Raw genomic sequence first — 118,823 nt, forward strand, 5'->3', positions numbered from 1 at the left:
CAGGTTAAAACCTAGAACAGGGTTGTCACTTTAATCCTAAGTGGGCCACAATGGGTGAAACTCTTCTTTCTGTTAGTGTAAAGAGATTTAACTATACATTTAATTCCCAAGATCTTTTAATGCAAGAAGTGTAATTTAAACATTACATCTCTGTTTTTCTACGTGATTAAAAAATGCGTCTTTGGGCTTGAAATGAAAGACAGAAATTTGTAATATTGCAGAAGAAAATTTTGTTAGCTCATTGCACAGACTGCCCTTTAGTTATAAAATGGAAACATTTAGTTGATTCATTTTGCTTTTCTTTTTTTACTGTGAACCCACTATAAAAATCACAAGTTTCTATTAATTATTTATTCGTTTAAGTATTACATATTTACTTTGGGGGGGGTCTTTATCAGTTACAATTCAAAAATTTATGTCCTCAATTTTTCCAAAGATGTTCAGTGGGCCAGATTGGAGTCTTTGTGCCTTGTGTTTGACATCCTTGACCCAGAACCTTCTTGGTGTACTGACATTAGCGCTCTACATTTATTGCACTCACCGTTTGAAGCCCAGATCCTTGTAGCATTTCTTTTGTTCATCCACATAAAGGGCTAAAAAAAAGGAAGCTGATTAATGATTATTCACAATCACACAGCAGGAGTGGCTGCTGACAATTTTGAATGCTCTCAGCAGGGAAGTTCTAGTCAGTTACAGAAGGCCTTTTTTTTAAGATACTCTAGTCTGGTGTAACCTAATTTTTCGACAGCTTTTATAAGAACTTACCAAAAGATAAATTAATATGCACTGCACTGAATGATTAAGGATGCTTACGTCCTTTTAAAAAGCCTCCTTGCTTGAACTCCTGGAGCCCAAATTCTTCTGGTCCGACTCCCACTAGCGCTACCCCGTTGGCCCTCAGGTCTGGCTCCAGTTTGCTGATCTCTGATGCCGTCCACCGACATACCTGACAGCCAAACCTGCGCAGGAAGAAGAGGACCACGGGCTGGTCCTGCCACAGAGACTGGAGCTCTACTTTCTGAAAGACAAGCCGAAAGAAACAGCAAAACACACACACACACACACACACACACACACACACACACACACACACACACACAGTAAATATATGAGGAGCTGGCCCTGTGTGTTATATGTGCAAATGAAACGTTATGTCACAAGTGAACATTATCATTATGTCACTTTAAAGGCCTCGTTACTCAGCAGTTGTTTCAGTGCTGGGGAGGGGGGGTGGGGAAACAGGTTTAATTTAGCTGCCTCGGCGGGGTAACAAGTCTACTACTTCATATCACAGCTTAATTTGAAAAAATAAAAAGGGGGTGGGGGGCACAAAAAAGCGAAGCAACTATCCGAAACGATAAATAAAGTCCACAGCTGTAACCCTCAGCAGCCGCCCATCTACGTAACTCACCTCCTCGCTTTCATCGCTCTTCAGTAAGTTTTTTCCAACTTTAGCAAGGTCGACTGACGCCATTTTCTCCGAGCCGGGTAAAAGACTCCAAAACACCACGAATTAAGTTCACAGATCAAGGTGACAAGCTTCGGGAGTGAGTGACTGTACAGTAAAGACGTCTGTTACACCCGCATAAACTGTTGCAAAACATCTACATCCGTATACGCCCACTCAACACGAACCTCCAATCATATTCAACTGGAACTGAAAACACAACCAATCAAGGGGCGTGCTACGAGTCGCTTTCAGCACGTGCAGAGAGTACTACAAGCAGCTTTTTTTCTTTCTTTCTGTTTTTTTGTAACACGGTGTAGTAGTTGTTGTTTTAAGATATCTGTTGATGCACCTGTGAAGCATGTGCGGAACAATTTTAAGCTGACCCCATGCTCTGTGCTTACAGTCGTGGTAATATCTATATGTTGTGTAAGGTTCAGCACAGGTGAGCTCAAAGGTGGGATTTTATTGCATGGTCTCTGTTTACTCTCTTCGCTCGATTATATATCCATTTTATAGCTCTTTAAGTTCATCCCATGTCCCAGCCTTCTGTTTTCTATTAACTCCACAGCAAGTTGTGCCACTCCATCTGAAATCACCTCAGGCCCCGTGGGTAGTCTTTATCTGTCCTCTACCCTTGTGAACAGAGATCTCCGATGTCGTTCCTGGGATCTGCTGGAGCCACCCGCCCAGTTTGGGGCTTCCTGTCTGAGTGCTCAGATTACCACCGGGACCACTGTTGCCTTCACCCTCCACATCTTTTCGAGCTCTTCTCTCATCTCTGGTATTTCTCGAGCTTCTCATGTTTCTTCTTCCTGATGTTGCTATCACTTGGTATAGCTACATCTAGCACTATAGCCCTCTTCCTCTGCCACGTGTGATTAGATACTCATCACCAGTTTGTCCCTTTGTATCTGGAAGTCACACAGGATCTTAACTCGGTCATTCTCAACCACCCTAGGGGGATGTGCTATTTTGACCTCCAGACTTCGAGACCATATTCGGCACAGATGTTTTTGTATACTATGCCAGACACTTGCTTATGGTGTTCCATGTATCCCCTGCTTGCTGGCATCTTGCGCCCTACTGTTATGTGCTAGATTGTCCAAAGGACATCTTTGCAGAGCCTGCACCTGGGGTCTTGGCTGATGTGGTCGACCCCACTGCAGAGATACTTTTGACAAAGGTGGGAAAAAAAATCTGAAATGATTAAATTCCTATGTACACATTTAAGATACTGTTGTCTTCACTTTCTGCTGCTTATTTTACTGATTTTTAGAAGAAAATTGTTTCTCTACTTACTGTAGATCAGCCCAATTACACAATGTAACAAAACCTTTTTCCTCTGTATATTTCTCGGTTGCTCATGTCTTAAATGTAGAGAAAAAATATTATTCTTTTCAGAATGTTCTCTCTTGTGACCAGGACAGTAACATTTTCTATTCTTTCTACTTCATTGTGTTATGAGACATCACTGACTATGTTACTTGCTACCTTAAACAAAAAAAATCTGTTTCTATATCAATGGGATGTGTGTAAGATGTATAATATTTGCGGTCTCGTTCTGCTCACTGCTCAGGCTGGTCAAGGCAGATGGCTGCCCCTGCCTAAGTCTGTTCTGCTGAAGGTCTTCCTGTTAAAAAAAAGTTCTTCCTTCCTGCTGTTGCCAATTATTTGCTCATTGGGTCATTGGGGGTTCTTTCTCTCTTTTAAGATCTTTAGCTTACAATATAAACCAACTTCAAACAACTGTTGCTGGGAAATGATTATATAAATAAATCAGCATTCAATCTAACCAGTTCTCCAAATAGAAACCATTTCATTAAAAAGATATCAACCTCAGTAACAATAAATTTAATACACTATACCTACGGGGGTGTTTCCATCTCTCATGTACCAAGGTGAACATCCTGCAGGCCAGATTAACCTGCTACAAGTCAATTAGACATAATGAGCCTGTTATCAGAGGTGGCCCTAAAACCACTTTAGTATTTCTGCAGGGACCAGAGCTATCTTTCGTGCTGCCATTTTAAATAAAGGGCGGTCGACTCCTTAAATCTTGAAGGAGCTGTTAAAGAAAGCAGCCTTACATCCACCTGCTGATCTGGGAGCGGCCTCAACGACACACCAAACTGAAACCCCCATCTGCTGTTATTTCCCTCTGTCAGTGCCAAACATCTAATCCAGGTGGGACTGCTCATGCAGAACAAGTACTGTTTTACAAAACATGCATTTTCAAATGTCATAATGCAAAAAAGTGTGAATTTGCACAAGACTTTAGGCCAGCTACAGTTTACCTGAGTATTCTTGATATGACAGCTCTACGTGTATCCTAGCAAAAGGTTCTGTAGCCATTTGACCTTTCCTTTAACACAGTCCTCTCACTCACTGCTAATGAGGGGTCTAACTGTGCCAGCAGCACCTTGGGGGGGGGGGGGGGGTTGCACATTTTCTAGACTGAAAGACATGTTTTATAGACACAGTGTGAAAGGGCATGCAACACTCTTTGATGTAGCCTAGGATTTCACTCTAGCTCTGGTGGGTGTGTCACATGTATTACCCAACCGGCGGCAATGTGAAGCCTTCATAAACATGTCATACTAAAAAGGCAGTGCACACAATGGGCCACACCCTGATGTGCTGTGGATACATGCTATAGGGACAGGAAGCAATGCAACACCATTTGACTATCTGACTGAAAAAAAAAAAAAGCGAAATATCCGCACAAACATCGTGGACAGGAAAATAGTATACAACCACATTCACGATGCACACAGAAAACTGAAAAAAGCCGAGCTGTCTGCATTTATATGTGTTGGTTATTTCGAATTTCCTGCTGCTTTCTTATCGGAAAAGTCACAGTTGAATAAAATAAAAACTATCTAGCAAGTCAAAGTTTCAGTTAAAAAGCAGGAAAGACATAAAAAAGTAGTTCAAGAATGCATAATTAAACAAAGATTAACCAATATGATAAAATAAAGGTGTGAATTTCTTTTCCTATAAAAGAAAAAGGAGTGCAATTTATTAAACCCGTTTACCTGAATTTGGAATATAATTATTACACTAATATTGCTGCTAAGTACTAGGCTCATACTGGAGTAGTGCTGTATGCAGATAGATGGATCCTCTGTGCTGATGTTGCAGGGAGGGGCGTGACGTCACGGGAGAGACCGGGAGGAAGACGCGAAGGGAGGGGGACAGATAGGGAGGGGGGGATGAGGAGAGGGGAAAGGAGAAGGGACGAAGGAGAGAGCGGGGGGATGACTGCATCAAAGGAAAACAAAACAATCATGACTCCTGTAATTCATACTACGGTTTCTATACATCACAAAGGTTGCTGTGGTTATCTACACAGTATGCCGCAATAAATGACGAGCTGCCCCGAAAAGGTAATTATCCTCTTTCACGTCGTAATGTGCACGCTTTTTATTTATTTATTTATATTTCTGTGCATCCTCTTACACAGTAGATCGCCTAATCGTCACCTTAAGAGTCTATTGCAAACAGAAGAAAAAATCGAGGATCATGTCTCTTAAAAAAAAAAAAAAAAGCAAAAAAGGCTCTGGGTCGGCAGGCTATCAGTCAAGTATTTCTATTAAATGTGAGCGACAATGATGCGTTATCCTTGTGAATGTCCTGAAAGCCGTCATTGACATCCACACCGCTTACATTGTGTCCTGTTTGAGCTTCCTACATGAAAAATTAAAATGGAAACAGGCGTCATGAGCGCTGCCGCATAGTACACTGCTGTAGTCAGCCACGCAGAGCACATGGGCTTTGCGCACAGCATGCGCACTGGTTGCAGTGCGTCGTGCCCACCGACGGTGTCTGCACATGACTGCAGTGTCCTTTTGGTTGCACTACATAACCATTAGCAGCACCAAGTTAACTGTGCTAGACCGTGCTGATCTTGAATCAAGTCCAAACAAACTTTTGCGCATGTCTGACTTGTAATTCATTATTGGTATCACCCTTTAATATGTTCCAGTTGCTGCTGGCTTGAGAGAGATGTCATCTCCAGGAATGGGCACCCCCAGTGACCCCCTCTTGGCCAGTCCAGGAGGGAGGTTTTCCACAGCTCAGGAAGGTATCTGGAGGAGCTCACTTCCCAAAACTGCCAGCTTTCCAACTTCCACCACTCGGCACCTCAGTCACAGAGCCAACAACTTCCAAAGACAGCCAAAGCGGAGGAAGCTGATAAGACCTTCGCCTCCTCCGCCACCCAACACACCTTGTCCCCTGGACCAGTTGGACCTCAGTGAGCTTCCCCCGAGACGTACCTTCCAGGAGCTGCTCTTCAATGGCTGCATCTTGTTCGGGATTGAATTCAGCTACGCCATGGAAACAGCTTATGTGACTCCAGTGCTTTTACAGATGGGCCTGCCTGATCAATTCTACAGCTTGGTGTGGTTTATTAGCCCCATTCTCGGTAAGTAAGCAGCAGAGGTAGACGACTAGCTGCTGTACAGGCATATGTAATGTATAATAAGAATCCTAGTTGCATGGATTCTAACTTTGTATTTCGTTTTGACTTGAAGGATTCCTCGTTCAGCCTCTCATAGGAGCATGGAGTGATCGTTGCACATCCCGGTTTGGGCGAAGACGACCTTTTATTTTCGCCTTGGCAATAGGTAAGACGAATTAAAGCAGTACCATAGTGTTTTTGAAATGCAATTATGTGAAGCTGCGTAGCTTGCAAGTGACAGTGTTGATCAAATGGTAAATAATCTGCAATTATATGGTATAGTTACCTCAAATGTTAGCACTTTTGTGAAGTGCATTACAACATGTTTCTTATTGCTGTTATTTAGAAGAATGGTCAAAATCATAGCAGTTGTGGCCTCAAAGCAAATCCTGCATTTCCTCTGATGCAGCTCAATCAATAAGCAGTTCATTCCTGTAAAATGCTCAAATAAAACCATGGTTGGATAATCATAACTAAAGACCATAGATAGGAACTTGGCCACAGGTTCACCAAAATGCATGTGCTCCACCTAAGCACCTAAGTGTGGTTGCATAACACAGGGGAACTTATACACATACCTACTCAGTCTACTGCTTTTCTGTTACACTGTATACATGCCATGCTAGTACAGTGTGACATACAACATCTCAGATACATTTTAAATAAAACCACTGTGAAAAACATCCCACCATAAGGCACAACTCTTCATCTGGTTTTCAGTAAAGAGCTCAAGTAAACTCCCAGACAGTTCAGATTCAGTGGTTATAACTGGCTGTGTCTCTGTGTCGAATGTAATTCAGAATCAATCCACCTGGGAACTTGTACTGTTTCTCCATATTGACTGCAAGATCACAATTTTATTTTAAATTTATAGCCACATCATTTTGATGGCCAAAGATTATACACAGCCAGTAAAAACATGTAACCATTTGTTATGCTCTACATCAAAAAATTGGAAAACCCAGAGTTCAGGAGACATTCAGGTCTTCCGCCTTCATCTAGCTCTCATCTAGTTCATCTAGCTTTGGTGCTCATGTTAATTTTTTGTCACTTCCTCTGCTCTGCATTGTAGGAGCACTGATTGGTCTTACTCTGGTTCTCAATGGACGGGATATTGGGAGTGTCCTGGCTGACACAGCATCAAATCACAAGTGGGGAATAGTCCTGACAGTGTGTGGTGTGGTTCTAATGGACTTCAGTGCTGATTCAGCTGACAACCCAAGCCATGCTTATATGATGGATGTGTGCAGCCCAGAGGACCAAGATCGGGGACTGAACATCCATGCGTTACTGGCAGGTAGGAAAATAGTTCTGTAGCAGGGAAAGCTGAAGCTGTAACATATGTCCTTTTGAGATAATTTAGCAGAAAACAGTAGAAATTTAGCTTTACAAGTATTTTGTGGTTTCATTTCTCTACTCAGGTCTAGGAGGTGGATTTGGCTACATTGTAGGTGGCATCAACTGGGACCAGACACAGTTTGGAAGGTCAATGGGAGGTCAACTCCGGGTCATATACCTGTTTACGAGCATCACTTTGGTGATCGCCACAACCATGACTCTAATGAGCATCCCTGAACGGCCCTTACCGAAGAGCCAGCCGAACAAGAACTCAAGCAAAAACAGCCTGAAAAGCCCTAGCCTCCCTCTTCCCCCCTCCCCACCCGTCCACCCTGGACCAGATTTGGGACTAGATGAGGAAGACGAGGACGGTCTCTACAGCTACAATTTCTCAAAGTCTCACCCATGTAATCCTGACCCCTTGGCCCATTCTTGCAGTGCAAGTGCGCGTCTTTGTGCGGGCCTCAATAGCCCCATATCGCCCCTAAGCCCCCTCACTCCAAAGTATGGCAGCTTTATTAGTAGGGACAGCTCTCTCACTGGCATTAATGAGTTTGCCTCTTCATTAGGAACCTCATATATCGACAGTGTGCTCATAGACTGCTACACAGGCCAGCAGACACCACAAGCTCTGCCCCCCAGCTCCACCACTGTGCCACTGCCTCCAGGGGACTCCCCTCCCCCAGACGGGCTCATGCAGGGGCCAGGGAACCACCCTGCAGGTGCAGGACAGACCCAGGCCAATGTGGTGTCTCATCCAGTTGGGGACGCACAAGATGCAGAAGGGCCTCAGCCTGCTGGAGATGCACAATCTCACGGAGCATCTCAGGTCACAGCTGGGGCTCAGACTGCTGCGGGGTCACACCGGGGCTCCACGGCTGGCATCCTGAAGCGACCTCAGAGTCTCGCGCTGATGGAAGAGCCCATGGCAACACAGATTGTTGGGCTGGAGAATGGACGTAGGAGGACAGTGACTTTCAGCCAGCAGGTCAGACGCATGTTTTGAATCTGACATAAGGTGTTTTGTGAGAAGCCAGAACAGAGCTTTTTAAACATGATGTCATGTGGGGTTTTTTTCTCCTCCAATGAAGGTTGCAAACATTTTGCTCAATGGAGTGCGCTATGAGAGTGATCTAAGTGAGAATGTGGAGAGTGGAGAATCCCAAATGTCAATGAAGCTGCTGTGTATAGCCATCTACAGGATGCCTCCCTCTTTGCGGAGTTTATGCACTAATCATTTTTTAGGTGAGTAAAAAAAAAACTTAATTGAAATGTATCTCTTTTTCTACACTGCTGAACCTTAAAATCAACCTGTTTTGCATTTAATTTCATAAAAGCGTGATTTTTTTTCAATCTGTGCTTTAGGCTGGCTGTCCTTTGAAGGGATGCTGCTCTTCTACACTGACTTCATGGGGGAGGTTGTGTTTGAAGGAGATCCCAAAGCACCCCACGACTCCGAGGCTTACCAACGCTACAATGCTGGTGTCAGCATGGGCTGCTGGGGCATGTGCATCTATGCATTCAGTGCTGCTTTCTACTCAGGTAAGTACTCACACATCACATCACATCTGGCAGGTGTGATTCCTTACCCTGGTTGGATTTGTGCACTGCTTCGTCATTCGCTGAACCTCTCTCTGCTTTCCCTTCTTCAACTTTCAGCCATATTGGAGAAACTAGAGGAGCGTTTCTCTCTTCGCACGCTATATTTTTTCGCCTACTTGGCATTTGGTTTGGGCACCGGCCTTGCCACACTATCCACCAACCTCTACGTGGTACTTTCTCTCTGTGTCACCTACGGGGTGCTCTTCTCCTCTTTATGTACGCTGCCTTACTCTCTGCTGTGTGAATACTACCAGAGCCCTCAGGTCAGTATCGATATAAGTGCAGCAATTACCTAATTATAGTTGCTGGATGATATTTTCCCTGTGTGAACGTAAAAGAATAGATCAAAATGTATATGATCACCTTACCATTATCGTGTTTGTTTGATGGCTATGAAGCCACAGCCATCAGCCAGTTAATTTAGCTTAATGTTAAATAATGGGGGTAATAAAATCTGCCTCTGAGCTGAATAACTAGAGGTTTTATTCCAAATCATACAAAATTGAAATATAAAAATAAAACTTTATTGTTGTGAAGCAGCTTTTTTTAAGCTTTAGAGTTGCAGGAAGTAATAGCGCCAGATTTGCTGTCTCACTGTTTCTTGGACGTTCTACAGTAGAATGCTTTTCTGGGTGCTTTTTGCCAGACATTAGCATCACCCTGGTTCATTCATCAAAGAGCCAATTTAATTTTTAGGCCTTTTGAATTACTGCAGAAAACGACCTTTCTGGGAAATGAACATGAGTTTTGTTCAGCGAGATCATTTTTCCCAATTAACTCAAAGTTTAGGATTTTTTAAAAGCTGTAAAATGCGTAGATTTTACTATAAACTTGTTATGCCACAAAGCTCTCATATTTTGCTGTGATCAAGTTAAGTTCTGGAGTTTCATTTCGCTATTTTTTTGGGGAAACGCCTTCTCTGAGACAGATAAAAGAAGAAGAAGTTGAGTATTTAGGTATGTATTTTATGTTGTAGAATAAAAGCCTGCGTAAGCATCTAGAATCTAACTTCCAGTTAAGGGACCCAAAAGTGCTCAAGGTCCATTTTCAGATTTTAGGACTTTTTCCCACAGCACTATCTAAAGCAAAGCTTTGTATAATTTGCATTGACTGTAGCTTCATATTTAGTTTAGTGATGTCAGAAGAAAACAAATGAGCATACTGTCAAAGTCTTTCACAGCTTTACCCAGCAAATGTTTCAATGGGAAGAAGACTTGAAAAATAGTAATCACTCTCACTTTCCTTCCTAGATGCGCCTTGAATATCATTGTTGGAGAGAAATTTTGTTTTCAGTGATTGTTTTGTATTATCTGTTTACTAATTAGATCAAAAATCAAAACAAAGAAATCTTTATTTATTAAGAGTTTAAAAAAAATACATACAACACAAGAATAAGTTGATTTCCTAACTCTTACTCTGGATGCTTTTCTTCAGGGAGCAAAGAGGCAGTGGTTGTGACAGTCCAAGTTCATCATGGCACAAATGAGGCAGAATTTACATGTAGATAACCATAAATGACTTAAAAAGGTTCATATTTAAAAAATAAACAAACAAACAAACTTTTTTCTACTTGATTTACATGGAGTTGACATCATGCAGCTGTCTTCATAGTTACATAGTCTCATTACAAAAAAAAAAAAGACAAGAGTGTTTGATTTCTCCACTCCTGTAAAATGACTTGCATTCTTGCTTTGTCCACTGTTAGAACATCACCTTCCAGCTAGCATGTTTGCTGAGTACTTGCTTGCAGTGCTTAGACTGTTCCCACACTGTAATTAAACCAATTGTGTCTTTCAGTTTTGCGGCTCATCGGAGGAAGGGACCAGACGAGGGATGGGGGTGGACATCTCTCTGCTCAGCTGCCAGTACTTCCTGGCTCAAATCCTGGTCTCTGTGGCGATGGGACCTCTGACCTCCCTGGTGGGTGGGGCCCAGGGAGTGATGTACTTTGCAAGCCTGATGTCATTCGTGGGCTGCCTGTACTCCTCTCTCTGCGTGGTGTACCAGCTGCCCCCCCCTGAGGGTGAGCCCCCCGAAAGCGAGACCCAGCCACTATTGGTGCACATTTAGAAAAGCCTCTTACAAATTTATTTTTACCTCACACACAACCGCACGCACACACATACTCACTCCACAGCACTGTTGCTTTAGTGTCTGCTGTGTTGACCTTCACAGTGCGACAGACGCACTTGTAAATCCTGCCGCACACTGTACAGCACAGATTCATATATTGTTTTACACCAATTTAGCACTGCTCCTCTCAGAGCTAGACAGACAGACAGACAGACATTGGCCACCTCTCCAGTCTTTGTTTATACATGACCAGCGTGTTCATACAGTGTGTGTGCCCATGCATTTTTTCCTAACTTTTGCAAACGAATGTGTGACCTCTCTGAATGTGTGTGTGACTCTGAGTGACTCCTGTGAGTATAGATAAGCCGTTCTTGTGTCTGATTCTTTGCTGTCAAACTCTTGCATCATTTTTCTTGCTCATTTGTTGGTGTTTTTAGGATAGAAGTGTTTACCAGTATGCGCAAGCTAACCACTGCTTTCCCTCTCTTTTTCTTCCTTTTATCAGTTGCCTAACGTCTGCATGAGCTGCAGTGTAATCTCTTAAAGCCCTGTGTTAACGTTTTGTTTTGGTCATATGGCCAAGGGAATGTCTACCTGCCTGTTTCTCTGAGTTAGCATACTACACCTTAGGCAGGATTTTCTGACTAATTGAATGTGCTGCCAGTAGCCATTCAGGCTCACCGTTCATTCCTCTTTATTAATTCAAGAGCTCTCATTGCATAATTTAGCAAACACATACTTAATATTCACGTGAAGGCGAACTATGCCTAATCACAGTCTGGAAGGCTTTCACATTCTCCACATTTTAACAGCAAATACAAACAACACTTTCCACACTATCCAGTCATTATGAGACTTAACCAGTGTGCTATCCCCAAAATTTCACAGTTTGGTGCTGGGTGACTCTTAATCAAGAGTCCAAATAGGAGTACAATGTCAACTACTTAATCATTATAGAGCAGTGTCTAATAGGATGACACGCGTACTCGTACAAAAAACACAGAGAAATGTGTACTGGTGGCTAATTCTTGTCTGGGCCCTCACTAAGCCATGGACAGCCCTGTGAGCTGTTACCCTACTCCTGGCCATACCATTGTAATAATGACAGTGATTCTTGTCATTATCAGGAAGAGGAGAAGTTGAAACTGGGGTCTGAATCAGCAATCAGTCGGAAACCGAACAAAACAGAAGAAGAGAAAACAGAGAGAAGACTCATGTGAATGATGGGTAACCCTGAAGGTGGACAGCATTTTAAAAAAGCAAAAAAAAAAGACTGGGGGTTCACAGCCAGCGGCGGCGAATGCTTATCGTCATCATTAGGGCGCATGCTTAAGGTAGTAGGCTTCCGCTCCACTATGCTCAGTCCATCAGTGACGTATAGTGATGACTTTTCGTTTGTTAGCTGGACGTTTTAAACCTCATTCCTTTTTCCATCATCGAGAAGCCATCTACATCACTAAACTGGTACATGCAGTTTATTTTTTCATGGCAAAACGGTACGCTTTGTCTGTTCAGCCAAACACAGGCACCAAGCCTGATTTCAGGGCTTCAAACAAGCTTTTCGTTGTGTTGGTTCCACTGACTGAGCACCTCAACATGCAGGTGCCCCAGAAGAATGTCTGTAATTGCCTACTATCAAAGCCTGCTGGACTGACCAGATGCACGCCACGCTAACGTTTCTGAGGAAACAGTAAATGTGCGGATCATGCTGTTGCAGCTTGCTTGGGAAAGAAATAAAACACAGTTTTTGTGTTACATGGTACCACCTATTGCTCAGTATTAGCAGTGCTACTGTAAAAGCTACTTTTATTCAGGGTTAAGTTAAAACTAAAATGATCATTTTTTGCCACGCTTGACTCCTGTGTCAATTATTTTGTTGCATGCCATGTCAGTTGTAGCTTCCCTTAATGATGGGGTGAACTTCTCAACTACACCACATGGGGGAGCAAGTGTATACAAGAAAGTAATCCATTGATTCTGTTCACCCTTTTCCATTACCAAGTGAAATTATTCCTCTTTCCTGCATCTAAGCCAGCCATTTTCCATGTTAAGAAAAAAATAGGTCAAGTGACATCATCCACTTATAAAACCATGTTTTGTTTTTTTAAAGAAAGCACTGATGATGAGCTATTAACAGATAATAAACACACACGAAAGACATTCTTAAGTAAAAAGACAATTTATTTGTTAATCAGAATATACAAAGCAGTGGCTGAAGTAACCGAATGTCATTCTGGTTCTGAAAAAGGCAGTCTTGTACACAAAACTGAGCTACCCAACCATAACATAACACTCATTGAAAATGTAAGAGAAACAAAGTATAAATGGTACAAACTTGCGTGGAATGCATACAGAACAAATGACCAAAGCTTTAAGATTTAAGAGGGGTTAATTAACATTGCAAAATCCTGCCTCCACTGAACTGGGAAGTTTGGGGGGAATCAGGGGGGTCAAACTATCTAATCATGGAGGTGCAAGACAGAGCCCCTCTAATTCATTTGCACCATCTGCTATGTTAACAGGGCAGCCAAAGATTAAGTAGCAGCTCAAACACAAAATATTATGCCTTTTAACTAATAATGCTAACAACTGTCCATTATCCCCTGCTTAAAACTTATCTTTGGTCCTTTAAGTGTATCTGAGAGGTCAACATGAGCCTTGGAGGTGAGCAGCTGCCTGTATGTATGAATCATCTGGTCAGCACTGACATAATAGAGATTGTGCTTCTAACATACTGATATCAAACCTCAGGAAATTTAAAAAAACAAAAAAACAAAACTGATCTCGTGGCATGGCCCGATTTGTACAAGTAGGAAAAAAAAAGAGCTCATTTTAAAGACCAATAAATAACATTTCATTAAAAAAAAAAAAAGGATGCAGGGCCACTATGTTTCAAGACTCCAGTGCAATGTGATAACATGGGAGCAAACAAAAAGAAATTTCTCTCCAAAGATACAAAAAAGCACAAGCTCTACAACACGATGTTGACCAGGCTGGTAAGACAGTGCTGCAAACAAGTAGCAGGACAGAGACCTAAGCCTCCACTTCTGCCTCTTTCGAATCCCCATTTTCCTCTGTCTTCTGCTTTTTTGTCTCCACCTTTTCCTAATGGAAAAAAGAAGAAGAGTCACATTAGCAAAGGCCAAAACCAAGACTAAAACTTGCATACTTAAGGCCCAAAGACAACCCACCTCCTCCTCTTCAGCTGCACGCTTCACAGGCTGTGCATCAGTCTCCTCAGCAGGGGGCGCCTCCTCTGCATCCCCTATAAGGACAGTTTGTCACTTCAGAAATTACAGCCCTCACTTCCAGCGCATTTTCATTTTTAAACATATCAAGATTCACTTGTATTAAAAAGGGAAGATTTTGAGGTCAGTACCACACAAGAGAAACAATTATAGGGCAAATCAGTAAAATCTGAATACAGTACACATATAGTTGCAATTCCAATCTTTCAGAAAACACTAGTAGCACTTAAAATTAACTTACCTTCCCCATTCTTGTGCTCCTCCTCTGTGGTTTCTTCCACTTTGTCACTGTGTTCAGCACCATTCTGGATGAAGCAGAGGAAACATCAGTCTGGTAAGGGTATGCAATGACTGGCCTTCAATTATGTAAACAAATTATTTGCAGAATAACAAGGCATCCCGAGCATATTTTAGATAATGCTCCCACAGACTTGCATGTACAGGCTCCTTTGGGGATTCTTTAAAAGGCAATGTGTAGTGAGCTGTTATTACACTCCCAGAGGATTAGCTACCAAGCTCTGGGAAACCTCAGAGTAGAGAAAAACCAATGGAGACGTCCAGAGGGTTGCTAGCGAACATCTGCCATTTCACAACCCAAACAAAGCACAGTGTGGAGAGCAGCTGAACAGGAGGGGGGAGGCGGGTGCAGCGACACCTGCATGATGAGGGGCGCTAAGACAAAAGGCCATGAGGCTGCCTCTCTCGGCTCCAACTTACTGTGCCATTGGCAGGTGCGTCCCCGTTATCGGTCTTTTCTTCCACTTCTGCCTCTTTCTTCTCTTTCAGCTCCTACAAAATAAAAGCCCCTTTGATCAATGTTCAGTTAAGAAAAAGAGTTAAGTGCCAAATGTTACTCCCACGTCCGAGTTTGATTACGAGCTGGGATTGAGAAAAAAAAAACACGATGAAAACGGTATTAATGTTGTGTTCTTTTATTAAAACTAAGCGGGAATGCTGGTCTTTTTCACCCCCATGCCGCGCAGTTACACAGCAGTGTAAACCGTGCTGTGGCTTCCCGCCCACAGCGGCAGCTCCGCTCCACCAGCTGTACCGTTTGTGCCGCTTTGTCTGCTTAACAAGACATTTTTAAGTCAAACCACATCACACACATTTCAGTTTCCAGTCACAGCAATTAGTCGTCGATGCTGAAAACTGCTAAATGACTCGCCTCCACGAAGTATGGCTTTCGCCATGTGATATTTAAGACAAGTTGCTGGTTTAACTTACATAAACTAACGTTAATTACAAGCTTTGCTGCTGCCGTCAAATAACTCACTTGTTCAGCCGTAGTTAGCTAAAGAAACATAAACACTGTAACAACTTGTACAAGTTTTCTAAATCTTTCAACACGACGGTTCAGCCGAGAAAAAAAAAGAAAGGGGGAGAAAAAGGTGAATGAAACGCACCTTGGCTGTAACCTCTGCAGTGGCGGTTGTGTCAACAGCTGTGTCGGCCATGGTTAATTTTGTGTATTAATTTAGCTAATTATATTCCCGATCTAAAGAATAATTATTTCTCGTCTCTTCGCCTCTGTGTGAACAGTCCAAAGACGCTGAGAGAGAAACGATGTCTGCCTGTCTCCGCTCTTCTCTCGAGCTCGTTGAAAATCCACTCTCGTTGGATACAGCGGCTCCATCCTACACCTGATTGGACAATGTCGACCACCGGGATGTTTGATTGGATGAGTATCTTTTCAATCTTTGAAAACGAATCCCACCTCTGGTCTATCTCACCGTTGATTGGTCAATTTTTTTAAAGCGCTGCACTACACCATAATTCCCCCCCCCCCCCCCCCCCACTGCCCTTCACTTTGCGTTTGGTTTTTTCACTTAAATATGAAGAATGAATACTGTGAAAGTTATAATAATCAACAAGAATGTATTATTTATTAATATTGTTTCAAGTTGATGGATTGTAAAAGTTTATTCATACACAGAAAGACCCCAGGGCAATATCTTTTGTCTCAGCGCTCTTTCTCCGCAGAGATGTGGTGTCAAATTACATGCAAAAAGGAATAATGTGACGGGCTTGAAAGCAGACGGCCACTCCTCCTTTCTATATTTAACATTTTTAACGAAATGTGCTCACGCCTGAGTGTTCTTACACTTTCATTTTTTCCTTTACAAGACCCGATCAAAGTCACTTCTGTTTCAATAACTTCAACACACATCTTAATTAATTAAGACCACAACTATAATCTAAACAGCAACACTATGCCCCGCAACCCTAGAGCCTAACATACATCCTAAAATGAAAGTTTAATTGTTTCCACAAATGCTGTGCATTTGAACTGTATCTATTTATAATTGAATGTCTCGTCGAACTATTGAATGAATAGTGACATTTTTATTTGTTTTGTTTTTTTTATTTGTTTTTCTTACTGAAAACAGTGAAGATGATCAATTAGTACTTTAAAAAAATGTACAAACCGCTATCTGCCTCAGTATGTATTTATTGCAAAGCTAGGAGGGGAGATCAGTTAAACATTGTATGTGGTATGTGATTTGTGAGCTTGTAAAAGATAGTAATAGAGTGTGGTGTGCCGTGTGAAAGCCTTTATAGCTGGCACATGAAGTTGTAACCTTTATTACACTGTCAAAAAATAAAAATAAAAATACAGACTTCCTTTTTAGTGGGAAAATATAGAGCGAGCATGAGCTCATATTTAAAATAAAATTGGCAAAAACTGAGTTTGTACAACTGTAGCAAGCTTGAAAGTCAATATTTGGTAATGACCACCTTTATTCTTCAACAAGGGCTGAGCTCTCTTGGGCAAGCTTTCTTCTAATTTCCTTAAGTAGTCTTCAGGAGTAGTTCTTCAGACTTCTTGCAGAACATTCAAAGCTCTTCTTTGGATGCTGGCTGCCTTTTATTAAGTTTTCTGTCAACATGATCCCACACTGCTTCAACAACGTTGAGGTCCATGCTCTGGGGAGGCTAATTCATGACTGATAGTGTTCCATTGTGTGTTTTACATCCAGGTATGCGTTTACTGCATTGGCAGCATACTTGGGAATATTGTTATGCTGAAAACGGAAGCCATTTCCAATCAGAGGTTTTCCACTGCCTGAAATGCAGCCCCAAACCAAATTTGGATTCATCACTCCATGAGACGTGTTGTGACTGATTTTCAGTCCAGTTATTGTGTAATTTGACATACTTCATCTTTTTGCCACATTGAAAGAATGAAGTAATTTTTAATGAGGCTTTAGTGAACAGTAGATGGATCAACTGAAGCTCCAGAGGTATCTCTCAGGTCCCACGTCAGATCTTTGCTGGTCTTTTTTGACGTTCAGATGCTGTTTGTCACCTCCAGCATGCTGCTTCTTCTTCTTCTGTGCTCAACTTGTTCAGTTTCTCCAATATGTTTTGGCACAGACATGCATACCATGCCAAGATATGTCAAGCCTTCCACTAACAGCTCTTTAGGGATCAGCTTGGTGCGAAAATACTATTATATGTCTGTCAAACTGTGTTTTGTGACAGCTTGCAAGTAACAAATTGCCTAACATTCAATTTATAATGGGTTCTTTGCTAAGTTGTCTGTCATATCTACACATCCCTTTAGTTAGAAGTCATTATTTTTATGTTGAAATGATTCATAGGTCAGTGTTAACAGGCAAAAAACATTCCTTTGAAAATGGTGAAGGTAGAAGGACTGGACTGAAAATTAGTGGAAAAGCAGCCAATGTCCAAAGAAAAACTTCAGAAAGACATATGTGGAGGGATTTTGGTGTCATTATTGCCATAGCACTACCTGCAGTTTGATATGAGGTGCTATATTTTCATTTCTAATTATATTTCCTCTTGACTAAGAGAAAAAAAAAATTGGTACTGCCGCGTGATGTCTCCATCCAAACTATACGCGCTCCACTTCAGAATATTTCTGAGATGAACTTACTTTGCCATCACTGCAGTTGCTCATCGAGCAGTTAAACCAAAGGAAGTGGTAGCAAACCACGTTGTGGGCCTCGAAGTCTGTAATTTAAGCCTACATCTGGTCACTGCTTCACTGTCAGTTGAATACAAAGGAAAATATTTTTATCTCAGGTAAAATCTCCACATATGTGCCATTACACTCACAGCTAAAAATCCTCCACTTTGGGGCTGTTTAACCTTCACCGGCCTTCACCACCTCGCACAGAATTCATTTGTAAATTATGTTTAATGTGGCGTCATTTCCACTCGTTTGTGCCGTTTCACAAGCCATATTTGCATGTGTTTCACATAATGTATAATTTGAATTTGAACCATTTCTAGAAAGTCTAACTAATGTTTGTGTCTTGTGCTTGTCTCAACACACCCTAGCAGAATTTCTCAACACAACTATATGTTCACCCTCTAATTTTAAGACCTTCTAAAATCTAATCCCATGCTGCCTCAGTTATCGTCTCTGTGCATGCCAACATTCAAGCCACTGATTCTAAAGAAGCCTCCAGGCTTTATGTTGTCATTCACCTCACATTCGGCTGAAACACAATTATGAAGAGTGTAATTATGTTGCGAAAGATCAAAGGGTTGTGCTTCGGTCTACAGGCTTGCTACTTAAAAATGCATTTTCCGTCTGATGTAAGTTTGATTTTTCTAAATGATGTTAAGTTTATTATTCTATAACATTACCTGGTAACTGTACAGGTCTTGCCAATTTAATGTGTGAAAGATGCACATTTAGATGGTATAAATATTAAACAAGGTATCGGATGATTGTATTGATAGAGCATTAGTTTTTACAACGAGGTTGAAAATTCATGCGCAAAGCTGCAAAAAAAAAAAAAGGCATTCATCACACCAGTGTCCTTGGATTTGGGAAACGAATGACCACGGAGAAGAGAATCCAGCGCACTGAAGCAGGAATCCACAATGTAATGAGCTCAGTGTGTGCAAAAGCTAGTGTGAATCCATGGCAGGAACAGTGGAGCAGACTGAAAAGCAGCAGAAGGCATTACTCACTCTGTTCCTGCAACTGGAAAATGGGAGCAATCAGAGAGAGGGGAGGTGTTTGTGAGATCATTTCCTGTCTTTTTTTTTCTCATTTGCCTACCTCGACATGTTTCCACGTGCCAACAATATGCTAGAGAGAGAAAAAAAAATCTATCTATGGGTAGCTTGTGCTTTCTGCAGGTAAAAGAAAAGACCAGCCTGGAGCTCAGAGAGGACAGTCAAGCATAAAACTAAAACAGAGATGCAGTGATTTTCATAAACCTCTTATTTGCCATGAACGGTGTTTACCATACTTTCCACAGGCGCAGGAAAACTTTTTATGGCACTGAAAATTATTGAGACCACAGAAAGTAATACTGCATAAAAGCTTCTTTGTGTTCACTGTGACTCATGTTTGAAAATAAATTAAATATTTTGTACCCGTTCAGCCTTGCCTGGGGAAACATTCGTTTGAGTGCTAAGATCTTACCTGCTGGGGTTGGAGGTTGTAAGATAAAAGATGGGAAGTTGCCCAGGTTAATTCAGGTTAGTTCAGCCCGGTAATTTCATGTGGACAAAGGACAGACCTGACTTGTGGAATGTCAGCACTTTAGAGAAGAACAAAGTGGGGTTCATCGTGGAGCAGAGCTCAGGATCAGCTGGGGGGAAGGGTCCTGATAATTGGAGAAATTGGTGGGGGCAAACTGAGCTCTTTTGTTTTGTGTCCAGCATTGGCTGGCTGCCGATTATATAGAATATAGAGGCAACATAAAGTTGACTTCTCACTGGGAGTCAAGTGCCCAGTCATGGAACAAGTGTGAGAAAATGTGGTCTTTAATTAACAGCATATATACTGACCATTGACAAAAATAACAACCTGTACACTTGTAGTTTTGCCAAAAGATTTCTGGAAACTATCTCTCATCGCTGGTGCATAGGCCACTGACAACACTCCTCCAGCACACTCCTCTCCGATCTTCTCCTAAAATCCACACAGGGGCGTCTGCTCTGGATTTTGGTCTTAGCACCTTACACCATATATTCTCTTGTGCATTCCAGGTTAAAGCCCGCCTAGTGATGTTATTGATAGGCTTCCTAAGGGTGTGGCGAAACCAGCTCCACATTCTTCTCAGGATATGTGTGGCTGTTGGTTCCTGCTTTGTTCTCGTCCAGTTTGTCATTGGTAATCCTCTCTGGTCACTGGATAAGACGGTACAAGCTGTAGTTGTCTTGGATGTCAGAAAGCGGGTCAGCTTTGTAACTTCCAACGCTGCAACATGTCATACCCCATTACAGAAAAAATCCTTCCATGCTGAAATCTATTTGTTTTGAGTTTGCAATCAGTGTTTCTGAAACAGTTGTGCTTTTCCAGTATAATATGTTCTCTTTACCCGTTCACCTGTGAGCATGGGCGTCCCTAACAGAAGCTAATGTTCCCTGTAGTATAGGTCTCTGAGTTATTGAAGCACCAGCCAGCACACTGTGATTAGAGATGGACCAAGTGGTGGAAAAACTCATACTGTGTTTTGTAATAATAACTGCAGGCATCCTTCTTAAGTAGCTACTGTCTAAACCACAGCCGAGGGCTGTAACCTGTATGATAACATCTGTCAAGTAGCCTTACCCAAAGATACTTGACATACAGGTTAGAGGAGCCAGGAATTAAACCACCACCCCACTACAATAATGTTTTTTATTGTAGCAATACCTTAACATCCAGTGCAGTGTGTATTAATAAATGTCTAAAAAACAGAGCTTACAATCAGTTTACAGAATAATTATATGAAAGCTGGGGCACAGAAAAGCCAGAGCTTCAGCTGGATATTCTCAGGGTTCTTGCAGTTCTCTTTATTTATTTATTTTTGCATTAGTCTGTGGAGACTTCAAACATTTGGAAAAAGGCAGATGTAGAGTTCTTTTTTCTCTTTTGGTCTGTGTGCTTTCATGTGAAGCAGTGTTTGTCATTAATTCAACATAATTCAGATAATGAATGTCTCCATCCCTTTGTGTGATGATTATGATGCAATGGTGTTCTGCTATAAAAGAAAAAAGCCACTACATGTTACAAACACTGTTGCTATTGAAATAATATCTAATGAAAAACTGTGTGGTAAATGAAATAAGAATTAGGTTCTCCTAAACTGAGGCACACATTTTTATTGTTCAGTAAAAGGTGTCTTATCCCATTCAGGTGAGGGGAAAACAGCTACCACAGAGAGGATTAAATGGTTTAGAGGCTCATTATTAATGAATGAGATTAGGAAATACTGCGATCAGACATTTGGGCAAAATAAGCCCTCAAAGAGGTGCTAACTACTGTTAAATGAGTGTACTGTAAACAGAACCATGATTGTTTCTTTAAACCTAATCAGCTAGTTTTGTTGTTGCATGGCCTGAAAGTAAAACCAGAGAACTACATCTCCCAGCTAGCACGGCTGGTGAACGTGTTTTAGAAAACTGATGGGCAAAAAGAGATCACCTGGGGTACGCTAATGGTTATGGTGTGCATCTGACGCCTAAAAGCACTCAAAAAAATCAATGAGTGAACAAATGTACGACTGATATGATGTGCAGATGTACTGTAATAATGGTACAGAGGCAAGGACACTGTGCTCTGTTTATCAGGAACTCTTCGTGTAAGTCATCTGTCTGCAAACATGTCTCTGTTCGCTGTGTAATCCTCCACAGTTTCCTGTTGCTTTCTTTTCCAAATAATTATCAGAAACTGAACATAGGATCCATTTTTGAGAAATTATTATTCCAGTGAAGAAGCAGCAGGACATGCTGGCATTTTTCGGTCAGTGCAGTACTAAACAAAAAGGATGCATGACAGAACAAGCATTATAAGAAAGAATGCAAACATCTGTTTACATCTGTTGTGAGATTGTACACATAAAACAGGAAACCGTGCTGCAGGTAAAGTTAAAACAACTGAGAGCACTGGTATACTATGAAGATCTACAAAAATGCATATTGGGCTTCCTAAACCTAACATCTAACAGTGGAAGGTGGAGGACATGCTTTCCTCCACCCTCACCACTTGATTTTAACTCATACTCGTCTACCTTATTTATTTCACCTCTGTAGCTCCACCCATGTAACTGTTGCCAGAGAAAAGTGGAAATTTCCAGTAATTCCTGCTGCTTTGCAAGTAATGCTCCTCCTCCTTCTAGTTTCCCGCCTTTCACTCTACCTGCTCTTTACTGCTTCACGCTGGCCTCGAGACCTCATGGCTCTGTTGCTCAACCTTGCGGGGCCCGGCAGTTTAAAAATTTTTTTTCTTTGCACACTGAACAACTTGGCGATTTCTTGCACAGATTTTGTTTTATACTTCTAGTGTAACCTGCATCCAATACAATGCTTTACATTATCATTATAGATGCCTCATGTTTCTCTAAAGATGTCAAAGATTAGAATGGTTAATCTCCTTTTTATTCTGAGGGATTAGCAGATTAGCAGTTGAAAAATCCCTTTTCAAAGGTGCTGTTTGCACTTATCTTTCTGTGAGAGCTTGCCCCACTGTTTCTTGGTTTACTCTTCTGAAAACAAAGTATCTTATTGTCTCTATATTACTGGCAAAAACCGTCTGTAACTATTACATTGGCTCTTGAGTGATGAACACGGGGTAGTTTGGGATCACAGAGCAGATGGTAGATTTGCATTTCTATTTCTTTGGCTGATCTGATATTCTGATGTCTGGTTTGTCTCAGAGATCCTCCAAAAGCAAGCATGACTAAAACTGACACGTCATTTAAGATTCATCGAATGTGAGGAGCACTATGGTGATTACATAGAGGACCTCGGTGTAGTGTAGTTACGGCAAACAAGATCATAACGGCTCACGTGTTCGCAGACTGGGATGTCCACGCTATCTCTAAGCTACATGTGTGGTTTTATGACTTCCTCTTTATTAAAGAACACAATATAACAGTTTACAAGATGATGTGTGCTAGAAAATCAGCTCGGACGAACTGCAAATAAAGCCACGAGACAGCTGGAGTGAAGAAGTTTTGAGTATGTGGATGGCAAGAGGCACACTGACCTTAGACCCATTGTGAAGCACCAACAAAGAGCCATCTGCACGGCAACCAAAGCTGAGATGAGGGACTTGCACACAGGGGGACAGGAGGGGGGGGGGGCTGGAGAGTAATAAAAGGCAAAACAAATCAGTGATAACGAGAAAAAAAAATTAGACTTGATCAGTTGAATGATGTGTAAAACATCAAAAGAGAAAGAGGTCTGCACACATGGGGAACAAGAAACACAGATCTCTCCACTGCTGGTAAAGTGGAAGACGAGAGCTGCAGGCCTAATCACTCAAGAGCACATTTCCTGCCTTCTGCATGATGAGATGAAGCCAACTGAAACTGTCAAAGGCTAATATTTAACCCGAAGCTCATTCATTTTCAGCAGAAAACACACAGGGTTTATCTGCACACATATCCGAACTGCAACAATATCCCAGCCTGGCGGGTTAAAATCTCGGATGTTGAGCAGCTCTTTATTGTGGGCAATAGGTGTGCTTTGCAAAATGGTGATAACAAAGACAAAATGGTGTCAGGGACATCTGTAAAAAAAAAAGAAAAAAGAAGAAAAAAAGAAATCACAAATGTTTCACAGGTAAGGTATGAGAATCAGGATTGCTTAGCAACAGCAGTACAAAAAAAAAAAAGACTCGCTCATGTGTGGTAAGCAGAGAACCGGCCGTGCTGCCACCGAGCGGTGGCCTGACGGCACTTGCAGGAGGGACACCGGCACTTGAAAGCTCAGTCCTCAGAGGCATACATGCGCAGTAAGAAGAAGCTGCAGCTTTCGTGCAACGTGTGAACCACGCGAATGAAGAAGGGCTTTATTTTAAAAGGTGATATCATCTTCGTTTCCTCGACGCTTTGAAATATAGGCTCAAGTGATTTGATTGGCTAGAAAATGCACCGGCTCTCATGGTGGCTGGTTGCTTAGCAACGTCACTGGTGGGGAGGGGAGGGTGAGTGAGAGGGGTGCTTCGATGGGGGAGGGAGCATTGTGGGTGCAGACAGACTGACTGACTGGGGAAATACCTGGCAAAGTTCCCAAATAAACAAATAAGAGCGAAAAGGAGAAGGAGGTGGAGGGCAGAGCGCAGACAGAGTACAGGGGTATTTTCTGGTCCAGATAACAGTCCCGTAATAGTCGGCGGGAACAAGGCATTGTACTTCCAGCACAGTTTGCCCCCAGAGTAAGAGTGAGGTCAGCAAGTCAGAGCAGATTTTTTAAGAAAAGTTCAGTCTTTTGTGATATGAAAGTTGACCAGAACTTAAAATCCCGGTTTCTTTAAACAGTGTCTTTGTTTTTTTGTTTTATTATGAAGAGGAACTGAGAGGAACACAATTACTGCCATAGGAGGACATCGGCTGCTGTAGACGAGGAACAGATAAAGATGGGGCCCTGGACACATACTGAAGACGGAGAAGCACGTAGCTGCCAGATGCAACTTTGGATAAATAGCACATGTACCTGCATGTTCTCGTTTGCATGACTGTGGGTGTTGTAGGTGTTTCTAGGAACAGATCTTTGAATCCAACTGAAGTTGAGTTGAATTGAATAAAATAGCCTCAACCAAAGAGTGCAAAAAAAAAAAGAAGGGACAAATTGGAGTAAAAAAAGAAAAGGAGAGATGAAGAAAAAAGACCTATAAAATGGCAGCTGAGCTAAAGGAGAAGAAAAGGTGGGAAATGTGCTTATAAAGAGAGGAGGGGTAAAAAAAGAAAAAAAGGGAGGGCTGCTGCTGGTAGGTTGAGATCTGAAGAAGGAGGTGGGCTTTGGAAATGGCTGATGCAGGGCGGTCTCTACAGGCAATGAGGACTCTTTGTCAGGAGCAGGAAATGAGGTTTCTGTTGTGATTAAAAGGAAGGTTTCTATGGCAATGCAGAGAGCCGTGTGCACAGAGAATTTCTTGGCAGCGGAGGGGGCTAAGTGAGAGTCGAATGTCAAAGAAAGCAGCCTTCCTCCATCTCATCTCCCACCACCCCTCTGCTTTGCCACAGCACCACTTTTTATCTCTCATAATCTGTTTTCATAGACACAGTTAAGACTGCACCAGGGGGATTATCTTGAGCAAACCGAGCCACTGGTTGATCAGTCATTTATGTTTACGGAGTAGCAGTTTCACTTCACCAAATCGCTACTGTCAAATTAAATAAGGAAAGAAAGGTTTAGCTGAGAGGCTAATTAAAGCAAACAAAGAAAACAAACCCCACAAAACTGAAGATGATTAGCATAATGACCTGATTGTGTCTTTTCTTGTTTGTCCAGACAGGTACAGTTTTCTCCACTTACCCCCCTTTGCCTTGTTCAGCCCACGAAGTAAAAAAAAAAAAAAAAGCACAGTGGCATCAGTGTGACCTTTAAAATCTAAATATAGTAAAAATCTTTGTTTATTGTTTCACTGAGTTCAAATATATTTCTTTAAATAAATCCCACATCCTGATTTTCTATTTTCTCCGCTGGAGGAAGTTGCTCTCTGCAGTACGTGCCATATTTGCCCCGAACACAGATTTGATGCAGGATGTTTGGATAAGGAGACATTTCAAACTGGGGATCAAAGAGAATTTTTAAAATGCTGTTGATATTACCGACTCACGTGAAAATAATATGTTAATGTACCCGGTCTCCCTTCACTTCCAAACAGACCGAGTGGAAAAAGGGACTGATGTTAAATGGTTGATATGTGCGACAACAGAAAAAAAGCTAAAGGGGAAGTCAGAGCTCAGAGTTTATTCGATGCTCTTCTGACTAATGATATCTATCTAATTTGCACCCCCCCCCCCCTTCCCCTGGTTAACAAAAACATCCAGTTACCTGCATATTCTTCTCAATGATCATCATTTGTAAAATAAACAAAATAATATCTGAAAATAAACATTGTTATTCTGTTCAAAAGAATGTATTTAAAATCCCAAAGTACATAGAGCCTTAAAAGGTCCTAAAAAATCACCTTTTTTATTCTCAGCATGTCAATTAGAATTACAAAAGGTTCTGCTGCCCCCAACCTTTTTGTCTGAGCATGGCAGCAAGTATCATGTAATAAAGCGCTGCCAGGGAGGGAGGGCTGTGCTGGAACTGGATTGTATAGTCAAAGCCAGATGGCAAGTAACACATCAAAAGGACAGCTGGTTACTAGAGACTTTATAGCTCCTAAGCTAATTAGTCCCGCCTAAGCAAATCAGAGCTACGTACAATACAGCAGACCATGCCAATGATTCATCATAAAAGATGACAAACATACAACATAATTAGGCTTTGAAATGTTACATGTGGTAGCTGGTTCCATCAGCTATCACGGCCTTCGCTGATCTGTACAGTAAATGACAATGATCCTGTTTTTAAAATGTGCATCTTTACTGGACTGGTGGGGTCAGTGTTTCAGATTACTGCCTCTTCCGGTGGGTGTGATCTGACTCTGAACTGCAGACTGATCTTTGATGGTCTTGTTGCTGTCTGTCGTGCAGAACTCTTTCTCCAGAACCTGGAAATCAAAAAATCCCCCCCCAAAAAACCCCCAGATGAGCTTCAAAAACTGACCAGTGCATATATCCCAAATTATCATGTTGGGGTACATCTGGGACTTATTACTGCACTCACTCCCTTCATTATCCTTTGGCGAAGTTCCCCTTGTGAGAGTGGCCGTTCTTCTTCATCAGTAACAGGAGACTCTTCTGCATTATACGCCACGCTAATGGATCTAAGTTAGATGCACACATTCATCAACCCAATGCGTTGCATTTATTTATTTGCAAATACACAGTTCTGACCCAAGGACTACAGCAAAAGTAAAAGGAAAGATTTACAAGACAGCAGAGAGACCTGCTTTGATGTATGGTTTGGAGATGGTTGCACTGATAAAAAGATAGGAGGCGCAAGAGCCGAAGATGTCAAGGTCTTCAATGGGAGTGACCAGGATGGACATGAAGAAATAGGGAAAATAGGGACTGTCCCTTATTAGGGACAATAAGGGACAGCTCAGGGTGAGCGGTTTGGAGACAGAGTTAAAGAGGCATGGCTTGGATCAGGGGTCTCAAACTCCAGTCCTTGAGTTCCGGTGTCCTGAAACTTTTCCATGTGTCCCTGTTGCAACACACCTGAATAAAATTACTAGGTCATTAGCAAGATCATAGAATTTGACTGCATGCTGAAGTGGCAATCCCTAACCCTACTGAAGTAAATTTAAGTAAATGTTTGGAAAAATATATACTTCTAAAAGTACTTTTATTGAACCATGTTCATTCATTCATGAGCTGCTGTAACATGAATCAAATGGCTGAATTGCCACCTCAGTGTGCAGTCAAGTGCTATAGTCTTGCTAATGACCTACTAATTATATTCAGGTGTGTTGCAACAGGGTAACATAGAAAAGTTTCAGGACACCAGCCAGTTTGAGACCCCTGGCTTAGGTGGTTTGAACATGTGCAGAGGAGGGATAGTGAATATACTGGAAAAAGGGTACTAAACATGGATCTGCCAGGGAGGAGGAAGGCCACAGAGAGGATTTGTGGATGTTGAGATCGGTTGGTGTGCCCAAGGAGGATGCTAGGGATAGAGTGAGAAGGAAGCAGTTGATCTGCTTCTCCTAAATGGAGAAGCTGAAAGAGAGGAGGAAGAAGGAGAAATACACAGTTTTCAAAATGAACAGATAAACAGCTGACCTGTTGACTGCAGGTTGGATGCTGATATTCTGCTGAAGTAGTTTTGGATTCTGACCCAAAGGGAAGCCTGCTGGGTCTTCTAGATCCTGTAAGAGTTTTAAATGCAGAATCTTTGTATCACAGGAAAGAAAACAATATATACATATGTTAAAAGGCCAGCCTGATTACTTTAGTACTGAGGAAAGCCTGCACAGTGAGCAGTTCGTTGGTCTTCTGCTCCACTAAGCTGAGGTAGGACATTATGTTGTTCTCAGTGATCCCACTGGAGGAGCCCAGCATATCTTCTATCGCTGAGCGGTCGCACTCTACTTTAGTGAAGATGTTGTTTACACCTGCGATAAGGAAGAGAAACCATGAACTGTTTAATTTGTTTTTTTTTAAATAAATATCCAGGTGACAGCAGTAGCATGTTTTAGCTTTTTGTTTTTGCTTGTGATTGCTTGAGAGCTTTGATAATTTTCATGATTATTGGGACCTTCACTGCAAAAAAAGCCTTAAGGATGTATGGAGTTATGAGAAATTACTAGTTGTAATGATAACAAAATATGCAAAATAAATCAACCTGTTTTAGTCTTGTCCAGGATCTCGCTTATGATGCTGGCTCGGTTCTCGTTGGCCTTTCTTTGAGATAAAACTCCCTCTAGTTGCTCATCAATATCTTGCAACAAAGATTGGTGCTGTCGTTCCTGCTGTAAACCTTTAACCCGAAACTGCTCCATGTCTTGTTTGATCTGCCGAGAGGCAAATTCCAGCACAAACAGACATATATACAGTGCACGTTAAAAACATAAATGAACAAACCTCCCCACCCAGCACACCCTGACACTTCCTAAACTTAATCATTAGCTTTGATCTAAAATAATTTCCCCCAGGGATCAATAAAGTATTCTGATTCTGATTTCCTAATATTTCTTCGTCTTTCAGAGTTTTTTGTTGTTGTTGTTATTTTTGGCTTATTTGTAAATTGTATAACAAAAGTGTGTGCACACTGCATAACTGCACTGGGAAACAATATGTCATTTTTGTGATTTAAAGGGGGAAAAACACACTTACCTTGCTAATTTCTTCCTTCAGTGCCTCAGCCTCATTGGTTTGCTCATTAACAAAATTGAAAAGTGCAAAGTTCTGGTCTTCAACTGAAGAGCAAAACAGCAACACAGCAGTGAAACACCAAGTCCAATTATCCCTGTTTTCCAAGTGGGATCTTACATACATTGAATTTTACTGTATGTAGACAATGTAAGCTAAAGTAAAAACAAAAAACACAGAGATAAAAAGCTGGTTTGTTAGACTTACCCTGAATGTACCTGGTGACCAGCTGGTCCAGGTTCTCCTCCCCTGTAGCAATCCGAATCCTTTCAAACGCCTCCTCTAGAGCATCCAGTGACTCTTCTCCAGAGTCCATCCTGGACTGCTCTTTCGGCTCCAAAGCTATGAAGCACAAAGCCCATCCCCCACCTTGTCAGTCTGGACCAAACTTGTTCCAAATGTCCCCAAGAAATTTACACACAGTCTTCTTTTCCTTTTGAACAGTTAAGTCACTAACCAGAAATGCAACAGCGATCCTTTTGAGATCTATATTAAAGCAGCCAGGGACACGCTGGCAAGACTGACTGTGCCTTCCCATTTTTACTGGTTTCTAAGCCAACAGCAAACTTGTTTTACTGAATTTTCTGCTTTGTTGCTGCACTTTTAAATATGTTATTCTATATTAACATTTAACAATTTGTTAATAGTTTTGCTGCAGGAAAATTTTTATTTTGGGGACCAAAAGAAACACTGAAAAGGATTTGGCAATTTACAGGTCATAGCCATGGAGATGGAGAAGACCACATAAACATACACCATTTGGACAAAAGCAATAGGCCACACTGATTCATCTTTGAATTTAGGTGTTCTATATAAAATATACCTGTGGAAATTACTGTATAAAAGTCATTAATCCCCAGTAATGCTCAGGAAGCTTCAACCCTTCTCTTAACATCAGCACAAAAACTGTGCACCGGGAGTTTCATGGCATGGGTTTCCATTGCTAAGCAGCTCCTATAGATGTAATGTGTAGGTGTCCCAGTACTTAAGACTGTATAGTGTACTTTATCATTTGAAACATTCTTAATATTCATATTTAAGTACCATCTGTAATGTTGCTAGAGCACAGTTTCCAACTTAATAATAAAAAAAAGGCAGCTTAAATGTATATCTCAGTTGGCTTCTCATGGTTTTTTTTTTTGGTGTGTTTATGGTTCAAGCCAATTCCTGTGTTGTTTTGTAATTTCTGGTCACTTCTGGTTACATTCCTGTGAGTTTATTTCCCCTCTACTCTTCTGTTTCCCAGATTACTTCAGTACAAACTACCATAAAGCTTTCTTGTATCCTTTGTGAGAATGACACTGTGTTACGCTTACATTTTAGCTACATGTAGACTGGGTTACATACAGCACTGTACTGTACATTATTAATCTTTGTCTGAAAACTTGTTAAGCATAAGTGTAAAGTGGTCTAGTTCTATTATTATCATCAACTCTGTCACAACATACATAACATGTATTATTGATAGTTCTTTAACTTACAATAATAAGAACCTTGAGGCAACTGCTATTGTGGTTTGGCAATATATAAATAAAACTGAATTTCATTGAATAACTTGATTAATATCATTAATATAAACAGACATAGCAGCTACAACACACTGGTTGCCTCTTACATTGTCCAGGTCCCATTTCATGCTCGTCGTCCTGCCTGCCTGCATCACTGCACTTGACGATCATGAACGTTTTCAGGGTGGACTCATGCGTAATAACCCTCTCCAGCTCCTTCAACTCAGTGCTGTACTGGTCACGGTCCTTCAGTGCCTTCTCTTTTATCATTGTTGCCTTGGAGTGAGCCTCCACCCTAAGGTGCAGATAACAATTAGTGCTTGAACTGAATAACATGCGGACATTTTTTTGCCCTTAATAGAAACTGAATCTCAAATCTCACCTTGTGTCATAAGCAGCAGAGGACTGGTTGATTACTTCTCCAATTTTCTTGCGTACTTCCTGCAGTTCCTATAACACAAATGTTCATGTGGAGACATGTTTTCAGTTTGCACCTGCTATTTAAATGTAATGAAACCCAAGTAAATAAATGCCAAATAACAAAAATATTTGCCTCCAGATCATATTAAATGTGATGTGACCTCTGACCTTGCTTAGCCTGTTGTGTAGTTGCTGAAAACGAACACGCTCAATATAAAGAGTATGCAGCTCCTCTCTCACTTGGCTGTTTTTGGTCAACTGCTCATTTAAGCGAGTCAAGGCCTTGACAAAGAACACATGAATTTCATGATATTTAACATTTAGTTCATTTTTCTGGGTATTTGGCTGTAGCGTGCTTCGTGACTCACTCTGTTCAGTTTGTATTCCATAGTGCGTATGGACTTTTGGATTCGCTGTTCTGGGGAACTTTGAGCGTTACTATTACTAACAGCTCCATTTCTCAACTCTGCTAGCTTCGACTCCATGCTGGAGATCTAAAAACAGCACATAAAAATCGTGGAAAGCATGAAACAATACGAGGAAGTATCAAATAATATGAAAGCTCATAATTAACCTCCTTCTTCAGCTCTTGCTGGCATTTTTTGCCTTTCTGCAGCTCCTCTTCCAGCATTTCTCTCTGCTCAAGCAGGACCTGAATAGTCTGGATGTCCTTGTTTTCCTGCTGTTGACGGGCCAAGCTGTTACAGGCACCGAGGTTTCGTTGCAGTTCCTCCTGCTCCTTCTGCAGCACCTCTATCTCCTGCCTTTATCCACATGACACAAGAGACTGAAGAGAAAAAAATACACAGACTCCTAACTATGTTGTATAGGTGTAGCTTTTACTCACTGTTGTTTGCGGATCTGTTTCCGGGTCTGCATGTTGTAGGCCTGCAGATCTCCTTCCATGATCCTGAACTGTCTCTGCAATTTGGCGATCTCTTCTACTTAAGAACAATATCATGTGCACATGATGTTACAGCTGTTTCAATCGAAATAAGAACAGTTAATAATACCAACACAGAAAACCTTACCTGCTCCATCAACATCAACCTCACTGTTATCTGAGCGTGCGCTTGCGGCTGATCTTCCTCGAGGCATGGCTACAATGAACATGAACATCCCTGACTAATTATTTGAGGAAAAAGCATTACATTTATTATTATATTACATCTTCTCCCCTTGCTGTTTAGTTTCATATTCTGCTTTTAAACTTAGATGCTGAATATTTGTTCAAATAAGTCAAAACTTTAAGCAGCTTTAGCCTAAATCTTAGAGACATATCAGTCATTTTTCCCCCAATTATTTATTTACTGTTTTTTATATCATGTGGTTTGTGCACTTTGAATGACACAGTTACAGTGCGTTTACAATAAACAATAAATATATCTTCATAACTCTTGCTGTAGTTTTCTGTAACTAAGTTAAGCTAAGTTAACAGGTTACCAAAAACACCTGCGTGTTTCATGCCAGCTGTTGTGTAATATATATAATATGTTGAGTTTAGAAATTGTTAGTTTGCCCCCGAATGCTACGCGAGAAGACGAGTGTTATGTTATTAATGACAAATACCATCTTATCTTACCTGTTGTAACGATGAGGGCCACCGAGCCCTTCACCACCTTCCGTAACAGAGGCCTGAGTTGTTAGCAACCGTTGCTAGGTGTTTTGGGACAAACAGTCCCTGGGCTTAGTCTTTCAGACAGCAGGCTCTCACCAATGAGTTTATCATTTATTAAAAAATTAAACACACGATTAAACAATTCTTTCATTCTTATTCAATAGTGGTTGTGGGTTTTATGAAATCTACAAATTTAGAGAAATGTATTCATATATATATTATATATATATATATATATATATATATATATATATATATATATATATATATATATATATATATATATATATAAATATATAAAAGAAACACTCTTGAAAGCAGCTGTGATTAAATTATTTAAACAATATATAATTGTGGATTTTCTTCACACACACACACACACACACACACACACACACACACACACACACACACACACACACACACACACACACACACACACACACACACACACACACACAAGTATATACGTTTTTAAAATTATTAACATACTTTGTATTTGTGTATTATGGTGCTTACTCTGTCCCCCAGCCAAGAACTTCCCTATAACAACTATTGCTCTGATCACCAAGTACACAGAAAAACTCCTAGAATTTGCATTTTGCATATATTTACCCCTCTGATTTCCGTAGTATATTTAGTAATATACAATACTTAAGTTTTATGATCTTGTACTGCATTTTCAGTTCTATTCTTGACCCCAACATAAGTATTATTTAAAAGTTGAATATTGTAGTTCACACTCTAGTCATTAATCTGACAGCTTGCCGGTTCTGGTACAAACAAGAAAAACGCAATACAAAAAAGCAAGGTATAACTCCATGTTTACCAGTTTAAAAAATTAAACTCATAAAAACAATAATAAGATTCCACTAATGCCGCGTGTATTACTCTGAGGCATAACCTTATAACACAAGTCACAACACAAGTCATACCTTAAATTAACAAAACATTACACAGAACATTGTTTCATTGCATTTTTATTCACTTAATGCTGTGACTCTCAAAAGGATAAGTGAAACAACAATCCTGAAAGATAATTCTTTTTTTAAAAAAACGTTTTAAATCAAGTATGAATATATTTTTGTAACAACTAGTAAAATATTACATGCTACTACTGTATCTATGCACACTGTACTCTTGTGTTATATGATGTATTTGTTACATTGAGAAAAAATGCTTATATGCTTATTAGGGCTGCCACGATTTGTCGACTAGTCACGATTACGTCGACTATCAAAATCGTCGACGACTGATTTAATAGTCGACGTGTCGTTTGAAGCTTTGTAAGATCGCAAAAGACGCAGGAATAATAGCAGGATTTAAGAGTGTAATAACGGACTGAAACAGAAGATGGCAGCACAGCATGTACAAGGATGCCAGCTGCCGTTAAACCCCGAAGAAGAAGAAGCAGCTGTGTCCCAGAATTCATAGCGCGGCCCAGCTTAGTTTCCAACAATGGCGGTAGCTAGTTAGTTTTAATATTACTCTTATTATTCTTTCTGGGTCACAAAATAAACGTTTAACATATTTTCAGGCGAGAATGTAGCTGTGTAAACCTCAAATATCTGCTCAGTTTATCAGGACACCACATATTTTCAAAAGTGCTCCGACGTTTTCGGAGACGTCTGTTACCCACTAGCTCGATAGCTAGCCGGGGGCTAGGTCACTAGCGCCGTGAGAACACCGGACTCCCGGCAAATTGTTTTCAAACCCACCGCCGTCTTTCGCGACTCAGGTTAAATATATATGAGTCACTTAGATAAATTAAAAATGTTATTGTTTGGCTTTTTTTTTTAGTATTTTATTTGTTCCTGAGTAAATCGGTTTGGCTGAGATTAAAGTTATAGTTTTTACACAGCTGAATAAACGACAGCTGATTATCAGAAGTGTGAGATGCTGGAGAATATACTCCGGTGTCCTGTTATATTTTAGATAGCAAGGAGTTTATTAAACTTTACCGAAACAATCTGCAAATTTCATTAAAATTGAATAAACTATCATCTTGTCTTTATTTTTAGTTAGCACCTTAAAAGCTTAAAGCTGTAAGCTAATGATAGTTATATAAGAGCAGATGCTGCTGGTGCAATAAGCTGTAGTTTTACGTCCAGTGGATGATGATCTGATTAGTCGACTAATCGCATAAATAATCGGTGACTAGTCGACTATCAAAATAATCGTTTGTGGCAGCCCTAATGCTTATACTTATCCCAATCTAATCTAGTGGATTTTATAGTCTACTGAACTACGGTATATATTACACAGTTGTTCCTATTCTTGTAGGAAGTAAAAAAAAAAGTACGTTTTTCAAAATGAATGATTCTTTGATTTTCTTATTAACCAGTTTAATTGTTTATTGTCTTTCCTGTGCTTTTGGCTGTGGCTCCTCTTCTGTTTGAGTTGGTGGGACATCCTCTAAGAAGGTACAGAAGTACACCAGGCAAGACCCCAGGTGCAGGCTGTGTAAAGATGCCCCAGAGACAATCCAGCACATAACAGCAGGGTGCAAGATGCTAGCAGGCAAGGCATACATGGAACGCCATAACCAAGTGGCCGGCATAGTGTACAGGAACATCTGTGCCGAGTATAACCTGGAAGTCCTGAGGTCAAAATGGGAGATGCCCCCAAGGGTGGTGGAGAATGACCGAGCTAAGATCCTGTGGGACTTCCAGATACAGACGGACAAAATGGTGGTGGCTAACCAACCGGATATAGTGGTGGTAGACAAACAGAAGAAGACGGCCGTAGTGATCGATGTAGCGGTTCCGAATGACAGCAATATCAGGAAGAAGGAACACGAGAAGCTGGAGAAATACCAAGGGCTCAGAGAAGAGCTCGAGAGGATGTGGAGGGTGAAGGTGACGGTGGTCCCCGTGGTAATCGGAGCACTAGGTGCGGTGACTCCCAAGCTAGGCGAGTGGCTCCAGCAGATCCCGGGAACAACATCGGAGATCTCTGTCCAGAAGAGCGCAGTCCTGGGAACAGCTAAGATACTGCGCAGGACCCTCAAGCTCCCAGGCCTCTGGTAGAGGACCCGAGCTTGAAGGATAAACCGCCCGCAGGGGCGTGCTGGGTGTTTTTATATATATATATATATATGACAATTTACATACACAATCTGTCTAAAAAATACATGTCGGTCTGTAATTCCTGTAAGTATGGATAACAAGTTCAATCAAAATACAAGTTTATTTTAATCACATTAAATACAGAACAGCTGAGAGAAGAATATAATTTAAACACTGCATACTTTCTATCTGCACACTGCCATTGTGTGGCAGTGTTTCACCAGTCTTAACTCACCTGTAGTGAGATGGACAGGATAACGGAGAGGGGGACAGTTTGGAAAATGGAAGTGCAGGGCAGCTGAAGACGACACACCACATCCCCTGGCTCCCCCAGGAAGAGCAGCAGACTCAGGCATGCTCCCATTGTGCCGAGCACAGCCACACAACTCAAGGTTCCCCCAGAAGCCTTTAACAGGGAGTTCCTCGATGCATCAGAAACATGACACCCACTGCACCCTGACATACCAGCAGCAGCATCCCCACCAGCATCATTATCACAGCATCCTGGCTGTTCCAGGTGAAAAACTTAAAGATGGAGTCAGTGCAGTTCGTGCTGTGATTGTGGGACCACTGGTGGTTGGGACACTTAGTGCACTCGATGTCATCTATGAGTGAGAAAGCACAAAAGTTTAGGTTGGTTAAAAACAAAAGAAAAAATTAAAAATGAAAACATTTAAAAATCAGTTTAACTGATGGCTGTGATTTACTGATTTACTGAATCTTAAACATCCTCAAACTTCAATTTTGGGTTTTTAAAGGGTTATTTTGTCAGAATATTTCTTCCCTGCATGCAGTGACTGTTGGAAGTCACATTTCTGCCCAAGAAAGGTTCACGCTGTACAACTATGAAACATTCTCTAATATTTTAATTAATTAAAACGGGCTGGAGCATGCTAATCAGTGAATTTTAAAAGTGCTGGCAGGTAGAGGAATGCCCACGAGATTGACTTGTTCTCATGTTATGTTAAGCTTACCTGCTGGATTATTCTCTATTTCTTGACAAAGATGCAAATAAGCAAGGTCACATATTGGAGACAATGGTGGAAAACCACATTACCCTTATTTGGTGCCTGCCAAACAGTCAATACAGTCAAAACAGCAGGAATGGACACCTTTGACTCTGTGGTCCTGGCCTTTGCCACACATTGCTGAACAGGCAGACTCAGGAACTTGTAACATTTGCTGTAAAAAATCTTAGAAGTCAAATACACTGGACATTAAAGCTTTTATACAATATAAGTTGATGTACATAGTTTCAAAAGTTACCTTATTAGTGCGCCATCGAAGGAGAGACTTATTGAGGAACAATTTTTGTTCAGTATATTCTCTCACAAGTCCACTTGAGATGAGTTTGTCCAAACCCACTGAATCACATTGTATCCTATGTTTGGGTTGCTGTCTTTGTCAAAGTCTAGATCTGTGCCATTTATGTCAACAGAAGTGTTCTTTAAAACCTGCAACAGCTGCAAAATTCTTTAACGTTATTATTGACACCGTTGTTTGGAAATTGTGTCCAATCATCTACAGTTAGGTCATTAATTTGTTGTAGTGTTGCCCGTGTACACAAACCACTGACGACCAATCAGTCGATCAATATATGATCGATGTGTAAACTTTCAGGTTTAATTCCAGGAGAGAAAAAACTGCCTTTAGAAAAAAATGTATTAACTGCTTATGAATTAAAGACATTAATTATTCATGTTCCCCCACATTTAGAGGCTCAAAATTAATTAGAAATTTGTCTAACCAGCAGTTTCATGGCTGTATTTGTCATGATCTGTGTGCGCAGATGGTGTATTTGAAGAGAGGACCCAAAAGCAGACAAAACTAATCTTAAGAAAAGGCAAGCCAACTATTTAAGGCTGCATGAAATACAAAAAAGGCCAAAAGAAGAATAAGACTTTACTAACAAAAAACTAAACTGGCCAAAACTAAATGCTAAACTGGCGTTCCAACGAGGGACAAATGGGAACAGACACAATATATACACATGAAGGCGATTAAGAAAAGTGGAGACATATGGGAACACAAAAGCAACAAATCAGGCATAATGAGACAGGGGAAGCGAAACTGAACACAATGCACATGACACGAGGGACTGTGAAAATAAAATAGAAAGACAAGGACACCCAGCCCTGACAAAGACGGAGATAAACAAACATGGAAACAAACGACAGACTGGGGGAGACAAAGGATGAAACACAGGAAGAAGAACATGGAGACAGAGCACAGGGACGAGAGAGAGAGGGCAAGAGATATGACAGAGAGGAGGGAACGCCAAGGAACAAAACACAGAGACCAGACCAAAGGAGCGGGAACATAAACTGATAACCCTAGATTAACTTAAAACTAACCTAGAGATTTCTAAACAATATAGAAGGAAAATTACCAGGGATTACCAAACGATACCATTTCTAGTCCTCTGAATTAAACAAGAAAACCCAACATAATAAAATCTAGAAACTAGGTTCGCTTCTCAAATTCAAAATTAATTTAACGAGATTCAAAAGTGCAAAGCACAGAACACTGGGTCACGATCCCAGTACCATAAAAAGATAAATCCTGTTCCCTTCTTAAGCCATAAGAAATGAAGCATAATATTTGATATTCATTCTGTGTTAAATTTGAATTTTATAGTGTTTCACTGTAATTTTCATGAAAGGAAATACAGAGGGGCTTAGAACAAGGGGTAAAGAAGTGGTTATTGGATTTTCATCCAAGTATAATTATGATAGTTTAATATAAGTATGAAATTTAAAATTGTTAGTTTAATTACTTGTTAATTACTTGAACACTGGAATCAGACTCTGATAGGCCACACAGACAGATGTGTTTTCTGCCAATTTTTTTACTGTCATTTTAGTGAACATCTGCACACCTCGTTGCCCGTACTCCTCGTCACTGCCCACAATTGCCACCCAGTTCCAGCCAAACTCCTCTATTTTCTTTATCATGACATCCACTTGCCATTTATCACTTGGCACAGTACGAAAGAATGACGGGTAGAGAAGTTTATCACTGAACTTGTCACTGGTGGCCCCATAGCTAATCTGGTGTGAAAATTAAAAACAGAAAATCAGAGATACTTACCTCTAATTTATGTTTATCAGGGTTAAAAAAGGTTAAATTGACTGCTGAACAAAACCAAATCCAAAAGAACAAGTTAATTTTTCTGTGATATAACCTGGCACCAATACATGGAGTTTTTAAAGATTTATTTTTACATTTGAAATATTTATTGCATAATGAGTCAAATCTTTTCCAAGTTTTCCAATGACTGACACCATTTCTGAGCCAAGAGGACCAATCACTGCAACTATACTGGTCTCATGGTCAGTGTAATTACACTGCACAGGTAGTTCTTGGTCGGATTTTTCAGTGAGGAAGGACAGAGTGGGCTTTATAATAATTGAAGATTGTCTGCATGTGTCATAGATTTCATAACCTAACTTGATGCCAGTGAGGAGAGTCTGATTTCTGTTGATTTCATCCACTGCATATTTCATGGCTATAGCAAGTCCCAGTGTGCGTAAATTTAAACTGTTCAGCCACAAGCAGAAAACAGTAGAAGTCGTTGTAAATCAGGGTTAGCATACACAGTTATTCTGATTCTCATATTATTAAGAAATGGTTGTTCATAACCATCCTTACCTTTTACAGCTTATCTGGTTGGTCTCTGTTATGTCACTGAGATTACTGGTGACATCATTAATGGGAAAGAGCCCTCCAAGCATAATGTCCCCAGACAAACTGAAGAGGTTGGGAGAAATGTCGCTGACCCATTCAGGCAAACTCTCACTGCAGCTCAGTGTAAAGAAACAGCACAAAACCAGCAGAGTGAAACATGAAGCCATATCGCCAGTAAGCCACAGCAATAACAGGAGTATAATTATATACCAGTGCATAATGATAGGTTGTTTTATGCAAATTCACCTGTAAGTTGTCATGCCCTCCCTCTTCTGGCCACCCAAACCTGACACTTCAGTAAGAGCATATCATAAAGAAAACAAATAAACAAAAATACATGTGTAGTATAAAGTTTTTAAAATCACATTAAACAAATTTTGACTACTGTTTGTGAGGATTTATTGACACAGTCTCATTTAATGTTCTTGATGGTTTTCTGAGAAAAAACATTCTCTTTGCACCTTGTGTGTATGTTTGGGTCTATGCTGTGTTGGTGGTGTTCATATTTCCGGAGTATTTTCATAGAATTTGTTTGTGGTTTGAAATTTGTTTTCCTTTGGTGTAACTATCAATGATTCAATTCAATTCAAAAAGTTAGCGGCCATCCAGGTCTTTATGTCCTTAAGACATTCCTGCAGTTTAACTAATTGGTGTGTGTTACCTGGCTTCATGGATAGATAGAGCTGGGTGTCATCTACATAGCAGTGAAAATTTATGCTATGTCTTCTAATGATACTGCCTAAGGGAAGCATGTATAATGTAAACAGAATTGGTCCTAGCAGTGAACCCTGTGGAACTCCATAATTAACCTCAGTGTGCGAAGAGGACTCTCCATTTACATGTACAAATTGGAGTCTATTAGATAAATATGATACAAACCACTGCAGTGCAGTACCTGTAATACCTACAGCATGTTCTAATCGCTCTAATAGGATATTATGGTCGACAGCATTGAACGCTGCACTGAGGTCTAGCAGGACAAACACAGAGATGAGTCCACTGTCAGAGGCCATAAGAAGATCATTTGTAACCTTCACTAAAGCTCTTTCTGTGCTGTGATGAGCTCTGAAACCTGACTGAAACTCTTCAAATAAACCATCCCTCTGCAGATGATCTAGCTAAGACTGCTGGGTCTAGAGATGCTTTTTGAGTAAAGGTTTAACTACAGCCAGCTTGAAGGCCTGTGGTACATAGCCGATTATTAGAGATAGGTTGATCATATTTAAGATCGAAGAATTAATTAATGGCAGGACTTCTTTGAGCAGTTTTGTAGGAATGGGGTCTAAAAGACGCGTTGATGGTTTAGAGGAAGTAATTATTGAAGTTAACTCAGAAAGATCAATTGGAGAAAAAGAGTCTAACTTAACATCAATGGTACTAAAAGTAGCTGTAGATAATATTACATCTGTGGGATGATTATTGGTAATTTTTTCTCTAATGATAAGAATTTTATTTGTGAAGAAGTTCATGAAGTCATTACTAGTTAACGTTAAAGGGATGGTTGGCTCAAAAGAGCTCTGACTTTTTGTCAGCCTGGCTACAGTGCTGAAGAGAAACCTGGGGTTGTTCTTATTTACTTCAATCAGTGACGAATAGTAAGATGTTCTGGCTTTGCGGAGGGCTTTCTTATAAAGCAGCAAACTATTTCTCCAGGCTAAATGATGATCCTCTAAATTTGTGACACGCCATTTTCTCTCCAGCTTACGAGTCATCTGCTTTAGGGTACGTGTTTGAGAATTATACCACGGAGTCCGGTACTTCTGATTTGAGACCTTAGTTTTCACTGGAGCTACAGTATCCAGAGTCGTACGTAGTGAGGAGGTAAAATTATTAACAAGATAATCGACCTCTGTTGGGGTAGCGTTCAGATAGCTGCTCTGCTCTATGTTGGTACAGGGCATTGAAGATGATAACAGTTGGTGGATTATATTCTTAAACTTAGTTACAGCGCTTTCAGAAAGACATCTACTTTGATAAAGTCTACTCTCCACTGCTGTGTAAGTCAAGTCAAGTCAAGTCAAGTCAACTTTATTTGTCAATTCTGCCACATGTACAGGACATACAGAGAATAGAAATTGCGTTACTCTCAAACCCTAGTGATTAGAAAAATGCAATAAAATAATTAAAAAGTAAAAATTTAAATAAATACAATACAATTTTACGTATAACAAAAAAAAGCTATGCAATATACAATATACAATATTCAAGTAAGAAGGCTTAGTGGTGCAAAATAGACAAATAGTGCAAATGGGGATTTAGTAGTGTACGGTAAGAGATAGTGTAACAACAAAGTCTTATGAGGTCCAATGCTTAAGCAGTCCAATGCTCCACAAAGTGACTAGAGCAGGCCAGTGAGTGCGTCAGAGAGTGAGTGTGTGTGTGTGTGTGACAGAGTTCAGTGAGACCGTGGTGGAGAAGAGGGGAGAGGGGGGCAGAATCGGGAGGGAGTTTAGCTTCCTGACAGCCTGATGGATGAAGCTGTCCTTCAGTCTGCTGGTCCTGGCCTGGAGACTCCGCAGTCTCCTCCCTGACGGCAGCAGCTTGAAGAAGCTTTGCATTGGGTGCGTGGGATCAGCCGCTATGCAAAGGGCTTTTTTAGTGAGACGGGTGCTGTAAATGTCCTGGAGGGAGGGGAGAGAGACACCAATGATCCTCTCTGCAGCTCTCACTATGCGTTGGAGGGTTCTATGGCAGGACGCATTGCAGGCTCCAAACCACACAGTGATGCAGCTCGACAGGATGCTCTCGATGGTGCCTCTGTAGAAAGTGTACATGATGGGGGCTGGAGCTCCTGCTCTTCTTAGTTTGCGTAAGCAATTATTGTAAAAGTAAATGTTATCAGGAAATGATCAGACAGGAGAGGGTTTTCAGGAAACACTGTTAAATGTTCAGTTTCTATGCCATATGTTAAAACAAGGTCTATAGTGTGATTAAAGGGGTGGGTGGGTTCTTTTACATTTTGAGAGAAACCAATTGAGTCTAATAACAGATTAAATGCCATGTTGAGGCTGTCATTTTTAGCATCTACATGGATGTTAAAATCACCCACAATAATTATTTTATCTGAGCTCAGAACTAAATCAGATAAAAAGTCTGAGAAATCAGACAGAAACTCTGTGTAAGGCCCAGGTGGACGATAGATGATAACAAGTAAGACTGGTTTCTGAGTTTTACAGCTGGTGTGGACAATGTTAAGCATCAGGCTTTCAAATGAATTAAAAGTCTGTCTTGGTCTTCCGTTAATTAATAGGCTGGTGTGAAAAATTGCTGCCACACCGCCCCCTCGGCCTGTGCTTCGAGGTTTCTGGTAGTTAGAATGACTCGGGGGTGTTGATTCATTTAAACTAACATAATCATCCTGCTGCAACCAGGTTTCTGTAAGGCAGAGTAAATCGATTTGTTGATCAATTATTAAGTCATGTACTAACAGAGACTTGGAGGAGAGAGACCTAATATTTAATAATCCACATTTCACTATTTTACTCTTTGGTTCAGATGTGGATACTGTATTGTTCTTTCTTTGTAATTGTTTATGTTTAAGTTGTTTGTTGCTGGTTTTTAGTTTGTTTTTTGTCTTTTTGGAAGCTGACACAGTCTCTATGGAGATGGGTTTTTGGGGGGGTAGCAGAAGGAGAGAAGCTGCAGAGAGGCGTGTAAGACTGCAACTCTGCTTCCTGGTCCCAACTCTGGATAGTCATATTTTGGGGGGTTTAATAAATTTGTCCATATTTTTAGAAATGAGAGCTTCTCCATCCAAAGTGGGATGGATGCCGTCTCTCCTAACAAGACCAGGTTTCCTCCAGAAGGTTTGCCAATTATCTATGAAGCCCACATCGTTTCTGGGACACCACTCAGACAGCCAGCAATTTAAGATAACATGCGGCTAAACATGTCACTCCTGGTCTGATTGGGCAGGGGACCAGAGAAAAAAATGATGAGTGTAGTGATTCCTGGTTTGGTCACTGAGTTTTGAGTTGCTTTGGACTCCTGTTAAGAGTTTTCTATTCTCTCTGTTGTTCTAGTATTTTTGATTATTCTTTGGTTAAGTTTTTTATTCCTGTTTAGATTTCATAATCATTCTGATACCCTAGGGTTCTTGTGGTATTTGAGTTCGAGTAGTATTTATGAAGTTTAGGATTCATGTTTTGATTTGTTCATTAATCTAAAAGTCAGGTTGATTTCTCGCTCTCTTTTATTCAGATTAGTTACATTTTATTTATATAGCACAAAATCACAAGATAATACTATCCAGAGTAAGAATATGGTTAGTCAGGCGAAGTACAATAACCTTGGTTTTATCTGAATTTTATCAAGATCTTAATGTTTAACTAATTGATGTGAGTCATCTGGCTTCATGGATAGATAAAGCTGGGTATCATTTGCATAGCAATGAAAATGTTTGCAATGCCTTCTAATAATACTGCCTAAGGGAAGCATCTATAATCTAAATAGAACTGGTCCTAGCATGGAACCCTGTAGAACTCCACAATCAATCTTAATGTGTGAAGAAGACTCTCCATTTACATAAACAAATTGGAGAGAGTTAGATAGATATCATTCAAACCAGTGAAACACAGTACCTTTAACCATGGCATGTTCTAATCTCTGTAAAAAAAAATATAGCTTAAATACAGCTATATAATACAGCTTAAAGGCCTGTGGTACGTAACCCATTACCATAGATAGATTCATTTCATTTAGGATTGAAGCATTAATTAATGTTAGGACTTCTTTGAGGAGTCTGATAGGAATGGCGTTTTAAAGACACGTTGATGGTTTGGAGGAAGTGATTGGTAAAGTGGACTCAGAAGTACAACATGGATACAAACGAATAGTCAGCTCAACAGACCTCTGACTGTTTGTTAGCCTAGCTACAGTGCTGGGGTTGAGAAATCTGGGGTTGTTCTTTTACTTCAAGGTTTTTGTTGTTGAGCTTTAGTATTGTTGTATTATGGAAGCTCTCGTCGTCACGGAGGTCTGGATTCCTGTTTAGTTTTCATGATATTTTCTCTGTCTTAAGCGTTACTTCGAGTCTTTGAATTCCTGTTCAGTATTTATGAAGTTTTAATGCCTTTGAAAAAGACTTATTGTTCTCGTGTTTGGTTTAGATTCTTTGGTCTGTATTCAGCTTCAGGTTAGCTTTTGAGCTTGTTTTTTGCAAAGGTGTATTTTCCTCAGTGTTTCACTGCCAATTCTTTCAGCAGTCACTTCTTTCACCCTTATCTCTGTCTTTACATTTAAGACTTGTTATACCCATGTTTTGTTTTTTGTCTTTGGGATCTTTTGTTTTATTTTTGACAATTGGTTGCTTTTTGGTTGAGTTTTGCTTCCATTCAGTTTCCTCTATTTCTGCACTTGTGTCCCATTCAACCAGCTGTCCTTTATCCCTAATCAGCCTTCTGTGTGTACATACTTCAGTCATCCTTGTGTCTATTGTTTGTCTGCATCATGAGTCCTCTGAGCTCCTTTGCATGTGTTTCCTGATTACGCTTTGCTTTTGGATGATAGTTTTGTTGTTTTATGTTTAGTTTAGGTCTTCAATCAGCCACAATAATGGGTCACTTTTTGTTTAGTATTCTGCCTGCAGTATTCCACATTTGATTCCTCCCCTGTAAAATCCACACACTAACCATGCTGAACCTGTACAGTAAATTGCTGTGTCTGTTTGCTGAGATGATATGAAACCAAAACCTTGTTATCTGTTAACCCATTAGAAGTATCAACAGCCTGACAATGATCATATTGATAACAATATTAATGGTAATCATTTTAATGCACACTTTAAAGCACTGGTACAATGCTTTGAATAAAACATACATTAATGAATTTTACAAACACACAGTCAAACATACAGTCATCCATTTGCTCATACGTAACTCATATTACATTATATGTAAACTATAACCTGAAATATTGGGTGAAATATTAACAAATAGCTAATCTTTAAAAATTAGCTTTCAGCAGCTGTTTAAAACAAAACACAGATTCAGTCAACCTGAGAGACTGAAGAAGATTTCCTGAGTTTCAGTGCAACAACCTAAAAAGAGTGGTCCCTTTTGAATTTAACCTCCTAAGACCCGAACTCTTCCAAGGCATGCATTTTTAATTTCTCTTTGATATTTGGGCTGATTGGGACCTGATGAATGTAAAAACAAAGAATTACCAGATTTCTTTTTTTAACCTAATTTTTGTTTCTAAGAAGAATGAGAGCCACATATGAGGATATTCATTTAAAATGTTGATAGAACAGTAGCAGTATAATGTCCTCGTAAGTGGATATCAGGCCCTTGTAGAGCAAAATTTAGTATTTTGGTCTAAATAACCCAAAATGTGGTGTCCACATATTTGGACGCCAGGACCTAGGAGGTTAAAGTAAGAATGTGGAACAGTTAAAAGACCCCCATTAAATGACTGGAGAAGCGGATTCAGGTGTGATATGTAAACAAGGGCTTGGCCATGTATAGGTTTAAAGTAATTGATGAATTAACACAATCTTTAAATGAATTTCGCTAGTTTTTGTGCATTCTGGTTCAGCTGAAGATAAGTTACAGAAGACTGAGAGATATGTGTGAAAAGCGAGTTACAATAATTGAGATGAGACAAAGTTCTACATTTATAGAATTTTTAGGACATTACATCTAAAAATTCTTTGTCTCAAAGAAAATTTGAGTCAAAAGGAAATTACTAAAAATAATGAAGCATTCGCTGAGGTAAGAGACTTTTGAGGTTTGTTAGACTTACCTGAAAAGTACAGCTGTGAATTGTCAGCAATGCAAGGAGATGACTTTAAAGCTGTTTAGTAGATAACTCAGCAGATAACATATATATGGGAAACGTATATACATTATATACATTTGTATTAAGATCTATGTTTATCCATTTTAACTTTTATGTTTTGTATTCACCTCACTGATGGTTTTGAATGTTTATTTGCATGTAATGTTGCTCATGCACAAAAGCAAATTTAGATATTTCCTCCCAAGATATTTGCATAAAACTACAGCAGGCATGCAAGTAAGCTCTTTTTAAATATTAATTTAAACACATTTTAGATCAGCTTTTTTGTTCATATTTGCATATTTTGGATTCATATTTTCAAACAATATGAATATTTTCATGTTCATATAAATATGAAAATCTTTTTGGGGAAATCTTTAGTAACAGGAGTTTGAAAAACATGTAGCCATTTAAAAAAAATCTATATGTATCGCTTAAATATCTTATAACTACTTACAACTACTGTATGAAAGGGTTGAAAAGAGAAAATTGATATTTGGTGTGCCTGATTAAATGCATTAAAAACACAGACATATTTCCAGTTGTTAAGCTGATATCTATACCAATAAAAACTTTCTGGCCACCCGATATGCCTCCTTTAATTTCCATGTAAAGCCAGTGTGAATTCAAATGAAACTAAAATGAGGTGATAGGGTGATTACTGTTCTGCTTACTGTTTATTTGAATTATTAAAATCATGACAAGCAGTAAGGCGTTGAGTTAAAAATGAAAAAGCAGCAACAACAACAAAAATAAATTTGTTGAATTGATACATTCTTTAATTCTTTCTTTTAACTTAACTGGCTGCAGGTTCTTAAATGTTCTTAAATGTTAAGCTGGAGTGTCGGAGTCATATTACTTCAAGGACTCATACAGCCCAATTTGATCTCAAGTGGGTCAGATCATTAAAGCCATTTCATAATGAACTGTCAGTCTTCCTGTCTCTCCACTCTCTGCTCTCTCTTTCTCTTCTCGGTTTGTGTGCATGAGGGCGTGTGAGTGCATAATTCTGATTCTGCTTCAGCATTTCAAAGGCGGAGTCTCATTCTGGTTCCTGCTTGTTTCCCCTGCCTGTGGCACCTGGAAGCAGTCAATTACCCCCCCCCCCCCCCCCCCCCCCCCACACACACACACACACACAATTCATGCTACAATTATTGGTAAATTTGTGTGCTAAGTACATTTAGTCAAAAATAGCCTTCAGGTTTTATTGTACAAAGCATGTCAAAAACTTTGGACTCCTGTTTTAATGTATTTAGAATCCATATACAATTCAAGTACAGTAGTGTACAATACATTCTAGTACTAAAAGAGTTATACAGCAGTAATTTGCAATACAATATTTATAATAATGGATTGCATTTATATGGCGCTCTTCGGGACCCTCAAAGCGCTTTACAATGCCACTATTCATTCACTCTCACACACTGGTGGAGGCAGCTACAGGTGTAGCCACAGCTGCCCTGGGGCAGACTGACAGAAGCGAGGCTGCCATCGGCCCCTCTGGTCATCGACACAACGACCGAGACTGTCCGAGCCGGGGCTCGAACCGGCAACCTTCTGATTACAAGACAAACACCCAACTCTTAAGCCACGATCTCCCAGATTTACCAGATAAAAGGTCAAACCCAAAATTAGTCAGTGACACAATAATAAAATTGAAATAATTTAATGTTTATTATTCTGAAGCAAAACTGTCTGCATGACGTGATCACTGAGAGTGAGATTATTCTAAAGCAAAATGCCATTAAATCTCTAATAGTAGGTTTCTAAACTACAACCAATAATGTTAGAGTAAAAATTTCACACTACATTGTTTAATTACAGCATTACTTTAATTCAGTAAATACTTTTGTCACCAACATCAACACAAACAAAATATGAACCTGAAAAATAATAATTTCTTAGACGAATAATCTATTATAGATTGCATGTTACTAAATAAAAATAACTTCTTCTTCTTCTTTTTGGCATTTTTATTTGATAGGGACAGTAAAGATTGACAGGAAAGTTGAGGGAGAGAGGGGAAGACATGCAGCAAAGGGGAGGTTGAATTCAAACCTGGGCCGGCAGCCACTCGGCATATGGTTGCCTTCTCATCCCACTGAGCTAAACTGGCACCTGCAATCAGTGTTGGGAAGGTTACTTTTAAAATGTATTCCATTACAGAATACAGAATACATGCCCTAAAATGTATTCTGTAACGTATTCCGTTACGTTACTCAATGACAGTAACGTATTCTGAATACTTTGGATTACTTAATATATTATCATGCTTTTTACAACAACGTGAATGTACTATTGCTGTGTGATTTATTACTATTACTGAAGGTCCGCGACTCCGAACTGTAGTAAAGGGACCTCTGACTAATACGGCGGCTCGTAGCCGAAAAATAGCTTTACTTTGTTGTGTGGGTCAACTCTGCTTGCCAGAGACAGAGAGGCGTTGAAAGGCTGCTCCAACGGAACTTATTGTTTCAGAGGAAAACACGAACACGGTGTACAGTCGAGTCTTAATAGCTTACTTACAACTGGGCTCGTCAGGCACTCTTCTTGGCTGCAGTGGTTATTATTATATTTACATGCTTCCAGCTCCCGTTTTTCCTCGATGACAACTCCTACCTTTCCACTCCCCTTTTTCTCCCTCCTCGCTCACAGACCCATAACGTGTATGGCAGTCCATTCTCCCTGCAACACGGACTACACTGCCCATGATGCTACATTCTTTAGAGCTATGCTTGTAGCATTCTGCCTGTTAGCTTAGCACAACAACAACAACGAAAAGGCGCTCTCTCACCCAGGAAACACACAGTCGCAGAGAGAGAGAGCGTCGCCCTGTAACCATGGCAACTGTAATGCTGCCGCCTGGAACAACAGAACGTAGCTGTCAAACAAAACCCAAACAGTCCTGACCCGCGACAAAATGAAACAGGAAAGTACCGCAGTGTAATCCATTTATTTCAACAAAGTAACTGTATTCTGAATACCACCTTTTTAAACGGTAACTGTAACGGAATACAGTTACTCATATTTTGTATTCTAAATACGTAACGGTGGTACATGTATTCCGTTACTCCCCAACACTGCCTGCAATATATTCATTCTACACTATTTGGTGTATAATTTACATAATTGTGGCGTGATTGAGAAACAATGATTATTATATCATTATTATATCTAATCTAGTGTATTTTGTAGAGTACAGTCTCATGGTATACATTACACAACTATTGCTGTCCTTTTTTCACATTCTTTCATTTACTTTATGAACAGTTTGTTTATTGTCCTTCCTGTGCTTTTGGCTGTGGCTCCTCTTCTGTTTGAGTTGGTGGGACGCCCTCTAAGAAGGTACAGAAGTACTTTGGTGTGTTTAAGTCAGGTTTCCTTAACAGCAAGTAGCATTTTGGAAAGTAGTAGGCTGCCAGCAGTCCAAAGTTGCTTGCTAGGCTGAAATAAACATGGACAATTGACCTGTTCTTGTTATTATCTCTGTTGTTGTCTACGTAGATAGGAATAAAGATCACCCAAATGACACAGTAGATCAGGGTGGAAAAGGTGATGTCCCTGGCTAGATTATACTGATGAAGAGGCTTCACTGCCATGAAGGTGCACATGAACGATGCAAGGGCCATTGCATAATTGAAACCTTGCATTAAGGCAAATACAATCAAAGGTGAAACAGGACACGAGAGGAATGATTCTACAAAGTCTATTGTCATATTTGCCACATATCCAGACAACGAAGGTCCTTCTTGAACAAACCAGCCACAGAGACCAGCCTGCACAGCGCAGCAGATCAGCACAAACAGCCAGCTCACAGGGCCTCTTAACAAATGCAGATGAGAGGCAGCCATCTCTGGGAACTCTGTCACATAGAGTATCTGTTTGAAAAGAAAGGTTGGGTTCTAAGCATGCGTAAGATCTTATGGAAAGGCCTAAAATAATGTAATAAAGTTAGACATATTTAACCAACAAATGAGATTCTTATAGATCAATAGTTCATTCATGTCAGCTGTTTGCTTCAAAGTTGAATACTGCTGCAATTAAGGTACAAAATTAAAAGTACAATAGAAACTGTCTCTAATTACACACGATGTCTCTAATTGGATGTGCCATAAGCAATAATCAAAATATTTTTTAAAACAAACTTAAAAAAGGCGGGAAAGCTGAGAGAAGAATTAAAGCACTGCATGCTTTCTATCTTCTTTTTCTGTAACTGATTCTGAAGTTTCTGCACAATGCCATCGTGGGGCAGTGTTTCACCATTCTTAACTCACCTGTAGTGAGATGGACAGGATAACGGAGAGGGTGACAGTTTGGAAAATGGAAGTGAAGGGCAGCTGAAGACGGCAGACCACATCCCCTGGCTCCCCCAGGAAGAGCAGCAGACTAAGATTGGCTCCCATCAGGCCGAGCACAGCCACAAAACTCAAGGGTCCCCCCGAGGCCGTTACCAGGGGGGTTCCTCGGTGCATCAGGAACACGATACCCACTGACCCCTGACATACCAAAAGCACGGTACCAACCAGCATCATTATCACAGCATCCTGACTGCCCCAGGTAAAAAACTTAAAGATGGGGTCAGTGCAGTTCGTGCTGCGATGCTGGGACCACTGGCGGTAAGGACAGTTAGTACACTGGGTGTCGTCTATGACCGAGAAAGCACAAAAAATTTGGTTCCATTAAAAACGAAAAATCAACCAACCAAACAAACAACATACACACACCATTTAGGGATCCTGTCACACATCAGTGACATGTTATGGATTATGCTGATTTGCAGATAAAGACAAGAAAATGATACAACTTTCTCATTTGTGTTTTTAATCTAGTATTACAGGTCATTGATTTAGCTAAATACTGCAAAGAAGATGCATTAATTGCCTGAATACAGTGAGTCTTGAAGGTCTCCTTTCAGCACAAAAAAGGTTCAAATATAATGTCTGCACATCTACTGAATACTATTTTAACTCTGTGATTATCACAGATTAAAACTAGTTGCCGCATTTTAATTGTGAATTTTTACAGGTGCAACAGGTAGATTTTGTATTTATTAGGACAGTGAAAGGCTCTTTATGTTTACCTGTTTTTATTCTATTTTAAATGAATCTGTTGACATTTATATGCTTAGATATGAGCAAGAATCTTGAATTTTGAAATGAAAATGAATTTAATCCATTCTGGAATAAGGCTGTCACATAGCAACATATTAAAGAAGCGTACCGTTGTGGATTCTAGATGCACTGAATATCTTGACAAGGAAGCAAATAAGCAACATCAGATATCTGAGACTACCACATTACCCTTATTTGCCTGGTAGGTGCCTGCCAAACAGTCAATACAGTCAAAACAGCAGGAGTAGACGCCTTTGACTCTGTGGACCTGGCCTTTGCCACACATTGCTGAACAGGTGGAGTCGGGAACCTGCAAAGTTTGTGGTAAAAAAGAAAATCCAAGATCTCAAACTGGATCGTGACCTGTTAAAGTTTTTACATAAGTTGTACATATTTTTCTGAGTTACAAAAATTACCTGATTAGTGTCCCACTGAAAGAGGGACTTATTGAAGAACAGCTTTTGTTCAGTAAATTCTCCCACATTTCTAAAGTCCACTTGAGATGAGTTTGTCCAGATCCACTGAATCACACCATATCCTATGTTCGGGTCACCATATTGGTCAAACTCTATATGTGTGCCATTTATGTTAACAGAAGTGTTCCTTAAAGCCTCAGACAGCTGTAAAAAATGTAATTTAACTCATTTTGTTATTGTTGATAAGCTTGATTTTAAATACAACGGTCTATAAATTAGAAAAAATAAATCACCTTCCAGGGATAGATTTTTCTTCCAGATCCCCACTTACAGGCAGTTGAATTGCATTCTAGCAGGTTATGCAGTGCCTGTGCTACACTGTAAACAGCAGCATACACACTGAAACTTAATGTCTGCACTGCAGGTGCTTCCACTATGCTAATGTTGTCTAGTGACAAATTCCAGCATTGTGGGCAGCGATAGTTTGGATTCTCAGGATTTGTGGTTGGAGTGGATGTCTTTGCCCGCTCTTCACTGAGTTTCTTGAAGAGCTCCATTGCATAATTGGTGAACAGGCTGAGGGTGTCTGTTTTGTCAACAAATCCAATGATTGTGCCAACTGTTTCAATGTTGGGCAGGGAAGTCACTCGAGCATCGATGGCCCAGCTTGTGGTGCCGATCCATACAGCTGTTAAATTACTCCTGATAACCTGGAAAAAATTAAACGATTGACTGGTATTGAACAAACTCCATGCACTAATAGAAATTAATACAGTTCTTAGCTGCTTTAATTCTCTGTTTCACCAACCTCTCTAAAAAAGATTTCACTTTGCTCTGGAAGAGAAAACACCACTACCACTCCAACATTGGTTATTTGGATATTGTTTATGATGGTTTTGATTGTTGGTTCGGGGTCAGTGTACACTGGAATCAGGCCCTGATAGGCCACACAGACAGATGTTTTTTCTACCAATTTGGTGAACATCTGCACACCTCGTCGCCCATATGCCTCATCACTGCCCACAATTGCCACCCAGTTCCAGCCAAATTCCTGTATTAGCTGTATCATGACATCCACTTGCCATTTGTCACTGGCCACCGTACGAAAGAATGACGGGTAGAGAAGTTTATCACTGAACCTGTCACTGGTGGCCCCATAGCTAATCTGGTGTGAAAATTAAAAACAGAAAATCAGAGATAACTCTAATCACTATTGACATGTAAGACCTAATATATCATTTTCAAGGTAAAAACAAAACAAAAAAACAATTATCTAAAGATCAGGCAATAAAAGAACAAGTTAATTTTTCTGTGATATAACCTGGCACAAATCCTTTGATCGACTTGTAAGAGTTACTTTTACATTTGAAACATTTATTGTCAGATCTTTGCATTAATAGAAACTATATGCTGCAAATCTTAAGATGTATGTGTATTCAAACCTGTGGCATCAAAAAGAATCCCAGGAGTTTTCCAATGACTGACACCATTTCTGAGCCAAGAGGACCAATCACTGCAACTGTACTGGTCTCATAGTCGGTGTAATTACACTGCACAGGTAGTTCTTGGTCGGATTTTTCATTGAGGAAAGACAGAGTAGGGTTTATAATAATTAAAGATTTTGTGCAAGTGTCATAGATTTCATAACCTAACTTGATGCCAGGGAGGAGAGTCTGATTTCCGTTGATTTCATCCACTGTGTATTTCATGGCTATAGCAAGTCCCAGTCCAAACTTATTTACACTGTTTACCCACAAGCAGAAAACAGTAAATATTGTGGTAAGTCAGGGTTAGCATACACGATTAGAGTCTCATGTTATTATTAAGGGTTGTTCACAACCATCCTTACCTTTCACATCTTATCTGGTTGGGCTCTGTTATGTCACTGAGGCTGCTGGTGACATCGTTAATGGGAAAGAGCCCTCCGAGCATAATGTCCCCAGACAAACTGAAGAGGCTGGTAGAAATGTTGTTGACCCATTCAGGCAAACTCTCACTGCAGCTCAGTGTAAAGAAACAGCACAAAACCAGCAGAGCGAAACATGAAGCCATGACACTGATAAGCAAGCGAATGAAGCCACAGCAATGACAGCAGCGTATTTTTATGTCAGTGCATCATGTAGGTGGTTTTATGCAAATTCACCTGTGTTCTCACACAGACATATTTAAAACCTCTATGGTTTTCTGAGAAAAAAGATTCACTTTGCACTTTTGTGTGTTTGTGTGTATGTCTGCAGTGTTCATCTTTCCGGAGTATTTTCATAGAATTTGTTTGTGGTTTGAAATTTCTTTATCTTTGGAATAATTATCTATCATGAGTATCATGATTCCTGGTTTGGATCTTTGAGTTTTGAGTTGCTTTGGACTTTTAGGGCTCCCATTAAGAGATTTCTATTCTCTCTGCTGTTCTAGTGTTTTTTAATTTTTGCTTTTTTTTTTTTTTTTAGATTTCATAATCATTCTGGTATTCTAGAGTTCTTGTGGTATTTGAGTTTGGGTAGTATTTATTAAATTTAGGATTCTTATTTGAATTTCTTTAATATTCTAAAAGTGAGACTTATTTCTTGTGCTATTGCTGAACTCTGTTTTTATTTCAAGGTTTTCTGTTACACTTTTTTACTGTTGTATTGTGTGAGTTCTGGTTTTTATGGATCTCTTGATGCATGCTCAATCATCCGGGGAAGTACATCTCCAAAAGTTTGATTCTGTTCATCTGGACGTGGCGTTTTCAGTGGGAGAAACGTTTCGTCACTCATCCAACTGACTTCTTCAGTCTCAGCTGACTGCAGGTTTCCCCAATCTTATAAACAGTACATTTGCATAATGACTGAAACCAGCCCACTGAAGGAACAATGGGCATCATAATTATGCAAATTCTCATGTGTATTTCCCACAGTGTTTGACTGCCTCTTCTTTCCTCTTTCAGTGTTTATGTCTTCCTTACCTCCGTCTTCGTTTTCATGTAAGACTTCTTACAGTCATATTTCCTGTTTTACTTTAATGGTAGGTAGTTGGTAGGTGGTTGCTTTTATGTTGAGTTTACCTTCCTTTCAGTTTCCTCTTAGTCTGCACCTGTGGTTCATTCTCCCAGCTATCCTGTATCCTTAATCGGTCTTGTTTGTGTACATACTGCAGTCATCCTTGTGTCCAATGCCATGTTGTCTGTTATGCTCCCCTTTTATTTGAAAAGGTCTGGGACTTTTTGTTAAGTATTCTGCCTGCAGTGTTCTGAATTTTGGTTATCCCCTCTTCAATCCACATACAAACAATGACACTTAAACAATCTCACACATTAAATTCCATTATGCCTCCTTGCTAAGACGCTATTAAACCAAAACCTTGTATCTTGAGTGTTTTTGATTAACTTTTCAGTTTTTTCAACCCATGAAAACGTGACTATCCAGAGCTGGGTCTAGTAAGCACATTGTTTTGAAATATCATGTCATATATTTCCCTCACTGTTGGCTTGGTATGTTTATTTGCATGCAATGTTGCTCATCCACAAGGCAAATTAAATATTTCCTCCCAAGATATTTGCATAAACCTTCAGCAGACTTACAAAGTAAGCTCCTTTTAAATGTCCATTTAAACACATTTTAAATCAGCTTTGAAGTTTTTTTTCTTTTTTGCCTTCTTTTACTATTACAGGAAATCTTTGGTAACAGGGGTTTGAAAAAACACAAGCCATTGTTTTTTATCATAAGGTATCTCATAGAAAACTTATAACTACTTACAAGTACGAAATTAAAAGGTGTAAATCAGAAAAGCAATATTTGATAATTAAACGCATTGAACACCACAGCCATAATTTTAGTTGTTAAGCTGATATCTATTACAACATCATTCAAGAATTCAAATTACACTATGGGCCTACAGAAAGATGGGCATTGCGTGACTACCAAAACTAGCAATTAGGACATGGAATGTTATCTCTCTTGTGGGGAAGGAGGCCTGGTTAGTGCTTAAGGTTGAGAGTTACCGGCTAGATATAGTCGGGCTCACCTCAAAGCACAGCTTAGGCACTGGAATCAGAGGGTTTGTTCCCAGCACCTTTGGGTCAGGGAATGTGCCCTGTCTGTCATCTGTGCTTATGCACTGAACAAGGTTCAGAGTACCCAGCCTTCTTGGAGTCCATTGGGTGGTTGAGGGTGCTCTGGGAACACCTGGCAGAGGCCCTGGTCTGAGAGATCTTCAACTCACACCTCCGGCAGAGCTTCAAGAGCATTCCAAGGGAGACTGGGAACACTGAGGCTTTCTTGGTTGACACGCCTCTACAATGTTGTGTAGAGATGGTGGACTGAAGCATGTGTTCTAACTGCCATGGATAAGCAGTCACATGATATCACACATTGAAGGGATTACAAAATGTAGTATAATACACAAATATATGTTTCTAATAAATATATTGAGAATATTAATATAGATAATGACAATTAGTTTTCCTTGGTCAGTGATACAGATGGAAGCTTGAGTGTGAGAAGTGTTTAGGCTAAGTTAGAGCTGGGCGATATGAGATTTTTTCATATCACGATATGTTTTTTTCATTTCAGTCGATAACGATATCTATCACGATATAAGCCAAATAACTATATTTGTAAGATTTAAATGTGCCGTTGCTCACAAGTAAAATGTGAAATAATCAGCAGCTTGTTTTGATTTAAATATTTAATTCTCATAATAAGTTCAACAGGGTAGATGTACTTAAGGAACATGAGACTTTTTCAGATAAATAAAGGCAAATATTGCAAACTACACAAAAGGCAGCCGCTAAAGCGTTTAAGTTTCAAAATAGAACAAACGAAACAGACTAAATTGTCAATTCCACTTAGAAACAAAATATTAATTCTAAAAATAAATCTTAGTTTGTTTTACAGAAGAACAGACAAAACTGACTAACTTTTGTCAATATCAAATAAACTGAGAACTAAAAGGAAATTCTCAATCTCTCCTTGTTGTATAGCTTAGCTTTTCAAACAGTTTTAACAGTTACTTTAGTCTGACAAAAGCCGAATGACGAATTAGCGCTTCCAGTCAGAGACTGAGGCTACGTCCACACGTACACGGGTATTTTTGAAAACGGAGATTTTCTGTTTTCGTTTTAAAAAATAATCCCGTCCACACATAAAGGCAGAAATGAAGGAAAACGCTGCTGTGAACATGCCAAAGCAGCAGGTGGCGCTACCGTGCAGAAATGTTGGCCAATCAGAAGTCTAGAAGCCTCAGTGGGAAAAAGTAAACAAAGCTGCGGCATAGAAGCAGAACCGAGTCATATGTGTGGACGGACAGTAACTGTGTGTATATGTAAGCATTTAAACACTGCAGAGAGTAGAATTAACAGTAACAGTATTGTAGAAATTCATTTCACCGAAACAATAACGTGGCGCACAGTGTGACGCATGCACCAGTTTATTGTATTTCCAGACTTGCTTTCGGCACAATTTACAGTGCACGCTACTCTGTTTTTTGTCAGACTTGAAATAGCCGAAATACCTTCACACTATGGAACTTCTATGGCTCTTCCGTTCGACAATCTCTCCGGCATTGGAACCATCATCTGTTTTCTCTTCGGTCACGCTCGGTTGATTTTTCTAGTCGGCACACTCATTTCCTCCATTATGCGCTGGCTCCATTACCTGCTGGCTGCTTCCCAAACAAACACACGTGCAGCTTGGCACTTGTGCTGTACGTAACAAGTCACACGACGTGACGCTGCGGCTGTGATTGGTTCGGCTCTGGGCTACTTAATTTGGATTGGCTGACCTTTTTTTTTTTTTTTTTTTTTTTAATAGGACAAGAGCGGCGAGGTCTATCGCGATAGCTTAATTTCTCTATCGAGTAAAAGTTATATCGCGATACATATCGTTATCGTTCTATCGCCCAGCTCTAGGCTAAGTACAACTCAGCATTGCAAATCATGTGGATATATGTTTGAAAATTATGGCCTCAAAGCTTTTCTTGCCTGTGGCACCTGGAAGCGGTTGGATACACACTTACTCACCTGTGTGCACTCTGATGTCACTGCAGAGTTCCTCAGTTTCTCCCTCTGTGGTCTTAAAGATTTGCTTCTCATGCACACACACACACACACACACACACACACACACACACACACACACACACACACACACACACACACAATATGGCAGCTTTATTTAGTAATAAATAGCTCTCAGGTTTTGTACTGAGCATGTCAAATATTTTTGACTAGTATTTTAATGTATTTAAGATGAAAATACACTGCAAGTACAATAGTGTACAACACATTCTATATTATTTATGAAGTTCACACCACAAGTATTAATGCAAAAAAGAAAAAAAAGACGGAACCAGTTTCACAACAATAAATTTACAATCTGTCTTTACCAGAGAAAAGATTAAACCCAAACTTAGTCAGTGTATCAAGATTTTGATAATTTAATGTGTATTACTCTGAGGCAGAATTGTGTACATAACAATTTTACTTTTAGATAACTTGAGAGTATTTTTAAAGAGAAAAGCAATTATTATATTTTTAAATGATAAACATTGTAGGTTAAAAATCCAGTGTTAGAGATAAAAAACTGTCACAGTACAGTATGTCTAATTGCTTCATTATTTTCATCCAGTTCATGAAACTGCAGTAACACAAACAAAAGAAATATAGAAAAAAAATTCTTGAATAAAATAGTTTACAGGTACAAATCTATTTTAAACTCTTTTGCAGACTACACATTATTATATAAATGCAATGCACTTTCTGTGTTATTTGCTGTATGTATTACGTGATTGTAGAGTAATTCAGAAACAACTATTTTTATAATATTATCTAGTTTCTTTTGTGGTGTACTGAACTATGCTGCAAATTACTCAATCATTCCTATCCTCATAGAAAGCAAAAGCTATGGAATTTTGAGATTCTTTGATTTTCTTAATAAGAAGCTCAGTTGTTTTATTGTCCTTCCTGTGCTTTTGGCTGTTGCTCTTCTTGAGTTTGAGTTGGTGGGACGCCCTCTAAGAAGGTACAGAAGTACTTTGCTGTGTTTAATTCAGGTTTCTTTAACAAGAAGTAACATTTTGGAAAGTAGTAGGCTGCCAGCAGTCCAAAGTTGCTTGCTAGGCTGAAATAAACATGGACAATTGACCGGATCTTGTTATTATCACTGTTGTTGCCTACGTAGATTGGAATAAAGATCACCCAAATGACACAGTAAATCAGGGTGGAAAAGGTGATGTCTCTGGCTAAGTTATACTGATGAAGAGGCTCCACTGCTATGAAGGTGCATATGAATGATGCAAGGGCCATTGCACCATTGAAAACTTGCATTAAAGCAAATCCAGTCAAAGATGAAACAGGACACGAGAGGAAGAATTCTACAAAGTCTATTGTCATGTTTGCCACATATTCAGACAATGAAGGTCCTTCTTGAACAAACCAGCCACAGAGACCAGCCTGCACAGCGCAGCAGATCAGCACAAACAGCCAGCTCACAGGGCCTCTTAACAAATGCAGGTGAGAGGCAGCCATCTCTGGGAACTCTGTCACGCAAATTATCTGTTAAAAAAAGAAGAAGTTATCATCCTGATTATATCTTTATTTTTTATTTTTCTTATATTACATTATGTGTTTTGTCCAAAAGCGCTTGTGCTTTTATGCGCTTTCACTAAAAACAACTTCTGAATTTTTTTGAGAAATCTAAAGTAGATTACACTTGTATGCCTCCACAAACCTGTCAAGTTACAGTTTACGCTGAAAATAAGGTAAAAATTCTAAAATGTGGAAACACTGCAATGAAGATGAAGCTGAGCATCAAGCCAAATGGTTACAACTGCCTCATAGATATTAGACAGAAAAATGTTTTTGCAAAATACTGAGCCGTAGCAGTTAAATTGACCTTTGACCTTTTATATGTAAAATGCCACCTTTTTACAATTTATGATCGTTTTTTGCTGTTGGTGTATTATTTGTAAAGTTCTTACTGAAATCCCTTTTCTTGACACCACACACTGATCATGACTGATGTTTTTACTATGTTTTACACAATTTTGTGGGGTTTTATTTAAACTGCATGTATTAAATTGAAAATGTAGATTTTCTTTTATTGATGGGAGTATATACATATTAATAGCTCTTGAACGGTTTTGTTTCTGTGTCATGCTATATATCTGGTCTGTCTTGCAAAAGTAAACGTTCCTTGAAAACTGGCCAATAAATACATGTGATATCTCTAATTTGTGTAAGTATGTGTCAGTAGCAATTATCAAATTAAAGTTAGAAACAAAAATTATTGAAGACTGGAAAGCTTAGGGAAGACAGAAAAATTAACACACTGCATACCTTCTATCTGTATTTTATCGAGCATGTTCTTTAACTGATTCTGCCATTTCTGCACACTGCCATTGTGGGGCAGTATTTCACCAGTATTAACTCACCTGTAGTGAGATGGACAGGATAACGGAGAGGGTGACAGTCTGGAAAATGGAAGTGAAGGGCAGCTGAAGACGGCAGACCACATCCCTGGGCTCCCCCAGGAAGAGCAGCAGACTGAGACATGCTCCCATCAGGCCGAGCACAGCCACAAAACTCAAGGGTCCCCCCGAGGCCTTTACCAGGGGGGTTCCTCGGTGCATCAGGAACATGACACCCACCGACCCCTGACATATCAGCAGCAGCACACCAACCAGCATCATTATCACAGCATCCTCGCTGTCCCAGGTGAAAAACTTAAAGATGGGGTCAGTGCAGTTCGTGCTGCGATGCTGGGACCACTGACCGTTGGGACATTTAGTACACTGGGTGTCGTCTATGATTGGGAAAGCACAAAAATATGGCTAAATTAAAAAGCAAAATAAAACATCACAACAGTACACACACGCACCATTTAGAGATCCTATCTTGCACAGGCTACATGTGTGACTTACTTCATTTTTATGCCTTCTTACACAGAAAGAGATAAGAAAATCATTCCCCTGATTTGAAGAGGAGAAATGTATTGCCCTAATTAACAAAACCTAATGATTTGGAAAGGGACACATCTGTCTATATAAGGTTCCATAGTTGCAGTGTATGTGAGAGCAACAACCATGCCTAAAACACTTCACTGATCAGGCCTGAAGGGTAGACTCGCAAGAGAGAAGCCACTCCACAAGAATAAGCACATAGCAGCCTGCCTGGAGTTTCTCAAAAAGGTACTTGAAGGACTCTCAGACCACGAGAAACAAAATTCTCTGGTCTGATAAAACAAAGATTGAACTGTTTGACATTAATTCCAAGTGTCATGTCTGGAGGCAACCAGTGCTCTGGACCTCTGATTCATCAGGTTCAAGTTCATCTTCCAAAAGAACAACAACCTTAAGCACACAGGCATCATAACAAAGGAGTGGGTTCGGGACCGCTCTGAATATCCTTAATTGGCCTAGCCAAAGCCCACACTTGAATCCAATTGAATATTTCTGGAGAGGTCTGAAAATGGCTGTGCAATTACACTCTCCATCAAACTCGATGGAGTTTCAGAGGTTCTGCAAGGAAGAATGGGAGAAACTGCCCAAAACCAGGAATGCCAAGAATGTAGCATCATAGTCAAAAAGACTAGAGGCTGTAATTGCTACCAAAGGTGCTTTAATAAAGTATTGAGAAAAGGCTGTGAACACTTATTTACAGTTTATATGTTTTATTTTTAGAAAAACTTATATTTATTTTGTAGAATTAAGACATAGAATTTTTTTCACTTTGCCAACATGAAGTATTATGTGTGAACTCTTGAGGTGAAAATGAATTTAATCCATTCTGGAATAAGGCTGTCACATAACACTGTGGATTCTTACTGGTTGCTCTGTATGAGCATGAATCTCATCTGAGACAACATCACCTTCATTTGCCTGGTAGGTGCCTGCCAAACAGTCGATGCAGTCAAAACAGCAGGAATAGAAACCCTTGACTCTGAGGACCTGGCCTCTGTCACATTTTGCTGAACAGGTGGACACAGGAATCTGTGAAGGTTGCGGTACAAAATTTAAGATCTTAAAATAGATCATGAACTGGACATGAAAGCTTTTACATGCTAGAAGTTGTGAAGATTTTTCTGAGTTACAAGCGTTACCTGTTTAGTGTGCCACTGAAAGAGGGACTTGTTGAGGAACAGCTTTTGTTCAGTATATTCTCCCACATTTCTAAAGTCCACTTGAGATGAGTTTGTCCAGATCCACTGAATCATATTGTATCCTATGTTCGGATTGCCATCATTGTCAAAGTCTAGACGTGTGCCATTTATGTTAACAGAAGTGTTCTTTAAAACCTGCAAGAGCTGCAAAATGCAATTATTGTTGTTACTGATAAGCTCGATTCCAAACTTTGTATAGTGTCTCATATATCTGTGAAGGTTCTCAGTCATCCAGGTCATCGTAGTCAAAGGAGCTTGCAAAGAAAAGCGTCTGGACTTCTTTAAGTTGCTTGAAGACGTTTCACCTCTCATCCGAGAAGCTTCTTCAGTTCTAAGGTCAAATGGTGGAGAGTCCCAGATATAAACCTAGTGGGAGTGACCCCCACAGAGGGACAAAAGGACCCCCTGATGATCCTCTAATCACCTGAGCCAAGGTGTGAAATTGGGTGTGGGACCCAATCAGCCAGAGTTTCGGGTGTGTTCATTGTGAAACCTGGCCCCACCTTGTCATGCGAATTCCTGAGGTCAGATGGCCCAGGATGTGAGTGGGCGTTAAGGCGTCTGGGAAGGGATCTCAAAACTGGATTATAGATGGCAGAGAGTTGGTGTCGTAAACCCCCGCCTCTGTTCAAAGATGGTCGCTCACAGTGGACATAGATGGCTTCTTTCACTCCTCTTTCAAACCATCTGTCCTCTCTGTCCAAAATGTGAACATTGGCATCCTCGAAAGAGTGTCCTTTATCCTTAAGATGCAGATGGACTGCTGAGTCTTGTCCTGTGGAGGTGGCTCTTCTGTGTTGTGCCATGCGCTTGTGAAGTGGCTGTTTGGTCTCTCCAATGTAGAGGTCTGGGCATTCCTCACTGCACTGTACAGCATACACCACGTTGTTAAGTTTGTGTTTTGGCGTTTTGTCTTTCGGGTGAACCAGTTTCTGTCTGAGTGTGTTGCTGGGTCTGAAATACACTGGGATGTCATGCTTGGAGAAAACTCTCCTGAGTTTTTCTGATACATAGGGGATGACAATGTTGTTGCGTCTGTCCTTCTTATCCTCCTTCGCTGGTGGATAAGAAGGACACCAGCGAAGTCCTTCTTATCCGCTCAGGTGACACTGAGCGAAGGAGGCTCAGTGTCACCTGAGCCTCCTTCGCTGGCTCAGGTGACACCAGCGAAGGAGGATAAGAAGGACAGACGCAACAACATTGTCATCCCCTATGTAGCCGGTGTATCAGAAAAACTCAGGAGAGTTTTCTCCAAGCATGACATCCCAGTGTATTTCAGACCCAGCAACACACTCAGACAGAAACTGGTTCACCCGAAAGACACCCCCGACCATCTTTGAACAGAGGCGGGGGTTTACGACACCAACTCTCTGCCATCTATAATCCAGTTTTGAGATCCCTTCCCAGACGCCTTAACGCCCACTCACATCCTGGGCCATCTGACCTCAGGAATTCGCATGACAAGGTGGGGCCAGGTTTCACAATGAACACACCCGAAACTCTGGCTGATTGGGTCCCACACCCAATTTCACACCTTGGCTCAGGTGATTAGAGGATCATCAGGGGGTCCTTTTGTCCCTCTGTGGGGGTCACTCCCACTAGGTTTATATCTGGGACTCTCCACCATTTGACCTTAGAACTGAAGAAGCTTCTCGGATGAGAGGTGAAACGTCTTCAAGCAACTTAAAGAAGTCCAGACGCTTTTCTTTGCAAGCTCCTTTGACAGTGTCTCATATAGTAGAAAAATAAAAGAAATCACCTTCCAGGGATAGATTTTGCTTCCAGATCCCCACTTACAGGCAGTTGAATTGCACTCCAGCAGGTTATGCAGTGCCTGTGCTACACTGTAAACAGCAGCATACACACTGAAAGCTGATTTCTGGACTGCAGGTGCTTCCACTATGCTAATGTTGTCTAGTGACAAATTCCAGCATTGTGTGCAGCGATTGTTTGGATTGTTTTGACTGTCAGGATTTGTGGTTGGAGTGGATGTCTTTGTCCGCTCTTCACTGAGTTTCTTGAAAAGCTCCATTGCATAATCTTTGAACAGGCCGAGGGTGTCTGTTTTGTCAACAAATCCAATGATTGTGCCAACTGTTTCAATGTTGGGCAGAGAAGTCACTCGAGTATGTATTGCCCAACTTGTGCTGCCGATCCACACAGCTGTTAAATTACTCCTGATAACCTGGAATAAATTGCATTGGTTGACTGGTACTGAACAAACTGTCCATTAGCAGAAAATAATACATTTGTGAATCACTTTAAATCTCTGTTTCACTAACCTCTCTAAAAAAGTATTCAGCTTTCTCTGCGAGAGAAAACACCACTACCACTCTGACATTGGTCGTTTGGATATCATTTATGATGGTTTCGATCGCTGGTTCGGGGTCAGTGTACACTGGAATCAGGCCCTGATAGGCCACACAGATAGATGTGTTTACTGTCATTTTAGTGAACATCTGCACACCTCGTTGCCCGTACTCCTCGTCGCTGCCCACAATTGCAACCCAGTTCCAGCCAAACTCCTGTATTAGCTTTATCATGACATCCACTTGCCATTTATCACTTGGCACAGTACGAAAGAATGACGGGTAGAGAAGTTTATCACTGAACATGTCGCTGGTGGCCCCATAGCTAATCTGGTGTGAAAATTAAAAACAGAAACGATTTACTTTTACATTTAAAATATTTTTGCAAGTCTCAAATTTGTAAATCAAGAGAAAAAAATCTGATGACTACAAAATGTATGTGTATTCAAACCTGTGGTAGCATAAAAAATCCCAGGAGTTTTCCAATAACTGACACCATTTCTGATTCAAAAGGACCAATAACTGCAACTATACTGGGCTCATGGTCAGTGTAATTACACCGCACAGGTAGTTCTTGGCTGGATTTTTCAGTTAGGAGAGACAGAGTAGGGTTTATAATTACTGAAGATTGTCTGCATGTGTCATAGATTTCATAACCTAACTTGATGCCAGGGAGGAGAGTCTGATTTCCGTTGATTTCATCCACTGCGTATTTCATTGATATAGCAAGTCCCAGTACAACATTATTTGCACTGTTCAGCAGCAAGCAGAAAACAGTAGAAGTCATTGTAAGTCAGGGTTAGTTATTTTGAATCTCATGTTGTTAAGAAAGCGTTGTTCATAACCATCCTTACCTTTCACATCTTATCTGGTTGGGCTCTGTTATGTCACTGAGGCTGCTGGTGACATCATTAATGGGAAAGAGCCCTCCGAGCATAATGTCCCCAGACAAACTGAAGAGGTTGGTCGAAATGTTGCTGACCCATTCAGGCAAACTCTCACTGCAGCTCAGTGTAAAGAAACAGCACAAAACCAGCAGAGTGAGACATGAAGCCATGACGCCAATAAGAGGGAGACTGAAGCCACAGCAATAAGAGCAGAGTGCTTATGTCAGTGTTTCGGAAATTATTGTTTTATACAAATTCACCTGGAGGTCCTCATCATGCCTTCCCTCACTTGCCCAACCAAACCTGACACATTAGCAAAAGCAAATGCAAATCATACACATAACAAATCAAATTTGAATACAAGTGAACCTTTTGACATGATTAATCTATTTTTTCCAATCATACCAAAACGATTTTTTAATTTGAAATATCGTGGGAGCAAGAAATGATGCAGTCTCCTATACCTTAATGTTTTTCACATGGTTTTTCACATTTTGCTCGAGCAACGACTCGCTTTGCACAATGTGTAGAGATATGTTTGCTTATGCTGTTCCAGTGGTGTTATCTAACCAGGGTAATTTCCTGAAATGTGTTGATATTTGTTTGTGGTGTGAAATTTGTTTCTCTTTTGTCTAACTATATCTCATAAGTGTCATGATTCGTGGTTTCTCGTGTTTGAGTTGTGTTGGAGTATGTGGGTTCTCATTATGTGTTTTCTGTTTATTCTCCCTTTTATTCTACTAAATTGAGGACAGATGATACTGTGGTGGAGTTTGGTCTACGGCTCTTCTGCAGAGGAAGAGTGGTGCAGAGGAAGGGTGGTGCAATAGGTTCAAAAGCTCAAGAGTGGAAATCCCTGTAAATAAAAGATCACTTGCCTGCAATGCTGTCTGTGTGTCTTGGTGGGGTCCCAGAACTGGTGTGTTTCACAGTTGGGCAGAAATCCAGCCAAGGAATGTTGGAGACATAGCCTGACTTATTGCTGGTGCATATGGTGGTGAAAGTTGTAGCACTGTCAGCAAGAGCAGGCGGCAATATGGCAAGTGCAACTGGAGAAGCTGTAGTACCAGGCTGAGCGCCTGAGGCAGGTTATGTAGAGACTGGTTCCTCGCTGGTGCCTCTGCTACACTCTCCGTGACTGATGCTGAGGCTGGACTGGATGGGGGTGGAGACCATCCTCAGGCCATCATAGAGTTCAAAGTGAAAGCAAAGGAATGCCACAGCACATTCTGGAGTGGGCAGTGTTGCTACAGGGGGAAGGCCCAGATGGTGGCACTGAGCCTGCTGCCAGTGTTGCGAGGGCGCTTTGCCGAAGTCTCCAAGGTAAGTGAAATTCAATACATCCTGGACCCGAGACCAAAGCTACACACATTGGGGAGTTTATCAAGGGATAATATGCTCTATTGCTCTATACATAGATAATTTACTATATTTCTTTATTGTTGTCTTTTTTTGTCCTTAACCCTGTCCTCCCAGGTCTTTCTCATTACATCCAGTGGACCTCTGATTGATGGACAAATAGCAAGTCAGAAGATCAAAGGTTTTCAAACACTCTTCAATCATATAATAAATGACAGCAAAATAAGAATCAACAGCCATGGCCACAACCCATACACTCAGTTCTGCTGCTCAACCCACAAAAGCATTTTCCTTGTGGCAGCAGTTAAGTAGAAATAAACAGGCTTTCCAAGAGTATAACATTTATTGGCACAGATCATTGTTACAACAAAAAAATAATCAAACAAATGTACTTTTTGTGCCAAGTTTATATGAAACCATACCGTAGTGGTTCACAGCCAAGAATGAAAGATGGGGATGAAAATTAGCACCTCCAAGTCTGAGGCCATGGTTCTCAGCCAGAAAAGGGTGGAGTGCTCACTCCAGGTCACGGACAAGTTGCTAAGTTACTGATATTGTTACACTACTGATATTATTACTCCTGCTCTGCCTGCAGCCCCTAATTCTTCAAATGAAGATTGTGAAAAAAAAACATAAACATAAAGGTAAAAAACACTAACATAAAGGTAAATAGTGAAGGAGGAGCCAAGATGCTAATTTTCAAATGTTTATTTCATGCTAGCGTTGAAATCATGGTTCAGACTGAGGCAATAATTTCAGGGGAGCCAAGGCCAACATAACAAACAAAACATTCCTGATATGAAAATAAAAGAAATTGACCTAACTCCAAAGAAAACAATAAAAAAAAAAGAAAAAAACTATACAACCTATAACCATAACCTACCTAACAACCAGTATTGGGGAGTAACGGAATACATGTACCGCCGTTACGTATTTAAAATACAAAATATGAGTAACTGTATTCCGTTACAGTTACCGTTTAAAAAGGTGGTATTTAGATTACAGTTACTTTGTTGAAATAAATGGATTACACTGCGGTACTTTCCTGTTTCATTTTGTCGCGGGTCAGGACTGTTTGGGTTTTGTTTGACAGCTACGTTCTGTTGTTCCAGGCGGCAGCGTTACGGTTGCCATGGTTACAGGGCGACGCTCTCTCTCTCTCTGCGACTGTGTGTTTCCTGGGTGAGAGAGCGCCTTTTCGTTGTTGTTGTTGTTGTTGTGCTAAGCTAACAGGCAGAATGCTACCAGCATAGCTCTAAAGAATGTAGCATCATGGGCAGTGTAGTCCGTGTTGCAGGGAGAATGGACTGCCATACACGTTATGGGTCTGTGAGCGCGAGAAGGGAGAAAAAGGGGAGTGGAAAGGTACGAGTTGTCATCGAGGAAAAACGGGAGCTGGAAGCATGTAAATATAATAATAACCACTGCAGCCAAGAAGAGTGCCTGACGAGCCCAGTTGTAAGTAAGCTATTAAGACTCGACTGTACACCGTGTTCGTGTTTTCCTCCGAAAACAATAAGTTCCGTTGGAGCAGCCTTTCAACGCCTCTCTCTGTCTCTCGCCAGAAAAGTTGACCCACACAACAAAGTAAAGCTATTTTTCGGCTACGAGCCGACAGGGACCCCGCCGTATTAGTCAGAGGTCCCTTTACTACAGTTCGGAGTCGCGGACCTTCAGTAATAGTAATAAATCACACAGCAATAGTACATTCACGTTGTTGTAAAAAGCATGATAATCTATTAAGTAATCCAAAGTATTCAGAATACGTTACTGTCATTGAGTAACGTAACGGAATACGTTACAGAATACATTTTAGGGCATGTATTCTGTATTCTGTAATGGAATACATTTTAAAAGTAACCTTCCCAACACTGCTAACAACACATAAACAGGAGAAAACAGGGTGTCAAAATAAAAGGCAGCTCTCCCCTACAGGCAGTCTGAAAATGAAAACATAAAAATGCAGATACAAGTCACAAAGGCATGCAATCAAAATGGCCAGAGGGCCCAAAAACACAGTTCCACAGGTCTTAAGTAGCTCTCTGCTGATTGACAATTAGCTGGATATCTGTGAGTAGCATCCAATCAGGACAGAGGAGATGGAGCCAAGACATAACATAAGGAGTTAGTTGAAAGAAGAAAACCAACATCCTCCTGGGGGATGTAACAAGTTTTAAGACCAAATGGTGGAGAGTCCCAGATATTTAAACCTTAGTGGGAGTTACCCCTTAATAGGGTCTTTGACCCACTATTAAAATCATGTGTTTCATCACATGAGCCAAGGTGTCAAAAAGGGGTGTGGGTCATTATTAGCAGAGGTTTCGGGTGAAACCATTGTGAGTCCTTGCCTCAACCTATCATGTGACCTTTTGAGGTCACCTGACGCAAGATGTGAGTGGGGGTTAAAGAACCTGAGAAGGGATCTCAAAACAACATTGTAACTGATAGACAGCTGATGTTGTATGGCACCTCCTCTGTTCAAGTATGGTCGATCACAGTGGACATAGATGGCTTCTGTCAGTCCTCTTTCAAACCATCTTCCTTCTCTGTCCAAAATGTTAACATTGGCATTCTTGAAAGAGTGACCATTATCCTTTAGATGCAGTTGTACAGCTGAGTCTTCTCCTGTCGACGTGGCTCTTCTATGTTGTGCCATGCATTTATAGAGTGGATGTTTGGTTTCTCCAAATGTAGAGGTGTGAGCACTTCTCGCTCCACTGCACAAATGAATTTTTTTGCCACTGTCTGTACCCAGGGGATGCTATACTTTGCATATATGAACTTCCAAAGATCCACAAAGGATTAGTTCCACTCAGCCCCATTGTTAGCAGTATAAACAGCCACCTACAACGTTTCCAAGTACCTCGCCACCATTCTAGCTCCCCATGTGGGGAATATACCTCAGCACATCAAAAACTCTACTGACTGATGAATCGTCATGTGAGCTTGTGAAATGTAATTGCCTTCCACATTGCGTCTTTGAGGTAGTGCTAAATGAAAATAAAGCAAATTGAATCTTCTCTGAAGGATGACTGGTCTTTAGAAATAGGATTTTCCCCCAGATGAGCTAGAGGAGGAGGAAGTGACTGGGACGCGGGAGGTCTAGGCATCTGGGATGTTGAGGTTGTTGATCCAACAACCCAGATGTGAAGAAGTGGCAGAAAATGGATGGATAGATGCAGTGAGTGCAGAATTTCTATTTCTAATGGATTTCCACACTGTGAAAATATATACGTATCATATATTCAAGTAAAATACCTCATAGTACACTTTTGTCACACCGTATGTTTAATTGCATCATTATTTTTATTCAGTTCATGCTGTTATGACCAACATTACCACAAACACAACAACATTCCTGACAAATAATTCTTTCACAAAAGCTCATGTACAAGTAAGAATGTATTGTAGACTACATGTTGCTAAATAAACACACAATATTCTTTTTATGTTATTTGCTGTATGTATTATGTGATTGTAGAGTAATTGAGAAACAATAATTATTATAATCTAGTGCATTTTGTAGAGTACAGACCCATGATCTACATCACTTGAAGTTCTTCAGAGGCCTGGTAATGAACTAATCATTTGATTCAGGTGTGTTGACCTAGGGTGACTCAGCCCTCGAGGCCTGGAGGATTTAAAAGATAAAATGAAATCTGACGGATGGATAGCGATAGGAAGGTTGTTCCACAGATTCGGTGCAACCAGGGCAAAAGCACGGTCACCCCTAGATTTAAGTCTAGAGCTAGGCTGAGCCAGGAGTAATTGGGCTGAAGACCTGATGGCTAAGAAGATCGGCAAGATAACGAGGGGCTAAATTATTTATAATTTTAAAGGTGAGCAATAATATTTTAAATTCAATGCGATATTTTATAGGTAACCAATGCAAATCAATAAGAACAGGGGTGATAGAGGCATGCTTTCTAGTGCCAGTCAGGAGGCGAGCCGCAGCATTCTGGACAAGCTGAAGTCTGTGAAGGAGAGCAGATTGAAGACCAAAGTAGAGAGAATTACAGTAATCCAATCTAGAAGTCACAAAAGCATGAATGAGCTTTACAAGATCTTTATGAGGGACATAGTGCTTAGCCTTAGCAATAAGGCGCAATATCCTATGTTTGGGCTGCTTTGTTAATCAAACTCTATAAGTGTGCCATTGATGTTAACAGAAGGGTTCCTTAAAGCCTCAGACAGCTGTAAATATGTAAATTATTTTTATTATTATTTATAACCTTGATTCTGAATTGTGTACTAAATTAGAAAAAAATAAATCACCTTCCAGGGATAGATTTTGCTTCCAGATCCCCACTTAAAGGCAGTTGAACTGCATTCCAGCAGGTTTAAAGAAACAGCGCAAAGCCAGCAGAATAAAATGTGAAGCCATAATGCCGATAAGCAGGAGACAGAACCCAGAACGCGTCAATGTGCTTATATGTCAGCGCATCATGGGCGATGGTTTTATGAAAATTCACCTGTAAATCATTTGTCCTCCTTCTCCTGACCGCCCACCCTGACACATTCGGAAGAGCAAGTCATAAGCAAAACCAAAAATGTACATATAGATACGGATATGAAAGTTTTAAAATTATTATATGAAACATTTTCAATCATCTTGGAACATTTTAAAATTCAGATTATTATATGTGAAAATTCCATAACACACTTTTATTGACCTCAACAGTTTTCATGTAGTTAAACTATTGCATTTTATCAACATGTAACTAGAAGTAAAGGTGGACTTTGCATATTTCGTGTGTGTGTGTGTGTGTGTGTGTGTGTGTGTGTGTGTGCGCGCGCGCCGTGTTGGTGGTATTCATCTTTCCGGAGAATTTTCCAGACATTTGTTTGTGGTTTAAAATTTGTTTCTCTTTGGCATCCATCATCACATAAGCACTTATGCCTTCCCACCTGCTTACTGAGATCAAAACCTTACCTGTTGATGTTGTTTTTGCTTTTGCTAACTTTAGCCATTTTTGTGGAAATTTATACTTATTTTTTTTTCTGTTGTTGATGCCATTTTTAACCAAAGAAATGCATTAATAACTGGTCGCGCTAATATGGGTGATGTTGATAATAACCATTATATTAAGATCTTTTTTCATACATATCACTTTACCTCCCTATTGGCTTCAGATGTTGTTTTGTTTTGTTTTTTGTTTTGCATGCAATGTTGCTCATCCAGCAGCCGAGTGTGAAGCAGCGGGAATGAGGATCAGCACCTCCAAATCTGAGGCCATGGTTCTCAGCCGGAAAAGGGTGGAGTGCCCACTCCGGGTCGGGGATGAGTTCCTGCCCCAAGTGGAGGAGTTCAAGTATCTCGGGGTCTTGTTCGCGAGTGATGGGAGAAGGGAGCCGGAGATCGACAGACGGATTGGGGCTGCAGCTGCAGTAATGCAGACGCTGCACCGGTCCGTCGTGGTGAAGAGGGAGCTGAGTGTAAAAGCGAAGCTCTCAATGTACCGGTCGATCTACGTCCCTACCCTCACCTATGGCCACGAGCTGTGGGTAGTGACCGAAAGAACGAGATCGCGGATACAAGCGGCAGAAATGAGCTTCCTCCGAAGGGTGGCTGGCCTCTCCCTTAGAGATAGGGTGAGAAGTTCAGCCATCCGGGAGGGGCTCAGAGTAGAGCAGCTGCTGCTCCACATCGAAGGGAGCCAGCTGAAGTGGACACGCTGGAGAGATTATATCTCTCGGCTGGCCTGGGAACGCCTTGGTGATCCCCCGGATAAGCTGGAGGAGGTGGCTGGGGAGAGGGAGGTCTGGGCCTCTTTGCTTAGGCTGCTGCCCCCGCGACCCGGCCTCGGATAAAGCGGATGAAGATGGATGGATGTTGCTCATCCACAAAAGTCAACCGACATAATAGCCCCCACTATAGCTGCAGAATCCTGCAGTGGACATACAACTCAGCCTTCAGTTTAAAAAGTTTTAGCTCATTTTTTTAGGTTTAGAAAAAAATGTATATAATATATTTGAATTATAAACTCACGCCATGATTTCATTTTTGATGTGCCATGATTTCCCAGACTACCTCAGTACAAATTAATGCGAACCACTAGTGTGTTCTCGTTTAAATGACACATTGTGCTGTACTTACGTTTGTGCTGAATGTAGACTGCAAGTTTTTTTCTTCTATATTTCAAAGTCAAATATCGCACAATGAAGTTCATACTCATACTCCATTTAATTTCACAACTTTCAAGTACGAATACAACAAAGAAAAAAAACCTGATTCAATAAGGCTCCAATAAGGCGCACGGGATTATAAGGCGCACTGTTGATGAACGGGTCTGTTTTCATACATAGGGCACACGGGATTATAAGGCACATTAAGCGAAACAAAACAGTCAGATAAGTTAAACTTTACTCAACTCATTCTTCTTGCTTCCTCCACCTCCGTGCCATTGTTTGATTAATGATGAATGCACCTTATAGTGCGGAAAATACGGTATATTAAAATAACACAGCTCACAGTTACCTACTTTTAGCTACAATTTTGTGACTAACATTATTCCAAGCAAAACAATAATCCGGAAAAATAATAAAATTTCAACTACAAGACTGTATGTTCATTAATAAGCACAAAGCACTCTTTCTGTGTTATGTTTATACCTCACATTTTCGAGTAACTCAGAAACAATGCATCATATAATCTAATGTGATGGTACAATTTATAATATGCTAAGATATGGTGTATATATAACAATCATTGTCTGTGATGAAAGAAAATAAATGTAAGTTTTTCAGATTCTTTGATTTACTTTATAAACAGTTTAACTGTCTATTGTCCTTCCTGTGCTTTTGGCTGTGGCTCCTCTTCTGTTTGAGTTGGTGGGACGCCCTCTAAGAAGGTACAGAAGTACTTTGGTGTGTTTAAGTCAGGTTTCCTTAACAGCAAGTAGCATTTTGGAAAGTAGTAGGCTGCCAGCAGTCCAAAGTTGCTTGCTAGGCTGAAATAAACATGGACAACTGACCTGTTCTTGTTAGCTGAACTATTGTTTCCTATGTAGATTGGAATAAAGATCACCCAAATGACACAGTAGGTCAGGGTGGAAAAGGTGATGTCTCTGGCTAAGTTATACTGATGAAGAGGCTTCACTGCCATGAAGGTGCACATGAAGGATGCAAGGGCCATTACACCATTGAAACCCTGCATTAAAGCAAATCCAATCAAAGGTGAAACAGGACACGATAGGAATGATTCTACAAAGTCTATTGTCATATTTGCCACATATCCAGACAATGAAGGTCCTTCTTGAACAAACCAGCCACAGAAACCAGCCTGCACAGCGCAGCAGATCAGCACAAACAGCCAGCTCACAGGGCCTCTTAACAAATGCAGGTGAGAGGCAGCCATCTCTGGGAACTCTGTCTCATAGAGTATCTGTTTGAAAGGTAAGGTTACCATCTTGATTATAATGTATACTTTTTATTTTATCCTACAATATCCTTAAGTTTGGCATCAATACATATAATTCCCATTTAAAAAGCTTCTGAAATTTCTAGAGAAATTTAAACTAGAAAACCTGTCAAACTGCAATTTACATTTATCTGTCCAAGCAGGTATGTGAGCTGATAGAGAGACTATGACAAAACAAATTGAAATCTGGAATACAGACACATTACACAAAAAAACTGAATATATTATAACAGAGGTTCTGGGCCAGCATCCAAAATCAAATGTTGCAAATAAAGTACAATTTCTTAAGTGTGGATCCTTCTTTCAGAAACAAAGACAAAATTTGATGTGATTTTGGGGTAAATTTCTTGAAATTGTATATATAGAAAAGACAATTCATGTTTTTTTTCTATTAATGTCAGTATATTATAAATATTAATAGTACCTGGACAGACACAAACTCAGCTCAAGTATGATTTTGCTGTAATACCAATCTGACCCATCAAGTAAGAGTTTATGAGGCTTCATATTTTCACCACCTTCACTACCTCTATGTCTTGCATCTTCGCTTTTTTACCCACCTGCATCTAATTCACACACATATATTCTGATTGTTTCTGTAGACATTTACTTAAAAAACATTGTAAAACCTCTTGTAGACAAACAAACAAAAAAAGCTATCTGGACTCCATGGATAATTTTAGATCAATCTCCAAGCTTTCTTTTCTTTAATTTTTTTTTTTTTTTTTTTTTTAGAAAAGCTTAATCCTAAACAAACCTAATGACATTCACATGCTCAACACACTCTATGACTGTATCCAATATATTAAATCATGGATGTCCCACAACTTCCTTAAGCTAAATAGAGACTGAAGTAGTCATTGCTAACCATTGCACAATAAACACCGATCAGGCAAAACATTATGACTACTAACAGGTTCTGATAGAAAAGTGTCAGAATACACAGTGCTTCACAATTTTTTGCATCTGGGCCTGCAGCTGCAGATCAGTCAGGGTAAACTTGCTGAGCTCTGTCCACTGCTGAAAGCACCAACAATGGGCACATGAACTGGACCATGGAGCAATAGGAAAAGGTGGTGTGGTCTGAATAATATTTTCTTTTACATCTTGTGGATGCCCAGGACCATGTGTGTTACTTACATGGGTATCATCTGGCACCAGGATACACTATGGGGAAAAAAGCAGCCCGGTGGAGACAAGGCAATGTTCTGCTGGTCCCGTCATCCATGTGGATGTTACGTTGACACCTAGCTAAATATTGCTGCAGACCATATACATGGAAGCAATATTCCAAGATGACTGTGGCCTCTTTCAGCAGGATAGCGCATACTGCCACAAAGCAAATGTGGTTCAGGAGTGGCTTGAGAAGTCTCAATCTAAGTGAGTTCGAAGGAAATGTTGCTAACATCTTGGTGCTAGATACCACTGCTCTAGTGGAGTCCATGCCGCCATGGGTTAACCCTGCTTTGGCAGTACAGTGGTCCCTCGTCATAACGCAGTTCACCTCTCCTGGCCTCGCTGTTTCGCTGATTTTTTAAAATAATAAATAATAGTGGATTGCATTTATTCTCTGGCAGCTGCTCTATTCCCATGTTCTGGACCTGAAAACAGGCTTTGATCTTTCTTTTCTTTCTATAATATTGGACTTATTTTTCTAGGAAGGTTTGAACTTTGAGAGTGTGAAAAGTGTGAAAAGGGTCATGCCTGTCTGAGAAAGTGTATTAGGTGTGTAGTGAGGGGTTTAACGGCCTTAAAACATCTATAATAATTGTAAAAAATAAAGCTGGCTACTTTCATTTCACCTATCGCGGATTATTTGTAGAACGTAACTCCCGCGATAAACGAGGGACCACTGTAAAAGGAGGACCAACATGATAGTGGGCAGGTGTCCATATTGTTATGCCTGATCATTGTATAATGTCTATAAGTGATATTTTTGTAGGTTCTAAGTAATTATTAGAATAACACAATTTCTTAATACAAACAGAAACATTACACACTTTTAATCTGCTTTACAATCTGTTAAGGTTCAAATATTGATCCACAAATCCCAGCTGGGAAATTTCAATTTTTTTTCTCTCACTAAAGCTGATTCTGTAGTTTCTCTACACTGCCATCGGGAGGCGGCATTTCACCAGTCTTAACTCACCTGTAGTGAGAATAAAAGGATAATGGAGAGGGTGAGCGTCTGGAAAATGGAGGTGAAAGGCAGCTGAAGACGACACACCACATCCCCTGGCGCCCCCAGGAAAAGCAGCAGACTGAGACATGCTCCCATCAGGCCGAACACAGCCACAAAACTCAAGGGACCCCCCGAGGCCATTACCAGGGGGGTTCCTCGTTGCATCAGGAACAAGACACCCACTGACCCCTGACATATCAGCAGGAGCGCACCAACTAGCATCATTATCACAGCATCCTGGCTGTGCCACTCAAAAAACTTAAAGATGGGGTCAGTGCAGTTTGTGCTGCGATGCTGGGACCACTGACGGTTGGGACACTTAGTACACTGGGTGTCGTCTGTGAGTGAGAAAGCACAAAAATATGGCTTGATTAAAAAATATGCTATTTCATAATAATCAGATTAACTCAATACCGTATTTTATGTATGATTTACTGAATCTGTAAACATCAAATGTATGGTGTATTGCAAAGAAGCAGTTAAAAAGATCAATATCATCTGTGTTTTAAATCTATAGTTATCATTAGTTAATGTTTTAGATTAGGTTTTTACAGGGGCTTTGTGTGGAATTATCTCTTGGTTGCATATTGTGACTCTTTGAAGCTACAACTACCACAATATTAAAACTAGCTGTATGTTATTCTATGAACTAGAGATGCTAGACCATAGAATTTTATTAAGGAGGGGAAAGGCTCTTTTTACATTACCTGGTTTTATGTCATATAAAATTACCTGCTAGCTTAAAAAAATAAAAAAAATATACATATAGAAAATTCCCCTCTCGCCCTTACGAGCGGTCTGTATTCTTCAAGCTCATCTACCAGAGGCCTGGGAGTTTGAGGGTCCTGTGTAGTATGTTAGCTGTTCCCAGGACTGTGCTCTTCTAGGCAGAGATCTTGGATGTTGTTCCTGGGATCTGCTGGAGCCACTCGCCTAGCTTGAGGGTCACTGCACCAAGTAGTCCAATTACCACTGGGACCACTGTTATCTTAACCCTCCACATTTTCTTCAGCTCTTCTCTGAGCCCTTGGTACTTCTCCAGCTTCTTGTGTTCCTTCTTCCTGATGTTGCGGTCATTCGGTATCGCTATGTTGATCACTAGGGCCATCTTCTTCCGCTTGTCTACCACCACTATGTCCGGTTGGTTAGCCACCACCATTTTGTCCGTCTGTATCTGGAAGTCCTACAGCATCTTAGCTCGGTCATTCTCCACCAACCTAGGAGGCGTCTCCCATTTTGACCTTGAGACTTCCAGGCCGTACTCGGCACAGATGTTTCTGTATACTATGCCAACCACTTGGTTATGGTGTTTCATGTATGCCCTGCCCACTAGCATCTTGCACCTTGCTGTTATTTGCTGGATTGTCTCAAGGGCATTTTACACAGCCTTCACCTGGGCAGCCCATATCACGATAAGTCAGCTTTTATGGATCTTGTACTTAGAGATTGCTCCTGGGCTGCCATGATTACATGATTAGTGCCTCTGTGCTGTCTTTCAGTCCAGCTTTGTCAAGCCACTGGTAGAATACACACACACACACACACACACACACACACACACACACACACACACACACACACACACACACACACACACATATATATAACACATAAATCCTTTTTTATTCTCTTGACAAGGATGCAAATAAGCAAATAAGGACACATATCTCAGATAAGAGTGGCCGAACACATTACCCTTATTTGCCTGGTAGGTGCCTGCCAAACAGTCAATACAGTCAAAGCAGCAGGAATGGAAGCCTTTGACTCTGTGGACCTGGCCTTTACCACAATTTGCTGAACAAGTGGATGTAGGAACCTGCAAAAGTTGTTTAAAAAAAAGGAAAGGAAAAAGAGAGAACAAAAAAACACAGTATCTCAAATTCCATGATGATTGGGATAAACTGGATGACAAATCTTTTACATAATATAACTTACTATAAAAGACTTTGACAGACTGGGTCAGCTAAACCCCAGAACCCTTAATTAAATATCAGAAGAAATTGAGTGGACGCAGATGTAAATATTTAAGTACCCATTCTATTATAGCTTGCTAATAAGGATGTAATAATAAATAACAGAGATAATAATAAGATGGGAAAAGGAAGGTAATAATATAGAAATAGGAAGTTATTTAATTAGCATAATATACAATTAACAAATAATATGGATTATCACTATTACAATGACATGTAGAGAAATATTACACTGAAATATATGGAATAATACATTGATTAAAAAAATACTACAACCTGCTAGCAATAAAATACTAACACTTGTGCATTAGAATTATTATTATTATTATTATTTTACATATGTGTAATAATGAAAACTCAGGGCTGCAAAATAAAAATGGCTTCTTTCTTTATAATTCTGTCTTTATAATCTATTAAAGCAAACTTCACCATGATAATTACCTTGAAGACTTCTTCATTATTGTGGATGATTTTAACATCCATGTTGATGCAAAAAATGACAGCCTCAACATGGCATTTGATCTGTTATTGGACTCAACTAGCTTCTCTCAAAATATTTATAAGATAAAATCCATAAAACTAGAACATCTTACTCTTCAGCCCTGTAGCCAGGCTGACAAAAATTCAGAGCTCTGTTGAGTCAGCCAGTCTGCATCACTACAGGCGCAGCACCAATTCGCCTGTTGATCTCCCACTTCATTCTCCCCTAACGCTTAAACAAGGCCCCAAGATACTTAAAGTCTTCCACTTGGGGTATGAACTCTTTCCTGAGCCGGAGTGGGTATGCCACCTTTTTCTGGCTTCACACTCCACTGCAAACTGCTCCAGAGTGAGCTAGAGGCAGTCACCTGATGAAGCCAACAGAGTCAGAACACCTGCAAAAAGCAGACATGAGATTCTCACACCATCCAAGTGGAAGTCTTCCGCCACTTGGCTACGCCTGGAAATTCTATCCATAAAAATTATGAACAGAATCGGTAATAAAGGGCAGCCCTGAATTCCACCAGGGCTGCCCCCTGGAAATGAGTCCAACTTATTTCCAGCTATGTGGACCAAGTTCTTGCAATGGTTGTATAAAGCACTCGTAGCAGTGGCCCAGACACCCCTTACTCCTGAACCACCTCCCACAGGACACTGCGAGGGACAGGGTTGAATGCCTATTCCAAGTCCACAAAAGACACTGGTTGGGCAAACTCACATGATCCCACGAGTATCTTCAAAAGACTAAAGTGCCGGTCGAGTGTTCCACAACCGGGACGAAAACCACATTGTTCCTCCTGTATCCAAGCTTGAACTAACAGATGGCAGCACCCTGGCATAGATTTGGCCAGGGAGGCTGAGGAGTGTGATCCCCCTATAGTTGAAGCACAGCCCCCCCGGTCCCCTTTATCAAAAATGGGAACCACCATCCCAGTCTGCCGATCCAAAGGTACCGCCCCTGATCTCAATGCAACATTGTATTTCACAATTACACTGACAGCTGCTCTTTGCTAATTCTCTTGAACAGGGGGATCAGGTGTGGAAGAGGAACGCTTTCTTAGATCATGACGCATATGGTTCTCCTACATTTGATATTTGCATCTCTATTTGATACATCAGCATTCTCTTGTAACAGAATGCTGATGTGCTCTTGTTTGACTATAGTTTTTGTTCATGTTTGAGGAGAAACACATTAGGACAACTGTAAATCTGACACTTAGACTTATGCCTATAGTTCTGTGGTTAATCATATATTTTCATTATGGAAAAAATAACAGTTGTGGTGTGAGGGTGTGAAAACCGAGACAGACCTACAACATCCAGAGCGTAGAGGAACTTAGGGCAAAACTCGTCCACCAGGTCTGCCCAGCATCCTCCCTTGCCACCTGATCAAACTCACCACATTGAAAATTAATGGGTAATAACTTGCTATTTCCAGATTGTTCTCTTCTGTTTTCACCGCAATATTACTGAGCTGTGATATAATGTGCAACCAATATTTTACCTAATTACAAATGTTACCTCTGCTGTATGCCATTCAAAGTGGTTCTTGGAGATGTGCAGTTCTTGCTCAGAATATTCTCCCACAGTTCTGATATCCACTTGAGATGAGTTTGTCCAGACCCACTGAATGACATCGTATCCTATGTTCGGGTTGCCATATTGGTCGAATTCCAGATGTGTGCTATTTATGTTAATAGAAGTCTTCCTTAAAGCTTCCAACAGCTGCAAAATGAAATGGTTGTTGGTATTATTGATAAGTTTGATTCTAAATTGTGTACAGTGGTCTTTATAATAGAAAAAAATGAAATCACCTTCCAGGGATAGATTTTGCTTCTAGATCCCCACTGACAGGCAGTTAAATTGCACTCCAGCAGGTTATGCAGTGCCTGTGCTACACTATAGACAGCGGCATACACACTGAAAGCTGACGTCTGCACTGCAGGTGCTTCTACCAGGGTAATATTATCTGGTGACAAGTTCCAGCATTGTGGGCAGCGATTGTTAGTATTGTAAAGATTTGTGGCTGGAGTGGATGTCTTTATCCTCTCTTCACTGAGTTTCTTGAAAAGCTCCATTGCATAATCGGTGAACAGTCCGAGGGTGTCTGTTTTGTCAATGAATGCAATGATTGTACCAACTGTTTCAATGTCAGGCAGAGAAGTCACTTGAGCATCGATGGCCCAGCTTGTGGTGCCAATCCATACAGCTGTTAAATTACTCCTGATAACCTGGAATAAATTGGATTTGTTTACCAGTACTGAACAAACACTAATAGAAATGAATAGAAATGAATACATTTCTAAGTTACTTTAAATCTCTGTTTCACCAACCTCTTTAAAAAAGATTTCACTTTGCTCTGGGAGAGAAAACACCACTACCACTCTGACATTGGTCATTTGGATATTGTGAATGATGGTTTTGACCATTGGCACAGGGTCAGTGTACACTGGAATCAGACCCTGATAGGCCACACAGATAGATGTGTTGTCTGCAAATTTGGTGAACATCTGCACACCTTCTTGCCCGTACTCCTCGTCACTGCCCACAATTGCCACCCAGTTCCAGCCAAATTCCTCTATTAGCTTTATTATGACATCCACTTGCCATTTGTCACTGGGTACCGTACGAAAGAATGACGGGTAGGAAACATCATCACTGAATTTGTCACTGGTGGCCCCATAGCTAATCTGGTGTGAAAATTAAAAACAAAGTGTTAGTTACCTTTGCTTATTGTTGACACATAAGACTTGATATATTTTTATCAATTAAAAAATGACAATAATATTAATTATAGACTGATTTTGTTTTTTATGACATATGTGACATAACCATACGGATCAAGATTTCGATTACTGCACATTATTTAATGCATGCATTGCATGCACTCTCAAATATGTGCAGCAAGAGAAAATATCCTGCAAATTATAAAAAAAAAAGTGTATTCAAACCTGTGGCATCAGAAAGAATCCCAGGAGTTTTCCAATGAATGACACCATTTTTGAGGTATAAGGACCAATCACTGCAGCTACGCTGGTCTCATAGGTGGTGTAATTACACCGCACAGATAGTTCTTTGCTGGATTTTTCAGTGAGGAAGGACAGAGTGGGCTTTACAATAATGGCCGACTGGCTGCATGTGTCATAGATTTCATAACCTAACTTGATGCCAGGGAGGAGAGTCTGGTTTCCATTGATTTCATCCACTGCGTATTTCATGGCTATTGCAAGTCCCAGTCCAAGATCATTTACTCTGTTGAGTCCCAAGTAGAAAAAAATAAAAAACTTTTTTAGTCAGGGTCAGTATACACAGTGATTTAGAATCTGAAATGTTAGATATAAAAATATATATTAGATTAAAAAACTTGATATAATGAGTATAAGGAAATGTGAAATTAATGCGATAGAGGTGGGAGATCATGTTATAAGAACAATAACAGTAGAATTGTGATCTTTGGAACAATTAAAATGAAGAAAAAATATCTATTATAGGAGGCAGCAAATGCATTGATGAGACGTAATATTATATCCAGTCGGAAGTAACTTAATAAAGTACAGAAGGAAATAAATGCAAAATATTAGTTATACAATACAACAATTTTTGGTTAAAACATAGTCAAAAGGAGTGTGCTGTTCTCTGTAACGTACGAGGGGAAATTATTACACTAACAAAACATACGTTGTAGATAATATCAAATACTTGAATGAAAAGAAAATAATTTGGATTTAAAAAGTATATAAATACAATTAATCTATTGCATATAATGCACAACTAACAAAACTCATAACTGAGGAAGCACAAGGATTGTGGGAAATGATGGATACGGTAATGAATGTTTTTACAACACCTTTAAGTTAATTTATGTCCAGACATTTAAGTTGATTTTTCGGAAAGAAGAATGCTTGACATGAAATTATTATTATGTTTGTCATACCAAAGCAAGACAAGGACCATATTGAGTGCAGTACTTATTTCTATTTCTTATTTACTTAACACAAATAAGAACAGCAATCATAGCAGACATTTAAAAAAAAAAATAACCCCACATTTATAAAATTATATACCGTGATACTAGTTTTGATCATTAAGTACCTGTGCTGTTTATAAGTCTGGGGAAACCTGCAGTCAGATAATGAAACATTCTCCCATGCAAAACATTTTGAACTGAATCCTAATGTATCATCACCCAATGTAATGCATCCAGGTATTTCCTTACTTGGATTATTGAGCATACATAAAGACAAAACTTCACCAGTATTAATGAATAAGTTGAAAAACATAGCACTTTGCTACTGTTTTTTAAATAATTAATTTATAACCATGACAATTGTTATAAAATTTTTTTTAGAGAAAATATATTTCAATGGAAATGCACTCAAAAGTAATACATAAATAAAGCTGAGAAGAAAATTCCATTCAAGTGAAACACATTTGCTGACTTAAAACATGAAGAAGGATTTGTACATTTTATAACATAATGAATAAAGAAGCAATTCCACCCAGATTTATAACCAGATATCTTAGATATTGTCTTCTGATACTTTAATTCTTTAGCTAAAACAGGACTGGTAAGATTTTGGAAGATCTTCACTGAAATGGATTCCTTTGAAAATACTCCTACTTTTCCACTCCTGTTAAAAATAAAGATAGAATCTCAGTTTTTTAAAGAGTCCTTCATAACCATCCTTACCTGTCACAGGTTATCTGGTTTGGCTCTGTTATGTCACTGACGTTGCTGTTGAGGTCGTTAATGGGAAAGAGCCCGCCAAGCATAATGTCCCCAGGTAAACTGAAGAGGTTGGCAGAAATGTTGCTGAACCATTCAGGAAAACTCTCACTAAAGCTCACTCTAAAGAAACAGCACAAAACCAGTAGAGGTAAACATAAAGCCATGATGCCAATAAGCAGGAGACTGAACCCAGAAAGTTTCAGTGCACTTTCATGTCAGTGCATCATGTTTTTATGCAGACGGTTTCATGCAAATTCAGTCCTCATGTCCACCTTCTCCTGACCACCCAACCTGACACTTTAGAGCAAATGGTAAACAAAACAGAAAATTTACATGTGTGGTATGAACAGATATGAACTTTTTAAAATTATTGAATAAAACCTTTTTCATCATAATGAAAAGTCAAAAAACAAATGCAAACTCTGGTGTATGAAGATTGAATGGCACAGTCTCATTTAATGACCTTAATGGTTTTCACATAATTAGGACACTGCATTTAATTAACATGTACCTAGAGGTAAAGACTTTGCACATGTTATGCATGTTTGTGTGTATGCTGTGTCAGTTGTGTTCATCTTTCCGGAGAATTTTCCTAACATTTGTTTGTGGCTTGAAATTTGCTTCTCTTTGGTGTCTGCCATGAGATGAGCAATTCCTTTCCGCCTACTTACCCAGAGTAATCCTTGCATATCGAATGTTAGTTTTTGGAAGGTTTTCACTTCACTGACTTTATAACATAACTTTTGTGATAAATTATGCTTATTTTACCCTATTATTGATGCAATTCTGAGCCAGTGAAGAGCATTAATAGGTGTTTGTCCTGAAATTGGTTGATAATAACCTTTATATTGAGATGTGTTTTCATGGAGCTTTGTACTCACCACACTATTGGCTTTGCATGTTTTTGCATCCAATGTTGCTAAAACCAACTGAAATATTAGCTCTCATGACATCTACATAATTCTGAAGTGCACATGTATTATCTACAGGTGGGTGAAAAGTTTAATACCCATGATTAGTATATGTAACGTCATGGTAATTTAATGTGTTCTTTAAATTGTTCTTGTGGAATAATTGCACAGCATACATGTTAATGACAAAGGAACTCAGTAAGGATCTAAGAAGGAGAATTATACATTTCCACAAATTAGGAAGGTCTCTTGGAGCCATTTCTAAACAAATGCAGATTTCAAAATTTATCAGTTCCACTTTGCCAAAGTCAGAAAGAAGGCTCAAACTGTCAGCCACAGATGGGAGGAAACTGGTTAGGGTATTAAGGAACAACCCAGGAACCACCAAGACTCAAGCCTGCCATGAACTAGAACTTGTTGGAACAGCAGCTTAACTGTCCACAGTGAAATGGGTTTTACAACACCATGGATGGTAAGGGTGCCAACCAAGAGGGAAACCTCTGCTCCAAAACTCACATCTTCATTCTCAAATGAAGTGTATACACATAGAAGCCAAATGCTTTCTGGAGAAAAGGTTTTTGGTCAGACGAGACAAAGATTAAGTTATTTAGTCACAATGTCAAGTTGTATTCTTGGAGGAGTAAAGGTGATACTTTACCTAAGAATACTCTGACAGCTGCTGGTGGTAGCATCATACTCTTGGGCTGCTTTGCTGACATTTGTATTGGTACATTGCAGAACATGTATGGAACAATGAAGAAGGAGGACCTCCTCAAATCAATAGCTAAATGGCTGAAACTTGGACACAGTTTAATGTTCCAACAGGAAAATGATCCCAAACACACATCAAAACTGGTTTTTGGAAAATATAAAGCCCTTGCCAGGAAACCAAGCATTTTAAATGAACTCAACTAATTCTGAGAGTGGTCAAATATCCAGGGAGATACAACAGCATCATCATGTATTGCCAAACAAACAAAAAAACAAAACAAAAAATGAATCAAAAGAGAGCAAAAACACTTGGCTTGCTACAGGTTTATCTTTTCTTGAACTATTCTCAAATATTAAGCCAGGAGTGTCTGATTTTACTTCATGTACTCAGTTTCATCTGAAATGTTATAGAAAGCAGTTTTTTCTCTTTCTTTTGGTGTCAAGAAGTGCATGCATATTGTAAAACACTCATGATGATCAACAGCCAGTTTTCCACAATATGCCAGGGTCTTTCCATATTTAATAAGTCTGTTATCTTTATTTGTGCTTACAGTTCAGAATCACAAAATCTTCACATGGTGATAAGTTTGTCTTGGTAATAAAAAAAAAAACACAAGAAGTTTTTTTTATGATTTGAGCAAGTGGTTAAATCGTTTTCTTATTTAAAATTAGAATTGCCAGTGATTCTACTAAGTTTTATATTTGCAAAGTCAATCATTGTATAACATTTGACCTTCTGGTTGAATGAATCTGGCCTGTAGTGTATCTGGATCCTGTAAGCCTTGTATTGGCCCTTTCAAATATTTTTACATTCATGAATTTTTCTTTTTTAAATACCACCACCCACCAACAAATAGCTTTAAATGCACATCATTGGGTCAATAATTATGATCCAGTAATTCCAGCAAATCCAGTTCTCCATAGTATTCTGAAAAGTGGGATTCTACGTAATGTGTTTACTTTAGGTACTTTGATTATACAACTAAAACAATATCAAGTTACTGTATGATTAAACATTTTACATCCGTAAAAAGCCCAGTGTGCAGCTCCACTTTTTGTGTACCAAATCTGTAGCAGATCACAGGTACAGACTCACCATCATGTCCAATTTTTTGTTTACAAATTGTAAATTAAAACCATTAAAATGTGATGGCCTACAAACATAAGAGGAGAAACATGAGTAAAAGAAAACCACATTAATCATTTCTAGGGTTTAAGTTGGAAACATTCAATATGCATCACTGTAAAACACATTAACCGACATACTATAGAGGAAGATCCTAAAGACAGAAATGAAATGGAGAGCGATTCATAGTAATCTTACTATAAGGAAGAGCTGCATTATTTAGTCCTGATTCTCTAGTTGACATTTGGAGCATGCAAGGGGGAAGTGGTTTCCAGTTTGCTCCACATAACTAAAGGCATTCTTACGAATCACATTTCACTGAGAAATACTCACAGCAACAGCAGAGAAAGTCAAGGTGCAAAGCAGCTGCTACAAACAGATTATGAAAATGTGTAGTTTTAACAGTCATCTCAATTTATTTCAATTGAATTACATTTTATTTATACAGTACCAAATCCCAACAATTATCTCAAGGTGCTTTATATTACAATATATATTTTGAGAGCATCTTGCCTCTTTCCTTCCTGTAGGGAAAACCCACAGGAGTGTACCCTCACCTGTTCCTGCTGAATCACATGTTGGCACATCTGCATTTTATCAGATCAGATCATTTCCTGCACATGAAAGAACTGCTTCTCATTCGTTCTCGATCCATCACCAGATCGTTATAGTTATCAAAGCGGTAAGAGACTTTGAATGCTCAGATATGCCCCGCACTGATCCAGTCTGCTTTTGCTCAACCACAAAGACATACACTGCCTGTTGGAAATACTTCTCAGGTAAAAATCCTCTGAAAAGATGTTTACCTGTGACTGATCGGAAACTACAGTATAGAAATTTGCAAAATTTACTTTTGTTTAGCATTAAAACATGTTGAGCACACTTCTGCAAGTTCTTGCATTATATGTGAATAAAACTTCATCAATCATTTTTTCAGTGTATCTTTTGACATGAGTAAGCTTGACTTTAGGACAAAGGGTTTGCCGTGGGAATAAAGGAAGTCTGCTGCTATCTTGTCATCTTGACGTAAGAAGGTCGGTGTTAGTTTGCTTTAATACAGCTTGTCTGCTCCTGTCTTCTTACCCTCACCCTTTTACACAAGCTGGCATGCAAGGTTTTATCCTCTCTGTGAATGGTCAGGATCTCTTTATTTGCAGAAACATTTAAAGATGCTTACATGTCTCTGACTGGATCTTGTGTGCGGGCGGGTTCAGTATTTGTGCATACAGTGCATGCAAGATTAACATCTTGTTTATGTCAGAGCAGCTTTCTTCCTCAAGCATGAAATCACCTCCTACCTTTTTGTGTTTTGTAGCTAAGGAGACCATTTATTGATAATCTGGCCCAACATCACACACATGCAAAGAGTTGCCTGTTTTGTTTCATACACAGTGATAAATCAGTGCGGTACTAAGACAAAGGAAAAAGTAAAAAAATATATTAACACGACTGCAAAACCTATAACCATGGCTGTTAGCTGTCTTCTCATAATGATTCCTATGAATGCTGTAAACAGTTTTTTCTTGACAAAGTAGCACAAGATCTTTCTGCTTGGCTGGATGCCATTAGAGGTTAGGATGGGAATTGTTTCACACACTGTGCAACTATGAAAAAGGAGTGGATCCCTACTGTAGTGGTTCAAAAATGTTCTTGACACAAGAAATTTTAAAGGTTTCAAGACCAGGAGAAGACACAAATTAGGAAAGGCATCTGGTGCAAAATTGGTGGCAAAGGTAACATCTGTCTGTTGTGGTGACCCCTTGGGAAGTAAGGGAGCAGCTGAAAGCACCTACAGTTTATGGACTTTGATTTAGGTGGGGGGGGGGGGGGGGTGTCATGTGGGCACCCTGTGCTGCTGGGGTTGTGCCAGCTGGTATATTTCCTGGGCTTTGGGTTTGTTAGGGTTCCCTTAGCTCTTACTGTGCTATGGTTCCTTTTCTTTGCAGTCCATACTGCTTGGGTGAGACCAGGATGCGTTGTGTGGCCTCGGGCACTGGTGGAGGCCTCCCTGCATGTTTTTGGCTCAGCACCTTATTATCCACTCTGTCCTGGTCTTCACTGTTGGTTGGGGCCACTTGGGGTTTCTGGGTTTGTGTGGGTTCTCGTCATCCCTCCGCGTGTTAGTGTTCAGGTTCCTTTGATTTGCGTGACCGTGGTGGTGGGAGCACGTGTTCTCGAGGTGTGAAACAGCCACATCTATACAAGATGATGGAAACTAATCCTGTAGCTCATGGCACATGTGACATTTGAGTTTGCTACCTGTTTCATCATTACATTTCATTACAGTAAAACAATAAAGGAAAAAAAGAGACTATCAGTTATTCAACAACAAAGTTCTAACACTGTGTTAGCAGCTAAATGATTAAACTCAAACTCAGTGATTCAAATAACATAAAGTGTATTATTCAGAAGCAGAACTGTCTGCATGACAATTTTATTTTTGTTCAAGACAATACTTGAAAGCCAACTCTATTGCATGCATGACTTGCATCTCTAACAGTGTATTTCAAAACTGCAAACATGCATATTGAAAAAAAACAAAAAACATTTTGCAGTACATTAAGTTTAGTTCCTCAATTATTTTTATTCAGTTAATGTTTTTGTGACTAACATTAATACAAGCAAAACAATGTTCCTGGTAAATAATCAGCGACAAATGTGAACCCATAGACTTCATGTTACTAAACAAACACAATGCACTCTTTGTTATTTGCTGTATGGATTACATGCTTGCAGAGTATTAGGATAAAATGCTTATTATAACCTAATCTAGTGTATTTTATAGTCTTCTAGCCTTTGTTATATATTACACATCCATAAATATAATGTAATGTTTGGTTTTTAGAATATGATTCTTTGATTTACTTTATAAACAGTTTAACTGTCTATTGTCCTTCCTGTGCTTTTGGCTGTTGCTCTTCTTCTGCTTGAGTTGGTGGGACGCCCTCCAAGAAGGTACAGAAGTACTTTGCTGTATTTAAATGAGGTTTCCTTAACAGCAAGTAGCATTTTGGAAAGTAGTAGGCTGCCAACAGTCCAAAGTTGCTTGCCAGGCTGAAATAAACATGGACAACTGACCTGTTCTTGTTATTATCTCTGTTGTTTTCTGTGTAGATTGGAATAAAGATCACCCAAATGACACAGTAGATCAGGGTGGAAAAGGTGATGTCTCTGGCTAGATTATACTGATGAAGAGGCTTCACTGCCATGAAGCTGCACATGAACGATGCAAGGGCCATTACACCATTGAAACCCTGCATTAAGGCAAATCCAATCAAAGGTGAAACAGGACACGAGAGGAAGAATTCTACAAAGTCTATTGTCATATTTGCCACATATCCAGACAATGAAGGTCCTTCTTGAACAAACCAGCCACAGAGACCAGCCTGCACAGCGCAGCAGATCAGCACAAACAGCCAGCTCACAGGGCCTCTTAACAAATGCAGGTGAGAGGCAGCCATCTCTGGGAACTCTGTCACATAGAGTATCTGTTCGAAAAGAAAGGTTACCATTAGTCTTGTACTGTGTACTTCGGTTCCACAGTATATTATGCACGCTCCCACATAGGCAATAATTACACAAACGTTTGGGGTTGTGTCAAGTCACAGTTAGGTGGTTAGAAATTCATATTCTACAAAACTAAATAAGAAAGCAACTATATCAGTCATTACAAGGCTAGTTTTATAGACCTCAGAAGCTGCCATTTCGTGTTTTTACTTAAGTGCATTTGAAGTGATTTGTTGGCAGTATTTTTGAATACACTAAAGTTGTTAATTAGATTTTTTTAATGATGTTAATATAAATATAATTTGCACTTTGACGATTTTCATTTCTATACTATGCTTATCTTTTGAAAGTTCAAACCATTATCTTTATGTCTAACCAATTCTGTAGTTTCTGCACACTGCCAATGTGTGGCAGTGTTTCACAACTCTTTCCTCACCTGTAGTGAGATGGAAACTATAATGGAGAGGGTGAGCGTCTGGAAAAAGGAGGTGAAGGGCAGCTGAAGACGACACACCACATCCCCTGGCGCCCCCAGGAAAGACAGCAGACTGAGACATGCTCCCATCAGGCCAAGCACAGCCACAAAACTCAAGGGACCCCCCGAGGCCGTTACCAGTGGGGTTCCACGGTGCATCAGGAACATGACACCCACTGCACCCAGACATACCAGCAGCAGCGTACCAACCAGCATCATTATCACAGCATCCTGGCTGTGCCACTCAAAAAACTTAAAGATGGGGTCAGTGCAGTTTGTGCTGCGATGCTGGGACCACTGACGGTTGGGACACTTAGTACACTGGGTGTCGTCTGTGAGTGAGAAAGCACAAAAAACACACACAGCTCCTCTGTTAATCAAGAGCATAGATAGGACTCATAGGAATGTAACTTAATGTGTTTAGTTGAATACTTCATTATTACTTCATTTAAGTACTTAATTTGAAGTACTTTTTATGTTATGCTACTTCTGTTTCTACTCCACTATTTATTTCTACTTCATACTAGGTCATTTATTTTATTTTACAGATAAATTACATTATACATTATAAGATCTGCCAGTTATTGAATCAGTAATATTTAGGTAAATAAAATAATCAACAGCTTCAGTGACCAAGTATCACAATCTATACGATTTCACATAACATGTATATAAAAATAACAGAAAATTGCTCACTCAACACAGCTTTGTGTTGGATAATATTACACAGCACAATTTATCATTTGATGGGAGACAGACCTGAACATCAGCCTGAAAACTGTGCCCAGTGGCATTTTATACTGAGTTTAATTTATGATTAAATATTCTGAGTTCCCAAGTTTTTGCCTTTGCGTGTTTTCCTGGCTATTCAATTATTCAATTATAATAGCCTCACTCTGAAAACTTTAGCGGTGCTGGCAGGTAGAGGAACTCTCATTATGGTTATTTTTTAGGTTATACTAAATTAACCTGCAGGTTTATTTTATGAGAAATGCGTGAGAGTATCTATCTCTGACAAGAATTCAAATAACCAAGGTCCGATATGTGAGACAAGAATGAACAAATACACTACCATTTTTTGCCTGGTAAGTGCCAGCAAGACAGTCAATGCAGTCAAAACAGCAGGAATGGAAGCCTTTGACTCTGTGGACCTGACCTGTGTCACATTTTGCTGAACAGTTTGATGTAGGAACCTGCAAAAGTTGTGGTAAATAATTCAGGAATTCAAACTGGGTCATGATTTCACTAAATTGGTTGAAATACCTTTTACACAATTTTTTTTTTTAAAGTTACCTTGTTAGCTGACCAATTAAAGAGGGCCTCATTCAGGAACAGTTTCTCTTCGGTATAATTTCCCACAGTTTTAAAATTCACTTTCGATGGGTCTTTCCAGTCCCACTGAATGACATTGTAACCCATGTTTGGGTTGCCATTATCGTCAAACTCTATACGTGTGCCAATTTTGTTAAGAGAAGTGTTCCTTAAAGTCTCCAACAGCTGCAAAATGATGATTTTTTTTAATGATTTGATTATTGTTGTTATTGATAAACTTGATTGCAAATTTTGTGCAGTCACCCATATACTAGAAAAAATAAAATAAATCACCTTCCAGGGATAGATTTTGCTTCCAGATCCCCACTTACAGGCAGTTGAATTGCACTCCAGCAGGTTATGCAGTGCCTGTGCTACACTGTAAACAGCAGCATACACACTGAAAGCTGACGTCTGCACTGCAGGTGCTTCCACTATGCTAATGTTGTCTAGTGACAATTTCCAGCATTGTGGGCAGCGATTGTTTGGATGATTAAGATTTGTAGTTGGAGTGGATGTCTTTGCCCGCTCTGCACTGAGTTTCTTGAAGAGCTCCATTGCATAATCACTGAACAAGCTGAGCGTGCCTATTTTGTCAAGGAATCCGACGACTGTTCCAATTGTTTCAATGTTGGGTAGAGAAGTCACTTGAGCATCGATGGTCCAACTTGTGCTGGCAATCCAAACAGCTGTTAAATTACTCCTGATAACCTGGAATAAATTAAATGATTAACTGGTGCTGAACAAATTCTGACCACTAATAGAAAATAATAAATTTCTTAGTTGCTTTAGATATCTGCTTCACCAACCTCTTTAAAAAAGATTTCACTTTGCTCTGGAAGAGTGAACACCACCACCACTCCAACTTTAGTCTCTTTTATATTGCCTATAATGGTTTTGACCATTGGCACAGGGTCAGTGTACACTGGAATCAGACCCTGATAGGCCACACAGATAGATGCGTTGTCTGCAAATTTGGTGAACATCTGCACACCTTGTTGTCCGTACTCCTCGTCACTGCCCACAATTGCCACCCAGTTCCAGCCAAATTTCTCTATTAGCTTTATTATGACATCCACTTGCCATTTGTCACTGGGCACCGTACGAAAGAATGACGGGTAGGAAACATCATCACTGAATTTGTCACTGGTGGCTCCATAGCTAATCTGGTGCAAGTATAAAAAAGTAAAAATTAGCGTTGTTTACCTGTACTCACTGTTGACATACTGGATAATACCTAATATATCATGGTAAAAATGTTAAATTAACTAAACAGGAAAGAATTAATTTTCTGTGATATAACCTGGCACAAATCCTTAGATCTACCTGTAAGAGTTACTTTTACATTTGAAATATTTATTGTCAGATCTTTGCATTAATAGAAACTATGCTTTAAATCTTAAGATGTATGTGTATTCAAACCTGTGGCATCAAAAAGAATCCCAGGAGTTTTCCAATGACTGACACCATTTCTGAGACATAAGGACCAATCACTGCAACTACGCTCGTCTCATAGTCGGTGTAATTACACCGCACAGGTAGTTCTTGGTTGAATTTTGCAGTGAGAAAAGACAGAGTGGGCTTTATAATGACTGATGCTTGTGTGCATGTGTCATAGATTTCATAACCTAACTTGATGCCAGGGAGGAGAGTCTGGTTTCCGTTGATTTCATCCACTGCGTATTTCATGGCTATAGCAAGTCCCAGTCCAAGATCATTTAAACTGTTCAGCCACAAGCAGAAAACGGTAGAAGTCATGGTAAGTTAGGGTTAGCGTACACTGTCATTTATACAGGGAGTGCAGAATTATTAGGCAAGTTGTATTTTTGAGGAATAATGTTATTATTGAACACCAACCATGTTCTCAATGAACCCAAAAAACTCATTAATATCAAAGCTGAATGTTTTTGGAAGTAGTTTTTAGTTTTAGCTATTTTAGGGGGATATCTGTGTGTGCAGGTGACTATTACTGTGCATAATTATTAGGCAACTTAACAAAAAACAAATATATACCCATTTCAATTATTTATTTTTACCAGTGAAACCAATATAACATCTCCACATTCACAAATATACATTTCTGACATTCAAAAACAAAACAAAAACAAATCAGCGACCAATATAGCCACCTTTCTTTGCAAGGACACTCAAAAGCCTGCCATCCATGGATTCTGTCAGTGTTTTGATCTGTTCACCATCAACATTGCGTGCAGCAGCAACCACAGCCTCCCAGACACTGTTCAGAGAGGTGTACTGTTTTCCCTCCTTGTAAATCTCACATTTGATGATGGACCACAGGTTCTCAATGGGGTTCAGATCAGGTGAACAAGGTGGCCATGTCATTAGTTTTTCTTCTTTCATACCCTTTCTTGCCAGCCACGCTGTGGAGTACTTGGACGCATGTGATGGAGCATTGTCCTGCATGAAAATCATGTTTTTCTTGAAGGATGCAGACTTCTTCCTGTACCACTGCTTGAAGAAGGTGTCTTCCAGAAACTGGCAGTAGGACTGGGAGCTGAGCTTGACTCCATCCTCAACCCGAAAAGGCCCCACAAGCTCATCTTTGATGATACCAGCCCAAACCAGTACTCCACCTCCACCTTGCTGGCGTCTGAGTCGGACTGGAGCTCTCTGCCCTTTACCAATCCAGCCACGGGCCCATCCATCTGGCCCATCAAGACTCACTCTCATGTCATCAGTCCATAAAACCTTAGAAAAACCAGTCTTGAGATATTTCTTGGCCCAGTCTTGACGTTTCAGCTTGTGTGTCTTGTTCAGTGGTGGTCGTCTTTCAGCCTTTCTTACCTTGGCCATGTCTCTGAGTATTGCACACCTTGTGCTTTTGGGCACTCCAGTGATGTTGCAGCTCTGAAATATGGCCAAACTGGTGGCAAGTGGCATCTTGGCAGCTGCACGCTTGACTTTTCTCAGTTCATGGGCAGTTATTTGGCGCCTTGGTTTTTCCACACGCTTCTTGCGACCCTGTTGACTATTTTGAATGAAACGCTTGATTGTTCGATGATCACGCTTCAGAAGCTTTGCAATTATGAGACTGCTGCATCCCTCTGCAAGATATCTCACTATTTTTGACTTTTCTGAGCCTGTCAAGTCCTTCTTTTGACCCATTTTGCCAAAGGAAAGGCCGTTGCCTAATAATTATGCACACCTGATATAGGGTGTTGATGTCATTAGACCACACCCCTTCTCATTACAGGGATGCACATCACCTAATATGCTTAATTGGTAGTAGGCTTTCAAGCCTATACAGCTTGGAGTAAGACAACATGCATGAAGAGGATGATGTGGACAAAATACTCATTTGCCTAATAATTCTGCACTCCCTGTATATGTGATGAATTTTTCTTAACCATCCTTACCTTTCACAGCTTATCTGGTTTGGCTCTGTTATGTCACTGAGGCTGCTGGTGACATCGTTAATGGGAAAGAGCCCTCCGAGCATAATGTCCCCAGACAAACTGAAGAGGTTGGTAGAAATGTTGTTGACCCATTCAGGCAAACTCTCACTGCAGCGCAGTGTAAAGAAACAGCACAAAACCAGCAGAGTGAAACGTGAAGCCATGATCCCAATAAGTGTTAGACTGAAGGCACAGTACTGACATTACTGTATTTTCTTGTCAGAGCATCATGACAGATGGTTTTATGCAAATTCATCCATAAGTCCATATGCCCTCCCTCGCCTGTCTGACCAAACCTGACAGTTTAGGAAGAGCAAATTGCAAATAAAAACAAATACATGTGTAGTATGACCTGATATGAATCTTTTCATACAATCTTTTTAGAAATCTTTTTTTTTTTGATGATGTTAAAAAGACTCTAATGATTTTCACACGGTTAAGATATTGCATTTAATTGTCACGCTCCTAGATGAAAAGACTCACCATAGAGACACTATGTTATTACTCTATGTTAGCGTGTATGCTGCATCGGCGGTGTTCATCTTTCATGACATTTTCATTACATTTGTTTGTGGTTTGGAATTTGTCTTTTTTTCTTTGTGGATTTTTCCTTTTTTTTGGTGTATCAGTCTTTCATGAGATGAGCACACACAGTAAACCCCTGTGTGTGTCAACTTACTGAGATGTTATCACAGCAACACCTTGCATGTCCAATGTTATGTTAAGTTGGTTACTTTTGGTCATTTACGTGAAAATATATAGTGACAAACCCAAGAGGCCACAAAAACTACTCACATGTTTAAAGTTTGTGTGATGTTGAACATTACATTATTATCTGTTTTTGTTCATCTTTTAAAAATTTTTTTACCTCACTGTTGGCTTTGCATGTGTATTTGCATGTAATGTTGCACAAAGCAGGTTCATGCAAAGGTTATTTAAATAAACCTACAGCAGACATATAAGTAAGCTCTTTTAAATGTTCATTTAAAAATATCCTGTACAAACTTTGAAGGTTTTGTTCATAATTCAGTTGCCTTTAAAAAAATATTACAGGTCCAGTTTATCTGTATTTTAAAAATATTTGGTAACATATTTTTAAAAAACATATGGCCATTCCTGTTTTAACGTGCATGTATCCCATAAAAGATCTGTAACTTCTATGAACTACACTCTGAAATGGTGCAAATGTGTAAAGAGACATTTTGCAAGCTTGAGTAAAAGTTTTACACACCACATATTTTCAGTTGATAATTGGCTGACTGGTATTTGTACCAACAAACAGCATAAAAACTTACAATGCACTTGATTTGCATCCTTGAGTTTCTACAGAAAGGAGGTGTGGATTCACATGAAGCCAAAGTGAACTGACAGGCTAAGTGTTGTTTTCTTTAGAGTGCATGTTATTTGGTAAAACTGGAATCAATATTAAGACACTGAGCTAAAAACAAGCCCAACTAAGTCATTATATTATTAACTAATCAACATTAATAAATAAATAAACTTGGCTTGCTTCAAGTTTATTTTCTTTCCTGGAGTTATTAACACAAGGCCTTGAATTGTTCTCAAATGTGTTCATGGACCACAAACAGTTTAGGTTAGGCTAAAGTAAGCCAGACCTGTTAAACCCTTCCATAATAATCAGCTTTAAGAAAGCATTTCCTGTCCTTTCTCTTTCTTGTAGTGTAAACGAGTAGCAGTACTGTGAAAAAGCCATCCCTCTTTTCATTATGTTGAAATAGGTGCAGTGACTTGTTAAAAATTTGCAAACATAAACATAAATACAGGATATAAGGCAAAAGCACAGTTTGTATTCTTCATAGAGGATGAGTTATTCAAAGCTCTTCTTTGAATATTAGCATTGCATTTTTTCCATCCTGTAAAGATACCACACTCCTTCAATAATGTTGAGGTCCAGGATATTGGAAGGTCAATCCATAACTGATATTGTGCATTTTCCATCCTGTATTTGGGATCATTGTCATGCTGAAAAGTGAAGCTGTTGGCAATGGAACGAGAGGACTAAAAATCTGATTGTGCTTTGTTGTGTTTATAATTCCATCTATTTTGACAAGCTCTTGTACCTCTCCGGACAATCTCTGATGACGATTTGAAATAAAATTTTCAAATTTGGACTCATCACTCTATGAGACCTGTTTCCACTGAAACAGTGGAACAGACACTGTTCATCTACTATAGAAACTTTTTTTTCTTGCCACGTATTAACAGAAGTAGCCAAGGACCTGAAGATACAATTTAAAATTGGCTCTTTTATAGCTTATCTTGTGGACTTGTGGACACAAAACTGGTTAAAAAAAGATCCCTCTGAAAATGGTCAGGTTCAAGGACCGGACTGAAAACGAGTGAGGCAGCAAATTTACAAAGAAAATTTTTGAAAGGCCTTCAGAAAACCTGGAGAACTATTGTTTAAGACCATTTAAAACATTATGAGAAACTCTGGCTCCCTGGAAGCAAAATATAAAGCAATGAGTTGTGCTTGAGACTTTTGGACAGCTCTGTATTTTGTAAAATGATTACTTTTAATGAACCATCTATTTAAGTTTACTGGCTGATAATGAAAAGTCTGTTTTAATATTTCTGCGGTATTTCACAATCAACAAATCTGCTGTTGTTCTGGGTGCTTTTATATTGCACACATCAAAGCCCAAAACCTTCACATATAGTTAGTTTGAATTCTATCTGATTTGAGCAATTTGTTTTGAAAATCTTAATAGAAATTTTGAGTTTCTCTTCTATTTTTACACCTTGTGAAGTGATCATTGTGTCAGATTTAACCCTGTGGTTGTCTGATTCAGGCCTGTAGACTGTGTGTTTGCTGTTAGCCTTTTTTTCTCTTCTATATAGGGCTGCTCAATTAATCGAATTTTAATCACGATTACGATCTGGGCTTTCAACGATCATTAAAAATGACTGAGCCAATTATTAGCCCCTCCCTCGTGCTTTACTCTCGCGCTGCTCCGTGTGGCAAATCGAGCGCACCTCTCTGCATTTCGAACAGGTGTCACAACAATTAAGAGGACCCAAGGGAAGCTCGGAAAGCTAAGCAGAAGTTATTTGGAGAGGAGAGTGACTGCCGTTGGTTGAAAAGAGAAGTAAAAAAAAAAAAAAAAACTTCTGTGGTGTGGAAACATTATGGGTTCGTGGAGTCAGACGTGGATCAAGTAGACATAGTGTGTAAACTTTGCTACAGTGTCGTAGCTGCACCACAGAGCAACACTGCAAAGTTCACGAAACATAGATGTTTACATTTTTCATTTATTTTTTATATTGCAAACATTTGCACTGTTATCAGTATTTGCACACTATTTTATATTATTTTTTAAAGTCATTATTCAATACATTGTTATTGTTAACCCTTTAAATCCCTGTAGAACCAGAAACGCGTAAGCTAGCGCAATAATTTGTTTTGGGGAGGAGTTGTACTTACATCTTATGCCATCAGCTTGTCCTCGGTCACGGTTTCCTTCCACGTAAAGCTTTACAAAAATTGCATAAAAAGCACTTGCAGGAAAAAAAACATAATATTCCAGAAACAGGCGTTGCCGATCTGATCAGCTGTTCGTAACACTTCCCACAATGAAAAAGAGGTCAACGGGAACTACCGCATGTCCACCATTTCCTGTCTGAAACCGGAAGTGACGTCATTTTCGCGGAAAATGTAGTTTTTTTTACTTGTAGGCCTTAAAAGCCTATACTGGTGTTTTTATAAGTCATGTTTACTTTTCTGAATAGTTTCTGGGATGCTTAGAACTCGAATTGCACTGCTGGAAATAGTTTATTTTGATGCACATGCTGTTTTCTTTGCAAATTTGCATCATAGGATTGTTTTTTGTTTTTCCTCCAGTACATAAAAAATGCTATATCTCCAAAATAAAACTATGAAGACACTCAAAATAAATTTCCTGTTGTTGTAAACTATTTTTTGCAACTTTTTTGTATTTAAAGTTTTGAGGGATAAACCTCTTCAATTCAATTCAATTTTTTTATATTTATTGCACTTTTTGTAATTAATGTAATTACTATGGACTTAATGCATACATATTATTAAATAGGGGTGCAACGATACTCGTATTGATATCGAACCGTTCGATACAGTGCTTTCGGTTCGGTACGCATATGTATCGAACAATACAAAATTTGTAATTTATTTTATCAACTGGCACGGTGGTTAGCACTGTTGCCGCACAGCAAGAAGGTCCTGAGTTCAATTCCAACATCAGGCCGGGGTCTTTCTGTGTGGAGTTTGGATGTTCTCCCCGTGTTTGCGTGGGTTCTCTCCGGGTACTCCGGCTTCCTCCCACCATCCAAAGACATGCAGCTTGTGGGGATAGGTTAATTGGATAATCCAAATTGCCACTAGGTGTGAATGTGCGAATGAATGTGAGTGCGAATGGTTGTCTGTCCCTGTGTGTTGGCCCTGCGACAGACTGACGACCTGTCCAGGGTGTACCCTGCCTCTCGCCCTATGACAGCTGGGATGGGCTCCAGCGCCCCCCGCGACCCTGAAAAGGATAAGCGGAAGCAAATGGATGGATGGATGGATGGATGGATGGATTTTATCAACTTTCCTTCTGACGATGCTGTCTGTGTTGAGTGCTCAGTGAATCTGCGTTCGACTACTCTACGTTCGACTACTACACTGTCGAGCGCAGATCCACTGAGCGTTCAACACAGACAGCATTGTCAGAAGGAAGAGCGCAGGGCAAGCTAGCGAGACAGAAGTTAAGCTCTCATTGCAACATGGCAAATTGAACCTCCCCCACTCTCATTCAGATCTGGCGTTTGGAATTATTTTGCTTTTCATGTGACGTATGACCCTGAAGGTAAGCGCGTCATGGACTAAAGTAAAACAGTATGTTGGATGTGCCACGCAATGCTCAATTACATGGGTGGAAACTAGTGTGTTAGCGCAGTTAGCTCGTTAACGTGTTGGCCGTCTAGCCCCACGCACAGGGCGATCAGGGGTAGCTCATTAACGGAGATTTGCCGTGTTGTGGCGTTAACGTCATTTCAACGAGATTAACGCTGACAGCACTAGTGGGAACACAACGAATATGACTGCACATTTACGCTGACATCATCCTAGTGCAAAGACAAGTGGAAGCAGACAAAAACAACAAGCATGCATGCTACAAACTTTACCCGAGTCATTTAGACAGCCGTTAGCACATGATTCTCCTTATGGGGACCTGATATGTTTAATATTGTGGCGAGCTCAGACAACAAGGAGACGGAGGTGTCGTTTGGTCTTGCTTCCCATGAGCTAGCCAGGGAGCACAGCCGTTTATTGACATCTGGAAAAATAAATGTCAATGCTTTTGCATTCTTTCGGAAATGTAGCTGGGTAATTATGTCATTGGCATCGGTGAGCCACTGTCAATATGTGACATATTGAAATCGCATTTGAATTTGCGCTTGTTTTTTGCTTTCACTTTGCAAATGTCCAGGTGCCTTCTTTTGGCGCACCGGCCGGTCACAACCGGCGGGGAAAAGTCACTCGGGTCAGAACATGGGGTGCCACCATCATCCCACTTCTGACACCAATGTGGCGAGCTCAGACAAGGAGTAGTCGGAGGTGTCGTTTGGTCTTGCTTCCCGTGAGCTAGCCAGGGAGCACAGCCGTTTACTGACATCTGCAGAAGAACACTGCCGCTAGCTAACTGCTCAGCGCGGCAATCGCGCGGCAACCGCACAGCAACAACAACAACAACACACAGGGCGCCCTCTGACCCCGGAAGGACACACCGTCGCAGCGAGAGGGCGTCACCCGTCACTATGGCAACATAAACAAAACATAACTGTACAAACAGAACTCCGAACAGCCCTGACCCGCTACATAGCCCCCACCTAAGGGGTCAGTCGTCCTCGACGACCCCATTGCCCCACACAAAGTCCTGCAAATGTCCAGGTGCCTTCTTTTGGCGCACCGTCCGGTCACGACCGGCGGGGGAAAATTCACTCGGGTCAGAACATGGGGTGCCACCATCATCCCACTTCTGACACCAATGTGGCAAGCTCAGACAACGAGGAGACGGAGGTGTCGTTTGGTCTTGCTTCCCGTGAGCTAGCCAGGGAGCACAGCCGTTTATTGAAATCGCGTTTGAATTTGCGCTTGTTTTTTGCTTTCACTTTGCAATCGCGCGAACTGTGTATAGAGAGCGACAGTACTGATTGGTGAGTGATGATAATTTACGCACCAATTCCTCTGACATCATCTTATCAATCGTTAGCTTACTATGCAAACATGACAAGTGAAATCTCCCGCAGCAAGCTTAAACATATGAGAGGTTGATCGCGCAGAGAATCGCTGACCCTTGTGTGTGTGTGTGTGTGTGTGTGTGTGTGTGTGTGTGTGTGTGTGTGTGTGTGTGTGTAAAAGCAGCAGGATATATATTTTAGTTCTGCTGAGCCAAATAAGACAGGTCAGGGTGAAGAAGTGACAGCCAAAGAAAAGCTTACCACAAAACGGAAAAGTTATGACAAATCAGACTATAAGGCAAAAAGAAAGTGCAGCTTTATGGTTTCATGGACAAAAGAATTTCTGTGGCTGCAATATGACGAGCTATATAACCGGGGCTGCACATAAGTGGTCCGCAGGTGCGCATTCGCTGTCAAAAAAACCCAAAAAAACGCGCACAAGATATGAAGTTGCAACGCGTGTTTGCATACATAAGATTTTCTGGAGGAGGACAGACATTTGTTTAGAACTCTTAAAGATGTCGAAGAAGCTTCTTTAAGCAATTACTTTGGTTTTCCTCCACCTCCAAAGAAATGTCAGAAGGAGTCCGAACCACAAAAGAAGCGCGTATTCTCGGAAAAGTGGTTGCAGGAGGTGAGCTGGCTTCAAACAAATGATGAACGCACAGAGATGTGGTGCGGAATGTGCCGTGAAAATCCCACTCTAGCGGACAAAAACAGTGCTTTTTATACGGACGCAAACGCGCGTTGCAACTTCTTATCTGGTGCGCGTCTTTTATTTTGACAGCGAATGCGCACATGCGGACCACTTATGTGCACCCGTGTAAATAACATAATGTTCTGCCGGGTGTGTTGTTGGTTTTCTCTCGATTTCTGAGTCGACAAGCGCCTTTGTTACTGGGACCAGTCATTTTAAGAAAGGCCCCCATTAGAACCCATGAGAAATGCAAGAAATGCATTATTGCTCAGTCTGCAATATCTTTCCCAGAACAAACACCAATTGCAAATAACATACTAAAAATAAACCTGAAAAATCTGTTTAGAACAGCGTACTATGTTGCAAAGAGTGAACTACCACTGGCAAAATTTAGCAGTCTTTGCAAACTTCAAAAAGCAAATGGCCTAGATCTTGGTTCCACTTGCCTCTCACCCGTGACTTCAGTGGAAATTTCAGGATCTGACACAGACTGATTCATGTCCTACACAGTTCTTACAAGTTCATAGAAATTTCTGTTCAATTAGAACCAAGTATTTGAGTTGATGATTGTAATTTTTATACAATGTTGTAATTTGTTTTTCAACAATTTTTTGATTAATGTTTTGTTTCCTTTACAATATTATACTTTAATATTTAATAGGTTCTTGCATTATATGCAGATCAAACGTCACCATTTTTTGTTGTGTACACTTATCTTTTGACCTGAACAGGCCTGATTTGAAGACGTTTCAGTTACAGGAAGTCATTGTTCAAGAACATAAAGGAGGAGTTTTGCTGCCTATCTTGTTTGTCATCTTGACGTAAGAAGAGCAATGATGAAATGTTTTCTTTAGTGCAGCCTGTCTGCGCCTGTCTGCTAACCTTCACTCTTTTAACACAAGCTGGCATTCAAACTTTTATCCTTCCTGCGAATCGTCAGGATCACTTTATTTGCAGAAACATTTAAAGATGCTTACATGTCTCTGACTGGATCTTGTGTGAGGGCGGGTTCAGTGTTTCTGCAAGAAGCGCATGCAGATTAACATCTTGTTTATGTTTGAGCAGCTTTCTTCCTCAAGCATAAATTCGTTGTGTTTTGTAGCTAAGGAAAACCTTTACTGTTGATGTGGGCCAACATCACACGTATGCAAACTGTTCCCTGTTTTATGTCAAGCACAGTACTAAGTGAGTGGGGAAGAGGAAAAAGAATACATAAAAGTCTAACAGCAACAAGGCTTCAGGAGCAGTGCCTCAATCTCATGACTTTCAGTTGTTTTTACTTGCTAATGTTCTTGTGACAAAGTAGGAACAAACTTTCTCTATGGCCAGATGCCACTAGAGGTCTGCACTGTCTCTCTAAAGATCTGCGTGATGCTAAACACTCTATACAAATATATATATGTAAATATAAAAACTATAAAGTGTGTCTTCTTGTATGCATCTCGTTTTGTGTATGCTACACCTGAATTTACATAGCTCAGCCACTAGATGTCAGATGTGTGTATTCTACTGGCTTTACCACACACACTCACAAAGTCTGCCTTGTCAGGTGGACAGAGATCTGACACTGTCTAATAAATAGAGGACAGTTATGCATTAAAAAAAAAGAAAAGTCTAAGTTGATCAAATTCAGATTAAGATGCATCGCTTTGTTGGCCATGAAGTCTAGAAGGTGTCAGCAGCTGTGTGGGCAGCAGGTACACTGTGTAGCAAGCTGCTGTTTGAACAACTGATAACAGATGGGAGTCAACCTGTTTAAATGTTGAATCTAAGAAGAAAAGTGTTTTGTCCTGGAAGTCTGACGCTACAGTTCCTGTTTGTCTGTACATTTCCACGGGTGCACTGCAAAGAAGGGAACATTCTTGGACAACACTTCTGAGAAACAATCTATAAGGTGTTCTTTGCATCAGGGGAACACCATGTACATGCTGATGTGAAAAAATAGATACTTCTGAACACATTTTCTGCCCTTGTGCCAGCATTAATGCACTGTGGTTGGCAGTGATAATGTGCCAATAGTGCCATTGTGTCTGTCCCAAGTGACTGTGACTGTTGCAAAACACTGTCTGAGCTGCACTCCCTCTCATAGTGAAAGTCAGGAAAACGACTTGCTCTCCCTTGCTTCCTTTGTCCCTCCTTCCCTCGCTGTTCCCCCTCCTCTTTGCCTGCAGAGTGGCCGGATCAGCCTCACTCTCTAATCTTCATTGCTGGCTTGAGAAACACTGGGCCCGTTGTTGACATGTTGGCCTCATACCCCACAGGGGCTGACAAATTATTAGCCAGCCTCTCTGTGCAGAGTGAGGACAACCAGCTAGCCAGGGAGTCTGTGCAGCCGGGCAGCAGAATACTAAACTGTAACAGTGGACATGAGAGCTGTCCTGATCACTGATAGTAGAAGATACCTGGGGCAACGATGAGCCGCCGCCTGTTGTATGACTGCAGGGGCAATTGGTCAGGACTGAACCATATGTGGTGTCGCAATCCAAACACGCACATGCAGTGCTTTTACCTCACCTTGAAGAGTTAAATAAAGGATTCATCCTCCCCCATGTCAGCAGTAAAACTTGTTCTTCTTCGTGTCTTTAGGCTGTGTGTAAGCGTCTGCGTGCGTGTGCACCTTGTTGTGTTGCAACCTCTATTTGTACATAGATCCACATGTGCAGTGATACAGTATATAAACAAAGAAACATATTCGTGTGTATTGTTTTATTACATTTACAACCAGTTGACGGCAAGATTTGCCTAGTTAAGTATTATGCAAATACTTAATACTTCAAAAGCTACCACACTGTTCTGTGGAGGTTTATCATCTAGGTACAGCCTACAGGAGTAGCTTCATAAAAATCAAGAAAAACTACACACAATTTAACTCAGTTCTTAGAATTGGGTTAGCCCTGTCCAAATTCAGAGTGCAAACAGCGGAACAACAGTGTTTGCACTCTAAACTTACTTACCTTCAGGTCAAGGCAAAAAGGTCTTTTCATGCTTGGTGCGGAAAACTATTTCCAATAAGGCACAACAGCGTTTGGGTGCATTTCTGGATCATGACTGATTTACGACAGCCTGTGGGGCTGAAGCAGTTTATGAGTTTGTTGAATTATAAGAGTACATAGAAAAATTGTTACATCACAGGTTAGGAGCTTGTAGTGAGTTACGAAATGAAAAAAGGCATTGCCAAACAGCTGATTTGAATATCCGACACACAAAAAATGCGTTTCTATTTTATGTGTTGGGAATACTGTGAAGGGCAGAAAGTCAAAGAGACATCACCTGAACAACTGTTCGGTTATCTATCTGTTTGTCCACATGTACGATGTTGTCACAGCTGTGCAAACTCTGGTGACATTATGGACCAAAGCAATGAAGAACAGTACAGCTTGTCTGACCTGTGCTGTACAAACAATTCCAGATCTGCACACAGCTACAGCTGGCCATGTGGGCATATTGCATTTTTACATTTTTACTCTGTGGGCTGTGTTTGGTTGAGAAATATCTTTCTTTTTTCTTCTTCACACATCACACTCTGTTGTACATCATAATGTTTCACTTTACGAATTTCAAATAAACATTCAAAATCAGAAGGCGCTTCATTTTCTGATTTGATGTGTGTCATGTTTCACTGTGTGTGCCTAAGTTTATGCGTGTGTGTGTGTGTCTCTGTGGTGTCACGTTACACTCCAAAGCTAACTGATAGGTCTAATCTGTCATCCTACAGTCTGTGACTCATTTGATGAGTTATCTGTAATCTTTCTGTTCCCCTCCTGTGGTTTTAACCTGCTGGAACTGGTGATATGAGCTATTTCCTCCAGTAAAATAAAAGCAGAAGGACATTCAAAGAGCAAAGGAACATCAAGGCCCTACGTTGCAATGTCAAGGAAAGTGGTCTAGATCTGTCCCAGAATGTAATAGCTTTTTTTTACTGCCCATATCCCATAGCTCCAATAAAATTTGCTTTGCTAGTTTTTATATCATGCTGACAAACGGGCAGCCTGCCTCATGTCACTCTCAGGACGCCTGTTCAATACTGAAAATGGTTTGTGGTGGAATGATTTTTGGAGTGGGGATAAAAGTGTCCAAATATATTAAAGTGATCTTTTTATCAATGCCATGACAATTTGAAAACAATATGAACACATGAAAGGATGAATTACCACATGAATGTAAATACCTCTTCCTTTATAGAGCATTATAGCAAGCTTTCAGCTCTTTGTCAGCTCTTTGTCTAGCTGTCTAGCTGTGTCGTTGTTTTGAAAGGCACATGTATTCCTAGAAAAAACCAGTAACCCCTGTGTTCACTACCTGCTTGACAACAAATCGCAACCAGGATTAGTTCTAGCTGGTGAACATAATGGCACAATTACTTGCTAAAATAGCAGATATGCTGCAGAAATTGGTTGATTCTGAGAATGGGCGTTATATAGATTGAACTTTAGTCCATCAGGAGGGCAGCTTTTTGTTCATTGCTGCTCCACAAATTTAAAAAACAAGATAAAAGGTGTAGCCTCCATGATGTAAAACTGATTATTGTTGAGCAAATTAAACTAGAGTACATCTGCGATAATCAAATACAGGTTCTAATCTTTCCTAAGAGGAATCAGTGGCAAGAATCAAGAGACGGTCCATGCAGGAGGCACGGCCACTCACAACAATGACAGTGTTTTCATATGATGGAATCTCATAAAGGTTTAGACTCCCCTTCATTCATTCGAGCCTCATTTCAAGTGAAGTAGCCTGTTTGTGAGCAGCTGGAAAAACATCCGACGAGTAGGCGGCTGTATCTGTACACTAAGAAATTGGGATGAAACACTCGGAAGTTAGAATCAGGGCGTACGCAGGTACTATGGAATTTTACCAGATCAAACTTATGTAAGAGGCTGATCTAGCAGAGGATACCAGTCATTCACTGAGTCAGACAGAGAACGAAAAAGAAAGGAGAGCGGTAGCAGAGGCATTAACAGAAGGTAATGGTGTCAGACAGCAGTACTCAAATGCAGAAGGCAAATGGTGTTTATGGGAAGATAAATGAGGGGGAATGAAAGCTCGGGATGTCTGGTGCCTGAGGCTCTGTCTTGACTGCATGAGTCCTGTTGCTCTTAAGTCCTCTAATTCAGTTCTCTCCCTGTCATTGTTGAACCTTTTCACTCTGCATTTCCATCCGACGTGTGAGTCACGCACCAAGGTTGTCAGTCATCAGATGATTTGATGTGGCTTTATTAAAAAGAGGTGCGTCTGTCCCTCTGACTCAATAATTGCTTCCTTCTGAAGACAGACAGAGATCAGCATCTGCTGCGAGGAAGGCAGAGGAGGAGGAGGCGGAAGGGGTGAGAAGGGGGGCTGCTTGTTTTAGAAACATACCAGCTGCCACAGTCTGACCCTCTGGGTGTCTGTCTTCCTCAGCACAGGTTAGGGGCTGCCTTATGCAACCACACCACATGCCCACTCATGTCCAGGGACTCCTGCTCTGTCTCCACTCATGCTTCTCAACACACTGAGGCATGATGACATGAGTCACTGAGCTTGTGCTTTTTATTGTAGTTTGCTGCTAAAAAACCCTCAGTTTTCATTCTTAAAACAGTGAAATAAAGTGATAATGCTATACACCTGAAGGAATTAGAGTGGGAAAATGTATGTTCTTCCGCTGATTTCAGTGGTTTTCTGAGAATACCGCAAAATAAATTAAATTAGATAAATTCAAAAAAACGACATCTGAGTTTTGTCATTTCTTTACAGGACATGAAAGAACAGCATCTGTATTTGAACTGAAACGTGGGCTGCGAGTTAGGTGCTGACTAGTAGGTAGTGTTAACCTGGGAAACTGTTTAGCAAGAGCAACCTCCACCATCACTCCAAAATTTTCCAGCCATCACTGATGAGCATGAAGGCTTTAATTCAGTATTTTCAGCTGCTCATTAAGGCAGCCTGACATTGTATCAATATTTATATTCCTTTTAGCGCAGACAGCCCAAGGGAGGGCATGTGTATGAGAGGAAAGAATGAGAAAGAACAGATTAAGAAGAATAAGAATCTAGAAATGGGTCAGATTGGGGATAAAGTTCAGGTGGTAGATTTACTCTGTCAGAGAGATTAGTCTATTATGAGGGCCAGTTGTATTACTTTGACCACTAAGCTGAGTTTTTTCCACACTCTGGGACCAGGCTGCAAATAGCACCCTGACATGAAGTCACATTTATGTTGGCAAATCTCAGGAAATTGGATAGCAAACAGAACTCATTCAGTGGAAACAGAGTTTGGATTCAGAATAGGTGTGTCCACCTTTAAGCACTGCTGTAACAATATTAATTACTGTCACTTTATTGGATCTGTTCCCTTTTATTAAGTCTGTCTAAAAATAATACTCGCCTTCTTCTTTAAAATATACACAATGAAAAAATAATGCCACTGTAATTGTTCCTGCTCACTGGCCGTGCAAAGGGATGTCTTCACTAGAAGTGACATTGGAGTTTTGAATGTAATGTCCCTCATTGAAAGAGACAGGGTACCATAGCTCAGCTCTTGTTTTGTGCAAAAATGCATTCTGCTGTTTTGCTAAAGCTAAAATCAGCTCCCGGATGTCCGAGTTAGTCTAAATAAGTTAATATCTTAAAAGATGTAGAGTCATTTGAGTCTGAAATAGTGTTACCAAAAAAAAAAAAAACCACTCTGTAAGATACCCATGAGGATCCTTTTGTGCTGCACAGAATGAGGACAATAGAGCTTTTAAAGTGTCATTAATAAGGAGGGAGGTTTTGTTATTCCTGTTAGAGTAGAAATAATGACAATAAGTTTCTTTCTTTTGTTTGCTTTTTTTTTGTTTTTTTTTAACCCTATTAAGTCCCAGTGCTCTCTCCATTGAATGAGCGTGAATACAAGGTTGTCTCTGATTGAACTTTCAGTTTCTGTTGCTCATCCTTTTCAAAGCTTTTTGGCTTCTCTGACAAGTCGACTCCTTTTCTTTGCCAGGTAGAGTTTACATAGTTACTCTGGCTTGTTTTTGTCTATTTCTGCTATGGCAGAAAGCTCTAGATACTGGGTAAACTGGTGCACAGAAGTACATAATGAAAGTAAAGTTATACAGGCAACCAATCCAGACGCAACTGGTGTTGCTATTTCTGAGCCACTACATTATTAACATTTCATCTTGATATTTAAAGGAAAAATCTTGTTCTGTTAAGATGAGAAGAAGGCATTTTATGTTTGTGCTGTTTAAGACTGAACTGTAAGACTGAACCTTCTTCTTAAAGCTACCCTTGCCTTGCCCTCCTCTCTCAAATACAAACTTGGCATATTGTTAAATAATCGGTATCACTTCATCTGTGTCGTGGGAGTAAAATTGGAAACACGTATGGTGAGGTCTTGGAAACTCCTCTTAGAAATAACAAACTAGTTTGTGTTTGAAGGACCTCTTTGCTACAGGTTACAGCCCAGGCTGCTGCACAAAATTCTTGCACGACAAACTACAAACCAAAAAAAGTACGACGGTTTGCAAACCGTGAGAAAGAGTGCTGCCGTGCTATGCTCAGTGAACAACACTATTGATGCAAGTCTGTTTCAAAATCATGGTTTAAAAAAAACACACACACCTGACATGTGTTACTTACTCTGTGTAGCCTGTATTTTATTTGGATAGATGACTTAGTTTGTGCTCTTAAGACACGGCTTTTGCGTCACTCTGGTGAACTTACAGGAAAATCCACATTGCATTACTCCAGGCAAGTGACAATACCAGTCATCACCATTATCATGCACTGGCAATAGCTGTCTAAATGAGAAACTAGCACTGTGATACACAGATGGGCTCCGGGTTGTACTGAAGCCCCTGGACTCTGTTTAAACTCTCCCAGCCTAAAGTAGGTATAATGTACTGTAGGTCTTCAGAGAGACCTTTATGTCTTCTGTTTATCTTATCTGAAGACCTGATTTAACCTCTCTGACTCTCTAATTGGATTCAACTTTAATCTGTGGCTGTTATCCACAACCATAGTAAGTGCAAACCCCCACAAGAGAGATCACTCACATCCCTAGCCTGGTCTAAATCTGTCAGCATGTAAACACAGACGCTCCAGCTGCAGACCCTCCGACTGTCTCCAGTGTGATGAATGATAACCTGTGCGCTGTGGCTCCTCCTGACTGACAGTAGGCTTGCGTGTGAAGATGTATACATTAAAAAAAAAGAAAAAAAGTGGCATTAGAGGCCTTCCTTAAATTGCAAAACACCTGCATCTGACTCACAGGGTTAATCACACACTTTTACAGCACTGTTCCCCATCGAGACAAGAGAAAGAGAAATCAGTATGAAGGATATTAAGTGATTGTTTTTGCTCATTGAAGACTGATTTAAAGACATATATGAGAGGCGTTTTAATGAATCTCTGTAAACAAAGTTTATTAACACCCAACTTTTTAACTTTTACTGACTTGTGCTGACAGCATTTTCATCTCACATTTTTATGATATATTGGCAGACATGAAAAATTGTCTTGTGACTGAACAAATCCCCACAGCTGAGCTCTAAAATCCTGTGAAAAGCCTTCCCGGAAGAGTGAAGACTGCTACAGCTGCGCATTAATTGGCCAGGACTCTGAAACAAAATGTCATGCACATAAATGTTGGCATGTATAAGAATCCCATACAGTATATTATGGTGATGTTAGTACTTTTTTTGTCATCATAAGCTTTACTTAACAAAAAAAAACAACTTCTGATGGACAAAACTGTATTTACTGCCAAGCTGTCATGATAAAGCAGGCTGACAGCTTGAGCATGTGAGCAGATGACTCAGGTCAGCCCAGGATTCATACAGCTATTAGCAGCAAGACAGAGCCTGCTGTACTTTCAGTGCGCACAGAGAGATGCACAGTCCTGGGTGGCTGCCAGAGGTGATCAGCGGGCCTCTTCTGCCTACCACTGCATGATCGGTGTTGGTCAGGGTGTGAGGGTGCAGGGGCACAACAGTGTGAGCCACCCAGCTATTTACCATCAGATAGCTTTCTTGGTAACTGGATAAAGCAGAGAGAAACAGAGAGAAAAGACAGAAAAAGGGACCGATTATGCAGTATGAAAGGCAAGGTATGGGCTGCTTTCTGTAACTAAAAGCTTTGAAACTTCATATCTTTCCATTAAGATAGTAGTAATAACATGGACATACAATCTTAGAGAATGATGTGCAAGATGGACTTTCATATATGGTTTGGATATGTGTAAAGGTAAGTTATTTTGCCAGGCTGTAGAGAACAGTACACCTGTATAGTGTGCAGTATGCGTGTTGGGGCAAAGGAAAAACAGAATATTAAGGTGAATCGTGTGTGTGTGTGTGTGTGTGTGTGTGTGTGTGTGTGTGTGTGTGTGTGTGTGTGTGTGTGTGTGTGTGCGCGGAGGGTAAAGTGGATGGTTGACTCCACTGGAATGTGGCGCTGACTCAGTCCGTCTGTCAGCCACGGCCACGTTTGCTCTGTGGACTTATTCACACTCTGCGACCCTTTCAGGGGGACAGCATGTTGCCTCATGTTGGATTTCCGGCAGGACTCTTGGAATTTCAGGGAAGTTCTGGAAAATGGGAATTGTTTTTGTTAAGATTTCCCCATCCTTTTATGAATACAACATATCTATTGTTTTTATTTATGGGAGAAATATTTAAAGATCGGTGCTATGCGTCTTTTACTGTTGGTTGGACAGTTTGCATCCGGCGCATGTGTAAGATATAAGAGTGATTAAAATAGCTGCATTGAAATCCAGCTGCTTCACACAAACATCATCTCCAAAGTGATGATGGAAACACTGTCACTAGGATGTCCTTGCCTTTATAAATAGAACAGAGCTTCACTTTTTAACCAGTTGTTTGGTTTGGTTTTTACTTGATTAGCACACCACTGGCAATCCCGAGCTTCCAGAAAGCAAGGCTGCTTTTATTTTAAAACCTACTCTAAAGATTTCACTAATGTTCCTGTGATGATGTAAAGACTAGACAGTTTTTTCTTCCAGCGGGACAATGAACGAACACTGTGCTAGTTTTGTACATGAGTAATGAAACATTAACAACAAGGTAAAATTCATTGTTGCACAGACACAGAGTTTAAGACTTTAATAGCTAGCTGACACAAGTCTAGCGTTTTTTCTATACAATACATATGAGTTGTTAAAAGGACAAAGTATGACTATGAATAAGCATGAAGTTTAAAATGGTGACATTGACATGTTCCTAATATAAATTGCTATATGTTTCACACTTAACTATTATGCATGTTAGTGATAGCTATGTAGCAATGCTAAATGGTAAATTTTTAAAATGACATTTTCATTATAAATTAGCATGCATAATTGAAATAAATTTGAATTTTGTGGCAAAAATGAGCAAGTTGGGTTTCAACACTCATGTTTCACTCAATTTACCTGCATCAGACGTACTTGAACATGTAAAATGGTAAACGTTTAAATGGAAAATCACACCTTCAAAGTGGAATTGATGTCACTGATGAATAACTTGCACAGCTCATGTAATCAGAGGGAAATGAGAAAATGTTTTGTGTTACAGGCCCACAGATCCCTGGTCTCACTCTCTCCAGGAAGGCAAAGATCTGATACCCGTGTCTTCATCTGTGGGCTGATCAGACTGATCCAGCCTACTCTACATGCTGGTCAGGGAATACGATAAAACCATCACAGGGTCTTATCTTCTTCTCCTCAACTAATCTATTCAAAGAAACAGCCTGGAGGAAATACTCCTTTCTTATGCAATGTGCTTATCAAGTGTTACCTTTGAAGCTGTTTGGTTAAATTTTCATGTAAGTTTTTGCACTAGCAGTTTCTGGATTATTGAAGCAGTGAAGTGCACTTGCTTAAGTTTTGTGTTGAACTATACATTGTGAACTATTTTATAAAAGCTATTTTAAGTTTAATGATGTCTTGTCAAATTGATTACTTTTAAAATTCACTTGTTAAAAACATACTTCTGTAGTCTGTTTTTCTCTGCCTCTGGTGGAGTTCAGCTGGATTTGTTTTACCAGCCAAACTGTGTTGAATTTCTCACACTATAGTGCTGAACTGACTGCCTTCACTTCCGCTGGTGTGCTCAAGTGTCAAGTGCACAGAGACTAAATCAACCAGATAGACTTAAAATATGTCCATCTGCAATTGATCCCAAGGGATCAGTGTCCACCCCCAAGCAAACAGCAGTTTTTCATAGCACTCACTTCCACCAGCAGCCAACCAGCACTGTTGATGTGCGGACACAACCACATTAATCACGCTACTGTGTAACTTGTCCTTTTAAAGCTCTGTATATCACATACAGTGAAATACAGAGCTTTACACTCACACACACATCTACACAGCTTGTGTGTGTGTGTGTGTGTGTGTGTGTGTGTGTGTGTGTGTGTGTGTGTGTGTGCGTGCGTGCGTGTGTGTGTGTGTGTGTGTGTGTGTGTGTGTGTGTGCCTCTAGCTGTCGCCAGAACAGAACTATGTGGCAACAGTTCTCCTCTAACAGAATGTAGTTTGTGGCATGAAAGACAAACAGCTCACACACACACACACATGCACACACACACGCACACACACACACATGCACACACACAATTCAACACTACTTGAACCCTGGGGCAGAATGCCAAAGAGCTGGAGGAATGCGACCTGGTGACCTTGGCTTGCAGACTTCCACATGGAGACCGGACACTGGGATGGTGTGCATTGGAAGAGGTGTTCAGAATAGCTACGGTGTCCAGTAACTAGAGAGAGACCTTGTTTGTAAACCGTGGCCATATGACATACTCACACACAAGGCTTCTTGCATATGCACAGACATGCAGGTGATGGAAACACATGTACACATGTTTTGATGGGTGTTGGGTGATGATGGGTGACATGAAGGGGTTGGGGCAATGGGGGTGGGGGGTGGGGCATAGGTTGAAATAATTTTGCATAATTTCTCTTATACAACATTGGGTTAACCTTGCAGCCACACATTTTTCTGCTCTCATAAATCCTGACTTTCCTGTTTGACCTTTCACGTTTTTTTTCCTTTTTAATTTTCTTTCAAATCATACCGAGAGGCCAAGAGCGACTCATTAATACTTCAATCTCCAAAATCGACATTAAAACCAAATGTGAAACATTAAGACACAAAAACACTAATGCACATACTGCACATGCATACTCGGTGCAATCTTTACATATGGTTCTGCACACATCCCTAACACGACATGACGCACTCCACTCTCAGTGCCAAATAGTTGCACAATATGCTGACCTGTTTTTTTTTCTTCCTCCAGTGAGTGCATGCAGTGGGGATCCAAGTCATGCATCAAAAGATGGTGAAGATAAAGCGTACCACAGCTGTCAGAAATAAATCTGACACTCTTAATAAACTAAACACTGTGTATTGTCATAGCATCACAGTAAGAGTCAGACCACTGACATATGAAGTGTCAGTTTAAATAATTTCACTCCTCATACATTTTATAGAATTAATGAACTAAATGGAAATAACGTAATCAATTTTTAAAACAATATGCTTTTATAGAGAAAGAGGAAAAAAGGAGAGAAACTGTTCAACTATATGGACGGAGGTGCTTAGTGCTATCCTTTTTTCAAAACTCTACACAGACAGGCCATTTTAAACCCCACCCTCTTTGCTCAACAAGAGGACAGAGATACATGTGACAGATCAGGTCCAACCAGTCACAGATGGCAAACCTTCATCGTTGTTCCACGATTATCTGGCAAAGTGTTTGAGTTCTCTGCAAGTCATTGTCTTTGATTTCATGATAATGCAACCAACCTTTTTTCAGTCTAGGAGTTTATTCTCCTTTTAATATGAATCAAATTAGATTCATGTCTCGTTAATAAGACAGTTCCCAGCAAAATTCATCAATCATTGTTCTAGAATCAAACGCGAGCGTCTGTAATTTCTTAATGAACTTCCTTGCAAATGTTTATGTTCATCTTGAAGGAACAATAGCGAGCTTACTGGTGTTTTAAAGGTGAGACTGCATTGTCTGAATAGATCCTATTCCCCACTTTGCACTTATTCATAAAGTACCTGGCTACTCTGACTCAGGAGACAGTCAGCTTTGAAGCTTAGGAGTCTGTCTGCAGACCTGCGTGTAGTTAGTGCCAGTAATATTGAACACACAGGTGCAGATCTTGCCTGATACAGACGGCCTGGTGCCAGTGGGTTGTAAAGCAATTATATGGCAGTAACATCCCTCCACCTATCAAACAGCTAACAAAGTAAAAAAAAACAAAAAACAAACTAACAGTGCAGAAACAAACAGCATTCAACAACCACTCCTTCCCAGTTGGCCTAAGATGATCTGCTTTAGTCAGGCAGACTCGCATGATCCACTTGACACTTGGTAGAGCTACCAATCAAACACTCAGCACTGGCATTGGCCTAATTTTGACCTTAATTATGGGAAAGGTCTTGCTGGAGACAAAGCTTTGTCAACAGCAGTGCTGAAAGTGTATATATGCAGCTGCCAGTAAATCTTAACAAAGATGGCACTGTATACTTAGGCTACCAAGAGTAAACAAGCCCAGCATGATTTATTTCTATAGCAGACTACATATCTGATTAATAGTCCCATAAGTTTACAGAAGCAAAGAGAATAAAGCTGTGCCCCGTGCTGCGCTCACAACATCTATTCAGGCCAACTACTGAGAGATGCCACTATCACCAGGGCAACAAGTAAAACAAACAATGTGTGGGTTTTGTATGCGTATGAAATACTAGACTCAAATCAGTGAGCCACACAAAATGGAGTTAGTAGGAACAGAGGAAGGTCTGGGCCCTGCTCAAGCTGTATTTTCAACCACGTCCTGACTTTACGAGACAGTGTGGGTGGTGGGAGTTTAAAAGCTGTCTGACTTTTGTAAAAATCCGTGTTTACCGCAATGGGAAGCTCTGTAAACACATGGGTTTGCCACAACATTATTCCAACAAGCCAGCACGCTTAGATCCATGGCTCACTGAGGTCTTTCCACAGGGGAGCTGATTGGACTCTTGGATGAGCTGGCTCTGAACTGTTTAACTTTTCCCAGGCTTTTGGGGCACAGAACAATGACCTGGCATAATATTTTTGGGATAATGTTAGAGTAATCGTCTTAAGTTTTCAGTCTTTTTTAGCCTTTTGCTCAGGTGTTTAAACTGAAATGTCACTCTTGTATAGTTCTTGTTGATTTTATAGTTTCTGGCATCCAACCAACTGTCTGAGTACTAAAGCTTTTATCTGCTCTTATTTCAATATAGTGGTGGTAGCAAACACTAGTTGATCTTCATGCTACTGAGAAACCATGTCAAACAGCCTGCACTCCAGGAAGGTTTTTACACTTTGAGCCTTTCTATGGCTTCCTTTGCAAAAAAAGGAAAAAAGAAAAAGAAAAAAAAAGAGCATATCGAATCAGGAAGCACCCTGAAGTCGCAGGAGAGCTGGTAATAACAGGTTTATACGTGCCACTGTTATGTACATAAAGAGTGCAGAGTAAGTACTCTACCTGTCATTATCACTGTCTCTTATCTCCCAGAGGAGGGAGGGTTTTATCAGCTTGGAAATACAAACTGGAGGGAGACAGAGTGTACACTGAAGGGCCAGGGACACTGTGACATGAAAACAGGAACGAGAAGCAAGGAGTGACGGAAAAAACAAACAAATGAAACATCAGGTGTTACATGCAGCATGATTACAACCAAGTCGGTTTTCTGCTTGGAAGAACAATAAATACTCAGAAGGCTGATTGCACCACAGTTTGCTCAAAACTTCTCTCTGAGTTCTTGGTGTTTGAAAGAAAGTGATATCCCTGTCTAGAATAACTTCTCCCTCTGACCCTGTTATACAACATGAAAATGAGAGATTGCAGGAAAAGAGTATTAACAAGCACACACAGTGCAAACAAACTATATAGTAGTTATATAAAACTATAAGACATCCAAAGAACAGCTGTGTGCAAGGAATAATGGTGAAAATCAATGCTGGATGCCTTTCAGGCACTCAGACGGCACTGCATTAAAAACAGACATGATTCTATCATGTAAATGACTGCATGGGCTCAGAAATGCTCCCAGAAATTACTTTAGGTGAAAACAATTCACTCAGACTCAGACATTGATCCAGCAAAAAAGCTGCATCTCTGGAATGGCACCAGCAATGCCGAAAGGTATTTACAGGTTTTAGAGCAACATAATATGTCAAGTTTTTCAGGGAAGGCTTTTCGTTTTATCAAGATGATGCTAAATAGCACTGTACTGCATCTACAAAAACATCATTGCTTCTTAGAAGAGTTTGGATGCTCTTCTAAGAAAAGTACCAAAAGGCATATGTCCTTGGAGTAACATGTTATTCATCACTTTTTTAAATGTAAAGTACATTTTAGATGCGAAATGATCAGAAACAGAAGTATTGCAGAGCACATGTTCACTGGAATAATAGTGTGGTCTGTGCAGGGTGAGGTGTTATAATTAAAGACAGTTAGCTGTTCTCTAATCAGCCAGCAGTTACTGTGGCTCCATGGTAAACGGTCTGGGGCGCTCCCGTCTGCTCTCCTGCTCTGGCTCAGGGACAGGGAGGACATCCTGCGGAGGAGATCCAGTATAACGTCCTTGTCCCACAGCCGTGTGCCCAGCAAACCTCGTGAGTCAAGGCTTTGTGGTAAGTGTGGGTGGCTTCTCTCCTATGACTACTCCCTGACCAGATTTCTCTCATACCCTCTCACACACTCTTCGTCTGTAACTCCGTCTTTCCATGTGAATCATCCGGCAAATTTGATGAAGTTTATCCCCACAAATGCCATTTCACTTCCTGACCACGGTTTGACTGAAGGTGCAAATATCACTAATACTACATCAGTTTGGGAAAAACATGACACAAGCTCTGTTTGCCAACTTGCTGCCCTGTCACATGAGGATTGTGTATTACATCATGTGAACGCAAGCCTGTACAAACAGAAAAAGGCCAGCGGACTGCAAAGAGTAGTGCTCTTGCTCTTGTGCTAGTAAGGTGCTTGGAAAAGTTCAGCAGGTCCACCAGACTTAAGTCATTCCTATTAAAAAACCCATTCCCTTTCTGTGTCTGCTGTTGATGTGAGTAACAGTCAACTGGGGACTAGGAAAACACATCTAGTGTCATGTCTGCTTCTTCTCACGCCGAGTGCCAACATCAGCCTGCGCTCTGAGCTCTGCTCTTCATCCCATGATTACTGCATTTGTCCAACTCTTCCTTTCTGCGTTCACTGATGCAAGCCCAAGTGCATGTGAATATACTGTACCTGCATGTGAAAAGTCATAAACACAAAGTCAACATTCATAAATTTTCAAAACATCCTCTTAGTTGTGTTTCCCAACACAGGAAAAAAGCCGGAGGAAGCAGAGCCGTTCTTGTCTCTTTCGGCCGGGTGCTTCCTGTCCTGATAGAGGCCAAGTAGAGATATCCCTGAAAGGAGCTGTTGGAACAGGGGAGGAAGAGCTGGGTGTTTTGGCCCCTGTTCAATGACTCACAATCTTATCTGGCCTGAGTTTGGTATGCATCCACTAGTCAGAGCTGAGAAAGGTTTTGGAGAATGTGTTTCCCCTCTCTAGTACAAATAGTAAATAATTGGCAGGCTGCTGATAGCGGCACTTCTGCGGACTCTCATATGAAAACACCTTTACATCCTGAATTCTATCCTACTTTCTCACCATACACACTACAGACACTCATTTAAACCAGTGCTTGTTTGACTCTTAATCTGAAAAGACAAGGACTGAAAGATTTAATTGGGATTTGTTTGGTCTTTCCAGCATTCCAGACAGTCTTCAAAGGAGCTACTTTCAGCACTTTAATGAGCATGAACTTAATTAGCGGGTCCTGGTGGGAACTCTTTGCAAGCTCACATCAAAAACAGACTGCAGTCATGAAGGATACGCTTAAAGCACGCTCTCATTGTACAGCAGCAAGTTGCTTTATACAAACAAGAATCTTCATTTGCCTTAAAGTTCCTGCTTTTTCATAGAAACTATAATAATATGTGGTAGGTGATCACTTGTTGGCAAAGACAAACATTTTTTGTCTTTCAACTTTCAATTCGAATGCAAATCTGAGTAATCATTTAAAGGCAAGCTGCTTCTCCATCTGCCCAGTCTCTTTCTCTCTGCATGTTATTCTCCTGCGTGTTTATGACACCACAGAAGCTCAGTCTTTGGAAAAACATAATCATAAGTTTGTGGCGAGACTAATGTCAACAATAAGCTCCTCTTCCTCCTCATCCTGTCAGCAGATGAGGGTTACCGAAATACACACAAATAAATAATGAGCTGAGGAGAAAATGGTCCCTGGCTGACACTGGTGGCTAGAATAGCTGAGCTTATTCTTGTCAAGGAAACATGACTGGCAATTAGATGGTCAGATACTGTCACCTACAAATGAAGGACACAGGGACTCATGTCACTGAAGTCACATGCTCATGGAAAAGTCTCCACATTTTAATCTAAAGCTCTGTGCTCAAGTGTGTTCTGAGTTATTCCAGGGTATTAAAGCAGGGGAA

At 40.2% G+C, this 118,823-nt stretch overlaps 8 protein-coding genes and 2 long non-coding RNA genes across 13 annotated transcripts in view; 3 read left to right on the forward strand and 7 right to left on the reverse strand.

The window, feature by feature from the left end:
- prxl2b (peroxiredoxin like 2B) overlaps nucleotides 1–1,822 on the reverse strand; it is a 7,871-nt gene extending 6,049 nt beyond the window's left edge. The window contains exons 1-3 of the mRNA XM_026167659.2: nucleotides 1,412–1,822; nucleotides 814–1,018; nucleotides 542–593 (exon numbers count right to left, since the gene is read on the reverse strand). Coding sequence (XP_026023444.1) covers nucleotides 542–593; nucleotides 814–1,018; nucleotides 1,412–1,474 — 320 coding nt within the window. The 5' untranslated portion in view covers nucleotides 1,475–1,822. The remainder of the gene's footprint in view (nucleotides 1–541; nucleotides 594–813; nucleotides 1,019–1,411) is intronic.
- Nucleotides 1,823–4,672: 2,850 nt separating this feature from the next.
- Nucleotides 4,673–12,774, forward strand: slc45a1 (solute carrier family 45 member 1). Of its 2 annotated transcripts, XM_026167661.2 has the most exons (10): nucleotides 4,673–4,836; nucleotides 5,436–5,876; nucleotides 5,986–6,078; nucleotides 6,985–7,209; nucleotides 7,334–8,238; nucleotides 8,342–8,495; nucleotides 8,616–8,792; nucleotides 8,910–9,115; nucleotides 10,650–10,875; nucleotides 12,053–12,774. In XM_026167661.2, exons 2-10 carry the CDS (start codon nucleotides 5,456–5,458, stop codon nucleotides 12,079–12,081), a joined length of 2,436 nt encoding a protein of 811 aa, XP_026023446.2. In that variant the 5' UTR covers nucleotides 4,673–4,836; nucleotides 5,436–5,455; the 3' UTR covers nucleotides 12,082–12,774. The 2 variants fall into 2 exon arrangements, with proteins under 2 accessions (XP_026023446.2, XP_026023445.2); XM_026167660.2 differs by lacking the exon at nucleotides 12,053–12,774 and having other exon boundaries at nucleotides 4,674–4,836; nucleotides 10,650–11,280.
- A 314-nt stretch (nucleotides 12,775–13,088) lies between these two features.
- Nucleotides 13,089–15,938, reverse strand: LOC113022348 (uncharacterized). Its single transcript, XM_026167662.2, has 5 exons — nucleotides 15,580–15,938; nucleotides 14,891–14,962; nucleotides 14,415–14,478; nucleotides 14,117–14,190; nucleotides 13,089–14,030 (listed from the first exon to the last, which is right to left on the reverse strand). Exons 1-5 carry the CDS (start codon nucleotides 15,628–15,630, stop codon nucleotides 13,959–13,961), a joined length of 333 nt encoding a protein of 110 aa, XP_026023447.1. The 5' UTR covers nucleotides 15,631–15,938; the 3' UTR covers nucleotides 13,089–13,958.
- Nucleotides 15,939–24,118: 8,180 nt separating this feature from the next.
- LOC145428897 (uncharacterized) lies at nucleotides 24,119–24,779 on the forward strand. Its single transcript, XR_013909232.1, has 2 exons — nucleotides 24,119–24,319; nucleotides 24,441–24,779. It is a non-coding gene; the product is annotated as an uncharacterized LOC145428897 (long non-coding RNA).
- Nucleotides 24,780–26,052: 1,273 nt separating this feature from the next.
- odad1 (outer dynein arm docking complex subunit 1) lies at nucleotides 26,053–32,511 on the reverse strand. Of its 3 annotated transcripts, none has more exons than XM_026167666.2 (15): nucleotides 32,374–32,511; nucleotides 31,823–31,891; nucleotides 31,639–31,735; nucleotides 31,366–31,555; nucleotides 31,160–31,285; nucleotides 30,960–31,073; nucleotides 30,754–30,821; nucleotides 30,479–30,666; nucleotides 29,071–29,205; nucleotides 28,828–28,910; nucleotides 28,337–28,505; nucleotides 27,943–28,106; nucleotides 27,775–27,860; nucleotides 26,714–26,813; nucleotides 26,053–26,597 (listed from the first exon to the last, which is right to left on the reverse strand). In XM_026167666.2, exons 2-15 carry the CDS (start codon nucleotides 31,887–31,889, stop codon nucleotides 26,487–26,489), a joined length of 1,698 nt encoding a protein of 565 aa, XP_026023451.2. In that variant the 5' UTR covers nucleotides 31,890–31,891; nucleotides 32,374–32,511; the 3' UTR covers nucleotides 26,053–26,486. The 3 variants fall into 3 exon arrangements, with proteins under 3 accessions (XP_026023451.2, XP_080157909.1, XP_026023448.2); XM_080301783.1 differs by having other exon boundaries at nucleotides 31,639–31,732; nucleotides 32,374–32,504; XM_026167663.2 differs by lacking the exon at nucleotides 32,374–32,511 and having other exon boundaries at nucleotides 31,823–31,925.
- A 14,581-nt stretch (nucleotides 32,512–47,092) lies between these two features.
- Nucleotides 47,093–53,742, reverse strand: LOC113021683 (taste receptor type 1 member 3-like). The gene is made up of 8 exons (XM_026166382.2): nucleotides 53,321–53,742; nucleotides 52,914–53,214; nucleotides 52,280–52,636; nucleotides 51,765–52,181; nucleotides 51,472–51,675; nucleotides 51,245–51,365; nucleotides 50,219–50,589; nucleotides 47,093–49,822 (listed from the first exon to the last, which is right to left on the reverse strand). Exons 1-8 carry the CDS (start codon nucleotides 53,521–53,523, stop codon nucleotides 49,220–49,222), a joined length of 2,577 nt encoding a protein of 858 aa, XP_026022167.1. The 5' UTR covers nucleotides 53,524–53,742; the 3' UTR covers nucleotides 47,093–49,219.
- Nucleotides 53,743–57,375: 3,633 nt separating this feature from the next.
- On the reverse strand, nucleotides 57,376–64,973 carry LOC113021684 (taste receptor type 1 member 3-like). The gene is made up of 8 exons (XM_026166383.2): nucleotides 64,771–64,973; nucleotides 64,368–64,668; nucleotides 63,890–64,246; nucleotides 63,367–63,792; nucleotides 61,548–61,751; nucleotides 61,317–61,437; nucleotides 59,881–60,251; nucleotides 57,376–59,002 (listed from the first exon to the last, which is right to left on the reverse strand). Exons 1-8 carry the CDS (start codon nucleotides 64,971–64,973, stop codon nucleotides 58,400–58,402), a joined length of 2,586 nt encoding a protein of 861 aa, XP_026022168.1. The 3' UTR covers nucleotides 57,376–58,399.
- Nucleotides 64,974–72,333: 7,360 nt separating this feature from the next.
- Nucleotides 72,334–83,120, reverse strand: LOC113021685 (taste receptor type 1 member 3-like). The gene is made up of 8 exons (XM_026166384.2): nucleotides 82,908–83,120; nucleotides 81,169–81,469; nucleotides 80,551–80,907; nucleotides 80,032–80,448; nucleotides 79,739–79,942; nucleotides 77,460–77,580; nucleotides 75,732–76,102; nucleotides 72,334–73,546 (listed from the first exon to the last, which is right to left on the reverse strand). Exons 1-8 carry the CDS (start codon nucleotides 83,108–83,110, stop codon nucleotides 72,944–72,946), a joined length of 2,577 nt encoding a protein of 858 aa, XP_026022169.2. The 5' UTR covers nucleotides 83,111–83,120; the 3' UTR covers nucleotides 72,334–72,943.
- Nucleotides 83,121–88,095: 4,975 nt separating this feature from the next.
- LOC113021686 (taste receptor type 1 member 3-like) lies at nucleotides 88,096–90,043 on the reverse strand. The gene has a single exon (XM_080301781.1). The coding sequence runs from the start codon at nucleotides 89,204–89,206 to the stop codon at nucleotides 88,580–88,582; it is 627 nt and encodes a 208-aa protein (XP_080157907.1). The 5' UTR covers nucleotides 89,207–90,043; the 3' UTR covers nucleotides 88,096–88,579.
- A 20,037-nt stretch (nucleotides 90,044–110,080) lies between these two features.
- Nucleotides 110,081–112,254, forward strand: LOC145428895 (uncharacterized). The gene is made up of 2 exons (XR_013909229.1): nucleotides 110,081–110,382; nucleotides 111,845–112,254. It is a non-coding gene; the product is annotated as an uncharacterized LOC145428895 (long non-coding RNA).
- The last annotated feature ends 6,569 nt before the right edge of the window (nucleotides 112,255–118,823 follow it).

Source organism: Astatotilapia calliptera, chromosome 5 (genome assembly GCF_964374335.1).
Source record: "Astatotilapia calliptera chromosome 5, fAstCal68.1, whole genome shotgun sequence".
Lineage (NCBI taxonomy): Eukaryota > Metazoa > Chordata > Actinopteri > Cichliformes > Cichlidae > Astatotilapia > Astatotilapia calliptera.

Excerpts from the sequence above, each read along its gene's own strand:
- LOC113021684 (XM_026166383.2), bottom strand. The coding sequence starts at position 64,973 with ATGGCTTCATGTCTCACTCTGCTGGTTTTGTGCTGTTTCTTTACACTG. Across the intron at positions 64,247-64,367 it reads GATTTTTTATGCTACCACAG|ATTAGCTATGGGGCCACCAG; the intron begins GTTTGAATACAC and ends TTTTCACACCAG. Across the intron at positions 59,003-59,880 it reads TCCTGTCCATCTCACTACAG|ATAATTTGCGTGACAGAGTT; the intron begins GTGAGTTAATAC and ends TTTTTTTAACAG.
- slc45a1 (XM_026167660.2), top strand. The coding sequence starts at position 5,456 with ATGTCATCTCCAGGAATGGGCACCCCCAGTGACCCCCTCTTGGCCAGT. Across the intron at positions 5,877-5,985 it reads GTTTATTAGCCCCATTCTCG|GATTCCTCGTTCAGCCTCTC; the intron begins GTAAGTAAGCAG and ends TTTGACTTGAAG. Across the intron at positions 9,116-10,649 it reads AATACTACCAGAGCCCTCAG|TTTTGCGGCTCATCGGAGGA; the intron begins GTCAGTATCGAT and ends TGTGTCTTTCAG.
- odad1 (XM_026167663.2), bottom strand. The coding sequence starts at position 31,910 with ATGTTCATGTTCATTGTAGCCATGCCTCGAGGAAGATCAGCCGCAAGC. Across the intron at positions 31,736-31,822 it reads GGTTGATGTTGATGGAGCAG|TAGAAGAGATCGCCAAATTG; the intron begins GTAAGGTTTTCT and ends ATTGTTCTTAAG. Across the intron at positions 30,667-30,753 it reads TCTGCTGCTTATGACACAAG|GGTGGAGGCTCACTCCAAGG; the intron begins GTGAGATTTGAG and ends TCTGCACCTTAG.
- LOC113021683 (XM_026166382.2), bottom strand. The coding sequence starts at position 53,523 with ATGGCTTCATGTTTCGCTCTGCTGGTTTTGTGCTGTTTCTTTACACTG. Across the intron at positions 52,637-52,913 it reads GATTCTTTTTGATGCCACAG|ATTAGCTATGGGGCCACCAG; the intron begins GTTTGAATACAC and ends TTTTCACACCAG. Across the intron at positions 51,676-51,764 it reads GAAAAATCTATCCCTGGAAG|CTGTCTGAGGCTTTAAGGAA; the intron begins GTGATTTATTTT and ends CATTTTTTACAG.
- LOC113022348 (XM_026167662.2), bottom strand. The coding sequence starts at position 15,630 with ATGGCCGACACAGCTGTTGACACAACCGCCACTGCAGAGGTTACAGCC. Across the intron at positions 14,191-14,414 it reads GGAGCACAAGAATGGGGAAG|GGGATGCAGAGGAGGCGCCC; the intron begins GTAAGTTAATTT and ends CTGTCCTTATAG. Across the intron at positions 14,031-14,116 it reads GTGCAGCTGAAGAGGAGGAG|GAAAAGGTGGAGACAAAAAA; the intron begins GTGGGTTGTCTT and ends TTTTTCCATTAG.
- LOC113021686 (XM_080301781.1), bottom strand. The coding sequence starts at position 89,206 with ATGGTAACCTTTCTTTTCGAACAGATACTCTATGTGACAGAGTTCCCA.
- LOC113021685 (XM_026166384.2), bottom strand. The coding sequence starts at position 83,110 with ATGGCTTTATGTTTACCTCTACTGGTTTTGTGCTGTTTCTTTAGAGTG. Across the intron at positions 81,470-82,907 it reads AACCAGATAACCTGTGACAG|AGTAAATGATCTTGGACTGG; the intron begins GTAAGGATGGTT and ends GGGACTCAACAG. Across the intron at positions 73,547-75,731 it reads TCCTTTTATTCTCACTACAG|ATACTCTATGAGACAGAGTT; the intron begins GTGAGTTAAGAC and ends CCTTTCAAACAG.